This window comes from Dermacentor variabilis, chromosome 10 (assembly GCF_050947875.1).
Source record: "Dermacentor variabilis isolate Ectoservices chromosome 10, ASM5094787v1, whole genome shotgun sequence".
NCBI classification, from domain to species: domain Eukaryota; kingdom Metazoa; phylum Arthropoda; class Arachnida; order Ixodida; family Ixodidae; genus Dermacentor; species Dermacentor variabilis.
Genome location: NC_134577.1, coordinates 69,503,699 through 69,618,963, shown reverse-complemented (window position 1 = coordinate 69,618,963; position 115,265 = coordinate 69,503,699). Strand labels below are relative to the sequence as shown.

Below are 115,265 nucleotides of genomic sequence, written 5' to 3'. Positions count from 1 at the left end.
AAAGGGTAGTATAAATGAAAACTCCAACAAGATTGACCTTTTCAATTCAGTCTTAATCTGATGAAAAGTTTACAATAAAGTCACAAGAACAGTTGCGAACTGTAGCCAAAAGCTAGTGCATGGTACGCAAGTGTTGACTGGTACACACAAAAGAAAGTGACCATGAAGCTTCGCTTCAAGTTCCCTCTGTTTACCTTGATTAAAGAGATAAATAAAAGACAAAAAACATTCGCGTGGCAACATACCAACCGTGTGTAAACAGACATGTTTAATAATTTTCTGCGACATATTCATACATATATTTTCAGCACCATTCCTGTCCTGCAATGACATCCCTTTCTCGCTAGTAAATAGTCTGTTCTTACCAAAAGTGACACTCCGGCTGTTGTGAAGCAGTACCGCGTCACTTTAGTTTGACAACATTAGCCTTGCTCTTTAAAGGGAGCCCCCACCGTGTTTCTCGGAACATGTTCTGCAGAGCTCTTGTGTACCACATGCAAATTCAAGATCAGGCCATGCCAATGTATGTACATCATTTATTCACTTGAGCGTCATTACCACTTTCACATCCCGTTGCTAAAAAAAAAAAAAAAGAGGCACGACTGCACAATCTGAAACTGGAAAATCTCAAGAGACCACAAGCTGCTAAACCAGCCAATATCAAAATAAACTAACTTGACAAAAGAAAGCACTAGATAAACGAGAACACTACCAGTCTACGTAAACCAATGCACAAATTTCTCGAAAAATCCAAACATGCTCTTGATCAAATAGGCAAATCTCATTTCAATGGGAGGACAACAGACACATGTAAAGCACTTTCCATCTTTTGCAAGGCAAGAAAAAAAAAAGATTGTAAGAAAGAGCTGTACAGTAAGTGATGCTGGAACAACAAGGCACATTTGGCACTCGAGGTTACACGATAATCGACGTCGGGTAGTATGAGCTGCTAAAAAAATGTTGCATAATTGCAAGGTGTTCAACGGTGCACAGCAGCAGCACAGTCATGTGATGTCGAAAACAAACACCGACGGTGTCACGTAACAAAGAGACTGTTTCGTTGAATGTACAAAACTCTAAATTCCAGTTCTTTCTCAAGCAAACTAGTGAACCCTTCTCGGGCCTTGATAAGTTTCTTGTCGTTATAAGAGTGCCCCGTGCCAAGTTGTGCTGGGCAGCCTGAAGACAGGAACACTTGGAATCCTAGTGTCCTTGTAGATGATGCAATCGATAGCTTGCAGAAGATGTCTGGCACACATTAACGCACTTGACGTAGAAAAGTGACGAGAGCATGTGATTTATGAAACACACTGCACAAGAGGGTGATGTATGACACGTCTTTGGACTGAAAGCTGCAGCAAAGAATGAAATGCGGGGAGCAACAGAGCCAACACGTGGTAGGGAAACGAACTTTGAAGCTGCTGCACTGCAGCTTCCTTCACAGTGAGCATACTGATCGGTACTTTCCACAACACACAAAAGACTTTTCTGCACATGTAAGCAGGAGACGGTACTTGGTATCAAGCCACACCACCATTTAAAGCACTCGATCCAGGACACTTCTAAACAAGCCAAGTGTAGCCGCATGACTTTCTATTGCGAAGATATAGCGTGGCTGTCCGGATTGTGTCAAGCACGATGCATGTTGATTACACTTCATTAATTAATACCTCGGTATGTGCGACAGCCATACAACATACACATGCACCCACCCATAATGTCAACCCAGCAACTAATCACAGTGTTCTTATTTTGGTGGAAGCAAGGCCAATGGAAAATGACAGGCAAGGAACACGAAAATTCTCACGATTCTAGGCGGTGAAGACAGGCTCCTATGCAATGGTTCAATACTCTGGATGTAAAAAAAACTTCTAGGTTTTCAATAAGAGTGTGAGTGCATTAAATTACCTCTTCCAAAATTTAATCTAAAAACCTTTATTTAGTGTTTAAAGTTGAAGTGGTGCTTACACTACACTAAGCCACGCTTGTTTGGAAAACCCAGCGAAATGCAGGCGTCCTGTCGCAGCACTGAGACACACAATCACATGTATAAAAAAAGCCCACAAACGTGGGCAATCTCGCCATGGGGCACAATCTGGTGTTGGTGGTCATCTATATTCAAAATGGCTTTTTCAGCAAAATGATTATCACCTTCACCAAACAAATGCATCCTTCCCGTCCCCATTGCATAATAAACATGGCACTGCACAAATGCTGTCTTTGGACATGAACCACAACCTTGATCTACTGTCACTATTGTCATTGAGCCTCTTTTAGCTTTATAGTACTGCAAAATGCGTTAGTCAGGTACGCATGTTAAGACTACTACAAGTTCAATTTGACTCGCTTTGATAACTAGTCCACAGGAGTTCAATGGTGCTCACACAGAACCTGCACCACAAGGCCTGTGCAACCTCACACACAAAGTGCAGGGGCTGCTGCGCACAGAACTTCACACTTAGAATCCTATCTGGCTCTGCAGTTGGAATGCACTGCCTGATGTAGTACGATGCAGTATAGCTGCTCAGCCAGCACAAGAATGATGAGAAATATATAGATTTGTTTAAACTTCACTCCTTATGGATTGTTATAGTAATCTTCTTGAGGCTCATATTTCACAGCAAGCTTGTTGCATGGCAAAATTTGTCTCATTAAGACACTTAATTTTTATGATTAGATGAATTTCAGGACATTACCAAACAAAGATAACTGTTCAGAAAAAAAAAATACTAATCACAGTGGTGAAGATAACTGTTCAGAAAAAGAAAATACTAATCATAGTGGCTGTTACGTGCTCAGAATTTTGATGATTTACTTAGGCACTCGAAGTTGCACAAAATAACCAGCTTCAAATGTAGAACACCTGACAGTTCAAAAAGGCAATGTCAGGCTGGAATACAACAGAAGTGAACAAGGGATGAAGCTGTAATCTGTGTTCTCAACAAATCCACGCAAAGTCGCAAAGAAATTCACATACTACTAGCAATTCCTACGGTGGCTTAATAATTTCTGCACCAGGCTTACCTCTAGCAATGATAGCACCGAACTCTACAGCACTGCAGTTTGTTTTGTATGGAGCCTGCACCGTGTGACACTAGTGGCAGCACATAAATGCCGCCATGCTGCACCAGTTGAACGAGACACGAAGTGTGCTACCTCCAGAATTAAGTCGGGACGTCATGAGTGAACGGACAACAAAATGCACCATCAGCAAAGCGACAATGCAGGCATTCTTGTTAGCACCCACTGTACTGCATAGGAAATAATTTCTGTATGCACATAATAGCTCGATGGAACACAGTGTTACTACAGACAAACTTCAGAGGACGAAATCACAAAGATGCGGCAGCACCGCCATTACATTCACTACTGGCAAAAAAATCACAACACACTCTACTGGCATCACTTTTTCTCAGAAGGCAAGATTAATGGAAATGGCAGAGTTTTCTGAAAGTTCCTTTGCAAAGATTGTTGCTCAAGGTAGAGAACAGCGAAAAACAAGAAAAGGTCAACGCATTCGTCTGCTCTCACCGTCTGCACTAGGCCCCGTCTGTTTACATAAGCACAGCATGTTTAAGAGAATGAGCCCTGTGCAGCCTTAGCACCAGTGTTATTCCAGCGGCAAGTGCCCTCTGCATGCTTCTTGTGTTGCCCAGTCTTGGTCTCATCTTTGTAATCTCTTGTTGGCGCTGTGGTGTCTGAAGGGCCTTCTATTGCATCGCTGAAGACAGAAGGCAACAATGGACACTTTCTACCCAAAGCATCTAAAAGCAGATGGACAAAAGGGAAGGTAAAATCGCACCACAGTCGTCGGTGGCTCTCTGAGGATATTGAAATGACACCTTCACATCACTTCCATTTAGCATGCTTGTTATGACAACAGAAGAGGGAAAGGCTCCAGGAACAAAAAAAACAGTCAGGAAAGGATACTTTGGGGCCTCTTTAACACTTGCGTACAGAGCAGCTTAATGTCAAGGACATCACCTAATTGGCCTTTGAACCGCCACTGTAGAAGGAAGCGTTCAAACCACATCATGCTGGCACCTGCTAAGTAGTATTCCTACACTTATAGTCCAACTGCAAAGAAATTCTGGGCTGAGTAAAAAGCCTAGTTTCCAATAGTGTAGACGTATAGCAGCCTCCATGCAAAATTTTATGCTCAAAATACCAGTGGACGCATTACAAACGCTCTCGAAAACAGACGTCCTTGACATAAAAAAAAGGAAAAACAAAACGCATCTCTATTCTTATTTGCTGGGAACGACGCAGAACCTAGAATGTCGAGAGCCATCATGGCTCCTCGGCACGCACGACCTCCAAGATTAAGCAACATCATCAACGCACTGAGAATCTTGGGGGCAATGTGCTGGATTTGCGTCTCTTTCCAATTTCAGCACATAGGCCAGAACGATGAGCTCTCGCGAACACAAAGCGTCCCCACTCCATACAGGTTTACATAGTGTACATGCATGTTTGACTAAATGGCCAAAAGTCGATGCAAGCCAAGGGATGGTGAACAGCAGGAATTGGTTTCTTGGAACTGCAACAGCAGAAAGAAAAATGTTTCAAGGTGGGGCAGGGCTCTCAAAAAAGAGAGCCGGGAAAATGGCGACAACAAAGAACTACAGTTATAAACAGGAACTTCGGGGGAATGTGTGTGCTCTGTAGTAACGAGTGAACGCTCCATGACGAAGTGATGTGCGCGCTTTCCCAGTACTTGTCAAGCAGCTGCTCTTGCGCCATCGAGTTAAGCCTCCTGGTATGCCACTCATAACTTCATGCACATGGACCAATATACACATCATTTGGCTCGTCAACAATCAACCTGGCTATGAACAAAAAAGTCGGAACCACTAAACAATGTTTGCACTTCAGAACAGGGTCTCCGCGAGCTGTTGGAATCCTTAAATAAAACAAATGCGTCGGCGCATTCATCATCCATCGTCAGTGCCCTCTCCTCTCCCCTAGATACTCATTAATTACAACAGCCAACTCAGGCTAATTCAAGCCCACTCAGATGATACGTTCCTGCTGCTTTCATTGGTAGCTTGAATTATTGGTGGTTCAAGATAAAGACTATGGCTTCATGTATGAAGGGATGCTTGCATAGATGAAATTTTGGTGTTTCTTCATGTAAAGTCACATGTAAAATTTGGTATTTGCAAACACAAAAGGGAGTTTGCTTATTAGCAGGGATTAGAGCAATGGTTATGTTTTTGACAACAATGTCAATACATGAAGCTATTAAGTTTCTAATTGAAGCTAAGCAATTTCAATATCCTGTGAAGATTACTTCTGCAATGGTTTGTCATGGGAAGCCAGAAGTCTGATTGGTTGAACTGGGAAGCTTTTAAGGTGCACCGAAAATCCAGCGGGTCAAATTAAATTTCTACATTTGTTTGAATTTTTTTCACAAATTCTGAATCATCCCAGCTTGAATTATTGCAAATTGACCGTGTTAAAATGAAGAAAGTGGGAATGCTGAGGCAGGGAACACTGTGGCTTATATTAAGATTTAAGAAGCCAACATGCATTTATAAAACAAAAGTAACCTGTATATTTGCAACACATGCTATCTGTATATTTGCATGCTATCTAACATCCATTTGCATGCTATACAAACAAATTTGTTTATACAGAGTTGAAATGTAAGAAAAGAAGAGAAAGAAAAGTATCTAATTTTTACATATGCAATACTTGAGCCCCCATTCCCAAATCTTTTTCTTCAGGTTTTCAGTCTCATTTTCAGGCATCTGTGCCTCTCCACACAGAGCAACTTGGCCCTGTCATCACGCAACTCGCATGCCAACTAACAATCATCCCTCTAGCAGCACACACACATAAAAGGCATGGCCAATGTACGTCCAATGTTGCGGCACACTGGCTATCAAAGGGCAACCATTGGCCCGTACTGTTCTTGATTAAAGCATTCTTACTGGTGAACCAAAGCTGGCACTATGTCTCCCTGATGGCTCAGAGCAACTTGCTCTCGCCATCTTGTAAGACACGCATCAATAAACAATCATGCCTCTAGCAACATCGGTCAGGCCTTCTGGCATGACTGATGTAACCCAATGTTGGGGCATACTGGTCATACAATGGAGAGCGATTCTCCTGATTAGGGCATTACTTGGAGAATCGCTACAGCTGAACGAAGGCTGGCACCATATCTCATAAATGGCAATGTGAAACGGCAAAAAAAAAAGAAGAAGGCATTATTGAACAACAGCACCGTGCATATTTTTACAATCATATAACGAACCGACGGACAACACACACGCAGCTTGATTTGGGCAGCCCACAAACGTGCAGTTCCACACGGGTGTGGCTCGCATCGCACAGGATGCTTGAGTCACTGCAGGAACCTGCTGCAGTGCGACTACTGCGGCCTCTGAAGATGCGCGGGAAGACAACTTCGTGGGTTGACTGGCCGGCGTTGACCAGGCATAAAATTGCCCTACTTGATATGCTCGACGCAAGTGTACTAGTCACGTGTGCAACTTGCCAAACTCAGTTGTGCACCACTCTCGTGGACCACTCACAGTCACTGCTGACGGCTAGCCCTCGCGCAGGGCAACACAACATAATACTCGCAGTGGCCTGAGGGAATGCTGCCACCACTGTGCTGCCCGGTATGGTAGGCTGGATGGCGCGGCATGGAGAATGGATTCCCTTTTTCAGACGGAAGGCATGGGGCTTTTTGACGGTGCTGAACCAGAGCGGAACCAGGGCTGCACGAGGTTTCACTCTGGCTTCACTTCGACGTAGTTGAACACGTCTTCCAAGCCCCGTGTCCTCTTCAACCGCGAGTCCTCGTCCTCGGCCTCATCCTGGTCCATCTCCATGCCGAGTTCAGCTGCCTCAGGCGAGGACAGCTCAGTCAGTAGCGCTGTCGCCTCTGCAAGGGTGTCCTGGGAGAAAAAAAAATTAAATAAATATAAACTATGGAGTTTTATATGCCAAAACCATGATCTGATAGTATGAGGCATGACGCAGTGGGGGGAATGCAGATTGACTTTGACTCCCTTTGATTCCTTTTCTTTAACATACACCAAAATCTAAGTACAAAAGCGTTGTTCCAGTGTGCACCCACTGAAATGTGGCTGCTGCGGCTGGGACAGAACCTGCGGCGTAGAGCTCAGCAGTGCAATTCCATAGCGAAGGGGCTAAGGGTGCGTGTTCGTGCTTAGGAAAATACAGACGATTTTAGTTTTAGTTGATAGGCAGCATAATGATTAGGTGGATGCCATTTTGTTTTCGACAGAGGAGTAAAATGTACAATGACCTCCCACACGACAATGTCCAAAATCACCAAGTAAAAAATAAAACAAATGGCCTATGTTGACTTGTGAATACATTCGAACCTTAATAAAGTGAAAATGACGATCACAAAAAAATTCTAAAATGTTTTTGTTGTGGGACATCAGCGTGCAACAAATATATATGGTATTTATCTGTATATAAGGCGAGGTTTCTTTTTCCCTGAATCTTTAGCCTTGAAGTCGCCCTCTGCCATATACGTGAATTTTGCCTTTAGGTGTGGCTTCACGGCAGTGCGACTTTCCCTTTATGGTGTGGTCTTACGGCAGCCCGCGCCGCGATGCCGTGAAGCTACACTATAAGGCGATATTCGCGTTGCCGTGAAGCAACATCTAAAGGCAAAAATTCATATATAATAACCTGCACTCCACATGTTGGAGTGCAGATTATTTCATGGTCGCCATTTCGTGTTTTGCCTGCGTTAGTTATTCAGTATTTCGGGCAATCCCTGCTGAGTCTGAATAACTTGTCAGCTACATAACATCACTTTATATTAGAGGGCATAGTCAAGTCTTTTTTCTTCGATCCTCCAACTGCAGCCCTCATCTTATAATCATGACCGCCTTGTAATCAAACAAATATGGTACATCTATAATGAATATCCCATATAATTAAGATAATTTCATGTCAAATGCGACTTCGTTATAAAAAGGCTTGATTATATTATACCCCTGTCAAGCGGGCAAGTTAAGCGCACTTACGGAGAGTGTCACTTGGTTTAAATGCACTTTCCCAAATCTAAATGTCGCAAGTAAAGTGCACTCGCAGAAGAGTGCACTCTGGTCGGAGTGTGTTCATGGAACGCACTTTGCTGGACAAGTGCGTAGCCTTGCGCCAGCGGTTTCAATGGTGCAAAATGTAACGCATAAAAAAGAAGGGCACAGAAGTTCATTTATAGGGGCCCTGAACCACTTTTTATCGAAGTGGAGAAAGACATTTGAAGTGGAGATAGGCTATTTCAGAACCACTTTGCCACAAAAAGTACTTCCATGGGTTCAGCAGAAGTGGAGTTATCGGCAATCAAACACGCCCTCAGCTGTGCTCCCCTTCCTCCTCCAATGCCTTGCACTGCAAAGGCTACGGCGGAGACGTCACCGTTGCGCGCAGTTCAAGTTTCTGATTTGGTGCCTATGCCGCGCTAAATGTAAGCCAAACGCGGCTGTCCTCAGAGAGCCGCAGTGCGCTAAGCCACTGGACTCGTGGCTGCACCTCGCGGCGGCCGCGGTGTAGCTGAGCGCAGCGACCAATAGCAGCCGCGTATTGGAGTGTGCTTTATGATGAAATAAAGCACACAGAAAAGAGCAAGGATCATGGGGTTTTTGAAACAAGAGCGTCTGAGAGAAAGGTGACTTTGCGCTCTGCTTGCGAGCTCCATGGACCGCATATGACAGCAGAACTTGCAGAACGCGGACTATGTTTTTTCACCAAGCTTGAGGGGTGGTTCAGGGCCCCTTTAAGTTGAACAGCTTTTAACAAAATAATTAGAACAGCACTCGTTCATATTCTGTTCTAGTAGGATCAAATGTCGCATGCCGCCATATTTTTCTGGATTGGCTAGGCATTCATCTTGGCCGGCATTGACTGATAACACTCTGGTAATAAAAAAATCATTTTGTTTTTGTTGAGAAAGAATATATTGTTTCTTTATATTTATAATACAACTTAAAACAATAGCTTTTTATAAGTTCTTTCTTTTTAATCAACATTAAAAAAATATGCGCTCCTAGTCTGACGCCTCTCTCTCTTTTTTTTTTACTGCGAGTGGACTCTGTTTTCCCGTTTAGCACCGCATAGACTAAAGCGTCACTCAAGGTCCTGAAGGGCACTCCCTGCAAGTGCACTTAACTTGCCTGCTTGACAGGGGTAATACAGTCTCATCAAATCATTTACTGTTATACATAAAAATTATGCTTTCCACTTCTCATGTAAAGGAAATGCAAATGGAATTACGGGACCAGTTCCATCAGAGGTGCCACACATACGCATCACATATGTAACTTTGCCTCCGCAACCAGTAAAATTTGCCCATGAGTGCAACGACAAAACAGCCCATCAAAGTACACCGGTGTTTCCCTCGGCCACCGTACCTGGGCGCTGATGGTCCGCTGGAAGGTCTTGGTGTTGGAATCTTCATTGGAGGTGTTGCTACTCCACTGAGTGTTGAACTCGGACATGGTCTGCTTCAGCCAGTTCACGGACCACTGCCACGTGGGCGGAGCTTGTAGCAGGTAGTCCTTGGCATGTGTACATCTGCATGTGCAAGTAGCCAAAGCTCATTAGCATGGCACTCCTACGGCATTCGCTCACTGATTTCATGCACGCTAGATATATTGCTGCTGGTGTTTGCGCAGCAGCTGGACACTGCAGCTGTGAACTTGAAACTCTTGCGAAAGCTTGTGTGGACTTGTGAATATTTTAGCGCGCCTAATGCTTGATATGCTGTTTAGAGGCATAAATAGTCATTTCATTTTTCACAGTCTATTTTACACAATGTCTATTTTTTAGCACAAGAGGCGAGTTTGGTTTCGGAGCGACAAAAATACGTTTCACAGCTTTTTTTTTTTTTTTCCCCGGCAGTCTACATAGAGTGATGATCGGTTATACTGATCAAATTTTTCATTATTCTTGATATCGTTATAATAATACTACACTGCACGGGTATGAATAAACCGATTCTAATTCCTTACCTATGGGCCATGGTGACCAGGAACTTGACACCCTGGTATGATCGCCTGCTGTCGTTGTTGTGGTTGGACTTGATGATTTCTGCAAAGAATATGGTAACGATGTCAGCAAGCATTTGTAATAGCCAATTTCTCCCCAATTTCTTTAAAGTAACAAGTGAAGTGAAAACAACTCAATTGAAAAAAATAAAGAAATGAAGTTGTAAGAGAACGTTGGCATACATCTCAAAGTGGCACGAAGCTACCTTTCTGCAATTTGCAGATATATCCTGAAGCAACTTGGTTACATCCCTCTTTAATTAGTTCCCCAGGTGTCCCTGTTAGCTCAGTTAGTACAGCAACTGAACTAGAAAGGCAGCAGTGCAGGATTTCATTCCCAGACCAGGGAAAATTTTATTGCAACTGCAATTATATGAACATTATACGGAATTTCTGCCGTCGCTGTTGCTGTGACATTCCGTATAAAGTGCAAGTGCTTCATAAGAATGTGCGACCCGCACGCCATATGGCGGCAGGTGCTAGGGCAAGCGGGCGAGGGTGAGCCGAGAAGCATGGTGGCTTCATGCACACCGTCTTCCCGCATGCCTAGCGTCGGAGGTCGCGTAATCTCAAGTTTTGGAGCTGCGGTAAAATGAGAGTCAGCACGAAGCGTTTGCTCCCCGCTGCTAGCACTCCTCACTAGACCAGCGTTGTGACAGGAAGTGCTCGCGGTGATCAAGTGAGATCTGCACATGTTTGCCAGTGCACGTGAGACACCACGCTTCTTTAGTTAGCAAGCAAATGTTTACTGCAATTTATATCACCAATAAAACTACGAACCACTATCAGCACTTAGCCTTTCAGGTAAAACCATGAGTTTTTTGTCAACTGTGCTGCTTTGCATCTTAAAAAAAAAACCTTGGTTTCCTTGTTGGCAAGTGCTCTTTGTAGCTTCGCGCTACCTCTGGGTGAATGCCAATTTTGCCTTGAATAAATCTTCCGGTACTTTGCAGCTTTCTGCAGAACGCATTTGGTTATTCAACTAAAATAAATACTTAAAAAGAACTATGCAGATCCAACGCACATGTTGGAATCTACGTGAAGTGAAGGTTTCGAGATGTGGTTATTTAATTCGCTAAAGCTGTTAATCTTTTCCACCATGTTTTGCAGCGCAGCGATTAAGTACCTGCCTGAAACGATGACAAGATGTGGAGAGCCTCACCAAGTGACATTGACAGGACACAAGATTTCAAAACCTTAACCGGGCATGTCGACTAAACACTTAAGGGGGTCCGAAACTCTTTTCTAACTAGCCATAGTATGGTCTCACTATTAAACATTGCGTGTGGTGCAAAATTCTTTTGAATCCTTCAACTATAAGCGCAGTTACGGCACAGATAACTGGCTTTCTCTCTCTTTTCTTCTCCACTAGCATGCTTGAAGATACACAGCGGAGAATTCAAGAGGGCAAAGGCCCATCCAAAAATTGAATGTTGTGGCGGTGAAAGGGCTCGTCGTGGCCCCCCGTGGTAGACTTCGCTACACAGTAATCCCGCTGTACACGAATAATAGTACATTTCACTTCACTTCCACCGGAGGGTGGTCGCTGCAACCAGGAAGCGATCTGGTGACCTTTAACTCAGCACCGCTATACCACAGTAACTTAAGGCCACCATGGTGGGTCAATTTAAACAATTTTGCAGTCGGCATTCAACATGAGGCACAGAACTGTTGCATCATTTGCTCTCGAAACGTACAAACAGCGTGTGACATCAATAAAAGATATTTGGCAATGAATAGAGGCCTCACCTAGCAGCCCATCAAACTCGGCCTTCTCTTCCCGGGAGCCATCAATGACGAGCTTGATCCGGCTGTATTGCAGAGGGTCTTCCAATTTCTGGAAGTCGGAAACACAGGCTTTTAGTGGGAGCTGTTCGGGGCTGCCATAGCTTTTATTTGACAACTGGTTCAACAGGTAGCAGATGTTACGATAAAAAAAATCTGCAGACTCCGGAGATCCATCTGGATTTGAACTAATTTACTGTGACAGAAGCAGGCTCACACAGTGAACATCTCCCTCTTCTCAAGAAAGCACCTCTCTGCAATGCGTGGAATGTCGTTCTCGTCGGCTATTGGATTGGCCATTGCGGCCTCCGAAGCACCGTATGTGCACGGTTTTCACCATACTTGGAGTCTGTTGTGAGGGGTGCAAAACCATGCACAAGTTTCCCAGCGCCAAAGTTGGGTGACACTACAGTGGCTAGTGCATCCGGCTCCTTCGTAATGTCACATTGTCACAGGGACTTCAGTTCGACACCCATACTCGGCAGGCAACATCGCAAAAGCCACGCAAGCAGTGTGCTCATAGGACTCTCGCTCTGCGCGTTTTGCAATGCCACTGTTTTTGATCTGCGACACTTTATGCAGAATGACTGTATATCAGACCTTCCAACGTTAAAGTTTAAAAAATATTAATCGAATAAATAGTACTACTAAATTCTGGTTTGAAACACTAAACATTGCTTTAGTATTTAAGGTGTGGACCATCTATTACAATAATTCACAGCTTTTGTTCTACAGGAACGCTGCAAACAGGCAAACTTCTTTGTGTTTACAGCTACAACAATCTGCATCACACATGGAAATATTTGTGAAGCTTATTCATGAAATATTCATGAAACAGCATCCCGAAATTCGGCTGCCGTTGTACACAGATTCAGTTAAGCAGGTGGCATGCTGTGGGTATGAGCCTGAATAATTGAGCAGGTCCGTAATATCAGACTCTGAAAATCAGTCGGCAACTGTAGTATCTGAATTTTTTTTATGTGGATTCTGATCCTAAGCTGCATGCAAATAAAGAACCTTAAAACCACTAGCACCTATATGACAATCGTAAAAAAAAGCTCTAAACACAGGCATTTCACAATGAAATCGCAAATTTTTGCAGCCATGCTATATTATTATAGACACACATTGCCAATGCAACTCGTTTATTAAGGCTACACAGAACCAAAGCTATAGCAATGGCAAAGACAAGTCATCACTCAATAAGTTCCAGCAGTGCCCCTGTCTGCACGTGCATGCAGCTCGCGATCTCGGCGGCTGGTCGTCGTCTTCTTTGAAAGGCATATAAATTAACAGGAAGCATTCCTTGGCTCATCCCAGGGGCACTTTATGTGTTGTAGGCACCTGTCTTACCTCATATTGTGAAAAGAAAAGAAAATTCAAGTGTCCGATGGTGGGACTGAATCTCCGAGGACGAGCACAGCAGCTTGACGCTCCAACAGTTAGGCCACAATCACATGCATGATTCTCTTGTCCCTGTGCCAACTAGCCCTTTCAGACGATTGGCACGTGCCTCATGTTACATAGCACATGCACATAGCACATGCTAGTTTCCATTCAGCCACAGACTTACCACTTTCTTTCCTTTGCGTTACAAGGAGGAGTGTGTTAGTTTCTTCCATTTTTGCCTCGAGTGAGCTAACGCTTTGAGATGCTGTGTTAACTGTACTGCCTTCAGTATTAGCCCAGGTCATAATGGAACAGGTTGTAATGTTTCTTCCCGAAGCAAAAAAAAAAAAAAAAAAAAAGAGAGAGATACTGCCGTAACGCCATTGCTGTCATACAATCGTCATCATCTTGCTTCTGCTGGCACATACCAGCTCAAGTCAAATGCGACTTCTTGTTTTACACAAACACATTGATCCATCCAGCAACACTTTGAAAAACCCCAAATGCTGGATAGACAGCTACCTGCAAAATGCTTTGCATCAGATTGATTCCTACACTGTGTGAGACCTGTGTATTTTAAAATAATATATTTTAAGCAGAACTCACGGACGCAAGTTTGCATCAAATAATGTATTATTTGTGTACCACTGTGCTTCAATTATGCGACACACCATGCTTTGGTCGTAAGTGCAACTGGTGTGCTGTAGCTGTTAGTCACAGAAATGTGCCATGCCGCCCATTTGGTGGAAAATAGATTCAGATCTCCGACTCCTTGCATGTAATAAATACGTCATTTTTGTAAACGTGTGAGATCTAATTTTACACCAAGGTACACGATATGCACCTATAAATTTCATTCCCATGGTCACGAATGCGAACAGCAAGAGAAGTCTCTCTAGCCTTCACAGTGTTGCCTGCTATGTACTATTAAATAGAAGTGTTGGTGAAGCCTTGCTGTTGCGTATTGGAGTCATAACAGTGTGAAAGAATGGGACAAAGCAAGAACACAAATGGCAATACCGCAGTGTTTTGACTTGATACTTAACACAGTATAGTGGGAGTGGTGGGCAATGCTTTTTCTTTGCCACATGGTGGGAAGGTGAAGTCGAGTATGAGAAGGCAGCTTGAGGACAATGGCATGACGACTTGGGTAGATGAAAATTTTTTATCATTCATGAAATTTACTTCAATTTATGGAACTGTGCACTGAGATGGGCCCACAGCAGCTGTGACCCGCCGTGGTTGCTCAGTGGCTATGGTGTCGGGCTGCTGAGCACGAGGTCGCGGGATCGAATCCCGGCCACGGCGGCCGCATTTCGATGGGGGCGAAATGCGAAAACACCCGTGTGCTTAGATTTAGGTGCACGTTAAAGAACCCCAGGTGGTCAAAATTTCCGGAGTCCTCCACTACGGCGTGCCTCATAATCAGAAAGTGGTTTTGGCACGTAAAACCCCAAATATTATTATTATTATTACAGCAGCTGTGCTTGCGTGGGTGACGTGACTAAGTGCATTAAGATGAGGCCTTTAAATCTAACCTATGCCAGTTTTCTGGCTGTTGCTGGACTCCATGGTCTCCAGTGCCTCATTGCTACGCTTAGCTGCACTCTTACTACTCTCATGCCCACACCTGCTGCCATCCAGATGCTGGCTTTCCTGCATACCTTAGTTGCCTGTTGGCTAAGCCCATCGCACTTGAACAACAAAACAAACCAGAGGGGGGGGAAGGGGTGAACAAGGGGTTGATATTCAGAGGTAAGCATGGTTGTGAATATAAGAGGTGCTTTCTCAAAAAGAAGTAAGAAAGCAAACAACACAGCATTTTTTTGCAAGGCAGATAGATAGTTGGGCTAGTTAGTAGTTATTGAATCGGCTAGTCAGTCGACTAGCAAACAAGAGAGGCGGGAAGAGTAGCAGTGTTGTCCAGTGTTCTTCCTTCCACTCATCGGTATTTCATTTCCCAATTCACCATGATGAAGGCTATGTTGCTGCTGCACAACAGTAGGTTTCTGGGACTAGTCGGTGATATTGCATGATTCAACAGCACATGATTGAGCAGCGTTGTCGAATCATACTAGTTGCAAATGTGTCTAATGCCACAACTATTTTTTGCTAATAAGCAATCATCCAAGAAAGCGAAACCCAGAGAAAAATAGAAGAAAGGAAAAAAAGTTACTCACCATCAACTCCAGCAGAAGCTGCGAAAGGTTCTTGAGTTCGTTTGATGGAACCAAGGAATACTGAGTCTGAAACAAGATACGAAGGAATGAAAAAGAAATAAGAGACTTCGGCCTAGACAGGGTTCCATCCGTAGGGTATGGTGCATGCTTAAAAAAGGACATCAGGTTCACTCCTCTATTGATTGCAGCTGAGATATGACATGGAGGACTGGGGACCAGGTTTGTGTCTACAGATGTGTGCCTGATGCTCTGTGTCACACCATTCTTTTCCGACAAAACTGAACATCTGTGGCCATGTCTAGGGTGTTACGGATGACGACAGGCTTACACATGTTCATCGCGAACATTCCCTCTATTACCGCACTCCACGACTCGTCCCCCCCACTGTCCACATGCTGCCCCTCCGCGCAAACTACATGCAACATGCACACTGCCTGCCACCTGCATCTTTCTTCCTCTCCCACCACTGCACTCCCGCCACCTGGTCCTTCCCCTAGCAACTACAGTCAACTGCATGTGTGGCCTCCGAGAACCGTGCCTTGCCTTGTCTCACTTGGAGCTCTCGGTCTGCTTATGCCACCATGCTCTCCTCACAAGGGTTTAGGCAATTCCGAGTGAACCATGCTGTACATGAGTGCCTGCTTTATCGGTAACAGAGTTTGCCAACACAAATACGGGACAAGGAAAAGGAACATTGAAAATAAGGACTACGAGCATTTTAAGTAAGACGAGCCCTTGAGCAGTGCTCAATTTGTTTAAACAACTGCAAGGGGTCCCAGGGTTATCATGCAAAGAGACTACAGAACCAGTTCATGCAGCCATCTGCAATACGAGATAAATTCAGTCAGGTACCAGCACATAAGACGCTCTGATCCCTTGTATCTGACGATCCAGCTTCTGGCAAGATGAGCTTGTCAATAAATGAGGTCTCCTTTTTTGTGTACAGCCACCAACCAACAATAATTCGGACTCAACGGGGACTGCCAAAACATGCGAATAATTGGGAGTCGAAAATACTGGATTTGCACTAAAATAAATTACTCTTTTCCGCAAGTGGACAAAAAAGGCGTGTTGTATTCAGGGATCGTCACTTTTGGAGGTACCTTCAATACCGCATGATTGCAGCACAAAATGCATCAGCGTTTAAGAGCAATGGCGTTCTTGGTACAGCACCAAACACGCTATCTTTCGCGTCACTAGCACAAAGTGCATTGGCATCCGCAAGCGATGGCATTCTAGGCCCAGCACACTATTTTTTCTCTGACTAGCGCAAAACATGTCAGTATCTTGAGTGCACAACATCATTCTATGCTGAGTGCCAAGCATGCTATCTTATCCTTGTGCGGAAACAACGCCGCTCGCCAACACATCTAGTGCCAGTCACGTGAAGCATCGTGGAAATGAAAGTATTTCTTGAAGGTGATCGTTCATGGATACCGCTCAAGTTTGTCAACGCATGCTGCTGCGAGCACATAAGCTTGCTCTTAGCCTTGACATTGTGCAGCTGTTATTTTCTAGCAATGCCTTTTCTGCTATTCCTTTCCACACTTTTCTAGGTTCATCAGTGGTCAGAGCGACGCTCCGCATGCATTGATGGGATCAGCAGACCACGAAAAGTGGATGATAAGAGCGGCAGAGAATTGAGCAGAAGGCGTTGCTACGAAAGTGCGGCCCGTATCTCAACCACTGTCATGCTGTCTCTACAGATAGATGAAAGCACGGCCAACACATCCACAGGATTCTCATTGGCGACTACTAGATTGACAAGGCTTCGCTAGTTTCAGTTCCACAGAGTGCTGGCGACATGGCCGACGATCTTGCCGGCAACATCTCAAAGCAAAAGAATCGCTATTTCCGCTTGATTTGGTGGCCATATTTAGCACGCGATCATGCAGGCAGAGTTCGAATTATCGTGCTATGTACTGTAAGGTGTCCGAAATTTTTATCGTCCTCCTACCTTATGCCTATGGGGCTAGTAGCGGTGCTGCGGGGCTACCCAAACAATCAAGCATATCGGAATTATCGGTATCTGAATAATCAGTGGTTGACTGTATAAGAGAGCCTTCAAATATTTCGCAAGTGCTACCGGGGCAAAGGAGGCCTTGTGCATCAGCATGCCATCCATGTTACTGCATGAAAAAGAGATCTCGAATCTGTCTCGACAGCTCTGCCTCATGCTCCCAGCTCCTATATTCGTTTTCGTGGTTTTTTTTTTTTTGCTTAATAAATTTCAAGGCAAGAAACAACAAACTCGTACAGTCGCTAGATGGCACAATGTGAGTCTCTTTTTACGCTGTGCTTAGTCCAAGCGATGGCCCTACAAAATCTAATCTACACCGCAACAACCAGCCCAAGCTTCTACCTTCTAGGAATTGAATGTGTGTTCGATCCGACTTTGAATGCCATTGCTGGTTCCCCCTGCGAAGAGACACAGCGGCACTCTGGGATCAGTGGTCCCCACGCATACTACAGCCAGACGAGTTGCCGCTCACCATGATGAGCCGAATGACCAGGCTGGAGAAAGACTCGTTACAGAAGCTGCATTGGACAACCATTTGCACGAGGGTGTCCATGAAGCCTGTGGTCTCCCGGCAAGCGGACACAACCTGTGGCAACAAGACACGCAATGTTAATCCTTTAGGGGGCGTGGCTTAAAGAAAACAACAGTATAAGTCAAACCTGAACGTAAGATACCTGGATAAAGTGAATTACTCCCGACACCGCACACGCAAAATTTACTGAACGATATTCACATAAATATTCCTTCTTTGTGGACTGGACGTTGGATATATTGAACTCTGGGCGTCTGCTGCCAGTGCCATAAAGCTGCTTGCATGCCGTGAATTAAGCGTTCGGGGGAGTTATTTTTTCCGCAACTTATACTTCCAACAGCACTGAGAAAACCATTATTAGTGATGCTAATGTGCAACCCAGCTACAATTCAAAATTACTGCAAGGCAAAAATTACTGCCTGCTATGCATAGTTGTGTTTTCGATGAATGCATTCCTTCCTTGATAACAAAGCTGCACATAACAAATACATTACAAAAGTTTAAGTTTGTTGTAGGGGAGTTTGGGTACGCTGAACTATTTTTAGCGCATAACATGTGCGTGCTAAAGCGACTAGTTTAGAGTGAGAATAACAAAAATTAGGAGTCGTGTCCGTGGCCACCTGCATCGTGTGGGAAAAGTCCATTCAAGTAGCAGCATGTAGCCTTCTCAATTCTGGTAAGTGATGATCAAGTGGCCTCTGTGTGTGTTACAAGTTGACCAAAAATTTCATAACTGCATACCTTAATCGCAGAGAGCCCTGACTTTGAACGTAAGCTATGTTCTATGTTATATTTGCAAGCAGAATGTATCTTGTATTTGGTAAGGTGGTAGGAGTATGTTGTCTTCAGGTATGTTCATTGGCCTCATTTATGATTAACCAAGGGTTTATTCCACGATATGCAATTCATGCGCTTATTTCTCACTTGTGTCCATTCCTGCATAGGCCTGTAAAGGCCCAGCAATATGTATAAATAAAAATGAATAAAAATGAATAAAAATGAATAAATAAAGTGATGATGGCACCTCTATGCAAACATCTTGTTATCTTACAAATGTATCAGTGGTACTGTTGCAAGGGATGCAATCACAGACAAGGAAGACAGGCATGAGCGATGCATGTGTCTTAAGACGCAATAAGCAACTGATTTTATTTCACTGCCCTTGAAATCTCAGCAGCTTGACAAGGCCTCCTCACACTACGCAATAACTTTCACCAATACTGAAAGACGGGAGAGGGAGATTAGGCTGCGTTCGTCACCTGAGTACCGTATTTATTCGCGTATAACCCGCACCAAAATGTGAAAAAACGCGTTTAAAAAGTGGGGGTGCGGGTTATCTGCGAATTTTTTCCTTGGGAGGGGGGGGGGGGGTCGGCTTCACCGCAATGTGCGGCAGCCTCCCCGTGTAGTCCGCCATCCCCATCGTCATCGACGCTTGTCAAGCCGATGAAGGGCCAACGAAAGGCCAGCATTTTGAGCCTCGCGTTAGGCGCTGTTTAGTGTACTTACCCCAGTTTGCACTGTTTGCCTGCTTTGTTTTGGCATCATGAGTGCGACTCGACGGCAGTGTTTCACAGCGAAAGAGAAGCTAAAGATTATAGCCGCTGCCGAAGAAATCGGCAACAGAGCTGCTGCAAGACAGCATGACGTCGACGAGTCGTGCATTCGCGACTGGAGGAAGAAAAAAGAGAGTCTCGAAGCAACGAACCGGAACAGGCGAGCGTTTCGGGGTCCGAAGACTGGCGCGTACCCCCACCTCGAGACGCAGCTTGCGAAGTTCATTGAGGAGCAGAGAAGTCGTGGCCACGCTGTTTCGACTGAGATGACGCAAATGGAAGCCCTGAAGTTGGCCCGGGAATTGAACATTCCACGTGAGTTTCGTGCAAGCCGTGGATGGCTTCAGCGCTTCATGCGAAGACATGGATTTTCTATGCGGAGGCGAACAACCATGTGCCAGCGGCTTCCTGAAGCCTACGAGGAAAAGTTGTTAAACTTTCAACGATATGTGATCGCACTTCGGAAGGAGCACAGCTATTTGTTGTCTCAGGTGGGAAATGCTGATCAAACACCTGTGTACTTTGAGATGCCGATGGACACGACCATGGAAAAAAAGGGCTCCAAATCAGTCAGCGTGCTGACCGGCGGAAATGCCAAGCTGCGCTGCACAGTCATGCTATGCGCTTTGGCTGACGGCACGAAACTGCGCCCGTATGTGATTTTCAAACGCAAGACGCTACCTAGCATTCCACTGCCCCCAGGAATCGTTGTGCGTGCGGAAGAAAATTCGTGGATGAACAGTGGCCTAGTCGGTGACTGGCTTCGAGTAATCTGGGAGCGAAGACCAGGTGCCTTGCTGGCACGCCGGTCGATGCTCGTACTAGATTCCTTCAGAGGCCACTGCACTGATGCGGTGAAGGCTCGCCTTGCCGAGACCAGCACCGACCTCGTCATAATACCTGGCGGCATGACGTCCATGCTACAGCCACTCGACGTGTGCCTGAACAAGCCGTTCAAGGCACACGTGAAGCGGCTGTATGCCCAGTGGATGGCCGACGGCATGTACGCCCTCACACCGACGGGACGCGTGCGAAGGCCTGAGATTCCATTGCTGTGCCAGTGGATCGTGGATGCGTGGAAAGCGATACCGGCCGATTTGGTTCGCAAAAGCTTTAAAAAATGTGCGATCAGTAATAGTCTGGATGGTTCCGAGGACGACTACGTCTTTGAGAGTGGCGATGAAGCCTCGGATGGCAGTAGTGAGAGCGGCGACGATTAAGAATCGGATAACCAGTGACGTGGTGGCGGTCGTTTGAATAAATGTTCTGAAAACGAAATGATCACTGAGTGTGAGTTGCATCTTTCTAGCGCTCATTTCTTTTTTTTTTTTCAGGTAAACGTGCGGGTTATACGCGAGTTTTTTTTTTTTTTTTTCCGCCGAGTTCAAAGTTAGGGGTGCGGGTTATACGCAGGGGCGGGTTATACGCGGGTAAATACGGTACTTTGGTACTATGTGCAAAAAGTCATCACATGCTCTACTTTTTTACAGAATGTTTAAAGTTACAATGACTTCTTCACTGGCATTCAAAATAAACAGCAAAGAGCGCAGATAAACTGGACTTATCCTTAGCAGTTTTTATAACCAATTTTGAAAATGTGGGAGACCTGCTTTCAGCTGTTAAAGGGACAGTGCTTGATCGCAACCAAAATTTGCTCCTAACAAGAGCGCACTCGCGAAATCTCTGATTGACAGAAGTTTCAGGTCTGAACATGACATGAACCTGGCATATTAGGTTGAACTTATGTGTTTGCAGCAAGAAACCGACCAGCAAGTTCTCGCACAGGTAGTGCCTGTAGTACAGTGGTCAAGCACTACATACCATGCCCTTTTTAAACATCAAGAAAGTGTTTTAAAATTCGCCTTTTGCATGAGCAAAATTTTGCCGCCTAAAGTTAGACTAGAACACATTGTGGGGCTAGTTGGTTCATAGATTTCAAAAGATGAAGCGTCAAAAGAGACAGCTCTTCAAAGAAGAAACAACAGTGACAGGACAAGGCGTTACTTGGACCTGTTTACTGAGGTCAAATATTTCAGTCGCTTTTGACCTCAATAAACAGTTGCAAGTAGCGCATTGTCCTGTCATTGTTGGTTCTTCTTTGATGTGCTGTCTCTGTTGGCGCTTCATCTTTTGTAAGTTAGATTACTCGAGTATGTACACATTATAATTGCATAGGACATTAACGAGAGCATTAAACTAATTATCAAAATTTTATTAAATTTATCTACTCACTTTAGGGCACTTGCACAATCGATAAATTAAAGACATGAGTTATCAAGGCACATAAATTCAGAACAAATTTTAAAACTCACTAACTTTCTGAGATCAGTACCCTGAAGCTTGTGGCAAAAGGCTCTCTTGTTCCGCTCATATTTTCAATGAAATACCATCTTAGGCGGTGCAAGAGAAATTTAACTGGACCATCAACGCATTTAGTTGCATTGGAGAACCAAGTCTGGAAATTGGTGCCAGCCTCATTATTCTTGCTAGGTGGATATGCCCGACTAACTCACCAGCTCCAATTACAGCAGAATCTCGTCAATACATTCCCGTTATGTACATTTTTCCGGCACCAACGTTCGCAACTGAGAACACAAAATTACCCCATAAGGTTACGCTGATTTTTTACCGGTTCATACATTCCCGCAAAACAAACATTTAGTATGTTGCCTAACTGCGGTTGTATGATACGTTTTCCGGCTCCTAGATCCCATGTAAACAAGAAAACGTGCGAGGCATGCACAATCTGGATCAGTATATAGCTTCCTGCCACGGCAGCTTCACCGCAATACTCGCCTGCCCGTCTCACGTGAAAATGCCTGCGCGCACAGAGTTTCTCATTTCGGCACCAGCAAATCTTCTTCAGGGTTGGCGCATGTGGCATTCACAGGTATCAACGCCAATCCTATTGCGATAAGCATGTTTGCCTATCTGTTTCACAGCGTCTAGTGCCGTCGGAAGCGTGGCTCACGCTTTTAATAGGCGACAACTGAAATTCGTCGCTGTTCCCTGCTACAGACTGTGATCGCATACGCCTTCCAGCCGCTAGATCCCATGTGAACAAGAAAAGGTGCGAGGTGCGGCCGATTGAGAACAGTATATAGCCACCCGTCTGAAATGGAAATGACGGCGTGCACAGTTCCTTATTTCGGTACCAGCAAATCTCTGCCCGGGTCACCACAAGCCACATTCACAGCTATCGCTGCCAAACCTATTGCGATAAGCATCTTCACCTGTCTGTTTCACTGAACATGGTGCGTAGTGCCATTGGTAGTGTACTGCACGCTTTTAGTAAACAATAATCTAAACGTGTCGCCATTCCCTGCTGCAGGCAATGCGATGTGGGCATCGTGTTTCGCTTCGGCGGCATCCGACGTTGCCCACCAGCTCGATTTAATTTCGGTTTCCCGTCACCCTCATAAAACAGCGCGCAATAGGAACACAACAAAACGCGTTTCAGGCTGCCGGACCAACATCTTGCGTCTTGTGCCACAACAATCCGTGCGACGCTTCCTATTACGTAGATGCCCACAATAGTTGAGTCTGGCAAATTTTTTTAGTTACTTCAGATCGTACATTTTTTCTCACATTTTTTTTCCAAAACGCATAAACGAGGTTCTACTGTATTAAACTGCAGTACATGCCCCAAAGTGACAACACAAAAATGTGAACTATTGAATTTTTTGTGGATTATTTGATTCCACATTTCAATTCCCACCTATTTGAGAAATCCAGCTCAAGGAGAAGAACTGTGTTATCTGCCGTACAAAATTTCGAGAATTTCTGCTAAGCAAAAAAAAAAATAAATAATTACAAAAGCCCTGTATATGTACCACGAGCCTGCAATTTTGATAAAAGAACCACTTCTACTACCCAGCACAAGTTGACAGAATAAGCGAATGACTCACTCATATTCCCCCACCAATACTTTTTCAGGCCACTTACTTGCATTCACATGCAGTCACACCTGTCGATACTCATTCACATTCCTATTCCCGCCAACTCGTACTCACTCACTCACTCACTCACTCACTCACTCACTCACTCACTCACTCACTCACTCAGATTCATGGTCACTTCCACGCACACTAACTGGAACTCATTCACTTCTACTCACAGTTCCCTACGGTCACTCACTTTCATACCAATATCCACTCAAAATCACTGACTTCCATTTGTACTTACGTTAACCCGAACTCACTCCTCTTCGAATTCCCGCCCACTCAAACTCGCCAACTACTATCACTCAAATCACACTCACTCACGTCCACTCATACCTTTTGTCAATCACACACGCTCCGTCTTATGCCTGTGAAACGAGTTTAAGAGTGAGTATGAGTCAGACTACTCGTGAGTGAGTACCTACGCTACGTAAGAACCCAACTCCAGGTGTAGCGCTGTTAGCCTTATACACACCTCTCGCAGGTACCGGCATGCACCTGGTCCAGACAGTGCTTTGCACACGGCCTCTGGCATTGGGAGAAGATCTGATGGTTGTGGGTATGCCTCTGAAGGCTCTGAAAAAGTATGTATTGAGATGGACCATGTTACAATGAATACCTCTACTATGAAATGACCTGTACAACGAAGGGGACACTGCTTGCTGTCTTAAATCTGCACTGTGGGCACTACTATATTGAAGAATTTTACAACGAGTGTACCTGTCTTTAACAAAATAATTTATGCAAACGTGCGATCTCTTTGTTGTTGTAACTCTGCGTGGGCAACATGGAAGTCTAATCAGTGTCTGAATAACAGAGCCAGGAAAATGACGTAGTGGTAGTTTTGCTTCAAAGTGTGAAAAGGTGCACATGATTCCTTGTGTATTGGCTGGGACTTGCAAATGAATATGCTTCCACTATCGACAACATCAAGCCAGCAACAGTAAATTATTCTGTCCAACAGTGCTTGCAAAATGAAAATGAGATCTTGGGGGAAAAAAAAAGAAACATCCCTCACCATGGTAAGCCTTATCTGTTTCAGTGTGCTTTGCTGCCTTAGTGATATAACAGGATGTGGCCTTTGTAACGAAGTAATCCATATAACGAAGAATAAGAATGGGCTGGGGTGTGTTTGGCAGGCATTCTCAGATCATGAACAGCAGGTTGCCATTATTCCTCAAGAGGAAAGTGTGTAACGGCTACGTCTTACCAGTACTCACCTACTGGGCAGAAACCTGGAGGCTTACGAAAAGGGTTCTACTTAAACTGAGGACGACGCAACGAGCTATGGAAAGAAGAATGATGGGTGTACCGTTAAGGGATAAGAAAAGAGCAGATTGGGTGAGGGAACAAACGCGAGTTAATGACATCTTAGTTGAAATCAAGAAAAGGAAATGGGCATGGGCAGGACATGTAATGAGGAGGGAAGATAACCGATGGTCATTAAGGGTTACGGACTGGATTCCAAGGGAAGGGAAGCGTAGCAGGGGGCGGCAGAAACTTAGGTGGGCAGATGAGATTAAGAAGTTTGCAGGGACGACATGGCCACAATTAGTACATGATCGGGGTAGTTGGAGAAGTATGGGAGAGGCCTTTGCCCTGCAGTGGGCGTAACCAGGCTGATGACTATGACGATGAATCCATATAACAATGGACATCAAAGGCCCCACTCACTTTGTTATAAAGGCACTTGATTGGATAAGATAAGAAAAGAAAACTAAGGTTCTGCACAAAGTTTAGTGCTGTGGGGTTGAGGAAATGCTTCGTACCACAAGTGTGAAGGCAGGTCAGGTCACAGGCAAGGATCAGGTGGATCAGTGTGCTGTGCAGATAGCCAAACTCGTGGATCTGCGTATGGCTCCAGCGTCGAGTGAAGGACTCCTGCAAGCAAACAAGAAAAAAAGTCAGCGTCAGTTTCTGAACATGCAGCAACTGGCTCCACACTCTTTGCTGCCATTTCTTTAAACACTGGCCCTCTGCATCATGAGGTAGCACCACAGCAAAGTCCAAATAATTGAGCGAGTACAAGATAGAGAGACGAAAAAATTGTTCAGCTACTGTACTATTTCCGTCCATTTAACCACAGAAATGTTCCCAGAGCATAACTATAGTACATTCTGGATGTCCAGACCCGTTTGTAACATGTACGTACAATTTCTTTATTTTGCTTCAAAATAAGCATGCCTGTTACAAAATATTATGGTGGTGTGAAATTCAACAAGAGCAACAGTAGAAGAAAAAATATTGCTCCAGTGAAACAACAGCACTGTTAGAGGTAATGAACAACAATTACAAGAGGCTTGGGCACTTAGCTGCTCACAGACTACTTGCGGCCAACTTTCCGTGGCAATGAAATGGAAAGTGATGGAGGCGAAGCTTCTGCAAGTGTGTTAATGTGCCAAGTATTCCAGCAGCCTTTGACAGTGCTTTCAGTTTCTTGGAACAGATACTGAAGCGGCATAGATTCCACACGTGACGGTGTCGCATTTGCCAAAACGCAGAAGAGAAAAGCAGGAAAATATGCCAAATTTCATACTCGGTGGCATAAACTTTTTCTTATCTTCCAATTGCCAATTGCCTTTTCCCCAAACGAAAGCCAAAAGTAATGTGAGTGAGAATGCGGGACCTTTTCCACGAAGGCACATACTTGCACGTGTTTTGCCTCTTCCCCATAATCACCACAGAAAGTTGTCTGCGAGCGCAGGTGAACATAGTCCACAGTAACACAGCAGTAATTTTTAGACTTGTAAGATAAATACAGAGCCTACTGCTCATTTGAAGGGGAGGGGGAAAAAGAAAAAAAAAGCATAAAGAAGGAAGACTATGCGTGAGCATACCTCTGAATCCATGTTGGCCCCGAGAGGTCCAAGAAGAAATGCCATCAGCTTCTCAAAGGCCCCCAGCTTGAACAGATGCTGGCATGCCTTGGCGCCCTGCAGAAAACAGAGACCGGATGCTGCTACAACAACAGGGCTAAGCTGAGTCGAAGTTCTGGGGATACTTCTTGCATATGTTCACCGTTCCTGCACGACACTCACACCTCCTTATATTAGGCTACCCCATATGACACACGCTGGACGATGGAAGCCAGAGCAGTAGTTGGCAAGCTATGACAAGAGATTACGCATACACTCCTATGCTAGCCGTACCTAACAGCATGAACAGTTATGGCCTGAATGGAAGCTTTGGGACGTGGGTGCACAGAGGATGACCCTGCACTAAGTGCAGGGTCATCGCTTAGCGGTACTAACCCTGGAAGGCGTCCCGTTCAGCTTGGGGACCTGGCATCGGCAAACACATGACATTGATGAACACAACAGCTTGTATGAGCTTTGGTTTGCGGATCTACACCTGCTAATGGTTTTTTTAAAAGCTCTGCGCATGTGCGGGTGGCACGAGACAGGATGTGTGCTCAGGGGCGTGTGCAAGCTCGGACATCTGCACCCGTCAGACGTGAATGCTCACGCTGGCATGCATCACCGTGCATTTAGAGTCTTTCGACCGACGGAGACCAATCAGAGCATGCAGCTGCTTGAGCGTCTCACCGGCCTGGGGATTCACATGGGTGATGCTGCGACCTATTGTGGCAGCTACACAGCTACAGCACAGTGCAGACAAGCTTTGTCCTTCAAGAGCTAAAACTGTGTCATGTGAGGGAGCGCTTTAGTTTGTTTACACTGATTTGACGACTCCAAACAGAAAGTGAATGCCTTTAGAGGCTTGACTGGCATTTATAAGAGCCATTAAAGAAGCTCTGTATGAAACGACGTCTGCCAAGGCATCTAGCCAGAGCAAGTGTGTGCTGGCGTGCATCCTTTGTAGAGACTAACCACGATTCCTAGCAAGGCACAGCAAGTACATAGGCACGTAGCAGTGAACGACCATGCACTGGCAAGCATACGTGTAGACCGGGCTTTTCGCCTCAGAGTAGGGCCTGAGAAAACATCTACTCGCCACCCCTGCTTGGTCAGTTGAACTTGCTTCATTACTCAGCGAGTCTCATCGAAAAAGCAATCCTTGTAACATGGCTGCGCAACAATCACTGACAATGACGACATGCTTCTTCAGCAACCCGAGCTTCAAAGGTAAACAAGGGAACGACGTCCACTGAACTGTCTCAGCATACAGAGCAGAAACAGTCCTGTGGAGTGATCACCGACAATAACCTTTGTGTTTTCATGCATAGCGCCACACGGTGATGTCATATGAGCAGGGTATAAAAAGACCAAATGCACACTCTCTCAAATAACACATTAAGTCGACACATTCTTTCTTCTGTTGTTCAATTGGTGCATGGCTAGTGACATATCAGCTGGCACTACTGTTTCCAAAAGCAATAAATTCCTTTTTTTTTTTTGTACGTTTACACTGGGTCTTCGATTCATCATCCTGGACTGTCCAGAACTCTCCGAGAAGCTTCATTTGAAACACCCATCGGATAAAGGCAGAACGTTGGGCAGTCCTGGGCAATGCAGGACAACAAATCAAAGTAACACCACAGACAAGCCTCAATATAATGAATATAAGCATAAGATATCACATATAATGAAATGAATCCAAAGGTTTTGCACTAATATCAGCGTTAAGATATTACATGCTTATTAATGAATAATGAATGACAAAGGTAATTTTATGTCAGATGCGACTGCGTTATAACAAAGTTCGACAGTACTGTGCTGTTATTTCACTTTTTCCTAAAGGCTTATCATTAATCAAACCATTTCACTGTGCGCATTGCTACGCTGGCTTGTTCAGACAAACAAAGTTAACATTCATTTCTGCTCACAAGTTGGGCATAGTTGCTTAGCAGGCCGAAGTACTGTGATGAGTGCCAGCAGTTGTCGGCCACATCCTGGTCCAGCAGGTTGATCAGGCAGGCGCCCACCACGTCCAGGTCAAGACAACTCTGCAAGTCACGTGAACACAAATTGTTACTAAAACCTGCCATGCTTTTCCAGAAGAAGGAAGATGCAGGATAACTCCAGTAATCATTAAGGAGAAAAGTCTGCCACAAGAACACTTACTGGCACAAGTATCCTTATCCCTTTGTTTATGCTGAGATGACAAACATTACAAAGTAGCAACATGGAGTGTGGGGCACTGAGGGTAAGCACTAATTGCAGCAGAAACAACAGAAGTTGTACATGAAAAGGGTAAAGAGCCTGTCACAGTTACAGCATGGGGCATAACAAAGTACAGTAAAAAAGGAACACACAACAGGCATTGAACTATCAAATCAATATTTATGGGAAAAGATAATGTACCTTGCCAGCTATACACACTGAAATGAGTGACATACAACAGGAAGCCAATGTGTAAAGCTAAAAATAAAACGTACAGTAGAACCTCGTTCATACATCTTCAAAGAAAGGGTGACAAAGAATGTAGGAACCGGGCAAACATACGATCCGAAGTAATTTTAAAAATTTGACAGACTCAACTATTGTTTACATCTACATAATGCAAAGCGCTGCATGGATCGTTGCAGCACGAGACGTGTTATGTTGTCTTTCTGTTGTGCGGTGTTTAAAGAGAGCGACGGGAAACTGAAACAAAATCGAGCTGGTGGGCAACGCCGGATACCGCCGAAGTAAAACATGATGCCCACATTGCGCTGCCTGCAGGAGGGAACGGCGGTGCGTTTGGATTACCGTCTACTAAAAGTGTGCAGTACGTTACCAATGGCACTGTGCGCCATGCGCCGTAAAACAGATAAGTGAAGATGCTTATCGGAATAGGTTTGGCGGCGATAGCTGTGAATTTGGCGTGTGACGACCCGGGTAGAGATTTGCTGGCACCGGAATAAGAAAGTATGTGCGCCGTCATTTTCATGAGAGACGGGTGGCTATATACTGTTCTCAATCTCCCGCGCCTCATTCCTTTTCTTGTTCACATGTGATCTAGTGGATGGAAAACGTATACTATGATCACAGCCTGCAACAGGGAAGGGAGCCGCGTTTCAGTTATCGCCTATTAAAAGTGTGCGCTATGCTTCTGATGGCATCATGTGCTGCGAAAAAGATAGGCGAAGATGCTTATCGCGATAGGATTGGCGGTGGTAGCTGTGAATGCCGCGTGCGATGAGCCCGGAGAAGATTTGCTGCTACCGAAATCAGAAACTGAGTGCGAGCCGCCACTTTCACGCGAGACAGGCATGTGAGTATTGCGATGAAGCTGCCACGTTTGGCAGCTATATACTGTTCTCGATTGCATGCGCCTCGCGTATTTTGCTTAAATGGGATCCAGCTGCCGGAAACGTATCATACGATGGCAGTTTGGTGACATACTAAATGTTGGTGCTGAAAAATCATGTTTTCCGGGAACATATGAGCCGGTAGAAAATAAGCGTAACTCTATTAGGTCATTTTTTTGTGTCCTCGATAGCGAACGTTGGCGCCGGGAGAACGTACGTAGTGGGAACGTACCGACGAAGTTCTACTGTACTCATCTAAATTGCTCAACATAAATTTCCTGACTTTAGGTGCCAATGCACAACTAGAATAAAAAGGCTGCACAACTGTTTCAGCTACGAAACTTAGTGCACTCACCCCTTCAAGCTTATGACAAAAGACCAACGCCTTCTCCAGGATCTGGGCAAATGTGTGCCTGACTTCTTTGTTGAGGCACTCCAGAAGGTATAGCCTGAATGGGTGACAAAGGTGTGACAAGGACACATTCTTTGGTGAACTAGAAAGACGTATTCTGTGAGTAATTATGCAGCACAGCTATGCTTATGTGACTGGCATTGAAGATTTTAAGCGTAAAATGCTTCAACTGGCCACCTGTGACACTTTTCAGCAAAGCTAGGGCACGTCTTGCATACACTGAAGTATACCATGTGACAAATATTCTACTATCAGAGTGCATTGCGATCTTGAGTACAGAGTCATCCGAAAGCAAACTCTGTCCCTCACTACACAAGTACTTATCTAGGGTTTCCTACAAAAGTACCTGGAGCGAAATCTGGCGCTGCCTTCAATGCTGCTAAAAAGCAATGGGAATGCTAGGACATGGATGATTTGGAGTGTCTTGAACTTTACCTGGACCTTACAACACAGGGTTCCAGTGCAGACTAACCCATTGTGACCACAGAATAACGGCTGCCAGGCGCGTCTTCAAAATGACCAGTCTCACCAAGAAAGGTGCCAATCTAAAGCTCCCTTTGTGCAGCATTCCCGTGCATGCTTTGACACTGTACCGTGCACTTTTCCTCGTAGGTGATTACTGAAAACTCGATGCCTATACTGCTAGTCTTTTACTTCTCACACATTGGAAGCCAGGAGTTTCCACCAGTATGGATGACAATATCCACAATACAAGAGACCAGGCCTTACCCATTCTGTTTCCATACATAGGCCAAGTCATTCATTGATTGGTGGGTTGTCACATCCTAAGCTGCTGTAAAACGCTCTGGATTCAGTTCTAACCATCTAGGGTCCCTTTAACACATACGTAATTTTCGACACAAGAGTGTCTTTGCATTCTATCCCCGTTGAATTATGGCTACTGCAGCCAGAAATAAGACATACACTTGGGAATTGAACCCAAGACTTAAGCCACCATGATGGGTTTAGTGGGGTTCCTATCATCACATTGTCGAATCTGCCAAGTTGTCCTCTCTGATTGCCCTAAAATTCCAACATGGCGGAATATGAGTCACCAAAATAGCACCCCAGGAGGTCAGCCAGAAAGAGTGGGCTGCAGGGACGGACCATGATAATGTAATTGTAGCGCCACTGTCATTGGCACCCCCCATTATCATCATGCACCATAATCACCGCCACAACTCTTGGCAGCTGGAGTGGCAAGCCACTATGCTCTTAAGCAAATTACACCCTTTTGCCACACAACAACAATTGTCATCTGTCTTGTCCACATTTCCTTTAACGCAGCGAGCCCTGTACTTTCAAGTCACGAATGGCATGCCCGTTATCAGCATGATAGAGCATTCTCAACAGGAAAGTAGCGAGCGCAGTGTTTTCAAGGAAGGAAACGCAAGCAAGACAGATGACGATTATTGTTGTGTGGCAAATATACACCCCAGAGGGTGCACATTTGCTTAAGAGTGTAGCATAGAAGGAATGCACTCTCGTTTCGCGAAGCTGGACGCCGCAGCCACCGCTGACTTGCTGCTCTGTCTTTCCGAAACAATGTAGGGACAATAGCACACCGCAAAGGCTGCTGTCACATCGTCTCACGTAATTGAGCTGCTGAACTAAGAGGTTGAAAGGCTGCCATCACATTGTCTCACATAATTGAGCTGCTGAACTGCTGAACTAAGAGGTTGCAAGACTGGCCTTCTCAACTACTCGAGTGCTTCTGGTGAGGAAGTGGGTTGAAGCTTCTGGGCAGGACAATTTAAGCATACAACAGAAACAAGTTAACTATACTTACTTGACTACACTTTGACCAGCATTGGCAATGTACTTGAGGAGCCATGATGCAGCAGCCTCGCTCAGCGACATGATCGTCTCGATGCACTTGACCCACTCGCCAACCACAGAGCTGAAGGTTGCAAACAGAAAAAAATAAATGAGGAAGTTGGCAAAATGTTAGAAGAACAAAAAGCCATATTGCTTAGTCGTTTTACACATCCTCATAATAATACGAGCAGAAGGTTGCCTTGAGTTATAAATGACTTTACCACAACCGAGGAGTCGTTGCTATGCTAAGAAGCTACTAATACAGAAGAGTCATCGATGGCACCATCATAGAGTAGCAAAGGGCAAAGGGGAGTAGCAAAGGGCAAATGATAAATTTCTTGATCTTCACATATCAAACCAGCCCCTACATATAAAAACACATCCTCATAATAATACGAGCAGAAGGTTGCCTTGAGTTATAAATGACTTTACCACAACCGAGGAGTCGTTGCTATGCTAAGAAGCTACTAATACAGAAGAGTCATCGATGGCACCATCATAGAGTAGCAAAGGGCAAAGGGGAGTAGCAAAGGGCAAATGATAAATTTCTTGATCTTCACATATCAAACCAGCCCCTACATATAAATCACACCCTTAATTAGAATACTTGCAGAAGAGAGAGAAAAAAAAAGTATCGGAACATATAAGTGACAGATAGAAGCACACAAATGAAAGTTAATATGTGTGCAAAGCAATTCTACACAATTATATCTTAACATGTTTGACACAAATAGCAATTTTTAATATTTGGGGACCACTTCCACACGCAGAAAACACCTCACCTTATATATGAAACCATGGCCTTCATTTAAAGAGAAATTTTCTTAATTTCACGCTTTAAAGGGAAGCTGAAACGGATTTCAAGTTTCCGTCCTTATTAAACTAGATATTCGTGCTCAATGGACTAAAAACTGTAGAATGCCGAAGGGAACTCATTTTTTTCGAAAAGTGTTTAAGCTTCCCTTTAAGTTGTGCCAAGCTCTACCACTTGACAAGATTTCCTGCGCAGTGGTTGCGCAGCACATAAGCAAGCAGGAAACTTGGAAAAGCAAACAGTAGAAGCAACACACCGTTTTTTGCAGATCACGGTGACTTTGCTGTTGCAGATTTCACCTGCTTCAGAAGCATTTTTGCATCAAAGCAAGTACCCCTATGGCATCCTTTCACCATCAAAAGACTCTCAACAAAAGGTTCAGAGACCGACCAGCGTAACTTTTTCACAAACATAACTTCTGTTTCATAAGTATTCATGAAACATTCGTAAAATTGTAAAATGAGCTTGAATTAGTGCACTTTGCGAAAAAATTCAGGAGTTGCCAGGTAGGAATATGACACAATTACAAGAAAACCTTTAGGGGTAAATTCCACATTGGAAAATCAGCTTGCCTCACGTTTGAAAGCATGCTCTTGCTATAAAGTGAAATCTTCCAAATTTCGTGTTCTTAACTGTGGCAAGCTCGACCACTGGGTATGGTACGGTATGAAAAACTTTATTCGGGTCATTCAGGTCGCGCTAGATTCCTAGCGCGAAGCAGGCCGCTCTCACGTCGGGTGCCCAGAAGGAAATCGAAGCTCTCAATATCCTTGTGATTATGAAAATACTTCTAGGATTACCCTATGATACAAGAGAAAGGCCAGACTTTTGCCACTGGTTCTTGTTCCCCACCTTCACTGACAGGCCACAGCGTAGCCCATGGTGCATTGTGTGCTATGTATGGAGCCCAACGCCTGATAAGAGTTTTGAGACTCTTCACTCCAAGAGACCCTTTATAGTGCAACACTGTCAGGCAACAGTCTTCATTAAACTTATGTGCACTTCCTTTAAATGCTTACTCTTTGAAGATGACAGCGATAAGGAAGTTAGCGACGAGCCTAGCAGCGATGATGATGTAGAATGAGCTTGGCATGTTCATAATTCAATAAATGCTGTTTTCATTTCGTGAACACTGTGCTCGCTTTTTTGCTCGGCCTATATTCGAAGTAAGTTTCCTTTTTTTTTCCTGGCTTCAGACTTTTGGAGGTTCGCTTAGAATCAGGGCCGGCCTAGGTTCAAGTAAATACGGTATTTATTAACGATATGCTCACAAATATTTGACAATAATTAAATCAGGAAATTTAAATAAAAATTGGGACTTGTGCAAATTATTTGTTTTAATTATGATGATTAGTGCCCTTAGACAAGATGGCCTCTTTGTTGCTGTTACATTTCCTTTACAACACCTAGTAAAGAACATTACATACAATTTATTAAGAAGGTCTTGAATTACTGCATTAAAAAAAGCCCAAGACTTATCAGCCGTTCCGCCATGCGGGAAAACCAGGGATGTGAGTAAGACCGACAGTCGATAAGCTTTGTCACGCCATCTGTTGCACAAAAAGAAAAGCTACCATAAAATTTTGTTTAACCAACTTCTCAGAAAATGGCGCAACCAGTCTAAGGACGCTTCATGTTCACGAATTATCTGTGCGCCTTTAGCTTCTGTACCTTTCTTGAAATGCATGAAGAAAAACTTAATAAATCATATCAAGACAAACTCTCGGGCAGGGCCAGGGTTGTGCACTGGCACCCAGACAAGTGGTATACTTGGGCATGGCACTTCAAAGGTTAGGAAAATGCCGACAGGTTTGACGAGTGCACCCCGTAAATGTAGAACGTGTAGATCGCTCTCTGCCTTATATGTCATACCTGTCCTTCTTCTTGTACTTCAGGTAGGTGTTGAGGAAGAAGTTCACTGCCAGGTTGAGGCTTTGCACCATGAGCTGCTCATAGTCTGGGTGACGCATGTTGTCCTGAAAAAGGCATGCGGTTGAAAACTTTACCAAAAGCATTCAACTCACTCAGGCCCTGCGTGCTTTTCCAGCTAGTCTATGTTACGGGCAAAACACAGCTGGTAATCACAGCTTTTGTAAATGAATTGTTAAGTGTTAACAACTTTGACACATATCTGCCTGGCTGGGTGGGAAACGTTAGAGGTGAAAACTGCTCCAGCCAAACGTAAGAAAGTTCCAACGTTTTGGAACAAGTTTGGTCCCTTCATCACGGAGTGAATAAAGTGGCCAAAGAAGCAGCACCCTTTAGCCTTCTGCCTTCTTTGTGTAGCTGATTCATCCTATCTGTAGCATCGCTAAGGCCGTGGTCATACCAAGGGAGGAGCATCTCCAACAACTGTGTGATTTTGCCAAGAGTATTCTAAATGCGCCCCAACTTGAGGAGTCTTCTTCACATATCATCCACCATGAGAACAGTGGCATGGAATCAAACTGTCCGCACTGCTACAAAATCACGGCCCGTGTCTCGACCACTGTCATGCTGTCGCTACAGATAGACGAAAGTAGTCAATGCACGCACTGAATCTTCACAGGCGACTACTAAATCAAATAGGCTTTGCTAGTTTTGGTTTCAAGGATGTGCCAACGACATGGCTAACAAATATGCTGGCGACATATCAAAACAAGAATATCCGTATTTTTGCTCAACTTGGTGGCCAAATTATTAGCACACGGTTGTGCAGTCGAAGTCCGAATTATCGCATGGTGTGCTGTAACGTGTCCGAAATTTTTGTCACTTTTATACATTACTACTATGAGGCTAGCGGCGGTGACACGGAGCTGTCCTAATAATCAAGCATGTCTGAATTATCAGTCAGCAACTGTGTGTCATCACAGTGTACGCTGAACGTCTTAAAGACAGCAAAGGCCTTCATGGCTTATTTCACAGTTGAACAAGGACAAAGAAACCTTCCGGGAATTGAAGTCGCAGTACAGGGTTGCAGTGTTGTTTCTGCTACTTGACAAATAATCACAACGATATGGTACACCCACCAGGTTTATGGAGGTGAGGGCAGCCACGAAGTCGAAGTAGTGCGTGTTGTAGACATCCCGGTTGCGGGCAAACAGGAGGTTCTGCTCGCGTACCTGCTGCCCAATGTGCGGGGGCATATGAGACGGGAACCAGCCTTGTCGCTCCCCATGGTCCACTAGCCGGGTCAGCTGACTCAGGCTGTCTCCACGCTGACGGGCCGTGCCAGCCGCCGCCGACGCACTGGGCGTGCGACGTACTGCTGACCTGTGGACATGACAGAAGTCTTTACTTCATGTAATTAATAAACAAGTGACAATGAAAAAAAAAAAACGCCCCAGACACTCTGTTGCCAATCATTTCTGGTCATGTGAATTGGTGTTCCCCGCACCTGCTTGTGCCCCCACTGTCACCTTGGTAAGCTGATGCCAAGGGGTCCTGATAAAGTCGTGTCAGGTAAAATGTCCCAATAATGGCGTGATAAGTAACCGTGGACATATACCACCTCGTTTTGAGTCATTTCGTCGGGCCAAAATTTTGAAGGCTGTCCCAGTGGTTGAGATTTTTCATCAATGTTTCGACGGCGAGCAGAGGGACATCTGTGCACAATGCGCCTTTCACACGCTGAGGAAAATTTGCACTGACAAGGAGTGATCTAGCATTCTCTTGTAATTTACAAACGCCCCTACTCCGTTTGAACGTCGGGTACCGATCAGTGTGAAAGAATGTGCTTTCAGGTAATGTGTGCAATCTACACAGAAAGGAGGAACTTGATAAATAACATTATTTATTTATGAGCTCATTGGCATGTCTTTGCCTCCTGGCTTTTCACTGCCAATAGCTGCCCCAGACAGTGTAAGACACCGAGCTACCACAGAGCGCATATGTGTAGTGCAACCGACACTACGATGTAAGAGGGCAACACATGTGCACATGAACACATGCATACACAGACACATACACAGAATCATGTTTATGTTGGTCCTGTGTCCTGGAGTCAGTTGAACTGTGCCTAAGCTCTGGAGTGTGACATACAGTCAACGTGCGGCCGTAGTTATCCAAGCTACTGCGTGCTCAAGCTGACTGGAGAGGCAACACAAAGCATTGCAGTTATGATGGTTTATGATGGTAGAGTATCTTGAATCAGTTGAACACTTCAGCAGTTTGGCCATGTGCAGGAATACTGCTTCCTTCCATTCATGTTTCTTCTAGGTGCTCTGCTACTTCGGACCAAACAAAGGCAGCACAATATCATGAGCATGGTATTAATCAGGCCTTGTCTCCACACAAATGTAGCAATCGTTCACAGGCTCCACAATCTGTTCACTGATAAAAAGTCTAGCCTAGGGAAATGGTAATTTGAGGCATTCCTCTCCGTTTCCCATCCCACAAGGAAAATAACAGAATTGCTATCAGGGTTTCTAAGAACATTCGACTCAAAATTCAAGGATGTTTCAAGGATTTCAAGGATGTTAATAGCCAACATTCAAGGAGGGGGAAACAAACATTATTCACGCACATAGACAAAAAAATAGTGAAATCTAATTCCTAGTTGCAATTTCTTGCAGCTAAGAAGCTGCCAAGTTGGACACAAGTTTCAATATCTTCAGATGGCTTTTTAAATTTTACTTTCCCATTGTAATGATCCCCTTCTAGCATGATGTTTAGTGGTGTATGGCTGCAACCAAAAATACTCGTTGTGTTAGAAACAAATGGCTGAAACTTGCTTTCTGTTATGCCTTTTTAAAGCCCAGGGCTCCAAAAACAGAGCCATGACGGTTGTCGTGTGAACAAATTAGCAAAACAACAAAAATGGCACAGCTTGATCACTCGATCAAGCTCCACCATAGCAATGGCAACTTAAGGGGCAATGGAAGCTATCTTCGTTATTTTGTGAACTAACTTGATGAAATTCGGAATGTGAATGCAATTTACTGTGCTGTTATCCAATCTGAAATCTGTTCATAGTCATCCGCTATAGCTTTTGATTTGCAACAATTGGCATCCTCTAATTATCATGCCTCAATTATTAATTACTATAGCACCTTAAATCGATCTTTCTATTGCTACGTGTCTCTTAAGCAATTCTGCCATTGGTGGCTGTGGATCTCACGCATTGCATCGCTTCGCAAAATTCTCAAAAGAAAATATCAAGGAAAGATAGACAGGTCCAGTTCATGGCATGGCTTCGATGCAGAGGGTTATGTACTTTCAATGCTTGAAAGCCACCCCCAACCCCAGTTTTCATGGGAATTTGGGGAGCACATTCATCTTCAAGAAGTTCTAAGGGCCCTTAAATGTAATTTTCCCAATCCAAGATTATTCAAGGAATTCAAGGTGTATGAAACCTGCAGTACATTATACTGACAAAGATCATTCTAAAGAGTCACAGAAATTAATGCAGAGATACATTTGAGCTTGGACATGATAACACTTTTTTCTAATGACATATTCAGTGCAGCTACAGCTTGCACGGCAGTTCCAACTACAACTTGCATTGCAGTATAAAAGTATCGGTGCTACGCACTTGACTGGAGTCGTGTCCTTGGGGTCCCTGCGAAACGAGAATCGTCCGGGCGTCTTGTGGGGTGTGCGAGGCGTTCGCGAGTCCTCTTGCTTTTCATAGAAAAGCAAGTAGGCGTTCCAGTGGCGCTGCCGAGTCTCAGGATAACACGAGGCTAGCAGTAGAAGAAAAAGAAAAGAACAAAAAATAAGGCCAACAGGCAACGTGTGTAGTGCAGCTTACAACTAAGGAGCACATCCTTGAATTTGTTATCACTGCAACCGTCATAAGCCTATTTTACGACCACTGCAGGGCAAAGATCTCTCCAAGCAATCTCCAATTACGTGTCCTATTTTAGCCGACTATTTTCTTCCTGCAAATTTGCCACTGTCTTCAGGGTGACTAATTCTCTGCAAATTCTAACAGATCCCCAGTTACGCCCTCTACACGTTACAATGATGCTCAGCTCCATTTCTTAATATTGACTAGATCACAAGCTACCCCTACCGCCTGTTGGCTCTCAGAGCCACACCACTGTCTTCCATTTTCTATTTTTCATTTCATTCCTTATTGTGCAGTCCTTGGCTTCCTAATCTTTTTTTAACCAACAAGTTTCAGACCTGCTGGTAACTATGGCCAGAGTGCATTGATTGCACACATTGCACTAATAACAGTATGCTGCAATTCACCATTTCAATCAATCAATCAATCAATCAATCAATCAATCAATAAATCAATCAATCAATCAAATATTTATTTGACCTTGTGGGCAGACTGGGCCTTTGCCCCCTACCCCAGATATGGATAGTCTTAAAAAAGCACAACTAAAACAACTGGCAGCAGTGCTAAACATACAAAGAAGAGGGGTAGTACAAAAGGAAAACTGCTGACAGGTCTACAGCTATTGAATGCAAAAAACACAAAAATTAACAGCTGCATAGCATGACAAAACAAATCTGAGATATGAGAAGTGCCTCCTGCATCCCTGATTTGGACACTGTACAAAACCAGCTAGACTTAGGTGGTGACAGCAGTACTCACCCGAGTCCGAAACCTTGGCCTTGTATGTGCCGCCAAAGCACTCAGTCTCGAGTGTCGAGTCGTTCAGGTCAAACTGTTCCACCGTCGTGTCGTTGAACTTGTACCAGGTGTTCTTGCGAGCCACGTACCTCGGGTCACTCCTAGGATGTAACAAAGAAGAAAACGGATGCATTCGCAACCAAAACTCCACTGTGTTGCAGACGAAAGTGCAAACCAGAGAGCCTTTCTGGTTGACACTGCCATTGTTTTAACAGTGCAATAAATGTTATCCTTTAATCAACTGAGTGGAAGCTAGCAGAGTCTCTTATTTCACAATTTTGCAATAATTAATCAAATTACTGGGCTCAAAATCTGAAAGCAACTCATCGACTACGGGGCAGAATGCCACAGCCACTGAGCTACGTATCAAGGCATTGGCATTCTTCAAAGATTGCGGTAAGTTTATACTAATGGAGGCCTGAATGCAGCTTGCACGCGCATAAATAAGCATTGCTCAAAAATAAGCACGAAGGAAAACAGAGAGTGAGAGAGAGAGCACAATTTGCTCACCTGCGCTCCCGGATGTACGAGTAGTAGTGACCAGCACTGGCCTGACCATTGTGCACCACGACCCCGGCCAGGTCGTACACTGCTGGCGGAGGCCGCCTGAATACTTCGTCCAGGGGGTCACCTCCACCTGCCGAGCGGCCTTCCTGCTCCATGACCCCGTGGAGAGTGTACGGGGACATGTCCAGGGACCACGGGAACTGCACCACGAAGAGTTCGAGAGCAGGGTCTCCAAAGAGGTTTGCACAGACCAGAATGGAGGTGCTACTACACAGGAAAAGCACGCTTTAGATTCAGCAAGTAGAAGGGGGAGGGCGGGACCGAGTAGCTTGAATTTCTTTTGTTACAACCATATGAAGCCAGCAAACAATGAAGCCAAGGAAAGCATAGGGTAAATTAACTGTGGTTTTAATGTAGAAATAACAAGAAAAAAGAAAGTGGACAGAAGGACGACTATCCGCCAACGGGGGATAGTTGTCGGGGAACCCATATTTTCCTCTACTTCAATTCTTGTCTTCAACACTATATGTCTTCAATTCGGACAATCTGTTTTCTCTTCTATTCAGGCTTCGACAACATGTGTATTCACAGTCTTTGCTTTCATTTACCATTTGCGCTACTTACTCTACCACAGTTGCCATAAAAATGAGCTGATGATGATGATGACTCTAAACCAACAGACACTGGTACAGCTCAGTTTCTTCAAACCTCCCCAACTCTCTCTTTTAGTGCTCCTTTTTCAAATTCCCAAACTGTGTACCTGCTTAGTTCCTGCTTCCTGGACAAACTAGGCTAGATTAACAGAATTAACAATGACTACTCAAACGTGTAAATCCTTTCCGTCCTGCAGTAACCCTACCCGTTCCCTCACTATCAGAATTAACCCCCTCCCCTCCCTTTAAACACTTCTGGCTTCCCTCACTTTACTCTCCTCTTCCTCATCCATTGAGAGTAGGAGAGAGTGAGCAACGTGCACATGAAAACGTTGCTAAGGAAGGCAGTTGCTGCCTTGACGAAGAAAAGTTCACTTGTCGAAACGTTGGCTCCAGCAACATTCTTTCTTCAACTACTGTTGATCAGCATACAAGAAAGGGTAACACGAGAAAAATAAAGCCTATGAGACACCATAAAGAGCTGAAATAAGGACTACACACCTTGAAGTGGTAGTCAAACTTGACAGCCCGGTTAGCCTCCCAATCGAAGCCGAACCGTTTCAGTTGAATGACCAGCACCTGGGGCAATCGCTTGATGCATGTCCGCTTGACCGTGTTGCGCTGTTCACGAGATTGCCAGTTAAGGAAAAAAAAAGAAAAGATAGCCATAGCTTGCCGTTAATGGGTATTTGACTGAACATTTTTAAAAATGTTTATTCTTCAAGTTATGGTGCTGAAAGCTGCTAGCTATATGTACTTCTATGAGCTAATTTTTAATATAAGGCCCATTTTTGTTACTTTGTTATGATTTTATAAAAGAATCTTTTATTTATTATTTTATTTATTTTGTAAGAAATCTTATTTATTATTCCAGAAATATTTTTTTCTATCTTCTGCATTGTCAAGAAATCCAGTAAGACCAACTGTCCAAGTACACGAACTGCTAGCAACCAAACAATCCCCAGTTTATTGCCACATACAGTCATATATATACACATAGCGACACTGGTGCCTCTGGCGGCAGGTGATCTCCAAACCGGAACCGAAACCACATATACAACACCAACCTCATTGCTCTGTCTATCATAGAACTACGTTTGCCATCAGTATTGGGCTGAAGGCACCTGTCGGTACGGAAACTGAGTCATATTAGCACTTCATGCTTGAAATTCGAAGTCACTGCTTCTCTAGGCTACAACAGCTAACAAACCACGAAACACTCATGGCATCATTCTCCTCTTTCCTTACAAAACCTACATACTGCAAAAACGAGCTTGCACTCATTGCTCTTGGACAGAACATTCGAGACCAAGGTCGTCGGCAGTACTTAACAGGCCCACATGCTGACCTTCTGGCCGCACTTCTCGCACAGGTAGGCGTTGTCCCCTTCGAGGAGCTCGCCCTTGACAAACTGGTCCAGGGACTCCTTTAGGCTCTGGCTCTTCACCGGCAAATTGAGGGCCAGGAAGGTCTCCTCACGTTCGTACCTGGTTGAGATACATTGCAAATCAATTTTATTTCCCAAAAGACAGCTTAAAGGTGCACTCACTCTGTCAAATCACTCCGAATTCTTTTAGCAGCTTACGACTAGCAGCTGGTGATCGAGGATGACGATACATGTGACTGCGATCTGTGACCAGACAGTCGCATACACAGACACAAAATTCCGCTCACCAGTAACCTATGCTTGACTACATGCAATAGCGTTTACGATAATTGCCAAATTGCGAAAGAAACACTGGGCAGAGGCTTACTAGAAATGCAACTCTTGGACACGTCCATGTTCAAAAACTAAGACACTGTGTACTGCATCATGCCAAACATGCCATACAACATGTGGGATTTGTCCGAAACTTATAATGTATTACTTTCACATTTTCTGATAAACAGTTCCTGTAAAAAGGCTTTTCTACAGTGACACTAAATAGCACTTTTTCAAGAAGTGCCTATGTTAGGTGGTGTGAGAAGACACACAAAGAAATGAGAGGCATTTAGTGCCGAATCCTGGGCAGTCTTGGCTGACCTGCGAAGTCATGTGATTCCAGAAGCAGAACAACAAAACCGAACAGTGAGCAAGCGGTGAAAACGAGGCACCGTGACTTGCCACACAATAGACTAAAGCTGGTGTGTGCATCCCGCAAATAAACACGCACACGCATGTGAAAGTCTTTTCTAGTGGTTCGTGTAGAAACTTGGGACAAAACAGGCAGAAGCTGAGACACACACACACACACAAGTGCCGCTTTCAACAATGGCTTATTAGTAGCTGAATCCTGGGTTTCCATAACCAAGACTAATAACAAGCATGCACAAATTAAAGCCAGCAAGAGATGCCAATTCTTTTCTCGTTAAAGGTAGCAAAGAAGTGCTAATGCACTCTTGGCCAAACTTATCTATTGTAGTGGATTCGATGATTAACCTGGTCACTTCTTTACGTCCGTACGCAACAAAGCGATCATGAAACAGAGGCGAGCAACCAGGCTTAAGGAATGGCACATTTCTTTTGTATAATCACCTAAGCTTCTCGGAATATTCGCCGATTTTGATGTTTTGTTTATAAGGATTTCTTTATATCACTGCTTTTTGTGTAAATAGGTATTTTGCTTGCTGCTCTCGATAACTGCTACCACCCTGTATGTTTGGTGTGTTTTGTTCTTCATTCCTTCCATCCCACTGTAATGCCACGAGGTGCTGTGGTTATGATGTAAATAAAATAAAATAAATAAATAAATAAATAAATAAATAAGTAAATAAATAAATAAATAAATCCACTATACAACCTTTACACAACTTTGCATTGCAACTATGAGGTTCTACATTCGAGAATGTTCGCATGTGCAGCAAGCATGACATGACATGACCCAGCGTGCAACGCCATCAATCAGGAAGACGAGGTACAATTCCGCAATCCGCACCGCTCCGAGACAGCCCCACATCAAGGACATCCCCTACCTGTGGGGGCAGCCCTGGCATATCTTCTGGTCGGAGAAGGTTCCCTCGTAGAAAGGCTTGAACACGGGGTCGCAGCCGATCTTGAGGAGGTACTCGTCCACCTGGTCCAGCAGGTGGTTGAAGAACTCGAAGGCGTCCTGCTGCTCCCGCACGTTGACCGGCGCGCCCCACAGCCGGAAGCACTGCCAGAACTGCTCCGGCACGTGGTACTCCATCTGGGACTCGAGCAGGTGGCCAAACACCGACTGCGTCTGGAACAGCAGGCTGCACCCAGCAGCGCACGACACCCACATTGTCAGGGCAGTTAAAAAAATCATATAGTACACCCATATGTCACCCTTATATCAAGGCAGTTAAAAAGAAAGTTTGGCTTTTTCACATGACTGTGTAATAGCATTTTGAAACTTCGGTAGGTAGCATTGCTACAGAGTGCCCAATGATATAATGAACAAGAACCAGCGCTACTTTTTTTAAGCACGGTGCGCCTGCCATGGTGTGGTGCCGGTCATCCCGTGCAATGTACACATGTGCAGTGGTGTTTGCGAGCAAAGTGTGCTCTCCTTTTGTATGAGGGTTCGTGCACTGAGCTGTCATTGCACCCACACTGCTTCTAGCACACGAGCATAATGCACAGCTTACTTAACCAACAGGGCAACTGCTGGTTGCTAGTGTTTCAAGCAAAGACGCCCGATGCAAATTACTGGCCCTGCTCAAGGAGGTGACAGCAGAGAGCAGAGGTGAGTTGGTAATTGCCCATTAAAGGCAGTAAGAGCGTGCACTATGTTGTTGGTTGTGGTGGTGAAATGCAGTGAAACTACATTTTCAAAGAGCACAACTGATTGGTGCCTGATTGCAGTTGAACCTTGTTACAATGAACAGTGTGAAAATTGAAAAAGAATTTGGCACAGCTGCATTTGGTTACACAAGATTGTGCCTGCTATACTTCATTTTGTGTACGTAATAGGTTGCAGACACAGTTAAACTTCGCTATAACTAACTTTCTATACTAAAATTCTTGATATAATAACATATTTAACTTTTTACAACTTCTTGTCCATATTACGCCATGTATTTAGAAGCTCAATATAAAGAGGTGTGTACTTGTACCCAATTTCAATGTAACAAAATTTCACTGCCACCGCGAAGCAATACCGAGACACTAAATGGAAAATTCTGCAGGCACAAATGGTCAAATGGTTGAATTACAAATGGGTGCTTGCGAACGCATCTTTGAAATTGCATGCTGTACGACCAGGGGCGACCCCTGAAGCGGAGCAGCATCACATTCCGTATAAAGTCCCAAGTGCAATAACATCCTAGCCGTATGCTATGGGTTCGAGTGAAAGCGTGCGAAGGTGAACATAGAAGAATAGTGGCTTGATGAGCGCCATCTTGCTGCGCACGCAAGAAGAAATAGGGGGTGGGGGGGGTGGGAACAAGCTCATGGTAACGCAATCAAGCACGCGCGAGGGGAGGAAGTTTGGGGGGGGGGGGGGGGAGGCAGGTTGGTGCCCGGCTCCTTTTCTAGCGTGGCCGTGCCACAGTGCACGGTCGTCTGTGTGGCTGAACATGCACACAGCTAGAGAACCCTGATTTAGAGGTAACCTGCCGCTTGTGCCAGGAGTGGGCGTGCCGAGATGGCATGGCATCATGACCGCTGCCTTCCCGTGCATTCAGTATTGGAGTATGCCTAACCTAGAGTTTTGGAGACGCCCTGAAGCGAGAGGCAGATCAAGCATTCGCTCCCAGCTGCCGGCACTTTTCCTGATAGTGTCGTCGCACTCGGGGTGACACCACCAGGCGCAGGGGTGGAGTGGACACAAAAGCGTGGCCAGGGTGGCTGGCTTCTCTTCCTACCAACAATGTGAAGATATCACAAACACGGCATGGAACCGTACCTTTCGTTGCCAACTCTCAAATTCAACAAAACGAATTTGTTTTTGCACTCAAATTTACTTTTTTCCGATTACCCAATGATTCGGAAGGTGTTGCGGCCTCTTTCGTGCAAGAAAAATCCATTGGCGACTGTTCTTATTTGCATAAAAGGTAGACTTTCAATCTAACAAAAGTTCGATAAAGCGAAGCAAATTATAGATTTTACTGACTTCGTTATACAGTAAACTTCAATTATTGCCACTCATTTCGATTAGCCTTTTGGGTTAATTAGATCCCAACTGGAGGTCCCAGCCAGTGCTTATGAATTTCTATGGGTCCAAGCTTTCATTATATAGATACTAAAATTTGCCTTCATAGGATAATTCAAACTTGACTAGTCAGCACGCATGCACCTTAACACTATGGCAACTGCGATACTGGCCCCTTTAGTGGTAGCGTCTGTCTTGGCGGAGCTTAGGGGACAGTGAAGGCGCTGAGAACATGTAATCTCTCGTTGAAAACGCTTATATTCAGCTCGCCCTAGGAATATTTTCAAGCAATAATCGTAGCTCACAATATTTGATTATGGTATTAACCAGATTCTAACGCGTGCCTTTTTTTAAAGAAAATCGGGCCAAGAATTGCCTGCGTGGTGCAACCGGACACAAAACCTTCTAAAACTGCCGTTGCAATGTTTGCATGCTTTTCTATATAATTGGATGTATAACGGCGAAGCTGACTTTAAAGAAAAAAATTAACGCAGAAACTTCTTTGGGAGTTGTCTAAGTATGCGTAAGGCATTGTGCCACTTGCTCATCTCCTCACAGCCCGGTGTCATTATCAATGTTATGAAACTTGATCCGGCAAGTAGAAATGACAGCATCGCGGTGACACGAACTGGTGCAGATGGCGCCGCAAGGAGCAATGTTGACACAAGCAAAGTACTGCACGTGGCAGTGCCAGGTGGCCTGAAGACATTCCAATCATTACAGTCATTATTGCTTTTTAGTGCCTTATCCATCCGCGTCGAACCGTTATGAACCGCGACCAAACGTACTCGATCGGAAGCATCGTAGTATGGTCTGTGCCTTGAAAGGGATCCGCGATGCCAACAAAGAGTGCCAGCTGCTGATAGGTACGCGCACTGTGTTCTTGCGGCTTACTTAGCGTTGAAGAGAAGCGTTGAAAGTGATCTGCAAAAGTGGCTTAGTGTGGCATGAGCTGAGAGTTCCGTGAGCGCTGTGTTCTCACTGTTTCATTGGCGCTGAAGCGATAGGCAGCACGAAAGTTAATTCGCTTGCAGCTGCGAGCGCTACCTTGAAAGCGGTCGTCTTAAGGGGTGGATGGACGGAGGGACGGACAGTTTTCTCGTTGCGTTAGCATAGAAATGCTTCCGCATTTAAAAGAAAAGGCGCGGCAATGTTAACTTTAGGAAACCGGCCACCACAGTACATGATTCTTGCTAAAAATTGGCGTGCACGTTAGATTTCTACATTGTATTGGAGCTTTAATGTCATTTCTATGTTAGTTTACTAGTTTGGATATATAGAAGGTGGGCACATGCTTCATTCAGGGAGATGTTAGAATCGGGCAAATACTGCAAATGGATCAGCCTTTTGGTGTTTTTCTGCATCTCGTTTAATTCGAACCGCCGGATAATTCGTTCAATTCTGTTCGTCCCTTCTGGGTCGAATTAACAGAAGTCAACTATACAAAGCAAAGTTGTAACAACTTCAATGCTGGAATTCATCATGAGCGACCACATCTGCTGCAGCGAGTTGTTTCACAGCTAGGACACTGCCTCAACTGACCTTTCTTCCTCAACTTTGTCTGAATCAATGGCAAGCACGGCCTCCTGAAGCCCTGGTTGCATAAACAGCTGCTGCAGCACAGAGTTCATGTAGCAGGTGGCACCGGCATTCTTCAGACCCACGTAGCCGCTCTCGGCACGGCCTGCTATCAGCGGCTCGTACTCGAACTCCTTGACCAGCTCTGACTTGAGCCGGTGGTGCTTGTCCACAAGCCACTGGACGATCCTCTCCAGGTTGGTAGAGCAGCATCGGGCGAGTTCAACGAGGACACTGAAGGCAGCGGTGCGCGGTTCTGCCACCGCACACTTGGACTTGATGGAGGGCTCTGGCGTGTCGTCCTTGGCGCTCTTCTCGATGAGGCTCGAGGCCGGGAACAGGTATGACTCGAGAAGGGTGAGCACGAGGCTCTTGCCGACATCGGACTTGTGCTCGTCGCCGTTGCAGGCGACCAGCGTGCGGACGAGGTGGAAGTGGCCTGTCATAAGCGTGGCGTCCATGTTGCGGTCGTGCGGGCTATCGGACGGCGAGAAACTGTGCAGCCAGGCAATCTCGTCTTCGAGCATCTGTGCGATGTCCACGGGCGCGTCACCTGCGAGGGTTAATGAGATTCTGCTTGAATCTTGTCGTCACTGCAACGTCACATTGTGCATTGTTAGCTACAAAGTTCCAACAGCTAGCACAGGGTGTGCGTTAGAGTCGCAAGCTTGCATCAATGGCTGCTGCCGAGGTTCAGTAGTAGAGTTGCTGCCTCTGTCACTTCAGAAAACTTTCAAGAGAGGACAGGTGGGAGGAGATTTGAATAAACAGATGGCATCGCTGGTCCCATTTTAATTCGGGGTGTGTGAATATCAAAATTTTCTGACATGAATCGAATATGAATACTTAGCATCGAATATCGAATCGAATATGCATGTGCATATCATTATTCATCGAATAATGATATGCACATGCATTTATTAGCAAGTTGGTTTATGTTAACATGTTGGAACATTGCAACTACGTTGTCATTGGCAAAAAATCAAACTAGTAAGCTGTTACATTAAAAGATGACATATGTATTTGGCTCATGTTAGCTTTGGAAAATTTAATAGTGATTTCTGCTAGCTGTCTGTTCTCACCAACCTGTGCCTTACTATACCACATTAATTTCTCATAAATTTGCTGTCAAGCAATAAGCTAAGGATTGCGGGTGGAACCTGCAAAAGAGTGCACCTGTTCGCAAGCCCGTGCCCATTCCTACTGAAAGGCTGGCTTTCCTGCATAACTTAGGCGTTCAGTGGCTAAGTGTGTTTTACATGTGAAATTTCGCCAGCAGCATGAAATTATTGCAAAATTTAGCACAAAATCAATTTCTCTTCAAACTGCTTATTTAAGAGCAAAAGAGAACAGTTGAAAGTTACGAAATACATTGCACATGAGTAACAGCAAATAATGGCACGAAAGATTAGTAACGACTTGCCTTTGGAGTCGGCCAGGAGGCGGCAGGCAAGGTCAAAGTACTCGACGCACTGCCCAAGTAACCTGCAGGAGTCACGGCCCCATTATGTGCATAAATAAAACGGCTGCGCGAGAAATCCAATGAAATGCAGCATCAAACAATCGCAAAATAATATATCTCCAACTTTCAGAAGCACACTCAAGGACAATGCAGGGACATGTAGTGTAAATGGCACTGTAAGCAAGTGTGGCGTATGTAAGGCAGTCAGCACTACTTCTGCCGTAGTAATAGAAATTTTATCCTGCAATACTGTTATGACAGGTGGGGATGCTCGACTCTCTCATGTCCCCCTATGTTCTTCCCCGCATCCCTCCCTTCTCTTGGAATCCGGCTTCCCTGCATAGCACACACGCAGTAGAAGGAGACTCGTAGTCACAAGATAGGACAAGTGTTTCTATGCTAGCGACACCTGATGGTGCGTGGAGAGTTGGGTGCAAGGTAAACTCGCTTCCTCCTCTTTGGCTTGGGGACAGCATCATGCATAGACTAATCGCACATGCGCTTTTTGGTGTGCTCTGAGGGCCCGACTCATGGAAGGCTTCTTGATCCAACTAGAATGTGCCTCCGTTCGCGAGACTGCACCCGCGAACGACTCAGGCATAGGTGTTCAGCGTGGGATGAAACACTACTTGCTACATATTCTTGCATGGTGAGTCACACCTTCTTGATCCATTCATTTCATTTTTTGTGTGTAGTTTGGCTAGTTGGCATTCTTGTATCAAGGTGCGATAAGCACCCTTTTGATTGTCAGCACTACTGTGTGTTATGTGTCCTTTGTTCTACGGAGTGCTTGAAACCGCACAGGCATTCTGCTAATGAGCACACATACACGGGTTCAATCACAGTTGCGGCCGCCGTATTTTGATGGGTATGGAATGCGAAAATGCTGGTGTTCTGTGCTTTAGGTTCATGTTAATGAATCACGGGTGTTCAAAATTAATCCGGAGACCTACACCTGGCATCTCTTATAATCCAATGTGCTCTTTTTCAGGATATTAAACTTCACAATTTAATCTAATTGGCTTTGTGATTGGCTGTTGGCAACAGTGATGAAATCCAGTGCATGAGTATGAGTGATGCGTCCAAAACAAAGAGATGAGCACGTTTCTTTAATATATACTTTTTTAGCCTTTGTTCATCATGTCAGCTACTCTACACAAAAGTGGCAGTGTCCACTAAACTTTGTGAAGTCCATTATGATCTTCTAGTACATCACACAATAATAAAATAATACACACCAAGCAAAAAATTAAAATATGCTTGCACACAGAAATGTTAACAGACTGCAGCAATTCCTCTGGCTCTGAATTAATTTACTGTGACAGCAGCAGCGCCCCCCCCCCCCGCCCGCCCTACGACTCACCTCTGGTTGGAGCCCCGGGTGTAGCTTGACGGCACCCACAGTGGCAGGTGTGCCTTGAGCAGCAGCTGCAGCAGGAACGGCCTCAGGGGCGTCTGGCCAACTGTGCGGCTCAGCCGGTGCAGACCATCGCGCGCCGCGCACCGCACTTCCTCGCTGCCGCAGCCCAGGAGCACGTCCAGCACAAAGTCACGCACGCAGGGCAGCTCGCAGAACCAGGCTGCAATGTGCACATCACGTAGTGCTCAAAGTTGGGCTCTTTAAGGCGACGCACTCTTTGCCTGCTTCAGACACTTCTAGCATCTCTACCTACAGCCTCTTACGCCGGTCCAGTGACCCAAGTTGTCTATCAGCTTGGGCCACTAGCTACAGTTATACCTCGATATAACGAAGTTTGTAAAACTGGTAATTCGCTTTGTTATATGGAAGTTTTATTGTAATGTAATTCAATTTTTTTCGTAAGTAAGTAAAGTTCTTGATTGATCTTTTTAGACAGATGAGGTGACAAAATTTTCCAAAATATTGGGTATTTAAGAAATGCAAATTTGAATGAGAAAAATTTATTTTGGTGAACTTGAGTTGGTGGTGAAAGATGCCGTTTCACGTTGTGTGACGATAACTTTACATCGAAAGTACGAATTAAGCAAAGCCAGCCATGCTTCTGCCTCCCCTCCACCTCGATTACTTTGAAGCTCGGAAAGCAAGACGCGTTGCATAATGACAGTTCCCGAAAGTCAGCTTCGCCTTAATACTGAAGTTGTTACGCAGTGAAGCGTACGCGAAGTATTCCGGTGAAGCATACCAAGAGTGGGCAGATGCAATTGTCACACAACATGGTATGCATTCCTTAATTATACACGTGTGCACCCGCCATCTCCTGTCAGAGTACAAGCACGGATACGCCTAATAAGTGTACTGCCAGGCCTTCAGAGCTATTTTGGACATGCCTGTGGCGACTTGAGCTCTTGGGGGCAATAAAAGGCATGCATTCATTTTTTCAGACTGGCCGATTTTTCGGACGTTTTCGCGGCCCCAAGGGAGTCCGAAAGGTAGTATGTTGACTATAACAAGGTTGGACTGAGTTATCATATATTGCAGCTGCTACTAACTTTTGCATTAGTCATGTTTACATGCATTACACTACAAATGCATAAGCATTCAGTGAAAGCATGACCAACATCAGCAAATGCAGCAAGTACCTGAAACGTCCTCCCTGAGCTCCAGGCAGGAGAACAGGAAGCTGAGGGCCTCTTGTGCCAGAAGTGCGTCCTTGCGATCCACCGTGTCCTGGCTCACGCAGATGCCACCGTGAAGACCGAGCGAGTTCTCTCCATCACTACTACTGCTGGTGGCGCTGCCTGCAAGAGGTAGAACCACGAGCCATTCGAGCTGTTTTCAGAAGGAACGAACTCCATGAAGATGCTATGCTGCTAATGCAAATGTAAGACATCTTTAGCAGTGCGTTTCTGGTCTGTTGAATTCAGACAGGTGTACACTAACAATTTGCAGACAGCTACTCAGTGGGAGCAGCGCTAGTGCGAATGTGCACCACGATCAACCTGGAAGTGGACATAGAACGCTGCTCACACTCCGCTATGAAGCCGGCTGAGCGGAGCATCAGGGCTCTCTGCCTAGCTTCTCTGTCATTTTACAGCCAAGCTGACAGCATGTCGCTGGCATCTGCGGGAGGGGCGCACTTGTTAAAAAAGAAGTTCTGGCGGAACCCATCTTACGATGACTTTCAATGTCAATGGGATTAGCGTTCAAGCAATGTACTGACACACCGTATTGCTAAAGACACCTTTCAAACACCCACCATGTTTCACCATGCACCTTTTCCAGATGCGCCATGTTCCAGTAGGGTATCACAATTGGCGTCAATACGTTGGCGTTCTGACTACCTCTTCTGCTTTAGTATGTTTCGTTTGGCATCAATTTGGCGGTGTATTGATGGCATTTTTCTTCAGTGTGTTGCTGTGCGATGGTAGGATCTTGTGCGACTCTTTTGTATGTAATGTCTCGCACCTGTTGCAGGCGTCGCTGTTCTCCTTCTCCTTGTTGGGCAGCATAGCAATGCCAAGAAGCTTTGGCACAGCATCATTTCCATTCTTCTAGCTTGGCAGCTGATAAGATCCTCTTAAATGGCATGTCCTAACTGAAAGGAAGGCTCTGTAAACGGTTTGTACTAGTTGTACTAAAATTTTGTATCAGGTGACTTTCCGCATGAGTTAGTATTTTGCAAGCAAGAGAGATGTTTCAAAGGCTGGATAGCAGATGGCAGCAGCACACCAAGGTGGGGGAAGTAGGCTAAGAAGGCTAATCACACTGAAAGTGAAATATGCAGCTACCCGAGAGCATGGAATGTGAGCACAGTGTGGATCTGCTAAAAATGTCTACATTTACTGTTACTGCACATGACAATGCTAAGCTCACACACGGTCATGCAACAACAAACATACCTGTGCACATCTCAGTTTCATGAAAATAAAATTTTAAATTCCACTTGAGGATACAAGAAGGCCCTTGTAGGAACCTGTATGGGCTTCCTTGTAGCTATGTGGTACTCCAAGGTGGATGCCAGTCTTCCTTTCGTGAACCTTTCTCCACCTTGGACAGGCTTGCATAACTCGTTCCATCTACAGCTTGAACAAACAAGCTGTAAACTAGCGAGTCCAGAAAGTGGCATCTCTTCACTTCAACTAAAATTGCCTATGACCAACCAGAGCTGTGCAGAGAATGATGCATCTGTTCAAGTGTACAGAAAGTGCACCGAGTCAAGGATGGAAGTTGGCGGTGCTACAGCAAGTGTGCAGTAGGGATCAGTTTACTTTCTCAACTGCTACAAGAAAAAGTACTGTGTGATGTGGTGCCTTTCTCTACGTAAGCTTTCCTTGCAAGTTTGCGAACAAAAAAGTGGAACGGGCATCTGACACTGCTGAAAATTATGTGCTAAACTCTTTGCATTATCATCTATCATGCTTTCCCGCTACCAAGAAGACAACTAGAGCATAGCAGATGGCTCTCGGCATTATGAACCTGTTCCTGTCTGCCCTATGGATGGTACCACACCTACAGTTGTTGAACCACTACAAGTTCTGTGCCTACTCTCAGGCTGACCAGAATGCACATACCCTGTCTGGCTTGTGGGTCGGGCTTAGGATACCATTTCTTCCTCGTACAAGAGCCACCACAGGACAGCCCTATAGTATAGTATACCTTCACCCTGGATGAGCCTGACTAGCCAAAACTGCATAACTAGCCAAAGTCAAGCCTATCAGTCATGCCAAGACAGTTCCTGCATCATTGCAAACATTTATTATAAGTAATGCTGTACACAACATACTGCATTTTACCCTGTGTAATTCTGCAATAGTTGCAGCTGCTACTAACTTTGCGCTGACAGTTTGGCAGTGCTCTGAAGTTTCTCAATGTTTCAAATACATTTATAGAGCAGGTGAGATTTGTCTAGCAATGTGCAGAAATGCTTGACACATGCATTGATGGCAATTGTGTTCCTTTGATGCCAAAACTGCTGTCCTTGTAGCAATGAAATCTGAATCTCGGTTAATTGCTTCATCCTGCTGACAGCTTTGACTGAGGAACAGAGAGACAAGGATGCAGGAACAGCACATAAAGTGCCTGCACTGTTGCATGTGTTCCTTTGGCGTCCTGCTGTATCAAGTCTGTTGCCCTCGCCATTGCCCTTGCTTTTTAAAGCCGTGTGGAATCGTAACTGCCGACACCAGCTTCACTGTCATTAATTTTTTTTCGCATTTTGAAGGCCATGTTCTCATACTATAACCAACTACTGATGAAACAACTTTGTGTGGAGCTATCAAGTTTGTTATAAATCTGTTCGACTTTAGCACACAAGCAACAGTGAACTTGGAACCGCAAGAATCGACATGCAACACCCTATTTTAGATCAAAGTGACTCTTTCAGCAACTCTGCTACTGCGAAATTTGCCTGTTTCAGGAACTTGTCTGAATGAACTTGTGGGAGGCAGGTAACTCTCTGCTGTTCTTACAGACTCGGAAGACATTTAAAGGTCAAAGACTAGCAAACAAAACTTCTTTACGAGCAGAATTTTCTTTTTTTTTTTTTTGTAAGGCTCAATGAAACATTCTTAAATCAAAGAACAAGCCCAAATTTGTACCATGAAAATTTGGGAGAGTTAGCTGGCAGGTATTCATTGTTCTTACCTGTGCTGCTCTGGCGACTGCGCCGTCCTGCTGTCGTGACCGCGAAGTGGGTGCCCTCTCGGGTGGGTAGTGGTGAGTTGGCCAGGCGGAGCTGACCAGCTGCAGCTGCCCATGCCACCCGCACCAGGGAGTCCACAACTTCCTCTAGCAAGGCACGGCTCATCGTCTGCGGATAAACCACATGAAGGCATTTAAAAAATCAGACAATTTGGATTCGCCCTGTTCTCCCAGGAAGCATATACACCATTTAATGGCATCAACCTCGTTAACTTGGTCATACAGTAGAACCATGTTCATACGTTGTAAAAAACGAAGAAAAAGGAAAGTACTAACCAGGAAAACATACAATTCGAAGCCACTACGAAATTGGCACATTCAACTGTCATTGACATCTACGTACGAACCATTGCGCGAAAAGTTGCAGCATGAGGCGGCGAATGCGCGCTGAGCTGGCGGGGACTTGAGCGGCCTGAGACCGGTGTTGTCTTCGCAGCTTTAGCAAGCTTACGTTTGGCCTCCTAGAATTCCGCCTGGATCAGCAGCTTCTTCGAACAGGAAATTTCGGTGAGAAGTTTTGACGTGCCCACTCCATGAGAATCATTGCAGTGTGAGACGCCTCTGCGCACTGAGTGGCCGGAGTTGCGCTTTTACCGTTTTCCTGTTGCACAGTGTTTTGAGATGGCGACGGAAAACCAAAACAAAATCGAGCTGGCGGCTGACACCAGAATACAGTGCCACCAGAGCGAAACTCAACACTCAGTTTGCACTGCCTGCAGCAGCTGAGGAACGCCGCATTTGAGTTATGCCTATTAAAAGTGTGCAGTATGCTTTCAACAGCACTACGCCACATGCGCTGTGAAGCTGATAAGTGAAGATGCTTATCGCAATGAATTGGCAGCGATAGTAGTGAATGCGGTGAGTGACGACCTGCACGAAAATTTGCTGGTACCGGTAGAGGAAACTTCTTGCATAGTGGCATTTTCCTGTTACACGGGCAGGCAAGTACTGTGGGGAAGCTGCTATGGTGCCAACTGCTCTCGATCGCACATGCCTTGCACCTTTTCTTGCTTGCATGGGATCTGGCTGCCGGAAACCATATCATACGATCATAGCTTGGAAATGTACTGAACGTTAGTGCTAAAGGCATGTTGATGTGTTAAGCACTTGTTTGTAGCTTTTTCTTATATATTAAATAATTCGACCCTCAGTTAAATGACATTTCTTTCCAATGTAGTGAAATCGAAACTAACAAGGCATTGCTATGTAAAACCTCTCTACGTTTTCCGCAAATTGCAAGAAAGAAACTTAGTACCCAGGAAACGCATTATATGGACACATTGTTAAAATCAAGCGAACATGCTGAAATACTAAAAAAACACTATGCATGGCTCAGCCTCTAAAGGGTTTACCGTTGCCAACTGATAATTCGGGCTCGACGGGGACCACCAAAAAGTCAGAATAATCGAATTCAGCAGAAAATGAATAAATTACTCCACAAGTGCCCGAAAAAGGTGTGCCATGTTCTTGGCAGGTCACTATTGGAGATACCTTGACTACTGCGAGATTTTGTGTGACTAGTGCCAGATGCAGTGGAGTCTACGAGCGATACACAGAGCTACGCATACTGTCTTATCAATCATAGTGATCCTAGCACAGTGACCCATCGACGCATGCTGTGCTACAAAAATGATGGTTTAGGAATACGACTCAAGTCTGTGTTGCCTGTGATCTGGTCAGTCTGTATTTTGACCACTGTCATGCTTTTGCTACAGACAGACGAAAGTACAGTCAATGCATGCTGTCAAATCTACATCATCTGGCAACGTAACAGAATTCGACAGAGCTGCGGTAGCGCAATGATCGTGAGTTTCTTTGCAGCAATCATTCGACAGTAATAGTATAGTGTACACTATGCACCATAGTACAGCGTACGCTAAACAGCGCACGTTTATTACAATTTTATTTGACCTAAGAGATCTTCCGATCTCAGAGGCCATAAGCTGTCGTTGCGCCTATCTCCCGATTCACTCATAGGTGGCGCTGAAATCTTGAAGATTTTTCTCTTCAGGCTTAGACTCGCCTGAAATGAGAAGCGATCTCGAAAACTCCGCAAGGTTATCGATAATACTGTGTCAACGAAACGGCCTGAGACTAATCAAAAGTTTACACAGTCATTTGCTACGAGCAAAGTGAATTCTACAAAAGCAATGCCAAATTCATTTGAGGAGGGGAGGGGGGAGGAGTAAAAAAAAAAAAAGCTAACCTTGATGATGGGTGTCACCATCGAAACGGGAGTCATTCGGACCAGGTCCACCTGCAGCTTCTTTGGTGTAGTGGGCTTCACTGGCGACGGTGCACCACAAGTCGTTGACACAGATGACGTGGATGAACTTTGCAGCGCGTGGGGTACATTCTGGCCACAAATGAGGAACCTGCAGGTAAGAGAGAGAAGAAATGTGCCAGAGGAAATTCTGGTTTATTTTTTACCGATGTCCTTCTCTCTATACACAGTTCCTGCTCCTATGTGATACAGCTTTGAGGTAAATAGAAAAACAAAAACACGGATGTAAGTGAAACGCAACACGCTGCATTTACTAAAATGCCTTTTTTTTTTTAAATTGATGCAGAATGATATAGCATCTTTCGTAAATTCATGAGTTGTACAATGTCACCTAGTTATTTGCAGCGCAGTGAAGTAGATGCCCTGGCGCACAGCATAGTCCACATCCTGGGGGAGGCCGTCCCTGTGCAGCACGCGAAGCACGTGGGAGAGCCCACCCGCCTGGAGAAAGTTCTCGCAGAACACGTTGGAGCAAGCATCCTGGTTGGTTGGCATCAGCCGCGCACTCAGCACCTGAGTGCATGGAGTAAACACAAACGCGAAACTGCTCAGAAACACCAGTTGGCCAGCCACTAATGGTGGTGCCATTGTTGTTAACTGCAAATCTTTGGTCAACCGCAAGGTAGAGTTCTCTTGCATTATAGCACCTACTATTAAGTACTCTGTCATGCATACTGTGTCCATAACTAGCAGCTGCCATCAGATAGTGCTATCCCATCTACTCTTTTCATCAGCAGCTTCAGCATCATAGCAATGTTATTGCGCCCTTACTTCTACATGATCCTTGCTTGCAGTGTCAGACTTATTCTGAGTGCTGTGTACCTAGTCCAACAAGCCCATCGCTGTCAGGCATAACTGAAGCATGCAGTCCATTCTGAAGTCCTTAGGAGGACCATTGTTAATCTAGCACTTAGAGCGATGCTTTATAAATATGGGGCTCATTGTGTGCACTGGCAACCATACTGCTTTCACCACTGTGTTGTTTGCTTCTATGGGGGCACAAGTTTACCCAGTGAAGTTTTTATCAAAGAAGTTCTACACTGCCAGCCTGTGTGCCTACACTCATGACTTCCAAATGTACTGTAACTATTCAATGCAATTTTTATTGCCAATACTTAACTAACATCAGCAAATTATGAATAGAACATTGAATGTCAGAAGGTTACAGGGCTCTGTAGTTTCTCAGTAATGGAAAATTGGAACAGCATACACTCAAGTGTCTCTTTTTATTTTTATTTTTAATGGGATTTTACAGGTTAAAACTACGATCTGATTATGAGGCATGCTGTAGTGGGGGGTTCCTCAAATTTGGACCACCTGGAGTTTTTTAACATGCAGCTAAACCTAAGTACACAGGTGTTTTTGCATTTTGCCCAAATTGAAATGTGGCCGCTGTGGCTGGGATTCGATCCTGCAACCACGTGCTTAGCAGCCTAACATTATAGCCACTAAGCAACCACAGTGGGTAACTGGCTTTTTCTCAGTGTAGCACCAGTTCTGCACAATGGTTATGTTGTTTTCACACTTATGAAAGCATTGTTCATGGTGAAGTGGCACATCAGACATCTAGGAACACTAATTTGCCACCTCAGATCAACAGACAAGAACACTGATGATCGTTTTACTGGAACTTGTGCCCTTGGGCATTTTTCACCACCTTGCGGGAGGAGCTGAATGTTAGGTAAAAAAGTTTTCTAAAAATCCTTTTGTTTGAGTTATGGTGCTGAAAACTTGCAGATATATACATAAAATTATTGTAACTGCTAGTGTAAGGCCCGCCCTCAATAGACCCCATGCAGAAAAAAAAAATTTTTTTTCACTAAGCCTCATGCGTGCACCCACATGCATCGACTCCAAGGTTGAGCTAGCATGTGGCACCCATTCTCAAAGATCATGCCCTGTGCTGTTTAATTTCTACAAGACGATACAGATGGCACTAGCTACTGTCCTGCCAACAGTGATATCATCATCGTCATCACTGTCTCCCACTGGATGATGTAGAAGAGATAGAGTGTGCTCCAACAGTATCAGCTGTGCTGTGATCGTTGGAGCAGAGGATATGACTACAAAAGAAATTAACTAGCAGTATAGTTATATATGTGTGAGAAATGCTTCAGCATTTCTTAACACCTCTTGAGGTCCAGGATCCATGATTTAAAGTGCATTTACCACATTGCAAAGTATTGTTCAGGAGCTCAGTTGACACACGTCCTGCCTACGAGGATGGAAGTGCAAGTGACAGTGGTCCAGAGCAGACCACCGTCAGTTGCACTGTACTTATATACATACCCCTACCATGTGACTGGTCTCCCACACTTCATGCACATACACTTTTTTCCACTTCGACGCTCCTAATGCTAAAGCATTAGAAGTGTACACATGGGTACTGAATGCGAGGTGTACATTTTTGTACAACACTTATTGAGAGCTTCAGGGTGACAAGAATCTTTAACAGTATGGAAAGCACCGAGGACAGCGAGCGATGGGCTGGTGCCAATGAGCCAAGCTTGCCGAATGGTGAGGGCAGCAAAAGCCACAAGGAATGATTAAATTTTATAAGTGTTGCGTTAAGTAGTTGCGTTAATGTGCATAGCAGTCAGACGCAGTTCGAGTCTTTGGTGGGTAGACATAAGCCTGCCTTGTATAAGGCACACACCCCGTAACAAATCTGAAAAAAAAAAAAAGGAAGTCGGGGCCTTACACAAGTATTTACTTGTGCAAGGCTCACACACACCTTACATGAGTATTTAACGTGTAAGGTATGTGCTTATTTTGAATGTGCCGTTTATATTGTTTATCTCACTTGGCTGAAATCTTTTGCAATATTCAACTTAATTTACTGAAAAGGTTTGCAAATAATTCCTTACGCTTGTCCAGCAAAATACGAGGAACTAACTTTTTCCATTGGAGCAGGTCTGTGTGATAAGTATGGTATGTTACAGTCATACAGGAGCTAGCCAGCACATCATTTTAGCTGAATTTCACAGTAAATGAATGAGATTGGCTCTAGGTGCTTTTGTGTAAACATTTCTAGAAAAGTAGGCAAAAGACTTTAGCCAAAAATTTTGAAACAAACGAGATAATCAAAAATAAACCTCAATTTTGAAGCACAATGCTATGCATGTCTACAACTTTTCAGCGGCATAACTCGAATATATATATATATATATATATATATATATATATATATATATATATATATATATATATATATATATACACACACATATCAAACGCTTCGTCTAATACTCCTGTCACACGGCAAATCTAATGTCATTTCCAACAAATTACATTTGTTGCGATTAATGTCATTATCACAGCGCGCTGTCACACGGCGAAAACTAATGTCATTTGAAAATGATGACAATGGCGATAGTAAAAAAAAGACACGTCTCAAACCCACTTTTGTCCAATAATTACTTTCCAATATGCTAAATTCCACTAGAATATGTGATCGTTGCTTTCAAACCATAGCGTTCGATCACTAACTTGTCGACATTGCGAACGAAGTCGAGTCGAGCCAAGCCAAGCCAAAGCTAAGGCAAGCTACAGGGCGAAGAGAATCATAGGCGCGTCCGCTACATCTGCTAAAGTGGTACGAGAAGGGCAGTTGCATGTCATCGCCGTTCTGTGTGCATGCACGCTTCTAATATCCTCATTCTTGGCGCGTGCCACAGGAAAACACGCGCGCACTTTTATGCCAAGTCAATTGAAGCGGCCGCGGCCAATGCTCCTGTGCGAACCAACACGACTGCTGCAGCGAAAGCTAAAGACGGCTGTCTGGTCAATGGACTGAGAGTAGTTTTCTGTATTTACGCACGTGATGGACTTCAATGTCGTTAAAGCAAAAATTAGGTAATAAAATGGATAGAATAATAGTGATTTTTTGTTAAAACAAAAAAGAAGCATGTACTGCTTGCGAAACACTGGTAAACTCGTGGTGTCGAGGATACACATTCAGTTCCAAACGAATGCGAATGAGTTTGGCGAACTCATTCATTTGTAAATGTCATTTTTGAAAATGTCCTTACGTTTTACCGTGTGACACCAAACAAATGGCATTATCAGCGAATGTCATTCGTTGTAAATGACATTAGGTTTGCCGTGTGACAGGGGTATAAGACCCAACTTCTCCTTAACATTAGTCTTTAGGGTCCCTTAATTTGGTTGAATATGAGCGAAAAAAAGGTATGCTCTCAGTGCAACATGGTGACGCACCTGTAAGTTGTACAGCAGGCGGAACGGGTTCCTCCCATTTGGGTCCAGCAGCCTGCGGAGCATGACGTCCGATCCTTCGACCGGTGTCTTCTCTCTCGGTGCCGGAGAGCCACTCTTCTTGGGGCTGCCTGACAGCCTGGGAGGTGGTGGGGGTGCCACAGCTGGAGATGACTAGAGAGAGAGAGAGAGAAAAAAAAAAACTCAGTGCCCTTCCACTCTGTGAAGAAGGACGAACAGCGAAGCTGTGTATGTGAGTCCCTCAATGGCGAACTGCAACTGTATCGGGAATGCTTAACGCCCGATTCATTGCTGCCATGGGTCGGCCCGGCACTGCACTACCTTACATATCTATCATACAGCCAACGTATGGGAAGTGCTGTGGGGAGCACATGCGCCCATTTTTTCCAGCATCGTCACGTCGAGAGTCGGCACAGACACTGGAGCGGTCCACTACGCCCTCTCCCGGTTCTCCCTCGCTCTCACCCGACGTGCACACCCTTCCTCCCCGATTCGCGGGAAGGTATCTGACGGGCGAGGACAACATTCCCCTCGCAAAGGTAAAAAGGTATAAAATAGCGCCACTGGGGGAGACCCTCTCTCTGACGCTGGACCCCTAACCTGCCGGACTGGAGTACCTGCCGTAACCCGTGAGTGACCTCGTTTGCCTGACTATCCCGGGCAAAGAGGCCAGCCTATTATTACTTATTAGAGAGAGGACTTCCCTCTGCCGGTCTTCTTTATTGCTTGCATCTATAGACATTGTTACAGTTGACACTGCTGGTTGCCTTATTTGTTCAAACCCGACGTAGCCCCGATTCCAATGCTATGGTTTGGGGAGTACCACGGAGCGACTGTATGGGGCTAGATCAGGAGCTCACCTTCAGCCCTATTTGCGGAGCACGTGAGCTCTCCTTTTCAATCCTCCGACATGTTATCAGGCATGCGACCCAGCCATGCAAAGCGAGCGGAAGTGAGCGCAACGACGAGAAAGGCGGTGTGGCATCATACCAAACGGCAGCGGCGGAACACCTGAGGCTCGGTGCTACTAGTGGCGCACGCGCAGTAGTGACTACGGTGCGAGAGAGAGAGAGAAATATCCGCAGCAAGGCGCACATTGTGACGTCATGTGCCTCCAAGTTTGTGGCCAGTAAAGCTTTCGCTTTAAAGATTCAATGGGCCTGCAGAGAGACCATAAAAATCTCTGCCACCACTGCGAGCTCCTGTGAGAACTTCATTGCAGTGCCACCATCTGCCTTCAGTTTTTGTTACTCTTCTAGCCTACCAAGCATCTTCTCATGGTAAGACTAGCCTTTATCGTGTTCTACAAGGGTAATTTACTTATACAGTTCGAATTAAATTTGTTCGTTATTGTTCCTTTAGATACCACTTGCCAGTCGCAATGAAACCGTGTCATTACTGCTGATAATAAAGCCAGATGAAATGCTAATACAAATACACACCTTCATGCACATTTGGTCAAGCGAATCAATCACTGCAGGGTCAGGAGGAATCAGGTGCAGCAGTGTCTGAACCTGTTCGGCGATTCTGCAAAAAAGAATAATAACAATAAAACATAATGTGTAATGCCACATCTTGTTTGCGCAGCTTGTTGGGCACTGAAGATAAAGTTAAAGAAAGGAAAAAAAAAAGATTACGACTGAGAAGAAAATGACAGCGTGTGATAGAAGTGATGGGCACTCAAACTGCCGGTTGTTTTAAATAGAGCAGAGTGAAAAGACAACCTTTTTCTTTTTTTTGTCAACATGTTCTTTGCAGTGGCAAATGTTAGGATATGTGTGGCATTCTCCAAATGATTAACTAATTATATAAATAATTCCAACACTGATACTAGCCCGACCATAAAGCCCACCTATTTGCTAGACACACTGTGCTTTGCACGAGTCTTTCAAAACACGCCCTGGAAATGTGCAGCGAAATGTGTCGTTATTCTAGTGAACATTTATCGGCTGTGCAAAAAAAAGAAAAAAAAGGAGGGCAGGTAGAAATGCAGTCTTTGAAACATTTGGTAAAGTGGGAGGAGGAAACACAAGAAAAGAGCTACGTGCAGCTGTACCTAACATTTAATTATGTTAACATTCATATTTTAAGTATTTTCTAGAGGAACACTGCAATAGAGTTGGCATCAGCAATTGTCTGCATCCACGTGGTCAGATAGTGAGGCATCATGTAATTGCAGTGGTTATCATTTTGAAAGCCTCGTTGTACATTAACAACACCAGTCAGCCATGGCTTGCCAGATCTGCGTTTCATCACTGCTATCATAAATACAAAACCTCCCAAACAAGACACATGTCCATTACAAATAGTGCAGAATCACTGATTAAGGTTCTGTGACACTTCCTTGAGATAATCTACATAAAAGCAATGTAAGCACAAAATGGTGAGTACACTGGTGTAGAGATGTGCTACCCATTGCAGCCTATAATTCAGCACTTCCAAAGCACGCATTTCGCAAACCAGAAAAGGGACATGCTCACAAAAAATGTGCAGACAAGTTGCAAAGTTTCAATGAACTAATCAAGCATTCTGATTTACATCAATAACGTTTCATGCAGTCATTCAAACAGAATGTCGTGGCAGCAACAGCAACGAACCTTGGATCGTCCATGCTTGCCAACTGATACAGCATCTCGAACACATTGCCGCCGCTTGAGATGACCACCCCCGGAAGCTGCTTTTCCTGCACATGAAATAACATTAAATGACTCAGCCTACCAGCCTTATATGTTACAAAATACGGCAGTTGAAGCCGAAAAATACTAAAATATTGTTAAAAACACCAAAAATTGTTTCTTGATTCAAATGTTCTTTTTTTTAATTTGCAGGATATGTTCTGTACGGATACTATGAAGAAGTGTTCTGCTGAACACAAGAATGATCTGGAGCACAGACAAATAATAACAGTTATGAAGTTCATTAGTGAAAAATTAATGGAATGACAGAAATAATTTCGGTTGCAGTTACACATAATTTCTATTAGTGGGTGGAACTACTGCGGTTAGGTTGGAATAATCAAGCAAGTTCAAAAACATCAGGCTCCAAAAATTTGTCGGAGACTTCATCTATATTCTTCAGAAATATGTGTTGCCCTAGCTAAAATAAGTTTCACCCTAAACTAGATGCTAATAAAAATTCGTAAAATTATTGGTGTCAACATGACAATTGTAAACAAGCTCCAAAAATTGGGCATTAACGATAAACCCGTAAATTTTGGCAGGTACGTATGACACCAGTGGTGTACGAATGTCAAAATTTTCAAATACAAAAGGAATACAAATACTTAGCACCGAGTATCGAGTCGAATATCAAATAATGATATGCACACGCATCAATCAGCATGTTGGAACATTGCAATTACACTGTCACTGGTAAAAAATTTATAAGAGTAAGCCGTTATGCTCAAAGATTGCGTATTTAGCTCATGTTAGCTTTGAAAAATTGAATAATTTCTGCTAGCTGTCTTCTCGCCAACCTGTGCCTTATTATACTGCAACAATTTCCCGTAAAGTCGGAAGCATTTTACTCTGTACCAGTCGTCACTCATCACATTTGCTGTCAAGCAATAAGCTCAGGATAGGGGTTGGAACCTGCAAAAGAGTGCACCCTCGCTGTTCGCAAACCCGTGCGCCTTGCTAATGAGAGGCTGGCTTTCCCGCACAGCTCAGACGTCCAGTGGCTAAGCATGTTTTACAGGCAAAATTTCACTAGCAGCATGAAATTATTGCAAAATTCAGCACAATATCAGACACAGTTTCTTATATTAGATAGGAATAAGCGCTAAGAACCATGCTTGCTCCCCACACAGCCAGCAACATATCCGATTTGTTTCGAATATTCGTATCCAATCGGATATTCAAAAATTTTCGAATATCTATTTTCCTAATCAGATACGTATTAAAAAAAATAATATTCGATAATATTCGAAATTTTTGTATATTTGCACACCCCTATATGATACGCAAAGTAGCAGCAAGAGAAGTCACACAGCAGGCCCCTTGTGAGATGGCAAAGCTCAAGGGTATATCACAGTATGCACAGAGCACTGTTACTCCTCCATGGTCCCCGTGAAAGCCTTGAACGAGCATACGACTCAGATGCTAGATTATCTTTGCTCTTTTGAGCTAGTTTCTATACTAGCACATTCTCTTTATGGCCAAGGCAAGATAGGATGGACTCCTTTATGAACCTGGCCTCCAAAATCTGTTCATCATATCAAATGTTCAGCTTGAAAGAAGTGTGCTGAATCTTTCACACAAGTGAAAGCCCCTGAACCACTAAGCTAGGATTCAGCTTAAAGGTAGAGACACATGGCGCGATTAAGCATGTGATCAGTCGGACGAGTGTTCGTACCAACAGTCACACCAAACAGATTAACAGGTTCCAGCATGTGGCATCAGTGTAACCAATTCGCAAGATTTGCTTCTATGACTGACAGAATGATTGGACGCCAGCAGTCATTGGTGACACAGGTGGTCTGTATGTGACCAGCTGCGTGCGATGTAATATTGGCTGTAGCAGATCTGCCAGAGCGGGGCTGACAAGCTGGTTCCCCTAAAGTCCAATCAACCGGTGCTTGCCTTTGTGATCGCCATAGACAGCAGCATAAGAATCGGCCACACTTTCTTTCTGACATAACTGATAAAGTGATGTCAAAAGTGCATACAGTTTGAAATGACACATCCAATACTAAATAAATCACTCGCCCGATCAAGAGATACGTTGGGACTTCAACGCGCAGTAACCGCCCCTGTAAGGTGGCTCACCTAGCCTGCATGCTTGTTCTTAGGTGCAAATGACATCGAGAAAGCTACTTGCATCTTCGTTTAAGCCCGACATAACGAGATAAATGTTAATTGTGTGGATGAATATGACTGCTTTATTGAGACTGGTGGCAATGTGCTATTCATAACAATGGGCACCATAATGACAATAGTTTAGAGCTGAAGTGAATCTACTAATCAGGGGCCAATGTTGCCCATACCTTAAACAAAGCACTGTTAGTACCCAGACCACTCATAACATAACAGTTTATAGTGCAGGACCAGATATAATGCGGTATTTTTCTGGCTACCCATTCATCTTCCCTTAAAGCTCAATACATATGCATGCCACTTACAGTGCAGCAGAGCAAGACGAAGTACCGGCCATTTCTCAACAGGGTACGCCAGCAGTGGAGGAGAGGGCGTTTGAGGACAATGGGGCGGTGGAGGAGAAGGACACGCAGGCCAAACAACAACAACAAAAAAAAAAGTGCACCTACCACTGCAGCAGCGAATTGAGGTTTAGACCTCTCAATCAACTTGGAACAGGTCGGGTTCTTTAATGTCTCCCGATATTCTAGCACACAGTGACTTTTCATTTTTGTTTTTTGTCCTGACAGAAATGCAACTATACCGGGACCACAGAGTAAGCCAGAAGACTCGCTAGTGCTTTGCAGTGAAATGTTAAAACTGCCAAGCCAATGTGTAAATTGCTCACCAAGAAGAGACCAAGTCTTCTTTCGTTATGCTCAATGCAAACACGCTAACGAGCCTTACTTGTTCCAGATAAAATGATGGCTGCTGGCCGGCCGAGGGAGAGGCAGTTGCGGCTGCCACCGTAGACACTTGAGTGGTCGCTGGTGGAACAACTGTGTCATCCTCCTGGTGCATCAGAAACGGAGAGAAAGTAAGTAGTTGCACTTCAAAAGGCAATATAACAGAGACACAATTTTCATGCTAAGTGATCGCACTGCCCTCATAATCACAGCATGCTCTGTCATGCAAGCTTCACTTTTCATCATGCATTGTAGCCTCTCACAGTAAGCTTACAGTATGTATTACAATGTACCACACAAAATGCATTGAGATGCGAACAGCGCTCAAAATGCTAATAAACAACTAAAGTTCTGTCTCCTTGAGTACACACAATTAATAAGTAAACAAATAAGTAAATAAATAAATAAATAAACAAATAAAGAAAGAACAGAGCCTTGGACACACTCACTATTTCGGATGGCAAGACCAGTCCACTACCAACGACCTTTACGTGGATCGTCTGGTTGTCCTTGAGTTTGTACTGTGACAGCCTCTTCTGGTCCTCAGTACTTGGAAGCTGGAGTCGAACAACAAAATGAATGTCATCAACACGGGCAAATCGAGTAAGAAACTGTTTGCTCCAACGCAGACTGACTCGTACACTTGACTTGTTCCAAGATCAGTGGCCCCCCGTCAACCCCTCTCTGCCACCCTTTTTTCAAATAACTGCACATGTGAATGTGAAGCTCCTGAAGTGAAGGCTACCTAGACTACCAGCTTAACAATTTGCTTCAGATGCTCTGAACAGGCCATAACAGCAGGCAGGGACAAGTTGTAAAATACGTTTTACATAAAATTTGAGGAAATTCAGAGGAAAAAGGATGCTGAAGATAAAATTCAAGGAGCCTGAGACATGGGCTCTTACACACTTTCACAGCACTGCACAAAGGTTGATGAAGACTTCAGTCAGCAGGAGGAAAGGGCAAGCCATGTTTTTACAGGGATGGTACAAATAACACAGCGACAAGCCAAAACTGCTATACAAGAAGTACTTCTTGCAAACGTGGTTCTTGTTCATCGATGACTGCGCACATCTGTGGTAAAAGTGCTAAGATACATTTCAAAATTAGTTTTGACAATCTGTAATGAATCAGGGTACTCTACCACACATTGCTGTGACCACTGCTTAGTGGTCAGTAAAGTTCTGTACAAAGGAGGAAGCAGACGTAAGTGGAATGAGAGAGCGCACGAACCGCAATGTCGTCCATGGAGATCTGCAGGTTGCTGGGAATCTGCTTGAACAGCCGAGCCACCTTCTCCTTCATGGAGCCCACTGTTGCGTTGCTGTGGCACTGGGAATACAATTGTGCGGTAAGAAAAGTCAAGCAAGCAGTATGGCACAGCTAAGTAAGTGGCTTAGAAAAGGTTTAAAACATAGTAAGTAAACACACGGCGTTATCTTAGATTCTACTATGCTTTAAGCGTGAGTTAAGAATTATTGAAACCTCTTAAACAGATTTACAAGTGATGTTTACGGCATTTATTTTTTATACAGCAGTAGAACGCTTATCACAGTACCCAATCTCACAGTGCTTAGTCGTTAAACACTGAGGAAACCTTTTTCAGGTATTGTTTGGGTTCCTGTCTTCTTGAATTGCACTAAAGGCTTTGCCATTGTTTGATGTTCATGTTTATGCCATAGTGCGCTTGGACATGTTATAGGTAAAGTAAGCCCAATAGCAGCAGTGCAGTGTAATAAGAGAGAAGCCGAAAGCATGCGCTGCTTTAGCTGTTCAAAAAAAAAAAAAAAGTTAGCACCTGTTCTTGTTGTTTTACAGAAACGTCGAGTGATCAAGTTCAACTGCAGAGTTCATTTGATCATACAATGTTACACACACATTAAAGTGTTCTATCCATACGGTAGTTTGCGTGGAGGTTCATCCCGGGATAAAGCTGAGCGTTGGGCCAGGAGGTGCAGATACCCATTCTCACTGGCAGGTGACCGGCAGCAATGGGTTTCGATTCCCCAGCATCCCGCAGCTGGGGCGGACGGTCAAACCCCTCCAATGCTGCAGACCGACTCAATTTGCAGCATGACGAGAAACGCTCACCCGTATCTTGACGCTGTCCTTGATGGTGTCGCTGACGATGCATAGGGTGACGGGAAAGCCATAGAAAGAGGCACCATGGGGCAGAATGACCCTTGGCACCGAGTGCTGTCCTTCAATGGACGAGATGTACCGCTCGGCCAGGTGCAACAGACGGCAGATGTTTTGCGACCGGTTTGTTCTGCATCAAAAAAAACCTCCCTGTTGCTAGACGCAAAATCTTGGTGCTCCTGGTGATAGCCTCTTGGGGCGAAGCTACACATGTCCTTACCTTCACCTAAAGCTCATTGATCTAGTGACAAGGTTTAACTTGCCAAGGCAACAAATGGGCTATGTGAGATACTGTAGTAGAGGGCTCTGGATTAACCTTGACCACCTTGCGCTCTATAACTAGACTTAAACATATATGAATGTTTTCACATTCAGTTTCTGTCCTGATACAGCCTCTGCAGAGGGGTACTGAACTTGTAATCTCAAGTTAAGCAGCCAAAAGCCATTAAGTCACGGCATTAAATTCCACATTAAAAGCACTGACCTTACCAACGTCAGATGCAAAGTCATTCTATCATAATCTTTACTTTTACCGGTGCAATCAAGGTGTAACTTTTTCTTTTACTTATGTCTCTCTCAGCTGCACAATGGCACCAGAAATAAATTTATAAAATTTTACTAAAAGGAAACTCTGTTGTCTGGTAGCATGAATAGTTTCTCAATGCTCCAATTCCTGACATCTGCCATACTTTCTTGAGCACATACAGAACAAAACAATGTTTGAAATTTACATACAAAGTACAAGAGCAGATTATGCCAATTCTGTCTTCATATGCAGCTTCATGTCAATGCCCTCTGCACTGCAATAAAGCTGCATTTGTATACATCATTCCCATGCAAGAGCAGTTCGCAATGCTGCAAAGCCCCACACATCAGCAGCAATAGCGAAAACAGTGATGAATTGAACTGAGAAAACAAGATGGTTCCTAAAGCACTGCTTTAAGCGGATGATAATGCCAGGGCGATCTTGGTAAGTTTTCAGTGTTGCCACATGTAGTTATTGTCTGAGTTGGCTGTGGGGAAGGATTTTCTTTTTGTATTTTCCAAGAATTGCAATACTCTGCCTAGGTTTAAGCAGGGAGGGGCTACGTGCACAAAGATACAACGATCAGCTGGTACTGAGGCGCAACAAACAAGGCTTACCGTTTTGGCAGCGACAGGGAGATAGCTTCTGACACTGCCATTGCAGTCAACGTCTTGGTGGCGTTGGACACGGCGGTCGTCATGGCAGTGTCCCCGATGGTTTCAGCCACTGCCTACATTTAATCCAAGAAAAGACAGTATTAGAGAAAAATTGAGTCCATACTGTAGATCTGTCTTGAGGTCGTTTTTATGTAGACCCAAACAGCAACAAAGGCTTCGACAGTTATCCCCATAACACTCCTGCCCTCAACACTTGCTGTGGTCTCTTTCTGTATGAATGTCTTACATTTGTGCTATTACGTCTTTACTAAAGACGGCAGGTGCAGCAACATTCCCTAAAGCAGGCCATTCAAAACTGTAAGCCGCAGTGTGGTTCTGTTAACTTTTGCATTCTTGAGGCTGCTGATCTCTGCAACTATTTTACAAAGCCGTTTTTACATCATGTGAAAACTCCCCCGTCTAATCACCAAACTCCTCAAAGCATGTATTACAAGCATGTATGACTCTGAAATGCGACTGCAGTGGAATAATAAAATTACAAAACAACAACTATATAACGAAAAGTTGGCGTTGTGACCTGCTGCCGCAGATGTTATAATCCCTATCAAGTTTACATGACTGCACATATGAATCTGTTTCCGCATACACATTTCTTTTTCTGTTGGCTGCCCAATCTGACTTCTCCACATGCTCCGAGACATGCTTCAATGCTCCTAAAGCTTTAGAGCAAACAGAAAGCTTTGTTCTCTGACTTAAACACATTACCATAGCCACTGTTCTCTGTGTGCATTGCATATTTCAACTGCTCTAACATTTTGAATACTGTTTTTTTTTTTTTTTCTTGTTCAGTGAACATTTCTTGCCACACAATGCTTTCCCCCAATTGAAAATTCATAACAAGTTATGAGTTAAGTTAGTTATAAGTTATTAAATATTTTTATTATTATATATTATAATTATATTATTATATTATATTATTATTAAACATTAGTTATAGTTATTAGTTATAAAAAAGTTAGCTATAAAATATGGCAGCATTTTCTGAAGTGTCAGTTTCTGCGCGTGATAACCCAGTAGTGAGTCACTTGTGATATTGCTCTGGTGAGTTGTGACCCACTGATCAGCCACCCAGGAGTTGCGCTCCTTTAAAACTTTCTCAAGGTACAGAGAGATGGCACCACCATGTGTCAGATTCGAAGCAACAAGAAATTTTCCCTCTCCGCTGATTTCTTTGCAAAGACGTCACTTGCGCACTGCGGGAAAGTCCTACACAGCTGCACAGGGGAATAACTGCCGCAATCCACCAATGGTTCACACTGCAGAAAACGTGTTAACAAATTTATTTGTCTGTCAGTCAAAGCGGGCATGGGCTTTCCACGCCAGTTCGTCAATGCTACCCTGTCAAGGCAGTGACAGAGCACTGAGACTTTTGCTCCGCATTCTGTCAGAAATTTACCTATACAAGTTTTGTGCATCTAGATGATTTCTACACAGGTAGCAAAGTAGGTACTATGCAGAATTCTATTTTGGCACGAGTTGCTTCAGTAGAGGCTGGAAGTCCGCTGAAAACACAAAACCCTAGCCGCCCTCGCACCAGCAAAAACCTACACACGGTGAAAACGTCTGCAAGGAGATCTGCATTGGGCGTGAGCCTTTTATCAGGTATACAGACTGTTCGAGAAACTAAATAGTCGACATTCCAGTTGCGAAATGAACTATGCATGAAGTTGCTGTTCGATTTGTATTCATACAGCATTTGAGCAGTAGCACGTTTCTAAATTAGATAACATAATGATGAACATGCTGGTTTAATTCGAGAACATAAACATACTTACGATGCCACAGCTATGTACAAAAAAGTGAAAAGAGACAAATCCTGAGGTTGACAGTCCCATACTTAAAGAAAATAAACTAAGTTAGAGCAAGGGTGCTTAACAAAAATGTTAAGGCATTACTATAGGCCACTATCTATGCAAGCCATTAAGTGAACACTACAACTATTTCAATAAGGTTTCTAATTTCACGAGTTCCAAAGGGTTCTCCTTGTAAACCACTCACAGCAATTATTTTTTTTCCTGAAGCGCATTGTAGAAGCAGAGTAACAAGAACTACAGGTTGTCATTCACATACCCGGCAACCTGTGAACTATAGGACTTGCAAAAATTCCATGACAGGACAATGAGGGTGAGAGAGGGGGAATAGCACTCATTTTTCTTAAAAGCTTGGATCAGGCACGCACCTCTTGTGGGACGCATATGCCCTTTATTAACGATTATTTAGCTTTGTACGCTTAGTAACTGTACCTTTATAACCGCACAATCTCGATTGAAATGGCCAGTCAGAGGTCGCTTTCATATAAGAACTCTGCAAAATCATGCTTGGAGTACTTATTTTAAATCCACCTCACGGAGTCTTCTATTACTTTTTTTCAGGGGATTTGCCACAAAACGTATGTACCAAATGTTTAACAAATGGGCATTAAATAAATGCACAAGTCATCAGCCTTGGGATAACCAGAAAAGTGAAAAATGGCTTACTGTGGACACTGTGGCAATTATGCGCAAAAAGCATGGAAATACCTTCAGCCTATTGTAGCACTCGTTGATGAAGCGGTGATGAAGCGACACAACATCCTGCAAAAAACAGTGCAGTAACAATGAAGATCAGCATCTCAGATTCTGAGAGATGATGAAAGAACTGTCCCGTCAGAAAAAAAAAAAGATTCAAGCTTCAAAGAAAGCTTCAATGATGAAGCGGGTGCAAGAAGTTTCATACAGAAAGCATCATCAAACTTCGCATTTATGTTGGCTGTCAAGTTTTCAAATTTGAGTAGGGATCAGTGACATAGCAAACAAGCAGACACCCAAACGTTGACATAATGAACAGGAATTATTGAATATAATGAGGCAAATCTAAAAATCTACCGCCCAAGCACTACGTACAGATGATTAACCAGCGAAGCTGAAATCCGCTGCCCTGGTATTTATCACTGGGTTAATCCTGATGGTTCATTAAACGATGGCTTGGTAGGCTGTCAAATCCTGAGTACGCAGTTGCTGCTTGAGCTTGGCTCTACGAGCCTGTTCTTGTGCCCGGGCTGCAGCATCGGCACGACGTAGATGAGCTCGTTCCCAGTTCTGCTCGCGGCATTGCTAATCAAAAGCTGCCTGCTCCTAAGGAGTACATATGATACGTGACCTACGTATTGTGGAGCCAGAGAGAAACTGCTGCACGTGTGCTTGGCTGGGACGGTGAGCAACGACGTCATTACTGGCGCAGCTAATTCAAAACCACCTAGATAGCACAAGGCCTTTTCACTCTGATCCATGACGTCATGTTACCTGGCCCGACTCATGACTGCCTTTCATTTGGCTGTCAAGTTGAGGTACAGCTACATTAATCGCAACGAACCAAACTATAACTTTCGATCTCTGGCTTGCCATCTGTGGTAGCAAAGGAACAGAAAAAAGCTGATGCCATGTTAGTGTGTTGCAAAGCAGAAGTACAGCAGCCATTGCTGTAGCACATAATGACACCACTTTCGCATGGTGAGTGTGCCCGATACTGCACAAGACGATGAACAGTGAAAGGCAGTCTGGCCAAAGCCAGTGTGTTTGTCAGTCTGCTGTGTGAGAAGGTACTTTTGAACAGTGTCTCGTAACTTCTACGGTTACACCTACCATGCCTGCTACGTTCAATCGAACATTATAGACACGAAGCCAACGAAAGGCTAGCAACAAAATCCTAAGGGCTTTTACTATGTAGATCTACTGAACCGTGCAACATATGTAAACGGTCACAAAACATGCTGCATCAACGTGTACAATGTATCATGTGATCGAGGCTGCAGGATACCAGAACCGAGATGCGGCATTACTTGGGCTTCTATCAAAACGATTTCATTACTGTGACTACAGGAAAAAATGTCCTACTCCCTTTTCCTTTTTGATTCAATAGTGTCGTTCAAAAAAGAAATGGAAAAAAGGAAAGAAAAGGAAAGAACAACACCACTACAAACCCTTCCAAAGCAAAGCACACGCAAAAATATGTGCCCTATGAATACTCTGTACGCTCCATAGTCCCAGAGATTAGAGTTACATAGGCACCCGTCAGAAGTGCTCCGGGCACACCTTTTTGAGTCTCGGCGAGAGGAACTTGTAGGAGAGGTCGAGAATGAAATCGATGGCTAGCTCGGCAATCTCCTCTTCGGGTGCGGCCAGCGATATCTGCCACAGGAAGTCAATCCCCGACAGCTCCAGCTTCTCCACTATCTGCAATAGATTCGGCCAACAAAGTTAAGAAGTGTAATGGGGGGCTGCATCTGCGAAATGGTTGCAACATTCGCACTAATAGTTGATACAAATAGGTTCCGTGAATTACCACAGAAATTAAACCTGTACAGTTTGTTCCAAGCTTTCAGTGCTTTGAGTTGTCAATTAGTAGATCAGCCACATGCTCCCACCTTATAATAGTCTCCTGGTTAGCTCAGATATCTCATTAAGTGCCCCGGAAACATGGTGGTCCCGGGTTTGATCACCAAACTAGAATAAATTTTTCTTCAATAACAAAGTTTGTGTCTAGAAGGACACTGAAACAGGTCCCTCTGCTGCGTTCTGCTGCATTTTATGGCTGAAAGGGCACAGAAAGAATTCTCTAAGTGCCGCTTGATTCATTTAAGCACAAATAGTAAGATGATACCATATTGTTTTTGCAAAAAATCAGCTTTTGAAAAATATCCTGGCTAAGTCAATGTTGCACATTCAGAACATCTGGCACTTCAATTCAAAATTAAATAAGCAGTGAAAATGACAAAATCACACTTGAAGTAAATAAATTTTTTGTAATAATAAAAACCTTTATTGTGAGAATAGTTACATTTGCCAATGACAGGCGGCACCTAAGTTGTGCAAGTAGTTTGCACAATGATTCTTTCTACAGTGATAGCTCACGGTGACAAATCTAGCAATACATAAAATAACGTTTTTTTGCTACAGTCGACTTCCGTTAATTCCATCTTGATGGGACTGATATAAAATTCATCGAATTATCCAGTGGCTAGAAATAAACAAATGCAGAAAAAAATGCCGAAACACACCGCAGACTCATTTGGCAGCCCTTGCCTGAATCGAATATGCACCCACTTTCTGTGTGTTCAAATGAGAAACTAACGTAGAAAGGACAATAAAGCTCCTAAACAAAGTAGAAACCTGATGTGCACCTGGTTTTTCTAATGATAAATATGTAGCATGCCTCCCATTGTGGTAATAAGGAAAGGATGGAAACAGCGAACCTTACCGTCACAGAATAGAAATTTATTTACACGTAATATGCAGCATCAAAAGTCAGCAACAGCACTTTACTGCTATCTTTGAACCACAACATGTCCTCAGTGCGGTGCATTGCGCGCATGATATTCTGGATTTACCAAATGACTTCACAACAATTGCATGCAAATGGGATGGTGATCTATGCTTAGACTAACCAATTTCCTAGTTCACCTTGCAACGCATACAATTCTCCGGAACGGCAAAAAACATGTGATGTGACTTGCTGTCGCAAGCTTCGCATGTAAAATAACTAGGGATGTGCGCATACTCGTATATCACCAAATTGAATTGAATAGTGAACATTCAAATAATTCGATTCACAAATCAAATTTCGGCTATTCGATATATTTTGTGCAGAGACCTGCTTAGTGCCACATGTCACGTGCGTTGCAGAGGCCCCCATGCTTGATGCTGCCAAAAAAAAAGCATTTCACTTTGTTTTCAGAGAAAATGGAGAGCGTACCGCAGATGGGCAGTCCCGGCTGACATGGTAGCGGACTTTGTCACGTTCTGTGCTTACACCGTGAATATAACCTGATGGCAGGTTTCCTTTGGAACTATCTAAGCTGTCTTTTTTTTTTTTGTTTGGTCTCGGCTGTAAGAATTTTGGTCTCTTCGAAGAAATTTTTACAACTGAGACTAACCGACAAAAAACGACAGCTTAGACCATTCCAAAGCAAACCTGCCGTCAGGTTATATTCATGGTGTAAGCACAGGACCATCTATGAGAGCGCCCGGCCTATCACCCTCAAGTAGCCAAGAAGAATTCAACACGCCCACTTCTCGCCTCGACCATGGAAGCTAAAACTTGTGTCTCAACATTCCCGTTGTCACTCCCCTTGAAGAAGGAGCAGAGTTGTTCTGAAACGTTGGGAAAATAAACTTATTTTTTGGTTGGAGCCACTTGAAAGTCATAATTATTTAACCTAACCAGACAGGCAATTCTGTCAACATGTTTAGCTTCAGATTATTGAATGTTTGCTTTTCCTGTTACTTTAACATCATTCGTCAGTAGTAGGTGTACGTTAAAGAGAACCTGAAATGATTTTGACGATTTTCTACAAACGTACCGAGTCATTAAAGTAGGTCCTTCTGATCATTAATTGACACATCTAAGCGCTCTGCATAAAGCGTGTAATTTATTATAAGGTTTTAAAAATGCACATCGCTGCCGATCGCAGCACACTGCTCAGTGTAATTTCAAGCCGCCCCTACCCATATGACCAAAATCACCCATATGACGTCAGTGGGGCGAGCTATCCGATTGGCTGACCAGGGTGCGTGATCGACAATTTTTCCATCATCATTATTATCATCATCATCATCATCAGCCTGGTTATGCCCACTGCAGGGCAAAGGCCTCTCCCACACTTCTCCAACAACCCGGGTCATGTACTAATTGTGGCCATGTTGTCCCTGCAAACTTCTTAATCTCATCCGCCCACCTAACTTTCTGCCGCCCCCTGCTACGCTTCCCTTCCCTTGAATTTAATCCGTAACCCTTAATGACCATCGGTTATCTTCCCTCCTCATTACATGTCCTGCCCATGCCCCCCATTTCTTTTTCTTGATTTCAACTAAGATGTCATTAACTCGCGTTTGTTCCCTCACCCAATCTGCTCTTTTCTTATCCCTTAACGTTACACCTATCATTCTTCTTTCCATAGCTTGTTGCGTCGTCCTCAATTCGAGCAGAACCCTTTTCGTAAGCCTCCAGGTTTCTGCCCCGTAGGTGAGTACTGATAAGACACAGCTATTATATACTTACACAGCTATTATACACTTCTCCAACTCCAGCTATTATACATTTTTCCAACTTTATGGTAAACAAATGATGTTCGTAATAGTTGTTGGAATGTTAGTTAATTTGTTTTTATAAATAGAAAGTAACATAAAGAGAATGCACAAGAACAATTTTTCAGTACACTTAAGCACTTTTGGCACACAGCAAGTGTCGTCTGCTTGTGTTACAACGTGCTCCATCTTTGACAAGAGCTCCGCCGTCAGTGTCGGGCTGTCTTTTCGGGAGCGCTATGATTCGACTTTGTTGCGTTGTGGACTGCAAACGTAGCGACTGGCAATATGTCAAGCTGCGACATCGTGTCTTTCTGCAAGCCAGTAGGCGAGCAGACTGGCTGCAGCGCATCGGACTGCCGCTATCTGATCGGCGCCAGGATTCGTGCGATTGCGGCCGTCATTTTACACTGGAAGATTACTAATGCAATAGCGTTTCGTGAGTCTGGTATTAGCGTAAACGCAAGCGCAAGGGGACAGGGCCTGGCCGTGTCCCCTTGCATGTCGTTTCAGGGGCCGAACAGAACCGCTAATGTGAATGGTCTGCACGGTGCAGCCACCTGGTGGCATAGAGCTCAACCAGACACAGTAGCAGTAACGAAATGTATTCTTCTTTGCTGCTGGTGTAAAATTTTGCAGGAGCGTAATCATTAACACATTCTTTTTGGAAATGTTTAAAATGTTTTACAATTGGTTAGAGCAATATTAACTCTTTCTTTGGCTGGTTAAGCTCTGCGCCAATGGGTGGCTGGACCATGGAGACCGATCAGGCAGCTCACGTACGTCTACGCTAAAGTTTCTGCATCAGCTTGAGCTTATGCCTCCACCGTTCTGTCGAAATATCCAGGTAGTAGAGACTTTTAGCGTGTCCGCTATTCCGGCAAACTGGGGCGGTTTGGGCGGATTGCCGAATGTTCGGGGGCGTAAACGTGAGTGGCCGGAGTGGTGAAGCCGCCTGGTGTTGTAGAGCTCAACCAGACAAACACAGAGCTAAAATTGCAGTAACCTACTTTATTCTGCTTAGCTGCTGGTGCAAATTTTCAGCAGTGGCGTAATTGTGTTCACAATTACGCTGCTGTCGAAAACTTACACCCCAGCTAAGAAGAATATAGTAATTGGCTCTGTGTTTAGGTGGTTCAGCTTTGCACCACCAGCTGGCGCCACCAATCTGGCCACTCACATTTACGACCCCGCTCATCCGGCAAACCGCCCGCGCCTGCCGGAGTACCGGATGCACTAAAATTCTCTAGTGTGTGATTACCGGAATACGAGACACGTCCAGCGCTACAACAGAATGCTCACAATGCAAGCTGCTTCGATAGCTCTCGCTTGGGGTCGACGGCCAAGCGGCTAGTGGAGAGGTTTCTCGTGGGCTGGGGCGGGCTCCAAAACAACCGGAAGTGGACGATGTGACGTCACATCGTGACGCAGAACCAGTGAAGGCGGAGCTTAGCGCCGATCGCTCGGCGAACGAGTTGAGGAGGAAAAGCGTGGCTAGGGAGGAGGGTAACTTGTAATCGCTTGTAGCTCCATTAATACGTAACGCTTCACTTAAATTGTGGTGTGAATATTCTACTTAAGCTGCACGCTACATGTCTACAAAATTTGTCCAAACCGTTTCAGGGGCCCTTTAAAGAAGCTCGGGCTGCCCTAAATATGGTAAAAGAAATGCACACTATTTCTGACTGGTATCATTGCAGTGATTTAGGAATTTCCTCGGTGTATTCACATGAAATAAATGCTGCGTAAAAAGTGCACCTAGGATGCACAACATTGTTAGACTACAAACGAAACCTAGGTAAAGAGAACTCACCAAGACACCTGGTCGCTTCTTGAGCTTGCTCTCGTGGATGTTTACATGCTCAAAGTAGGTCTTGAAACACGAAAACGCTGAAACGAGAAGGCCCAGATCTAGTCAACATGTGAAAGGCGATGCCATACATGCCAGTATACGAACTTCAAAATTTAATATTCGTAATATCCTGCAAATTTGCACCATGGGGGTAGCGTGATGTAACATGCAAACAGCAGTAAACTTGGAAGTAGATAATGATGTTTAGATCAGTCACTTTTTCAACGATGTTGCTGTTGCCAATTTTGCCTGCTTCAGAAACTTCTCCCTATAAACTCTTTGAAGTAAGTTAGCATCGTTTCACTATGGGAGACTTCTAATGGAAGATGCACACTCAAAACTTTAGCAGACAGCTGTCGGCTGAGCGGTCCCAACATGCAGTTTCAGTTCACTGAGTGCACAAGGAATAATTACAACATATTTTAATTTGACAAGGTTAAAGCTCATGCCACGAGCAGCGTGGTTGCGAGCCCACAGAACCCATAAAGAAAGTTGGAGCTTGTGGCAACTTTTTATTATGAACAGAAAAGAAAACAGACAGCACAAGCAAGATGAAGTTGTGCTCTTAAATTTCTAATTTCTGCTTTCAGGTGCTTTTGTGCTTGTGTCCTTTACATGTCTTTTTGAGTGTGTGATGCTGACCCTCTCCTCCTGCCGTTTGCACTGGTTTCACTACTTTAACCATTTAAAGACTTTAGATGAACTCTATTAGCCTTACTGTGTTAACAATTATATACACATTTGAGGTGCATTTGTGCCATTATGCTGTCCCGGTGTCAACGGCGTAAGCGCAGCTTGTGTGTGGAAGGTTAGAAGGCCTTCAGGGATGCAAGAGACGCTCACGTGCCTTTGCCTGCAAAAAACGACAAAGCCAAGTAGATGCATCCTTGCGCCCTGCTCTGTCAGCTTGGCAGTGGAGCCACGGCAGCGTTCCGCCTTCGCCTGCTGGCACGAGCTTTCTGAGAACAAACACTATCGTTGCTGCTGATCTGCTGTATGCATACGGTGGAATGAGCGGAACGGGCTGTACACTTCAAGCTACAAAGGCTGATGGTTTTTCTTTGGTCTCACTTTGTGCACCATTGAGATAGGACGCCTATAATGCCAGGGGCTGCATTCGTAATGATGCCAGTATTGTGAGATGGCAGAGCCTGCACACCAGTGGTGGATTGTCATGGATTTCAGAGTAATTTTCCATATTTGAGCCGTAGTGGCTCGCGAAACATTTTTGAAGCTCACCAAATTCAGTCTTTGGCTCTTTCGGAATCCAGTACAGTCCAGCTTTACCGATTAAAAAGTTAACTAGGCCTGGGAGGCGCTGCCATAGTTCCATAACGTCATGGCAAGCTAGTGCGAGAATGTCAAGGCAACATTGTTACCAGTCTTTCGTTTTCACATCCTTTCCAACTTACCAGAGCCTGTTCTTCTCATAGTAAGACTTCCTTTCTCGGTATTATAAGAAGGATAAATTACTAGGGGTATGCAAATATGAAATTTTTAATTTCTAAGCAAATTTGAATAATAAAGAACAATGGTGAATTAAATCAAATTTTTTAATATGAATACCATTGGTTTTTCAAAAAATGAAATTGTTTTCACCAACCAGAGGCACGAAATGACAGAAAAGCAAGTTTGCTTCACAGCAAATAAAGTACAGGAAAACTACGCTTTCTTGTCAACAAAATTTTCTAGTACAGCACTTTTGCTTGACAGTATCATAACTGCAGTTATTTGATGTCATGAGTGAAGGATAGCTGTTCGACATGTTTGGGGAGTGGTGACACCCTCCTGTACGCTGCAATTCCTTCAGACAACCGAAAAGAGCTGCTCATTGGACGCACATTGGTGTTTAGAATCGGTAGGTATTTCTGTCTTGCATCGACAGCAATATCCAGGGGTTAGAATATTCCGAAGAGTAAAGGTGTCTTTCGAATCAAATCACACACTAACTGATTTGAATTGAATATCTGAAGTTTCAAATAGTATTTTCACAACACTATAAATTACCAGTACTGCTCAAATTATTTTTTTTTCTTTAGGGTCCCTTTAAACCTTGCCTGTTCACAGCAAACCAGACGACACTGTCTGTGGTAGTCTAGACCAACCTTTCGAGCTGACTTGGGAGGGGTCCATTTTGAGCAACTTGTGCTGAAACAGCAGTGACTGGGTTTCTGACTCCAGGTCTGGAAGGCACTTTTCAAACCACTCAAAGCACATCTGCAAAGAAATACAAGGACAAGTTCCACATACCGTGTCCCTTTGCGATGGCGATCTCAAGATTGCTACTAACCAAGTTTCATAGCAGCAGCAGACACCAGAATTTACAGAATATTAGCCAACATGATTACTAATTACCCAAATTTCACCAAATAACATCTAATAAATGGTAGAGGGCACATTGTAATAGTAGTAGAACAGAAGTCAATCAACTATTCAAAGCACAACCTTTTGCTCCAAAATTTATGCTAAACCCTGCTTATGAAATAAGGGCACATGTTTTTTATGAAATGCATTGCTGTACCAGATAAAAGATTTGCATACTGAATTTTTTTTTTTAGTTTGAAGTTAGTGCTAAGCAGCATTGAATCACCATGTTGAGTCAAAGAAGTGAAAGCACATAATTCACCGCACTGATAAAAGATGGAGCTGCTAATATGCTAATGTGGATGGGCAGAGTGTACTGTGCATAGTTTCACTGCTGCTAAGGTTGTGCAAAACCGGCTAAATGCAGCTGCTTCACTGAGCTGACACCACAGCTAGCCTGGCTCACAATTATAGTGTCGGCTGCCTTTAGCTTATCTACCAAGCCTCAATCAAAAGCTCTGGCTCACCTCTCGATCCGAGCTACAGGCATCTACGTTGGTGACTAGCGTGTCCCAGATTTCCTTGGCACGATTCCAAGGCAGGTATTGAGACCCGTCCTTCAGGAGGAACTGGAGAAAGTCTAGGTGCGTCATCACATGCTGCAGAACACAACAGAGAAACACAGTGAGTGGCAGCGTCGTTTAGCAAGGCAGGAATCTCGCACGCAATTGAAGGGTCCGACGACAGGCCTACCATAAGGAGTCACTAAAGAGAGTGATCAGGTTAAGCTAGGCTGGTTATTACCCTTTCTGAATACAGGATAGATCAGTGTTACCACGATAGGAGGCTCAGTAAGTCAAAGAATGTGCAAAATTAAGATGACTGGTAAATAATTATTTCATTTATTTACTTATCCACTTTACTGCAAGTTTTGCTTATGCTTTTACAAGGTGGATACTTCCCCAAAACATTTTTACAACAAAGCAACAATTAAGCAGTAGGCAAGCAAAGAATTACAAACAAATTACTGTTTGTCAATAACAGCATAATGAGACATTGTTTTCTTTATTATATTGTCATCAATGTTAAGGCATCTTCTCTGTGGTAGTTACTTATCAATTAAATGGGATCACATTGCATTAAGATGTAGTGGTGCTGAAGTGTACTGGCTGGAGACCATTCAATGGCACAAACTTCAGGCAATGTAAATGATCACTTGTCTGACAACATCTATAGTAAAGCCTTGTTACAACAAAGCTGACGGATAGCAAAAAACCTCGATACAAGTGGTAATTCAATGAAAGTAGATGCACCGCAAGAGCGGTGACAGTAATGTCCCAGATGTTAGGCAACAAGGTGAAGTTAAAAAAAAAAAAAGCCCAGCCACTCTCACTTTAGTGACAGCAGTCCTTGCCTTTATTTTGCTGAGAAAAAGGAGGTCTATTTAGTCTGCTGTAAGTTTCTGCCAGGTACAAGCAACACCACTTCTAATTTTTCAAGCGTAGCGTAACTCCATAGTTGATGCCACTTCATCAATTCTCTTACGAAGCTGATGCAAGCACTCCTCTTCTCTGCGCCATTGTCTTTATCAACCTAGGTTCTTTACCTGCTGAAAGTTCTTTGTTCGGATGACCCAGGGCTGTATCTACAATCTTGATGTCCATCAGAAGGGCAGCGGATTGGGAGAGTTGGTGTTGCATGGTAACAATAAAATTCAAACAGCGCTAAACGACAGGACCAGAATGAGGAGGAATCAGCGCCGTGTTTGTCTCCTCCTCATTCTGGTCCTGTCGTTTAGTGCTGTTTGAATTTTATTGATGTCCGTGACAGGGGCAATAACAGAAACAGCTGTGTCAGCGAGCGTAAACAAGCCAAGGCCCCCCCCATCTCCAGGATCCTTCTCGGAAAATTTTGTACACACTTCTGCATATAGGTCTACAGTGCAGAACACTCTTGTAGTAAAGCTAGCACAGGAAACCGCAAGATACTCAACTGAACCACCCACAGATTTTTTTACATTCGGGTCACATAAGTTGAAACAAGTTGAAACAACAACGTGCACACAGCGTACGAGACACTCACGAAAGCTGCCAAAGCTGAACAGGCCTAGAGTGTTGAAGTCTCGGTATTTTGATGTCGCGTGTCATGCACTGCCTACTACAATGACTACCATGGTGCATAAGCACAGCACAATACAAATGAGACACTTGCTAAAGCACAGAGTTAGCCAAAGCTACTGAAACTGAACAATCCTAAAGTCTCAAATCGCACACCGTGTATCAACAGTGGCGCAGAGACTAACATAGCGCATGCATACAGTGTAACGATGAAAGTGAGGCGTTGGTCTAGTGCAGTCCTTCCTTGTCGCTTCCCTATCACCTTCAAGACTGTCTGACAATCTCAGGGCTACGCATAGGCAGCAGTCACCACGCATGATCTTTAGCCAAAGCCGTGAACCAAAGCTCTAGCGCCATTTGGAACACAGCTTCTCTGTTTCTCGGTGTCACGTTAGAGCAGAAAAGGCTCTGGCCGGTGGGCACACACCACTCGCGCCACTCTCTCTGCATCATTGGCGAAACAGAGAGGATGTGCTGGCACAAGCCATCGCTTGGGCAACTCAAGTTTCTGAACTATGGCTGGCTCGAGCTTCGAACTAAGCAGAACCTGCTGCCCACAGGTTTTGAGTATATCGCAGTCTAAAATGCGCACCTTTGGTTCAGGACAGCATGACACTTTGGTTAAAGTGATTACTCAAATACAAGCGACTGTTGTAACGAGGGCTTACTCAATATACAGAGGCCAAAAGATCTTGCAGTGTGCCCGTAGTCTCGCACACTGCCAATAGACCCCTGTTTGTCACATATATTTTGACCCCCACCAAACAGCTGATATTGTTCACCTGATATCTTAACATTTTGACCGAACCTACTGCTATATTACACTGGACCTTTGGACACGAACATATATTTCATGGTCCACATCTTATGGAGCTTGTATGCTGCACCTCTAGAGACTTCTGTTAATTCAACTCCAGTTAATTCAATGCTTACCAAAAGTCCCAGCCAGCAACCATGCATTTTTATGAGCCCAAACTTTCATTATTTCAATCCTAAAATTGGTGTTCGCCAAATAATTCAATTTTGACCAGTTGCCAAGCATGCGCCTGACCCTTTTGGTGGCCCCGACAGCGGCCCCTTTAGTGGTAGCATTTGTCTGGGCAGAGTCTAAGGGACAGCGAATACGTTGAGACATGTCACCTCCCGTCGAAAACGCCTATTTTTGGCTTGCACTAGAATTTTCAAGCAATAACCGCAGCTCACAATATCCGATTACGGTATTTACCCGATTCTAATGCATTCACTTCCTTTTTCATGAAAATTGGGCCAGAAATTGCCTGCACAGTGAAATCAGGCACATAACCAAAGTTGCCTTTGCGGCGTTTTTGTGCTTTACCGCATGACAATAATGTATTGCGCCGAAGCTGACGTTAGGAAATCGGCCTCCATGTACAACACATATTAGACCTTTTCCCATTTTTATTGCTAAAAAAATCTAGTGTGCACTCGACTGCTACTTTTAGGGAAGCTTAAATCCCATTTCTACCTTAATTTTCTACTTTGCACGCATAGAAAGTGGGCGTGCGCTTGATTCGTGCTCATGTTAAAGGGACCCTGACCAGGTCTGCCCATTTTGAGCTGACAAGTGCAGTGCGTACAATGCATGCTAACGATCGCATCGGCTAAGTATTACATCCCTACGCGCTGCAGAATGAGCTGAAACATCAAACCGAATGCCGTTTACCCTTATTCTCGAGGGCGTTTCGCTCCAGGCCAACATCGCCTAGGCTAGGTGGGGTAGTCTAAGCCATAGGGTTGACATACAGGTACAAATGTGCCCATGTACGTGTCTGTGCTGTGACGTCGCTCATAGTGAGACGTGAGTTCAAGAAATATTCAAGGCAACATCTGATATTTGTGTAATCTGTTGCTTCAATAGCTGAACTACGGTTTAGAGAAATAATAAAGCACACAAACTCAATGACTGTGCGTTTTTGCTTTACTTTGCACTGCAGCACGAGAGATGTACCTCCATTTCGTCTGAGAACAAAACCATGTCATTTTCTACCACGTTCCAGCGCGCAATCAAGCTCTGTGATCCACTTGTGTCTACCTCAGTGTTCGTGTAGCACAGCCTATAACCGAAATTTTCTGTGTGGCCCCCTGGTAAGGGGCCCTTTCATAAAGTAACTTCCCAAATGAGTCAGTGGTATGTTTTGGAATTTTCTTCCTACATCTTGTTTGATCGACCAATGGGATAATTAATTCAATTTTGTCGGTCCCATCAGGGAAAAATTCATGGAAGTTGAATATATTGCCATTTCAGACTTTCTACACCATGCAATACTTTTGTAAATAGTTTTCACCATTGTGCTGTGTGCTAGAGGGTGGGTAATGGCACTACCAGTGGTAGCACCCCAGAGCGCACCAAAACATTGAGAAAAAAAAAAGAGCCTCGAGTTCAGAGTGTGAGCTAGTAAGAAGCCAAGGGCAAGTCGTACACTAGGCCACTCTGTCGCTGATGCTTCCCTAGTAAGTTTGGTCAGAGTCATCAATTATGACCTTCACAAGGGAATAATCAGGCTGAAAAATTTCGCCAGCATTGCAGTGGCTGAAACAAAGAGGCCAGCCTACTAAGTGAATATACTACAAAATCTGTGATGCCTCGTTGACAACGTTGGTGTAGTGATCTGGGTGCAAAATTCAAAAAGTCAACTTACACCTTTCTTTTCTGTCCTAATAATCAAGCGTTTTCAGCAAAAATCTAATATTCCCCAAATGGATGTTCCGCCAACTGCCTATGAAATGCCCAAAGCCCAAACCTTATCCTGCGTACTTTTTTTATGCTGTACAAGCATCTGTTCAATGGATGACTGTTTGTAACATTTGAAGCACCCGCTGAGGAAACATGCAAGAAAATACAATGAACCGCATTAATATATTACACACCCAACTTTAGTCCGAACTTCTAGGGTGCCATTCTGGAGATTGGTGATATCCCCCATAATGTCAAATTCTGCAATGGTGGTCTTTTCGAAAGCCAATCAGAGAGGCCACAGCAGCCTTCTGGGCCAATCAAAGCCGACTAAGACAGCAAATTCCACAATATAGCGTAATTCACCAACATGTCCAGAATAGCGCACATAGACATGTTTGCACTGATAACATCTGCCGCTGCGGCCAGGCGGCACTGTGCAACTTTCACACTCACCTCCTGATGCGAGTAGATGCCGTCAACTAGCACAAGGGGCAGGACTGACTTTCCATTGGACAGCTTTACTGCCTCACGGTGACACGTTGACAGGCTGGTCGAGACAAGCTTGACAAAGTCATGGCTCCTGTTCAGCTCACTGAAAATGAACTGAAAAACAAAACAGAAAGAAATAAAGCAATGAACTTTTAGCCTAACGTCACTATCGAGGCTCGTCTATTCTGCTCCAGCCAGCTTTTGTTGCTTGCACACCTTTCGTGTATAGACCGTTTTGATTGTAGTCAATGGGCACTGTACTTTCAAGAAAAGCTGGGCTCTCAAACATCATTTCTCCACGATGCATATGATGACACTGATTTTTGTTACTCATTTAACACTTAACAGGACAAGTAGCTCAAATAATGTAACTACTGTATAGGATAAAGACTGGGGGTGTGCAAATACCAAAATTAGCTTCAAATATGGAATTGAATATTGAATAATGATATGCACACGCTTTTACTAGCAAGTCCGGTTATGTAAACACGTTGTAATATTGCAGTTCCATTGGCAACGGTAAAATTAGACTAGTAAGCCATTATACTAAAATATTGTGTATTTGGGACATGTTAGCTTGGAACAATTGAGTGTCTGTTCTTGTCTAGCTGTCTGTTCTTGCCAAGCTGTGCCTTATTGCACAACATCAAAAGTCCATCTGCTGACAAGCAATAAGATCAGAATTGGGGTGGCGCTGTTGAAGAGCTCTAACTGTCCGCAAACCCGTGCCCCTTGCTACCAAATGGCTGGCTTTCCCGCTAAGTGAAGACGTTCAGTGGCTAAGTGTGCTTTACAGGCAAAATTTCCCTATCAGCTGGAAGTTATCATTAATTCCACACAAAATTGCCCCAATATCCTTAGATTAGATAGAAACAAATGCGAAGAACCGTGTTTCCTCCCACAGAGCCAGAAATATATTCGATTAGATTTGAACACTCGTATTCAACCGATTATTTGAACATTTTCGAATACATGTATATATTTTTTTGAATCCAATAGGAATAGTAATTTAAAAATATAATATTCAAACTTTTCGAATATTCACACACCCCTACTTCTCATACATGATGCGTTTCAGCGATGGCAATACAGCGTGTCGCTACAGTGCTTCAACGCCAATCCCTTTAACATCAACATTCATCGTGAGATGGATTCTGCTTGAATTTTGTTTTTGTTCCATTTTTCAATTGGCTGGGAAATCTCCTCCAGCAAGTCTCTGCAGTTGTCTGGCTGCTTCAGACTATGCCACAGCACTGCGCATTGTGGGCCCCGTCAAAAAGCTCAGAGATGATGACAGCCAGCACGTACTGTTAAAATGGACTACAACTTAGTGCACATGCACTTTCGGCACCTGGCAGAGGCATTAATGTTACCAATGGAACAGTAACGACAGACTGAAAAGTCCATCATGACAACAGGATCAACTCAGCCTGCAATATGTCCAATCAATGTGCCAATATTCCACAAGAAACATGGACTAAAGATCAGAAGAATAAAGGAAAAGTTACAGTTACTGAAAAAAAGTCACAGTTTTGCCCACAAATGAAGCATCGATTGCGATAGCAAATTACTGCAGAGCTATACGAAGTGAGGATGGTAGTTTTATCGGCCGTATAAACTTGGAAACATTCTCTTACTAACTGAATTAACAAGGATATGGTATCAGCGCTCACACGCAAACATGAACACATCACACTCAATGAGCGGGGACACTCGCTGTCAAAACGCTGGTGCGAGCAACGCGGCAACAGCAGCGAGCAAAGTGACGTTCATGCGGTCTGACACTTCAACACAAAAGCGGCGAGCACACAGCAAACACAAACGTATGAGGTGTCTGCAGATCATTTTCAAGATAGGGCGCGCACAACCATACAATGTACACACTTGCTGGCAGAGTCAAAGCCACCCTCCCGCGCTGCCTCCCTGCTTGCCTCCATATAGGGCGCGAGAGATTGAGCTGCGATCATCCTTGCATCCAGTGGCAAAATGCCCAGTTGCTGCTAGAGCACAACGCCGCCCCCTCCCCTCTCTACCTCCCATTTCCTCACGGCCTTTCGTGTGACGGAAAATGGCACGTGTGCTCTCCGTTTTCTCCTTCACGCACTAGAGTGAGCCATGATTGTAGCTTCCCTCGTGTGCTTTTACTCACACATACGGCATACGACGCGCAGCAAAGACATTATCGCCCTTGCACTTTATACGGAACGTCACAGCGACGGCGACAGCAAAAATGCGGTTGGAGTATCCATATACCGTATTTACTCGCATAATGATCGAACTTTTTTGTGAAAAAATTTGAGTAAATTAAGGGGTACGATCATTATGCGAGTTAAATTTCCCGCGAAAGGAAAAAAAACAATTTTTCATCCCGCGTTTGCTGTGGGGCAACATGTCAACAAATAGGTGGCTGCCGCTGTATGTAGTGCGGGATACCAAAACAAAAATAGCGGCCGGTGGAGCAAGCCGAACGCAACGAACGCGATTTTTTTTTTCTTCTCGTGAGTATATTACGTGAATTGAAACAGTTTCTTCTGTATCAGTAATGAGTAATATCATTAATATCTGCAAGTTTGCGGCAATAACGTAGCCATGTCCACTTTGAGGGGACAGAAACAGATGGGCGGGCTTAGCTGCCAGTAACACAGAAACACATGGCGGGCATGCTGCGGAAACTGCGGCATTTGTCTTCACTACTATCCTAATACGGCACGTTTCCGCTAAGGGTGGGCGAATATCTTAGCTGTGTTACGAGCATCGGCGTATGAATAGGGTACACTTTTAATGTATCAGTGTAAACGTGGCTACTATCGTTGCCGCTTGCGATTTGTTGCGTGCCCATGAGTGCAGACGAGAAGAATCGAAAGGCGCCTTTGTTGTTGTTGTTGACCGCAACAATAAAGGCAAGTTTGGTTGTAGCTTTTTTTTTGTCATGGAAGTGAGGAAAAGTGATGAAAGGAATGAAATGGGGCATCTGCTTAAGAATGTTTGGTGCGTGCAGACCGCTTGATTTGTCTTGAAGAGTCGTTCGCGTAGCAATCGACAGATGGTAAGCGCAATCATTATTAGCTAGACTTGGCACATGACATGTCGCTGCGGCAAGTTCGGAGTGCGATCATTACACGGGAAACAAAAAAATTGAATTTTGACGACAAAATTCAGGGGTGCGATCATTACGCAAGTGCAATCATTATGCGAGTACATACGGTAGTTGCTATCACAATGAAAAGAAGCAAAAAAAAAAAAACAGATAAAAGGAGCTTACCTTGTCTTGCTTGTACGGTGGGCCTTTGCTACCTGTGGTTCCCTTGGCCCCGCTGATGTGCCGCAACATTTTCAGAGCAGGAATCACACACATGTTCTGAAAATGGCAGCAGAAAACCAGTAGTGGTCATACATTATCAAGATGCGCACACTGATGATTTTAATTAACATATCATACTGAAATGTCATGAAAATTGCCTTAAGCACTCAGAACAAAGCCATAAGGAATTGCAGTCAATCCAGATGCAACAGGTACGAGGCTGCACAGGCATCCCACTTTAGGAACGTTCATTTTGCCTCCTACATCACTCAGTAGGTGGTGTTCAATTTGCTTTCCCACTTCGCCCTGCTGGCTACCACTGACAAAAGTGTGGCACTGGCCAATGACGAGAGCCAGTGAATCTTCAGAAAGCGAGATGCTTGTGTGATATTGCTCCAGGAACGCTAGAGAAAAAAAAATTATAATAAGGCACTGCAAGAGTGAACTAGGGTGGTTGCTTGGGCTAGTTGGTAGTTCATGATAAAAATGAAGTACTACAGCGCAGAGGACAAGGACTGCAAGGCACGACATACACTGCGCTAGCTTCCAACAATCTTCCAACAAGATCGTTGGAAGCCAGCGCAGCGTATATCATCTCTCGCAGTCTTTATCCTTTGTGCTGTACGTCTTTTCTAACTGCAAGAGTTTGGGAAATGGGTGAATGAAGCTATGCAGGCAGTAACCTGTTAGGGTACTGTGCTCAATCGCTGCTGCAATGGATGAACGACTTGTTCCCGGCAACCAACAATTATAATAATTTTATACTATACCAATGCTAATATGCTATGAATTTATTACATGGCTAATGAAATCTCACACTGTTTCTTACAATTTATGTTTCTGCCTGGCTAATATGGACGTGACTCTGATCAACAAATTACTGTAGACAATTCCTTTCCTTACCGCGGTGACCATTTATGTACGCAAATGTATACTTAGCGTACCATACCCTCCACCCAAAACATTGCTCATTCCCACAACATAAATTTCAAAGTACATGTATACACCGAACGATACCCAACCACACAGAAAATCTGACACCACAAAGTGTCAGGACCTACAAGTGCACGCTAGCTGAACCTGCAGTGCCCCCAGCAGGCATTTACCTGTTAGCACATCTATGTTTTTAGAGAATGCACATGCCTGTAAGTTACATGCACTAAGCACGAGTCACAGGCACACTTTTACAGAGCACGTTGAGTACTGGTACCTTTGTCAATCTTGCATAGTTAAGCTTTTTTTTGCATTTGCGCTGGGACACTGGCCACCCAGCTTTTTCAGATGGAGTATGCTTGTTGACACACCGAGTGACAACTTGACATTCGATGACGACATAATCCTGTCACTTTCAAGCGCTCTAGAGTGTTCTGGTCGCACGCTTTACATTAGACTGGTTGAAATTGAGCATTTGGAACACATTTGCCTGGTTCTTTCAAAGCACTGCACTCTGGCTACAAGCACTCAAGCATGTTCGCCTTCATCCTAAGAGTGCAACAAAATTACAGACTCATGGCTGTTGCAACTTCTGTTGTCAGTGGGCACCTGCTGTGGCAGTGGGTGCGTGCCTATTAGTCCACCATGTTTGTTTACAACAAGAGGAGCACTGACATATTTTTGCTTCTCAGCTGCGACTAATTTGAAGAGAAGCTGAATGCTTGAGTAAGGCGTGCTCTTTCTGGCTATAATCTAGAGCTCTACGTTGTTCTGATCCCAGTTGGAGCGAGGCAAAAGCGAGCTGAATCTACCATAAGAATTCAGCTCTAATTCCACCCACACAATCACAGTGCAGCTGGCCTCTGTGCCTCGACCATGACCTCCCCATTAATGTAAATCACGATCACATCTATGTGAACTGTCTTCTGAATGGGACAGTGGTGCATTTGCCACTGCATTCTTTGACTGTCACCAATTATAAATATTACGATATGTGGTAAACAGACACTCCGCTGCCTTACCTTTTTGATGTCATCGACGCAGCGGCCAACGTACTGACGCTTTGCGCTGTCCCTGTTGCCCATCTCCGACAGGATGCTGAAGAACTCCTCGACAAACTGCTCAACATGGGGCTTGGGAAGCGAGTTCAGGTGCAGGAGCTCCCACAGAAGGTCCAACAGCTAATGCAGGAGGAGGGGGGGTCATGGGGAACAAAGAGGAAACAGGGCCAGATGAGGGAACAAGGTCGACCTGGACGGCGAGGCGTGACTGTTGGTCGTATGCGTGACAAAGGTGAGAGTGCAGGACCAAGAGAAAGAAAAGAGAACTTGTGTGAAGGAAAGTGATGTCACGTAGGAAATGCCTTGGAATTGGTGAGGACATAGTGTTAAGCAACTTGATGCTTGCTACGTAACACTTATCACTGGCAAATCCTGTGATGTGTAGAACAGATAATCCGCAGTCTATTACAGTAAACACTATGGAACCAAAGGAAAAGAGGATGAAAGGGGATTACATGGACTGGACAAAGCGCAGAGACAACAGGAAATTGCTAAGGAAGGTTATCACCGTGCAGTGGACTTGGGTAGGCTAACAAACTTGATGACACATTGTCATATACTCCATTTCATACACAGCAGGGTAATGCCGTGATGGCTAGACATCTTTTATTGCTCGAACACAACACTAAAGCAGTGTATCACATATGCAAGAGAGATATAAGTACCTGTCATGTAATCTGATGTGGCATTCAGTGTCAACACTTTTATGTTGCAAAAAATGATATAATTATTACACGGAAGGCCTAGCAGATCTGACCCTACAAGTGGAGTGGCTCGTTTTCACGACCACTGGCCGCAATACATCACTCGAGCTCGTGACAAAAACATAAGTGTGTCACATACTGGCAGCAGCAGTAATGTGCTCAAATACTATGTGATTTTAAAAGTAAAATAAAGAAGTAAGGTCAGCTGCAAATCGGCATCCAAGTTAGCATTAAACTGAGACTTTTGTGTGTCGTTGCTGACTTAGTTGAAATCAAAACTGACCTTGGTGGAGACCTTTCCTTGGTTGCTCTCTTTACCAAGCTTGCCAATGAAGGTGAGAAGGCGTCGCCACGTGATGTCACTGCTGCCTCTCCAGGCCTGCATGAAGCATGGACAAAAAATGGAACACAACTGATGTGTTCCCCAAATGGGCCTCGAGTCTTAAGTTCTTCCAACTTAAGTCAACAGACCGATCACTTGACATACCAGTGTCCCAGGAGTGTGCACTCAATCCTCTGATTTAGTACAATGTTCATCATCACTGGATATAAGTTAATCAATTTCCACTGGGACACTCAAGGAACAATGGTAAGCCGAGTGATCACTGAAAACAGTATGAGCACCAAGACTGATCAATACTAGCCTAATAACTGACCGTAATTTGTAAATACGTGTGAATAAATCTCGTGGAACTTCCCGCTCATGTGTTAGCTCAACAAACTTTTAGGCCTCTTGGAGTTCGAATTATCGAGATTTGAACTTGTAGTTGGTGTTGGGTGACGAATCGCCCTGCAGCTCGATTGTGTGAGAGCATGTGCCCTTTGCAGTATCGGCGCCGGAAGTCCAACTTCCACCCATGAAAATGGGCAGAAGAGCCAAAGAAAGCGATTTACCTTAAAATAAAATATGCCGCCATGACATGCGTGTCCACGGTAAGTAAGACAACTACAGAACAGGTGGTGTCGTGCCCACCTTGCCAATGAGGGCGATCAGGTGGTCGAACTGCTGCTGGCTGAACTTTGTGGAAGCAGCTGCCATGATGCCGTGAATGTTGTCCACCACCTGGCAGTTCTGCCGATCCTGCAGTAACATAAGTGCCATAGAAGGAATTGGAGGCCATAGTCATTCTTTGCCATTTTTTAAAGAGCGAAGCCCGCTACCGCTAGTCAACTTGATCAGCATTGACAGACACTTTTAGTGGAGACGGTGCATTTCAAACCGAAGTGCTTCAATCAAATAATTTTGGAAGCTCTGATTCAAGATGTTGGTATCTGCACAAGCTAACTGGTTGAGACTCCACCAATGAGCAGCAAAATGATTTGTTGATGTGTTGTCGCCCATCCCATACTAAAAATGACAGTGCTCTAAATGACAGATCTAGATGAAAGGAAAGATTCTGATTGGAGAAAATGTTAATTTGGTTTTGCTCACTGCACATTCCTATTGCATTAGGCATGAGACATAAGTATGTAGGAACAATCTGATTTGTTGTATGACTGGTTGTACCAACAGGTTTCCAACAGATTTTAATAGAACCCAACAGGTTACAACAGGCACATACGGCAACAGGCATTCCAGCAAATTATCTGATGAATCAGGTCATTTTAACACAGATCTGTTTTAGTACCACATTATTCTGCACAAAAATCCCTTGCACAATCATACAGCTAGTCATCCTAACAACTACATCCAACAAGTTTCCAACGAATCGCAACAAATCCCAACAGCTGACATAGCAGTCTTTCTGATCTGTCATCTAACTGATTGAATGGAAGTGAGAGACTCGTTTACTTTTCACATTAATTTTATTTTATTGTGGCGCTCCATGAAGTAGGGCAGTTTTGTTAGCCCAGCGATTGGTGGCAATTTTGTTAGCCCAGTGATTTGTGGCTAGCTGCCCACAGTCAAACGTGAACATCACCAGACCCTCAAGAAACTTCTGACCAATAAGCTTGTTCAGATTATGAAACATAGGGCCTGTGGGGCGACCTGCAAAGGCCACAGCTGAAGAGCTCAGAGTTCAAACCCTACAGCATCTGCTGAAGAAGACCTTGATCAGAGACAGGAAAAGTGACGTCCATTTTACTAGCTCAGCAGGCAGCTCTAAAGCCTTAATAGGCCAACTAATTCACAGTGACAATCACTTTAGGCATTTAACTGATGCCTAACTACACCACTCACCTGCATGGACCAGATCTTTGTCAGTTCCTCGAGAGAAAGTCGCTGCCCGACGAACTCAATTATACTCTTAATCTTGTCCATGTATTGAGCCTGATCTATGTTGCCTGAAAGAGATCGGGAAGCACATAAAAGAAAGAAAGAGGGCCAGCAAGGAAACTTCAGTTGAACAGAAGTGAACACAGAAACACTCATCTTATCATTACATACCTTCACAAACATACCTTTGCGTTTCTGTGAAAGGAATCTCAAGTACAGATTACCGCATATGCAGGCAATGCCTCTCATGAGGAGATCTTCTAAGACTTATATGATGATTCTTTCAGGATCAGCTGGTAGGCCAGGCATTAGAGTTTTTAAGGCTCTATGTTGTCCCACATGACACTGTTTACAAATGTGGCTCCAGCGTTGAGACAATTATATAAACATGTAACAGGTTCATGACACACTTTCTGTCCTGCCATTGACAGTACATAAATTCTCACAAGGTAGTCAAAGCAGAGGTTTCTCTGAGTCTCCTTACAACCCATGATCAGTGAAACTGCTAACCAAGTTCTCCCATATTTTACAGCCACTCTAGGTAACTCATTGGAATGGAATGCAACATCCAAGCTATGATGGGCGCTGTAGTATAAGGGGTTAGTTTTTGAACACCTCAACTTATTTAATGTGTGATTGAGAATCAGCCCGTCAGTGTATTTATCGCAATAGCAATTACATGGGCACATCAGGCGAATTTTCACTGTGGTCATTGCCATCGTCGTGAGGTCCTGTGTAAAGTAGGGCTGTGTGAATACTCGACAAACTGGCTATCGAATAGCGGATGTTCGAGTAATTAGATTCGTTAATCATATGTCTACTGTTTGGTTATTCAAATATTGAGTATATTCGATGAAACACCCTGAGCGATTTGTACCTGAAGGCGTGCAGCCCTGTCATGGAGTGCAGCCACAGTTGGTACAAGGTTCGATGGTCAGCAGGACTGATCGAAGCAATAACGCGATGCAGAGAGAGAACGGCGACAAAAGCAGCCCATATTTCAGAAATGGCAAAAGCATGTGTGAAAATTAGGCCGATTAGCTGCTGGAAGGCATGCAGATTGTATTGGATACGGGTGTTCACACATACATTTCCACGCAGTTCAGAGCTTTCTGTATGCACACGAGTTTACGTGCATAGACAAACTTGGTACGCATGCATGTGTATCCGAACGCTGTTTTAGCAGCTGTCAGTCAAGCCATTAGGCCTAATCAGTGCTGGTTCATTGGACGTCGGCAACTAAAGTTACAGATTGGTGCCAAACTGACACAAATGCATTCGCAGAAGTCACATAATACAGTTGCCTTCCGTTAATTAGACTCAGTTTTTTTTAAATTTTTGGCTAATTCTATTTTAACTGAAGGTACCGGCCAGTGCCCATGCATTTCTAGGGGCCCAAACGCTTGTTATTTCAATCCTAAATTTGGCTTAAGCCGGATAATTTGAATATGATTAGTCAGCCTACATGCGCCTGACACCTATGGTGGCTCCAATAGCCACACCTCTAATGGCAACGCCTGTCTCGGCGGAGCTTGGGGGACAATGAATGCATTGAATACATGTGAACTCCCATCAAAAATGCATATTTACAGCCTGCCCTAGGAATATTTTCAAGCAATAACCGCAGCTCGCAATGTCTTCTTACGGTATTTACCCGATTTTAACTTACACCTCTTTTTCCCAAAAAAGTGGGCCGAAAATTGCCTGTCCGGTGCAATCGGGTACCATACCAAAAGCGTCTCCACGGCGTTAGTCTGCTTTACCGCATTACACCAATGTACAGTCGCTATCAATTTGAAGGTGATCACGCGAGCATCGACCGGCGGGCCTTCCAAACAGCATAGCGGCCGATTTCGGAACTGCGAAAATAAAAATTGCGCTGCCTTCTTCCCCTATTATGCTCTTCCAGGCTGCAGCCATCACCCCCAAGACCAACTCGCCACATTTTTGCGTTTGTTTCCCTTTCATGGCAATGATCTGTGTGCGTCGCTTCCTAAAGCATATCTTGGCTAACAATGACGCCTTCGTGCAAAGGCTCATAACGCAATCGAAATGAATTCGCAGGTTATGCCGTGAACGGTGACGGGAGTGACAGCTTTTCAGGGAACACCAAAAGAGAGAGAGGGGAGCTATCTGATGTTTCCCTCTCGACCGACGGTGATGACGTAACGTGGCGCTGCTCCTAGTTTTGGTGGCCGCTCGAGCGATCACCTTCAAATTGATCGCGACTGTACTGCGGCAAAGCAAGCTTAAACAATGTGGCAAAGCTGACCTTAGGGAACTGGCCGCCCATTGTGCAACACATACACTGTCAATTTTTCTTGCTAAAATATAGGGTGCGCTTTAGATTACTACATTTTTTAGCAGCTTTAATGTAATTTCTACGTTTGTTCTTACTTTGGACAAATAGCACATGGGTGTACGTTTCATTTGGCGGTGTGTGCATTGGGCAAATAATGCAAAATGGTGGTGGTCGGCATATTTTTTTTATCTTGTCTAATTCAACCCGCTGGATAATTCTATCAGTTTCATTGGTCCCGTCAGTGTCGAATTACTGGAAGTCGACTGTACTTGGAAAGCGGACAAGCAACCTCACCAATGAAAGAGTTTACGGGATGGACCAACGATGTTCACGGCTGCCATCTTTGCAGCCGTGAACATCGTAAGGTGGCCTCTCATTGCCAACACCATTCTTTGATGCACATCAGTCTATTTTTATAGGTTTGAGTAACATTTCACAAGACTTGCTTTAAGTTTGCACAATGGACCGAAAAGTGTAATGTGGCTAATGCACTGACCGCCCTGCTGCTGACATCTGCATGGGCAGATGAGACACGAAAAGAAGAGGGAACAGGGAGGGTGCTTCATGCACCCTTCCCTTGGTCATGGCATCTTTGATTTCAGAACCTGGCAATGAAAAGGCCTCTGCTCTTCACTGCCAGTAGCAGGTGAGCGTGTGCCTCCTCTGCTAGCACGGCTGTGGCAGCACGAGGGTTCCTTGTGTATATGCAGGCCACGTGCCCTATCTTGGAGGTAATCTGTGGTGGGCACAAAGACTTGGCGAGCCGAGATGGCTGGTGGCGTCATGTGCGCTGTCTTCCTGTGCACCTGTGGGATGTTGCATAACCTCAAGTTTCGGAGATGAGTTGAAGCGAGGAGCAGCATGGAAGCGTTCACTCACCACTGCTGCCGCTCTCCATCCCGACAGTGTTCTGACAGCTATTGTTTGCAGTCATTGAGTGGCATCGGTTTGTTTGCCAGTGCGTGTGTGGCATCATGCTTGATAATTTAATTAGTAAGCAAACATTTACCGCAATTTACATCGTCAAAAGAACTATGAACATTGCTTTGTGTAGTTGTCTCATACTTCGCTATCACTATCAATGACTCGCCTTTTGGGCAAAACTGTGAATTTATTGCATTCCACACGGATCGTAATGTGGCTACAGCAATCGGGTATCGCACCTGCAACTTTATGCTCACTAAGATCATTAACTGAGAGAGTTGGTGATTCATCATCTTGAAAAGGCACTGCTAACAGACCTGTCCTCAAGGAAGCAAGCCAAAAAGACAGGCATGGTGTTGGCCACAGATGGACACAGCGCTGCATCTGTCTTTTGCCTTTTGTTCCTTGTGGTCCCATCTGCTGGTGTTAATTTTCCAAGATGACTTCTGCTCACTGCCTTAACTGAGCTGGTTACTATCATCCAGTGAGCCACTGAGCTGGTTACTAACATCAACATCATCGACAGATATTATGTCCACTGCAAAACGAAGGCCTCTCCCACTGATCTCCAATCACCCATGTCTTACATGAGCCAAGTCCATCTTATGACTACAAATTTCCTAATCTCATTCTCCAGGCAGCCCACTACTGTTTCTTTTGTAGATGACTGCTTAGTATATGCCCCGTGCATTACGTGACCTGCCCACCCCCACTTTTTCCTCCTATAACGCGAGCTACACCTGCCTCATCTCTAATCGTAAAGCCATCTTCCTGTCTTATAATGTTACACCATGGTAGCATCTGACAAACTCACTTTCCAGTGTGATGGAGAGGACATTGTTCTCTGCCATCCAATTCTGCAGCTGCTCGGCATCAATGGCTGCCTTTGATGAAGTGCCTGTTGCTGAACAGTCGTCGATGAGTTTGATCAACTGTACAAGGGAAGAAAGTAGACAAACGCAACACACATGACAACACAGTTTACGCTTAGCTGTACTGCTTATGATACAATTTTGGGACCCAGTTGCACCTAACCAAATAATTTCTGCAGCAATCTGCCAGGTGCAGCGTGACTAAAAATATAACTTGATCATCCGCCCAAAAGCAGCCATGAAACTACAATTGAAGCCTGCAAGAAAACCTCACCAAGAAAGCTCTGTAGTTCAGGAAAAATTCACTCTGGGCAGGGGACAGCAGAACTTCAAAACCGGCATCAAATTTTAGTAGCACTGGTGCTGGATACATGTGAGGCTGTGTCCAAGCATTAAAGGCATATTTGTTGAAAAAAAAGCATTAACTGTAGAGCAAAGGTATTTTAATGTTTTTCTGAAAGTTATTTTTGTATTTTCGTCAAAATTCTTATGCCATTGTGGTAGCATGCCTGGGTAAAGAATAAATTTGGTGTGATTAACCTTTTCGAGTGGGTAGCAACTCGATCCATTAGTCTTGGCTGGTCACTGTCAAATGTGCATTCCTGTTTGCACAGTGCAACACCTAAATGCAGTCAATGTGCTTTAGAATGATGTGATGTGAAGATAACTCAAATGGAATGTACACAACTCTTCTCATCCCATCCATTATCTCTAGATCCTACAAGTAACATGTACTTAAAGTATATGTCCCTGAAAGTGACTGAATGAGAAACAACCCCTCCGCATCTGGTGCTGGTTATTGACTGATTTAGTCAATGATCAAATCAAAATATTATAGGGGCTGCGAGAGATCCTACAGCGGAAAGCTCCTCAATAATTTCAACCATTCCGGCTTTTTTCTTTTCTCTCTCTTTTCTACGTGCACCCAATGGGAGGACACGAGCATTGCTAGTATCTGACCCCACTGGGCCGTGGCGGCTGTGGCGGGGAGTCGAACCCACGATCTCACACTCGGTGGCAAAATGCCACAGCCACTGAGTGACAGCGGTGAACCTGCCAGCCATTCTCACCTCCTTGAGGCCATTCATGCGAGCGTTGAAGTGCGAGCACTTGAGCATGCGCAGGATGACGTCGAGGCACAGGGTGCTCGTGCTCGCTATCTCCTGCGGCCACAAGTAGACGCACAGCATCTTCACCGCCTTCAGGAGCTCGGTCACCGAACCAATGTTCTGCAGACAACGGACAACACAAATGAGCATCGCAGCCCACTGGCAATTTCGTTCACAGAAATAGCTGTTCCAGAAACACACACAGCTGCACTCACATGCTGTTGCGGTGCATTGTTACCACTGTGGCAGCTCCCCAGTAACAATCGTCATCGTGTCATGACTACGATAACATATAGTTTAAACAAAAGTAGGCACCTCGACCGGTTTCAAATGTAACTTCCTGCTGTGCTCCATTAGAGCGATAAAGTGTGAGTGCAAAGAGCAGTTGAGGCTGCGCAAATCGATTGTAAACCAGCAACAAAGTGAAAAAAGTTAGGCAATAGTGGCAGCACACGGGTGCAAGTGAAGTGACTCGTGTCTGACTGGTGCGTTTTGATCGTCACACAACTTTGGTCTGTTGACAGCTCTTGAAGCTGTTCCAAACTGTTGCTGCATTCTTTCCACCCTGATTTCACCAATATGAGAGTTTCACACCATTTCACAGGGCACATTCTTGTTTCTGTCTGAAATAACCTGCCTATGTGAGCAAGATGCCTCTTCAAAACATTTTTCATTTTATATCTCACAGTGATCATTCACTGTCAGTATTAAGAGGCGCAGTGGTGCTTCTCCGCACTCGTGTCCAAAGCTCACACCAACAAAACAAAAAGAGGTGTGAATTAAGGTGTATTGAGCGTTCACCCCTGCCTTGTTTTTGAGATCGTCATCCGTGAGTCCCTTGATGTAGCTGATGGCCTTGTTCATGCAGGGTGAAAGGAGAGTGCACGTTGTGTCCGGGTTGAGGAACTGGGCACACACAGCCAGGGGATTCAGCAGGGCGGCCATCTCCTGCGAAAAAGAAATGGTTACAGACGCAGACATCAACTTCGTAGCCCCACCCGCATCCCCAACAGCACCGTTTAGAACATAACTCGAAATAACTTGTTGGGCAAGTTGGTTGACATCTGAGGAAGCCACTGTGGTGCAAAATTGTCGTTAGGTAAGTTGGCTGTTTCCTGCTGTTACTGTCATGCAGATCTCTTGTGAGTGTAGTAGTGCCCTGTCTCCTGTGTTCTTGTTTGTCCTATTTGCACAACAATGGCTCCTCTATGGGGTTCTGCTCTGTCGCCTATTGCAAGACAATATTTTGCAGGCTTTATAGCCACCATTTTGTGCTCCTGAATATCAAAATAGAGCTCAAGATGTTTAAAAAAGAAACTATTTCGCTCTGTGCTTGATGAAACATCCCAACTGCTACTGAGTTTTACAGCGAGTTAAGAGAGCTTACCCAGCATGGTCACTACATCTGCCAACTGTCTGTAAACATTTTATTTCTTATCAAACAATCTTACCATTTTCATTCAACAATGTTTTTTATGTCTCCCTTATCCATTTTCGTTTTTCAATGACATTTGTTTGTCTCACAGAAACAAACTTCTGTGCACGAAACAGTCATAAAAATCTGTGATGACTTCCACAAGCAGTCCTACATTCAGTGTTTCAGGATCGGTTAATCAATCACAGATTTGGCTATGCTAAACAGTGTTATTTATGCGGTTCTTATTAATACTGCGAACTTTTAGATTTTGCTTGCGCCAGAAGTACAAGTCTCTCACTGTGAGCACTCAAGACAAAAAGGGCAACAAAGCTAAATGGACTCACATTTGCAGTCAGGTTTTCTTCAAATTTGGCCAATATTTTGTCGAAGCCACCACGACTCCCAAACTAGATACAGATGAAACCAAAAGCCAGCATTAATAAGACTCCCAAACCCAGAAGCAAAGAGCACAAGGACAAGACAACACACAAAGCAATTAGAAAGTAATGCTTACCTTGTTGATAACATCTAGAAGCCAGCCATAAGGATCCTGGAAGGAAACCATAGTAAAGTGTGCTATGAGGTTCACTACTAGGCATATTCCTAATATAAAGTTAACACTGAATTTTTGAGATCACCTTTTCAACATGGAATTAGTGGATGAAATAGGTTGTACAAATTCATTGTTATTGGTGTCCAATAAATTTTTTTCTCCATGCATTCAACATTGCCTTCATGATAAGAAGGCACAATGTGGACATGTTTGTCAGCTGCCCTACATTTATACTTTTGTACCATGTGTTGTTTATTGTTCCTTGGTACTGTGATCATACTTTGATGATTTTGATATATTTAAGATTTATGTCATTTTTGCATTGCAGGTAAAGTACAATCATACCAATCATACAGTCAATCATACAGTCAATCGTACAATCATACAGCCAAGGTACAATATAGCAAACTGTGTGATAAAATGAAAGTTTTTCATTTTCATATCCCTGTTCTACTGAACACCATACGTTTCTTTCACCTAACTCATCAAAGTACTGCAATTTTGTTCTACAGATTAAATTTTGCAAATTTCACACACCTCACACTTATGCACCTGGAGCCTTTGTGATAAGCAAAAGTAAAGAAAAACATTGCCTGACAGTAAATTTGTCACTCACATGTGCCCTTTTACAAGCAAATGTTGCCAATGGGTGGCGAAAAACATCGGATGGAACACAGCACTTCACTATCTGTTGTGCTGGTATGGAAACTGCACTGGGTATACCCCATTCATACTCGTGGTCCTATGGGTATGCTCACAAACTTGTCAGTACACGGTCAGAACATGAAAAAACAACCGAAAGTGTGCTTTCGAGTTCCTTGATGACGACAAGAGCACTGCTCCCTGTCATTAATGCAAACAATGTTACGGCGATCTCGGCCTCACAACTTAATACACCATTGCAAAGAGTGAGTCATGATGACGATACACAGTAAATATTAGTGCCATATGATGGCAGCCACTAGGAGTAAATGCAGCCTGCATGGAAGCTTTGCTCTCGACATCATCTCTACTGCATGCATTTGATCCCACTGGCATGAAACTGGCACGATTCTGTCCATCAGGACTGTTCTGAGAACCTGTGAAGTCACTTTTACTGCTTAACATATTGATCGTGACTTAATGAATTTCACAATTTAACAAAGTTTTCAGTTGCAAGTACAACTTCGTTATCGTGGTTCAACTGTATTAGTACCTGCAATACACAAACATTTCAACAGGCACTGTCATGCTGCAGGTCATACTGAGAGTGACAGTACTATGACACCTACAACGATGCTCCTCTGGCAAATGTAGCGGTCTGAATGAATGTAATGGTTTGGATTAATGAATGAATGAATGAATGAATGAATTCAAAGGCTTCAGGTGCGAAGCTTCTGCGGCACAATTTGTGGTCCATGTTGCTAAACACTGCCTAAATGCTCCTGAATTCAGGAGTGTTTGCAAGCATGCATCAAAGAAAATTTCAAATGACTTACCAAGGATCCCCTCGATTTCGCGTAGACCACGAGCCCCTGCTCAAGAGTGCTTTGCCGGCTTTTGTTCTTGATATGAAACTCGGCCTCTGGATCGAAGGCCTGCAAAGAATGCGGGCAACAATGGGTGCAGGTAAATCACTGAAAACTCAAGACAAAGTTCTACAGCAATATTTCAGCAGAAACGAGATTAGGTTAACTCAGATATGATTAAATAGCCCAAGAGACCATGAAAAAAGCTCAAGGAACACACAGGACTAAGATTTCATGCACAACCAAAAACCGTTGTGAGTATAGCTTTTTCTCTGTCTGTTGGGCTGTTCACAAGAAACAATACTTCAAATTTAAAAGTTGTTGAATAAGGCAGATGAAGTATGTGAGTGATGACTTTATTTGCTTAAAAGTTTTGCAGCAAGTAACAAAATATTTAACCTTCAATATATACCAAAAAGAAAAAGGAGTTATAGTGAAACATAGTACAACGGGCCCAAAATCACACAGTGATGGCCGAGTACAGCAAACTTCCGTTAATTTGACTGCAGTTAATTCAATTTTTTGGTTAATTTGATACCAAGCCGAGGTCCCGGCCAGCACCGATGCATTTCTTCGGACCCAACTTATCATTACTTCGACCCTGAAATTGGTCTTCACTGGAAAAATCTAACTTGACCAGCCAGCACACACTTGCCCGACCTCTGATGTGACCCCTATAGCAACTCCTACTACAGCAGCATTTGTCTCAGCTGAGCTTAGGGGACAGTGAATGTGTGTCACATGACAGTGAACACATGTCATCTCCTGTTGAAAACACATATCTTCAGCCTGCCCTACGAGCATTTTTAAGCAATAACAGTAGCTCACATTGTCTTGATTCCAATGCACATGCTTCTTTTTTCTGTTCAGATAACTTGGGCCGAAAATTGTGTGTATGGTGCAATCGGATACGAAACGAAACCGGTCTTTATTGCATTTGTTTTGCCACTTAACAGGGATATATTGCAGCAAAACTGACTTTAAAAGCTGGTCACAAGTGCGCAACACCATATTACACCCTCCCCCATTTCTCTCTAGTAAATAATTGGGTGTGTTAGATTTCAACTTTTTTTAGTAGCTTTAATGTAATTTCTACATTAATTTCCTGCTTTGGAAACATAAAAATGGGTACATGTTTGTTTTGGGAGCGTCTTAGAATTGGGCGAATACAGTCAAATGAATCAGCAGTGCGTCTTGCTGTTTTTCGTTTGTTTTTTGCATCTTGTTTAATTGAACCCGTGAGATAATTCAATGCATTTCACCAGTCCCGTCAGGGCCAAAGTAACGGACGTCAATTGCATACACGGTTCATATGAACTGTTTCTGCAAGGGTTCTCCAGATGGTCAACGAAACGCTCACAGTGTCAGTGTTACAAAGCAAAGCTGCATTCCGACTTACCATTGTGAGCACATTGGAGAGAAGCTTCTCCGGGATGGGGTTGTAACTGAGCCGTTCAACAGTCAGGTCAATAAGTAGCATGAGCATGTTGTAAACGCCTTCCTGGACATCCGGCGCCCAGTTACGGACTGCAAGTGCTGTTAGGAGCTGCAGAGGAAGACAGAGGAAAAAAAAGAGAATGTTCAAAATTTCACTGACCAAAAACGTGCTGCAAGTACTATCCTACATGTGACTGTTGCCGATCTGCTTGCGCTCTTGAATGAAAAAAAACAAACTAAAGTTGCAGAATTCATCCTTGAGGCCTATCCATGAGAATGCGATAACAGTTAGAGCTACAGTGCATGGAGAAGAAATAAATAGGATTCATTGGTTTGTGTACGATTACTGCGGCTAGATTCTGTGGCGACTCTGGTGCTCCATAGCTGATTCACTGCCCATGACCGTAAGTAGGAGGCAGACCAGACGGTGTATGCTAAAGCATGATGCACACCATTCGAATTTAAAATTTTCTACGCAAAGCAGCAGTGCTTTGCAGAGCCACGTTTTGACGTTTTTGCCAGGCAAGTGTTTGCCTTTACTCCAATCCTCTTGACAACTATGTTTTTGTTGACAAAATTTTGTGCTTTTCACTCTGCTATCCCTTCTGAAGTGGCTGTGTGCTTCCTCTCTGGAGCCATAAGAACTGCTAAAGTGACATGCCGTGGCATGGATTAATACAGCAGTACATGTGACGACATACAACAATCACATAATTCCAATGTGCTCATCTCGTGCGACTTGGAACAAAATCGGTGTACCACTCAGGAATCGACACCAAGACACACGTGACAGGGCAGGCATTGCTTGCATTAGAGTGGAATTTCAGCACTGCAGCTATGAGGCTGAGCATCCAGGCCTAGAAAGACGGCTAGGGTTGAAGAAAGGAATGCTCTTCATCGTTTAAATTTAAGAACTGATATTGCATTAAAAAGGTTGTGAGGTTCACCAGATGATCATAAGTGTGTCGAGGAATAAGTAAGATATTAGAGATCGAAAATCCTAGCATTTGGAACAAAACAAATTACAATAAAGCCTCATTACCACGTAGCTGGCGAGGAACGTGGATCAGGTGTGCACTAAGCGATGTACTAATTACCTGACAATTGCAGATGAGCGGCTATAGACCTACCGGCGAGAAAAGAACTACGTCGTAATTCTCCCTCAAACACACACGAGGACAAGTTTTATTTGCGAGCGGGTTGCAAAAAGTGTGCTTTTCACTTGTCGCCTTGGTGGCCTTGCCACGACGACGGCATCTTCAAACTCAGCAAAGCCGCAAACCAGTTTCTCCATCAGGCCCCACTTCTCTGCGAATGCCCTCATGGTGGTAAAAGCATGTGCCGCGTTGCAGACGGCAAGACGACGCGTTGCAGACCACATCGTCATTGTGAACAATGTAGAAGCGCCAGAAGGTATGGGAGCAGGAAACATGTCATGACCACCCTGCTTCGAAGTCACCATTCGTGGGGACTGCTGTCCGTGAAAAGCCAGCGTGCCGCAATTTCAATATCTATGGTCTGCGCGCATGACATTTTCCAGATTCTGGGCTTGTATGAGCCGAAAAATTATGTAAATACTACGCAAAACTATTCGGTATGCAATAAGTGACTATGGCTTAAGCGATCAGCCAATACATTAAATTCAATGCAGACAGGATGCAGGACTCATCGCTACTATATTTAAACCAGTATTACTTATTAAGCAGCTACATATTAACCAGGTTTTACTGTGCAAACATTTCACGCTTTCACTAACTTTTGAGCACAAGGTAGACAGCCACAATGCCATAATGGTACCAGGCACAAGTGCCAATTTAAGAAGACACTGAAACCTAAATTCTATTTCAATTGACTTTATCATGAACTGGGATTACTTTTGCATCTATACAAAGTGATGCTTGCTTTTATAAATATTTTTTTCTTATCTCTACGACATCTGCACACAGGCTAGTACATCTGCTACACATTGAAAACTTCTACAACTCACCTTTGTATTTGACAAATACCTATCTTAAACTTCAGAAGGAAACTAATCAATGAAATGCCCAGATCTTTAACAATAAGTAAAAAAATTTAAATAAAAGAATTGGTGTGGATGAACATGAGAAGAGAATATGCTTACCTTGCGAAAGCACTCAGGCATGCATGACTCCATGAAGTTCCTACAATCAGAGTTTGATTCACATTGCCCTGCAAAGATGGGAAAAAAGAAGTGGGTGTGGATATCTGTTTCTTATAGAAACGTTAAGCTAAACAGAGAGTGCTCTGACAAAACGCACGACAAAATGACTGCAGCATCTTAGCACTGTAAAACACTTTTATAGGAATAATAAGTGCCAATGATAGCATACCACATGAGGCAGAAGGTATTTTCTGGCTTAATATGAGCCACACACAATGTTGGACAACATGGCAAGGTGCCCTCCTAGGCTGGATAGTAACTCGACTATGATTCCGACTTAAAAGGAGTGCATTGCACTGTTGCCATATTACCCACTGCCCCTTGATGCCTGTTTTACCCCTTTCTCTCTTGCTGTAAGCGATCACATCATATATTTCTCCAGTAATTTGATCTTTGTTTACAGAGGTTTGGTTTGGGCTAGTCGGTAACTCCCCCTAACAGATTAATAGTGCAAGTACAGGACGAGGACGAAGGAAGGGACCAGAGAAGTGCCGATTTCCAACTACTTTATTTTTTCGCAGCAATGGTATATAGCAGTTACGAAATAACTATGCGTTATGGCACAGTACACGTTAGCATTACTTCAGTTTCTTTATCAAGAAAAGAGCTATGGCTTTTTAGGTACCACACATTGAAGACATGTAACATTCACTAAGAGCTCATCATATTGGTTTGACAAGCTGCTTGTTTGGATAGATGTAGTCATTGTGTAAGCTTTTTCATGCTTATTCTGTAACTATGTTTACTGTCCCTATAAAAAAAAAGTTAAGTACCATAAAATCACGAGAGATAGGCCACCTAAAATCGAGAGAAAATCTAGTGAAAATATGGTGGGCCAACTTTCAGTGTACCTACAGGAACTGGCACATGTCATCTCATAAAACTAGAAAATCATGCCAAAAACAGGGGTGGGTTATCTTTTGGAGGCGGGGCATCTCTCAGGATTTTACGGTAGTTGGAAGTCGGCGCATGTCCAGTCAGTTTCTTTGTCCTCATCTTGTGCTTTTAATCTGTTGCTGTGTTGTTATACAGATGGCCACTCACAGCTTGCACAATAGGTGGCCACCATCTGTTCTTATTTCCGTGAGACCAGGATTTTGTGCACAAGTTGGGAGAGAGAGGGTGAATGCAGCCATCAAGGGGCGATGAGCAATACGAGAACAGCTGAAGCCTCTTTTCTTTTGCGTCGCAGCCATATTGCAGGTAGGCACCAGTGCAAACTGCGAGCACAGTTTGCCATGCACTCGCGTGCATCATCGCTCACGCTGAGTGGGATAGTACAACCTTGTTCAAGCAGAGAGGATGATACCTCCTGAGGTGAGGTGCCAGCTACCAAAGGCCAGGTGGGTTACAGACATAGTTTGCTACATAAACCCTTCTATGGCTATGACTTGAGTCAGTAGTTCTGGCTACTAAGTGCGAATATATGTAAGACAAAAGTTTAGGGTACGAGAGGGTCAACACTATAATGTCTTCTCTTAGCACTACATTCAAAACACAGCCCCAGGGCGATACTGCTGCTACCGAGAAGTCAAACAATATTGTCTTTAACAGTTACCTTCTTTGGCCAGGTTAGTAGCTGCAGTGAGGCACTTGGCGAGCGACTCGTCCTTCTTGTATGGGATGGACCATTGGTCCACAAAGACCCGCTGTTCCAGCTCGTAAAGGTTCGTCTGAGGAAACGCCGAGTTTCCATAGTCCGGCTTGGGAGAGCATGGCTGCACATCCCGAAACAAGATTAAGAAACAAAATCGCAAGAAAGTGTAGCTTAGACAACTCCATGCAATGAAACCCTGCTAAATACTCTTGGCAGTCGTGAAGAATCTGTTACAATAAAAAGATGTTTCCCATGAATGAGACCTCTATGCGTCTGTGAAATAATATGTGAGGGACAAAGAACACTGCCATCCTTTAGCAAGCTATAGGCTGACTTCTGTTTTGCCATGCCACTGCTTCCACAAATACTGCCAGAAGTCGTAGTCCTCAGTAGATGCTGTGGTACCCATGAACCGAAGAACACAATCTTTCTTTTATTGCAACAGTAGCTAGAAAGTTGAAACTCAGTTTGCTGTGTCCACTTCTTTTGTCTTGCATATTGTCTTCATCATCCCGACACTGTCATGCCAAGTCCTCATCCTCAACTCTGCCATGTTACTAGGCTGATAATAATGGTTGTGCTTCATCATCAGCCTTATTTACATCTGCTGAAGGCTTCTACCAGAGATGTCCAATTTCTTGTCTTGCATCAGCTATCTTTACTCTGGGCTTGCAAACTTCCCAATTTCATCACATATGTCAAGTTAAAACAGATTTGTAGGTGAATAGAATGCAGGGACAGTGAACTAGGAAAAAATACCTTACTCGTTTGGTTGGCCGAAAACCTCCTGTTGGCGAAACTGTGCTCACACACACACCCCACATAAATTCTTGTCGCCTTCCATGCTGGTGGATACGTACACCTCTGAAGTTAGGTTGACTTCCCCCAACCGACCCCATCCTATGCCTGCAAGCTTCCAACTTTCATCACACAATCTAATCCCACGCTGTCCTCCACTGTGTTTCCTGTGTCTTGGCACTTATTCTGTAACATTCATTGACCACTGGTTAGCTGCTGTACACATTACATGGCCTGCCCAGCTCCGTTTGTTGTTGTTATTCTCAATTAAGATCAGCTACATTTGTTTACTCTCTAATGCATACCACTGTCTTGCTCTCTCCATGTTACTATGCCTATAATTTTTTTTTAATCACTTGTTGCTTAGTACCGAACATCTCAAGTCCCTTACAATAATAAAGGTACGAAGAACATAACTAAGGTACAGTGAAATAATACATTTGCGAGAAAGTACTTAACACTTCAAATAATCACACATTTAGGAAAAGCTTCCCTCACAAAGAAAAACGTCATGATTAATGGATGATACAATGTCTTTTAGTAGTCTATTCCAATGGTATATTGTCAAACAAAGTGGTGAATGATGATATGATGTACTTAAACGAGTGATCTAAACGCTGAAGAATACAATGAGCTGCTCCAATATGAGATTCACAGAACAGGTTGCACAAATCTCAATCTCAAGAAATTCTTGTTCTCTTGCCAGTTGCCAAGCTACTGGACACTACCTTAGTCTTCTGAATATTAATCCTCTAACCTACTCTTAGGCTTTGTTGGTTAAACTCTTAAATAATTTGCTGCAAATCATCTTCAGTGTTGCTGAACAGGACCAGCTGTAAGCCACAGGTTGCCGAGATGTTCTCCATTGATAATCAGACCTAATCTTTCCAAGCCTAAAAGCTTAAATACTTCCCCTATCCAAGCATGTAGTGAAGAGCATTCGAGAAAATGTGTGCTTTTGTCGGACAACCTTTTTATTCGGTACTTTTCTGCTTTTATTGCGAAGGATTATGATAACTGTGGAATGTTTGTGGGTATTTCCTAAGATACTCCCATAGGTTTTTACTCCTTGACCACGAAATTTCTCCATGACTGCTGGTATTTTGAATTAATCAAATGCCTATTTGTGATCTATGGAGGATTACTATTATATTTACAATGGTTCCATGAACCAAAACAAGATGAAGTTACAAGAGAAAACAAGTGTTCTTTAGCAATTAACACTTGTTTGTTTAAAAGAAAATGTGTTTGCATAAGTACCGAAAAAAAACAAGAAGCACAACTAAGTAGTCATATTTCCAACAGAGCTTTGTATCAATTGAAGAGGGCAGCAGAAAGGCAACTTCCTTCAGTTGTAATGCAGCCTTATGCTCAAGTCAGATGAGCAAACTTAGTGACACTTTGAGTGTGCTCTTATAAAGTGTCACATTAGTGGTGCGCTGCTAGATGAGAAAGGAAAGTGTCCCTTGGCTTTAATGGCAACGTTGGTGAGAATATCAGTGTTAATGTTATCTTTGTTATTTTAGGCAATATTTGCAAAATAACACCGCATTATTATGTGCAGTAGTTAGTATGAAGTTTAGTGTCAATAAAGTAATTCGAGCAGATGAATTAACACAATTAAATCTTCCGATCTAATAGTACAAGACAGCATTGCAATCAAGGGAGGGAGAAGAAAAATGGCAATGTTGATTGCACATGGTTTCATGTAGCATGGTCATGCTTATAACAATTGAAATTGCACACACACACACACATAAAGGTAGTGCAAGGGCAATAGCTGACCTCACATTGAGTATATTTAACTTATTTTTGAAGCACTGCTACCAAGCCTACACAGTTAGACGCTGTGTAGTTCGACGAGCACACTCGCTGTGAGGTGTTTTACAGTGCGTGTCACTAAACCGTTCTGTCTAACAGCCTGCATGCGACACAAATGATGAAGTGCACTCACTCAAAGTGACATGAAACTTGCCCTCCTGACAGGGGCATTACTTCGACATGCAACGTACTGAACACAAATGCAATGTGCTGTTCTACTGCATTCAGCCCCACCTGTTGATGCGCTATTTAAGTTGCTCTAAGTTGCAGATGTAAGTTTCTGCTGATCACAGCGCTTAGTTCTTTAGTCGTGTTAGCACAGGTAGGTGTCAGGGGCAGGGAGGAGGTGATAGATATACATAGTTTCATATTTGTAGCATCCATAGTTCCTGTTTGCGAAACTCGGGTATTCGTGATAGACATCCCTTACGGCCACACGAACAAAATGAGAATGAATTGCTACTCGATAAGGTAACCTGCTTGGCCACGGTGCGACCGAGATAAGGATCTCCGGCAGCCTTCGAAATCTCCGAGCCTTTTTCACAATCTGAATTTTGGCTTTCGAGATGGCTCACAGGTTTGCATACGAGGCAGAAAAGCAACCTCGCGAAAGGAGCAAGAGCAGACAACAAACTCCTTCCGGGAAACTACTGCAGCTACCTTTAGGAAGACAGCACTGTGCTGGGCATCGCCTAGCAGTAGAATAGGCGACGGCGTCGCACAAGGTCGACCACCTCGGCTGGCAATCCAAAAAGAAGAAGAAAAAAGTAGTCAGATGATATAAAAGAAAAATGGTAGGAATGCACAATGGAGAGCGAGAATTAAACGATGGCGTTTTCTCTTGGCTGTACATACAGCACCCTGCCTGCACGCCTTGCGAGGACAAACTGTAGAGCAGGAGAGGACAGCAGCGGCAAGACATAAAAGCAGAGAGGGGGTAGAAAAAGAAGCGAGCCACGCGCGTGAGAACGACGACGAGGAGCGTGCGGACACTTCCCGAGAGCGGCCAATTACCTTGGCGTCCGGCAGCGAATTGTAGGGAGGCGGGGCTGCGGTGGGCACGAGAGCCGTAGACGTGACGTCCTTCATCTCGACGTCTTCGGACGTGCCGGCGCTTGTGTACGGTCCGTACCGCACCTGATCGTTGGTCAGGATGGCCACGGCCTCGCTCAGGTCGTTGTGGCTGATGCGAAGCGCATTCCTGATCTCTTCGATGTCCACGAATCCCATGCTGTACAACGTCTGAACGTTCTTCTCTGTCTGATCCATGGTGAAAAAATAAAGTTCGGGAACGCACGAACGGTATATATAAGAAGGAAAGGGACTACGCGGACGCGTCAAACACTAAGACGGCGCCTCTCAAAGGTTTCGCGAGCCGTCGTTAACGGGCGGTGACGCCTCATCACCGAGTACCGCCGACAACGATGACTGACGGAGGACGACGTCTCGCCGTGATCCTCGCGTGAACGGGGGCATGGCCTGGGGGGGACGGTGTTAAAAGTTGTGCACACAGGCACGCACACAGAGCAATAACGGGTGAGGTTTGAGAAGTTGTAGATGTGATGTGCTGCTCCCGTGAATACGACGGCCGGGTGGGCGCGGTCAAATTAAAAGGGGCGACCGAAAATATAAGAAACCATGCACATCTTCCGCTCAGCAACGCTTTTTAGGAAGCGGCCATTTTGAATGCGCCTCTACGCGCGCCCTGGTGGGGGATGCGTAATACGTAAAGTTTCGGCGTAAAAAATCTGACACAAATAAAAATATTTCTGTAATAAAAATCTTCAATATGCTCTAAATATCAAGTTTTATTGGGTAATTTATTGTATTTTATTATAAAAATTGTTTTTAAAAGAAGATAGAACACATTCAGACGTTCGTTCGCGCGGGACGCTTGTAGGGGTCCCAGTAGTACCAGCATCAGTGCCTCCGTCGTCTGCTGCAGTTGTGCAATACATTCTTTTATAATTGTGTCGGCAATTCAAGTTTTCTAGTTCCTGTTTTGTTCAAACTTATTCAAGTAAGCAAACATGTTCCGTACCAGAAGGATATGACACAGTTAAGCAACACGCATCCTTCCCGTACTCAGGCAAGGATCCACGGCGTAGAACGAAAAACGGTAAAAGTTCTTTCAAATCACTTTTGGGAGATATTAGGGAGCCTTTATGCGCTTCATGCGTACATAGTACAAAAATAGCACAAATAACATGACACATATCCCATTCCCATCCGTTCTTTCTCGTGTCGTGTTGCTTGCGCTGTCTTTGTACGATGTACTAGCTCAGTTTTCACTTCTAATTTTGTGTACTGGTAATATTGTGCACTAAATTTTAATTTAGTGCACAAAATTACCAGTACACAAAATTATCCTTGTGACAGAAGAGAACTCATTACCGAACACCGCTGATACCATAACCATATATTTTACATCAGCTGTTTGAAGAGGCTTTTGAATCTGTGAGCCGAAGTGTTCGGCCACTCTGCCGGGGTGTCGGGACGAAGTATTTTCCTTCTGGTTTTAGTTCCGTTCCACCGAAAAAAAGTTCCGTTCACGTTTTGCTCCAGAATGAAAAATAAAATTATCCGTAACGGTTTATAACCGTGTTGGTTCGCATGCAAAAATTTTCGAAGCAACGTAACGACTAAAACATAGTATTTATTTCTCGCAATAAGTGAATTCTGAGATTATCTCAAGGCACTGGGCATGATCTCAGAAGCAACACGTCATCGAGCACACTCGCCGAAATACCGGACCGCTGTTCCGATAAAACGAACGTAAGCGAACATAAGCGAACGATAACACTTCGGTAACAAAGCTTTGTATTCGTAGAAAACGAAAAGCTAAGGTCTTCAACGCGCATGCCCTGGGTTTCGCTACGATGCAGCCGATCTGCTAATGCACTGAACGTAGGGACCACGGTGGTAGGAAAGCATACTCTATGTAGGGAACCATGGTAGGGAACCATGTTGAGCAGCAAGCTGGGTGGATGGATGCTATGAGCGTCCCCTTTGGAACGGTATGATGGGTTGCGCCACCAAGCTCTTGTCATTATATTGCGTAATGTCCTACCTATGTATAGAAAAAAGAAAATGAAGGAAAGAAAAAGAACTAACGAAAAATTCTCATCACCGAACTTTCATTATTCTTGGAACATTGTTTTTGACGCCTCCGTTGTTTGCCATTTGTTTACTTTTCCACCAATTTTCCTATAGTCTCTATTGCGTACCTATTTACTTCCCCCTGCTCTCGTTGAACCCAAGGGTTTCAAGGAGGTCAGAAGTGCCTAAATCGACCGCTGGGTAGACGTCTTCACATTCCAATAAAACCTGCTCCATCGTTTCCCTAGCTTTACCGCAGCAAGCACATGCTTCTTCCTTCTTGGGTCTCGCTTTATAAGTACATGCGTGTTCTAAGGCATGCTTATCTCGCCTCGAAAAGTAACGATCTTCCCTTTGAGTTATCATAAATTGTTTCTTTCCTGATTTCATTTTTTCCTGTTAAGTAGTTACTCTTAGCAGGTTTCTTTTCCATTGCCGCCAGCCATGAGATTATTTCAGGCTCTCTGACTTTCCGCTTGACATTCTTTGTTGCCATGCTGCTCACCATACCCGTCGCATACTTTCTCGCAAGCTTCCTAGTTCGTTTCCTCCACTATGAATCAATGTTCTTTTTCCTGTACGGATACCTCAACACTCTCCCAGCGCATTTACTTTCTTCCATATTCCTCAGTCGTTCTTCATGCTCAATTTTACTGCGAGCTTCCCTCACTTCAAAACTAGTCCAGCCCATATCACCCTGCACAGCTTCATTTGTAGTCTTCCCGTGAGCGCCCAACGCGAGGCTTCCCACTGACCTTTGGTTGCCATCGAGCCCTGACTGTACCCCTGACTTCAAGCAAACAACCGTATTTCCAAATGCAAGTCCTAGAACCATTACACCTTTCCACATACCCCGAAGCACCTCGTACCTATTGTATCCCCGTAGCGCTCTGTGTTTCATTAAGGTCGCATTTCTCTTACCCTTTGCTGTTGTTTTTTCCTGTGTTTCCATATATCTATTGCATTATTTTATCAATATAACAAGGTATTTATATTCTTTTACCCGAGGTATTTCCTGGCCCTGTATTGCCAATGTCTGTTCACTGTTTTCATTGAATACCATGACACCTGATTTTTCAACGCTAAATTTCAGAGCTAATTCTCGCCTTCCCGTCCACAGATATTAACCAAACGTTGCATATCACTTTGCTTGTTAGCTAGCAACACAATGTCTTCCGCATAAAACAAACCTGGAAGCTGCTGCTCTACTACTGTACCCGCCTGTTTGTATGAGAGATTAAACCTGATGTTACTTTGCTCTAGCGCCCTCTCCGTCCTCACCATGTACATCCTAAACAGCAGTGGGAATAAAGGGCACCCCTGCCTCAGTCCCTTGTTGA

The 115,265-nt window shown here is 44.1% G+C and overlaps 1 protein-coding gene across 1 annotated transcript; it reads right to left on the bottom strand.

Moving 5' to 3' along the window:
• Positions 1 to 519: 519 nt before the first annotated feature.
• Positions 520 to 112,507, bottom strand: LOC142559292 (ubiquitin carboxyl-terminal hydrolase 24-like). Its single transcript, XM_075670909.1, has 56 exons — positions 111,841 to 112,507; positions 108,169 to 108,328; positions 106,551 to 106,618; positions 104,391 to 104,537; positions 102,962 to 103,060; positions 101,445 to 101,480; positions 101,275 to 101,337; positions 100,315 to 100,461; positions 99,475 to 99,633; positions 98,347 to 98,464; positions 94,271 to 94,374; positions 93,062 to 93,169; positions 92,372 to 92,467; positions 91,346 to 91,504; positions 89,352 to 89,447; positions 86,054 to 86,203; positions 81,313 to 81,444; positions 80,587 to 80,698; positions 78,443 to 78,519; positions 73,639 to 73,779; positions 72,088 to 72,141; positions 69,509 to 69,621; positions 68,318 to 68,495; positions 67,460 to 67,558; positions 66,676 to 66,783; positions 66,228 to 66,332; positions 63,285 to 63,370; positions 62,130 to 62,214; positions 60,670 to 60,840; positions 56,783 to 56,964; positions 56,374 to 56,542; positions 54,111 to 54,276; positions 51,107 to 51,265; positions 49,911 to 50,127; positions 48,509 to 48,570; positions 47,050 to 47,638; positions 43,364 to 43,627; positions 41,760 to 41,898; positions 40,913 to 41,032; positions 39,762 to 39,958; positions 39,213 to 39,352; positions 38,196 to 38,346; positions 35,692 to 35,935; positions 34,556 to 34,659; positions 31,841 to 31,951; positions 29,995 to 30,088; positions 28,233 to 28,352; positions 26,284 to 26,379; positions 25,216 to 25,327; positions 23,922 to 24,022; positions 17,890 to 18,003; positions 15,398 to 15,463; positions 11,793 to 11,880; positions 10,008 to 10,086; positions 9,408 to 9,570; positions 520 to 6,911 (listed from the first exon to the last, which is right to left on the bottom strand). Exons 1-56 carry the CDS (start codon positions 112,093 to 112,095, stop codon positions 6,744 to 6,746), a joined length of 7,641 nt encoding a protein of 2,546 aa, XP_075527024.1. The 5' UTR covers positions 112,096 to 112,507; the 3' UTR covers positions 520 to 6,743.
• Positions 112,508 to 115,265: the final 2,758 nt, after the last annotated feature.

Bases quoted from the DNA above. Each gene is read 5' to 3' on its own strand.
- LOC142559292 (XM_075670909.1), bottom strand. From the start codon at position 112,095: ATGGATCAGACAGAGAAGAACGTTCAGACGTTGTACAGCATGGGATTC. The intron at 81,445-86,053 runs GTGAGTGTGAAA...TGTGTTCTGCAG, and splicing joins GCATCTACTCGCATCAGGAG to CATGTGATGACGCACCTAGA. The intron at 41,033-41,759 runs GTCAGCATGTGG...TCTCGTGAACAG, and splicing joins GCGAGAAGTGCGGCCAGAAG to CGCAACACGGTCAAGCGGAC.